Raw genomic sequence first — 133,702 nt, 5'->3', positions numbered from 1 at the left:
CCCTTCTCTCTCTTTCTGTCTTCCTCTTTCCTGTATCTCTCTTCACCTCTCTATTATAATAAACTCTCCACGTGGATGCAGCACCTGGATGTGAATAACTTTCCACGCACCGCTGCCCCTGCTGCATTTGCCCAGCAGGTTTTCCCTCAGGTGTGGGATACCATGGCCTGGCCTGCTGGGGGTTCCCCACTCCTGCAAATTCATAACAGTGGCAGCAGGCAAGCAGGCATGGAGCTGGAGCTGGGAGCTACATCTTGATCCACGGCAAGAGGCAGAGAGCTAACTAGGAATGGGCATGGGCATTTGAAACCTCCAAGTCCGCCCGCAGGGCCATAGCTCCTCAAACAAAACCACGCCTCCTAACCCTTCCCAAACAGTTCCTGTTGCAAGATATTTGATTACACGGGTGTAAAGATATGTCACTGTGATTGGTTTAATAAAGAGATGAGCCGGGCGGTGGTGGCACATGCCTTTAATCCCAGCACTCAGGAGGCAGAGGCAGGCGGATCTCTGTGAGTTCGAGGCCAACCTGGTCTCCAAAGCGAGTTCCAGGAAAGGTGCAAAGCTACACAAGAGAAACCCTGTCTTGAAAAACCAAAACCAAAACAAAAACAAAAACAAACAAAAAAAGAGATGAATGACCATTAATTAGGCAGGAAGAGGTTGGGTGGGACTTCTGGGGACAGAGTGCTCTGGAAGGAAAGGCAGAGTTGCTAGCCAGAGATGGAAGGAACAGGATGGGCAGAATGGAGATGAGGTAAGGATCACAAGGAAGGACGTAGATTAAGAAATATGGATTAAATCCCAGCACTCAGGAGGCAGAGCCAGGCCGATCTCTGTGAGTTCAAGGCCAGCCTGAGCTACCAAGTGAGTTCCAGGAAAGGTGCAAAGTTACACAGAGAAACCCTGTCTCCAAAAACAAAAACAAAAAACAAACAAACAGAAAGTATGGATTAAGTTATAAGAGCTAGTTAGAAACAAACCTAAGCCAAGGCTGAGCTCAAAATAATAGGTCTCTGTTTAATTTTTTGTGAACTGGCAGCCTTGGCAAGAAAGTTCGTCTACATGTTCCACTAACTGAGGACCACGCATTCAAATGTATGAGGCCATATGCAGGAAGTGGAATCATTGTAAAGCCTCTCATCTCTTTGGTGCTTTTGGTCATGTTTTTTAATCACGAGGATAGAAAAACAGACTAGAACACTGCACAGAGGACTAAGAAACTCAGTGACATTGTGTCTCTTCAATGTTCTGAAATAATTCATCCAAATAACCAGTTCCACACATCAGCAGAAGTGATCTTCAGTACCATGTACACGTGTGCCTGTGTGGCAGGTGGCCTCTGAGCTCTGTCTCCTGTATGATGCAGCTTCCTCACACCCTGCATGAACCATGGGACACTGCAGACCTGACAGCATGCGATGACTAAGGTTAGCTCATAAAAGGCACTGGTTTCTTCTACCTTGCCTTGTCTTGACTCCCTTGCTCGGGTGACAGCCATCTTCTGTCACACCATAGGTTTATTCAAACTGTCCACATGCCAAGGAAACCAGGCCTCCACAAACCTGCTCCCACCTGAATACTCCATCTTGGACTTTGAGGTGACTTCAGGCTCCTGAGGGACCCCAAGTTAGAAGCCACTCAAGGAAGCCACTCCCAAATTCATTTCTTGACTCAGAAACTGAGATAATAAGTCTTGATTGCTGTTTGAAGCCATTAAGCCAGGGAGTTGTTATATAACAAAAGAGATCCAGTTCTAACAGAGGGGAGGTGGGCAGGGCTGAGGTACTTTAATAGCCCAAGAAGGAAACAAAGTCTGTCCCTCCACTTTGAATCTGCACTCATCCATGGAACTTGTTTTGACTAGGGAGGGAATCATTATAAACAAACTACTAAAAAAGCACCTATGCCCAGCCTGGTGTGGTGGCATATCCCTGGAATACCCCAGGACTCAGAAGGTGGAGGTGAGAGGATCGAGTCGAAGAGGCTAGCCTGGGCTAATGAGACCCTTTCACTAAGCAAACAAAGCACACATACCAACTGAACAACACAACAGGCCAATGAGGCGGCTTATGAGGTAGGGGTGCTTGCTACCAAACATGATGCTTGAGTTAGTGGAAAGAGAGAACAGATTCCTGCAGGTTGTCTTCTACAATAGCACACACACACACACACACACACACACACACACACACACACACACACACGTTTCAAAGTGAAAAAATGTGCTTGTGTTGTGATACTGGGAATTTGGTGACTGTCATCTTGTATCTGAACTTAGGCACCTCTGTGGGTACCATGGCCCCAGTCATTCCAGATGACAGCCAGTGTGACTAGTCTGGAGAGGCAATCCCAGACTTTTATCACATGAGGAGGAAGACAATGAAAGAGTGACCCAGCCAAACACAAACTGGATGCCTGCTCAAAGCTACGATTTGGGGTGAGTTCATGCCCCCAGCTAATTGATTCAACACACTGACTTCTGTGACTCTGCCTCTCTCTCCTCCAGGGCGTTCTGGGAGGATGTGTCTCAGGATTGCTACGGGATGAGTTCCTAGCAGGGACCCTTCCTAACCTTGTCTGGACTTGGACAGCTTAGCTCACCTCTTTCAGCCTGTTTTTGTTATCTTCAAACTGGAGGTTACCTTACATTACAGCCTCTCTCCCTTAAAGTACAGCGGTGCTGGTCCAGTGGGAAAGCGTTTGCCCCACACAAGCAGGATCTGAGTTTGGATCCCAAACACCCATGTAAAAGCTGAGTGTCAGAGGCAAGTGTCTCCATGCTGGGAGAGGAGAGTCAGGAGGATTCTCCAGAGTCACTGGCCAGCCTGTCTATCTGAACCAGTGGGCTTCAAGTTCAATGAGAGACCCTGCCTTAAAAGAAAAAAGTGAGCGCTAGAGAGATGGCCCAGCTGTGACACCCTTTGCTGCTCTTCCAGAGGACCCAAGTTCGGTCCTCAGCACCCACACTAGGCAACTCACAACTACCTGTAACTCCAGCTGCAGGGGATCTGATGCCTTCTTCTGGCCTCTGCAGGCACCTGCACTGCTGTGTGCGTACACACACACACACACACACACACACACACACACACACACACACACACAGACACACACACACACACACACACACAAATTTTTAAAAATCTTTTAAAAATGTGGGGCATGATAGAGGCAGACACCTAAGGTCAACTTCTGTCCCCCACATTTGCACACATTGGTAAGTGCATCTGTGTACACACATATACAAATGTGCACACATATATACAAATACACACACAACTGCCCACAGAACAACTCCTGCATAATTTACTTAGGACAATGCCTGAGACTGTGTTGTAAAAGCAGGAATAATTGAGCATAATGGAACCTGCCCAGCTCACAAATAATTGGAGTAGTACACCAAAATATTTCTGAACAAATAGATATTTGGGGCCGCACTTGACCAACTTAGTTTGGGTACTCCTGAGCCAGCTGTGAAGGGAAAGGAATCTCCAGAAAATTCCATAACTTTCTGAGCACCCTCGGGTTTCCGCCTCCCTGGATGAGGGAGGGAGAAAGCGCTCTACTTTGAAGACAAAGTCGTTTTAGCTGGAAAGTGTGACTTTCAAGTCTTTTGATGTCAGTCCAGAATATGAAAGCCATTCCATGTGAACACTCAACTCAAAATGGAAACATAAAGGTCCTTGAAATACCATGAGGGAAGGCAACCTGATGACCAGGGGGTTAAGTCACTTGCCCTAGACCACATTTGTAGTAAGTGGTAGTGTTTAGGTTTGATGGTGGTTACTAATAATTGAACACTTAACCTGTGCCAGCCATTCATTGCACCGAGTGGTCTGCTCTGTTTTTGAGACAGGGTCTTTTATATCCCAGGATGGGTTGAATGTGAGATCCTCCAGCATCAGCCTCTCTGATGCTAGATTTCCATTGAGAACCACCACATGTGTGTGCTGAGTTCTTTTTTTGGGGGGGCGGGGCGGGGCGAGCATTTTAAGACAGAGTTTCTCTGTGTAGTCTTAGCTATTCTGGAACTCAATCTGTAGACCAGGCTGGCCTTGAACTCTGAGGTCTGTAAAGCGTTAATCTAATCTTTATCAATAAAAAATTGGGAGTCAAATATTGGGGTAAAAACCTGAAAGATCAGAGAAGCAGGAATCAGCTGCCAGGCACCTCCTACCTCTTCCATTTCTCTGTCCAAAAGTCAGCCCCACCTTACTACTTCCTGTCTCCTCTCAGTCTACAGTCCTCCAAACCTCTATGGTTAATTTAGGTCAGCTAGTGGTTAGCTCTGCCCTCTGACTCCAAGCAAGCTTTATTTGTCAGCACACAATCAAAATATCACACATTTTCCCCGTTTTGTCTAAACAAAAGTGAAGGTTTTAACTAACATAGAAAAACTATATACAATAAGTATAATAACTATATAAAAATATGTACAGGCAAGAATTACATCAACGATGTCCAGTCCATTTGCATTTGACAAATTCGGAGAAAATGTTCCATTATCTATCTTGGTGAGTCCAAAGTTTTGTACTTAATTCATTTTTTTATAAGATTTATTTATTATGTATACAGTGTTCTGTTTGCATGTATCCCTGCAGGCCAGAAGAGGGAGCCAGTTCTCATTACAGATGGTTGTGAGCCACCATATGGGTGCTGGGAATTGAACTCAGGACCTCTGGAAGAACAGCCAGTGATCTTAACCTCTGAGCCATCTCTCCAGCTCCCTTAATTCACTTTTTATTCTAACTTGCATTACCAACCCCAAACTATCTTTTTGTGTCTCTCAACCTTATACACTTTATACCTCTTTTTTTTTTTTTTAAATATTTATTTATTATGTATACAGTGTTCTGTCTGCATGTGTCCCTGCAGGCCAGAAGAGGGCACCAGATATCATTACAGATGGTTGTGATGTGGTTGCTGGGAATGAACTCAGGACCTTTGGAAGAACAGTCTGTGCTCTTAACCACTGAGCCATCTCTCCAGCCCCCACTTTATACCTCTTTTGTGAGTTTCTTTTCTGAATTTGGTAACAAGGAAAACTGTAACTATCTATTCTTCAACTCCATCAGAGACCTGAGAAGGATACAATATTACCTGAGTAAATAGGAAGTGTAGAGCAAACAACTTCAAAAACTAAGAAATGCCAGAAACAGCTGGCTGCCTGGACAGTCACCTAAGGTTCCTCTACAATGCTGGGGTATCCATCTTTGGCCTACAGGCCTAGAATATCTGACAGATTTGTCTGTGAAGCCAGAATTTTGAAGGACTATCCAAGGACTTTGCCTGTCTTGGCAAAGTTTAGCAGTCACTTCTTTTGTGTCCTGCTTGTCCAGTTTGGACAGCATTCTGTCAGCAGTTTAGGCAAGGGCAGTTTCTTGCTCAGTGGCTAACTTTTGCCACAAAGAAAGTGAACCCCATATGGAGGTTCTTCAGTGCCCATCGTATTTTCTAAAATAGATTGGTACTACCAGGAGCTGATGTGTCTCATTGTCAAAAAAAGCCCTTGTGTTCTTAAAACATCCTAAATACCATATTCTGTAGATCTCTAAAGTGTTTGAAGACCATCAGTCTATCTAAAATATATGTTTGAACTTGAAAACATACCTAACATGACTACATCTGAGGTCAACACATCTTTAAAATACACAGGCTGATCTAATTCAGCAGGTTTTTTTCTATTATCCAATGTCTCTCCACAGCTGTCATTCCTTTCTCATTAGCATTTAGAAAATTTAAAGTTAATAAAGCACTATGTAATCCATCTGTTATCCCTTTCTGTTTAATAAGCAAATCTTTTTCAAGAAGGATTAGATCTTTTTGTAATTGCTTGTTCTGTAGGATTGTGTGGTATGTAATATGCTTTATGTTGTAATATATAAAAACCTGTTTCATTTTTGCTTGTTCACCTGCATTCATTCGTCCAATGTCAGCCTTTGACACACCCTCTGCATACTCCAGAAGGCAAAGACCTTCTTTTCTAATTATCTCTAGAAAAAATCATTGTTTCTAGGAATGCCTTGACTACAATCCCTATTGCAATGACCTTGCTTGACAGTTTGTCTTTTCTTAAAACCTTTAGAGATTAATTCTCCTATTAAAGTTGCATCATAAGTATGAGATCCAATATCAGCCATATTTCTAATCCATTCATCTACTGATGACCATCTTGCCTTTAGAGGCCTGATCACCTTTTTGCATTCAGAATTAGCAGTTTCAAAAGCCAAAGATTCAATTAATATTTGTCTGACTTCTGGATCTGATGCTATTCTACTTATAGCTGGGGTCAATCTTTGCAAAAAATCAGTGAAGGCTTCTTCTGGGCTTTGTATAATTTTAGTAAATGACTCAGAACTCTTTTCTGTTTCTTTATCCATGTCCCAAGCATTCAAGGCTGCTAACTGACACAGCACCAAGGTGTGGCCATCAAATTCAAATTGCCTTTGCAGTTCAGCATACTGGCCTTCACCTAGTAATTGATCTTGGGAAATATTAATACCTCTAGTGCTGGGGAATATTATTTTAAGGTGTGTTACTTTTGTTTATGTTGCATTTGTTTGACTCTGTGAAGCTGTGTTACGTGCCTGTCTAAAACACCTGATGGTCTAATACAGAGCTGAACGGCCAATAGCAAGGCAGGAGAAAGGCTAGGTGGGGCTGGCAGGCAGAGGGAATATATAGGAGAAGAAAGAAATGGAGGAGGGAGAGAAAGGAAGTAGCCAGAGAAGGAGGAGGACTCCAGAGGCCATGGAGTAAGAGTAAGATTTACGGAAGTAAAGAACAGGAAAAGCCAAGAGGCAAAAGGTAGATGGGTTAATTAAAGTTAAGAAAAGCTGGCAGGAAACAAGCCAAGCTAAGGCCAGGCATTTAAAATTAAGTCTAAGCCTCCATGTGTGATTTATTTGGGAGCTGGGTGGTGGGCCCCCCAAAAGAGTTAAAATGAACAACACTCTAGCCCTATTTTGTTCTTCTATGGCCCTAGCTTCCTCTTTCCATCATATCTGCCATTGCAACTGAGGGCCAGCTTCCAATGTTACTGATGCCAAATCTTCCCAGTCTCAAGTGATAATTCTGTTCTGAGTTGCCCATAAGTTTAATATCTGCTTCACATAGGGCAAATGCACACCATACGAAACAACATCTTTCTTAAATCTTCTCAAATCTAATATTTCTATAGGATTACATTGAACTTCTCCATAAACTAAGGTTGGTTTTCTAACAACCTTGGGCTGTCCCTCTTCAATTTCATCATGTGGTGGCATAGTAGGTTCTTGTCTAAATTCCTCTGTCTGTGTCTGAGTATTTTTTATTATTTTCATTAGTAAGTCTTTGTAAAGCTTGTATCTTATCAGTCAAAATCTCATATTTGACAATGATATAAACCAACTTTTTAGGGATAAAACAAGAATTACCAAACCATGTCATTATGTAAATCACAGCTAAGTTAATTATCCCCTCATTTAATCATTCCAGTTTTAAACTATCCATCACGGTATCATACAGAGACCTAACTCCCTCCACTGTAATAGTGTTTCCCATTTTTAACGTGGGAAAAAAACTCCCCCTCCCTTTTTTTTTTTAAAGATTTATTTATTATGTATACAGTGTTCTGCCTACATGTAGGCTTGCAGGCCAGAAGAGGGCACCAGATCTCATTACAGATGGTTGTGAGCCAACATGTGGTTGCTGGGAATTGAACTCGGGACCTCTGGAAGAGCAGCCAGTGCTCTTAACCTCTGAGCCACCTCTCCAGCCCTGCTTTTTTTTTTTTTTTTTTTTTTTTTTTTTTTTTTTTTTTTAAAAAAAACTAATTCCTCCCCTTTAAGAATTCCCAGTTGTTTCATCAAATCTGCTGACGATGACAGTGAATCGTGAAGCTTGCAGAGCACACTTCAGACGGGGAAGTGTGCAGGCAGAGAACGCAGACAGTGCACAGCTTGGCTGAGAGCAGCTGCAGCTGCTCGTGTGTGTAGCTGTGAGCTGAGAGTGTGTGTGTCCATTGCAAGAACAGAAGCCTGAGTGGGCGTCGAGGCAGCTACCTAGTGTGGCAGCAGCCTGAGGAGGGGGTCCAGGGGGCCCACGGGGAGCGGGAGCCAGCTGTCTGAACAAACAAGCACAGGGATTGTGCATAAGAAGCACATGTGGCAGAAGCTGCCTGAAGGCAGAGCCAGCTGGTCATGGGCAGCTAAGTCGAGTGGCATTTGGAACCCAGGTGCCTCTGGAGTTTGGGTCCTGTGGAGTTTGGGTGGCAGCCAGATTGTTGTAGAGAGGCTGCAACAGGAAAGTCCCAGACTCACTCAGAGGGCTTGGAGAAAGAAAGGAAAAGCCAGCTGGCAGGGCAGGGAGGCGACTCCAGCAGGGGCAGCTAAGGCAGGTGCCTGTGGCATTACCACGGGCCAGTGGCTATCTCATGAATATGTGCCCCAAAAGTCAGACGCCAGATGAAGCTTTAATCTAATTAATTTTTATCAAGAAAAAAATGGGAGTCAAATATTGGGGTAAGAACCTGAAAGATCAGAGAATCAGGGAGCAACCACCAGTTGCCTCCTACCTCTTCCATTCCTCTGTCCAAAGGGGTCAAGATCTTCTCTGCCCCGCCTTCCTACTTCCTGTCTCCTCCAAATCTCCATGGTTAATGCAGGTCAGCTAGTGGCCAGCGCTGCCCTCTAACTCCAAGCAAGCTTTATTTGTCAGAACACAATAAAAAACATCCCCCGTTTGCCTGCCTCTGCCTCCTGAGTGAGTGCTGGAATAAAAGGCAGTGCATGTTGAGTTCTCGTGTTACATTCGTCCACCGACTAGTCACCGTGACTGCTAAACAGACACTAGCGTGCCCACAGAACGGATGAGGAGACAATCGCAGAATAGGGAACAGACGGCTTTTTCCTAGTGTCCCAACACCAGTGGCAGACCCAGCACTTGTATCCTAGCTCTGGTGGTGACTATAGCCTGCTGTCAAGAAAGTAGCTATGGGCTATGGAGATGACTCAGTGGCACAAGGTCCAGAGTTCAAATCCCCGGCAGTCACGGAAAAACTGAGCATGGTCCCAGGTATGCAGCAACCTTAGCTTTGGAGTGTGGAGTCCGGAAGTTCAGTGACCAGTTAGTCTAGTCTGCTAAATGGTGGACTTCGGGTTCAGCGACTCTGCATAAAAAAAAAAAAAAAAAAAAAGATGTGGCTGAGAGTGATAATCCCAACACTCAGGAGGCAGAGGCAGGTGGAGCTCTCTGGGTTTCAGGCCAGCCTGATCTACATAGTAAGCTCCAGGATAGCCAGAACTAGATAGAGAAAGAAAGAGAGAGAGGGAGGGAGGGAGGGAAAAAAGAAAAGGAGAGAAAAGAAAAGAAAATAAGAGAAGAGAAAAAAGAATCTAATACCAGACATGGTGATGCACGTAATCCCTGAATTTGAGACTTGGAGGCAGGAGGATCCAGAGGTGAAGGTCATCCTCAGCTATATTGATCATCTGAGGCCAGTCTGGGTTACATAAGAACCTATCTGTAAAAAATGGAAGGAAAAAGAGGAGAGAGAAGAGAGAGAAGGGGAAGAGGTGGGAGAAAGTAGGGGGTGGGTAGAGAGGGGTTGGGAGGGGAAGGGAGGGGAGAGGCAGGCTTGGCTGTCCTATGGGCCCCGCCGTATCCACCACTCCCGAGAAAGATAGCCGCTCGGGAAGAAAGCGCCCGCTTCGGTCCGGGAGAGGAGGATTCGCGTCCCTGCCACTGCGGTCCTCTCGGACGCCGCGGCGTCCCCAGCCCTTCAGGTCCCACGCCCGAAAGATCACGCTCATCCCCACGGCTGGCGTCCAGCTCGGCGGACGGGTCAATTGACGTCCCGGGTCAATCCCTCCAGGCCCCGCCCTCCGGCCTCAAGGCGCACGCGCCGCACAGGGGCGCCTTTTACGACGCTTGGCTCGCTGCGCTTGGCGGCGGGCGCTCCGGAGCGGAGCAGGCGCCGGTCGAGCGGCGGCTCCGGGGAGTCGCAGGCGGGCGGCGTCGCCATGTCGCACGGGCACAGCCACGGCGGGGGCGGCTGTCGCTGCGCCGCCGAACGCGAGGAGCCGCCCGAGCAGCGCGGCCTGGCCTACGGGCTGTACCTGCGCATCGACCTGGAGCGGCTGCAGTGCCTCAACGAGAGCCGCGAGGGCAGCGGCCGCGGCGTCTTCAAGCCCTGGGAGGAGCGGACCGACCGCTCCAAGGTGGGCTGCCCGGGCGGGCCCGGGGCCGCGGGGCCTCCGAGGGTAGACAGGCAGGGAAACTGAGGCCCAGAGGAGCAAGGTGGGCGTTTGGCCTCCATTCCAAGGCGGCGGGGGCTTGTCAGGAACGAGAGGATTGCTGCCTCTCTCCCTCTGACCATTGGTCCAAATGGCTGCCCGACGGCACCACCTGGCCGCGAGTTTCCAACCTAGAGCCCAGGCCCCTTGGAAAGCCATTTGAAGGCTCCCCAGAAGCACACACATAAGCACCGGTCTTTGAATTCGCAGCCCGGAAAACCCCCCATTAGAATCCCTCTAGTTCAGAGGGTCCGTGGTGATCAGACTGGCTGAGACTCATTATCCTCAAGCTATTAGGACCCTGGGGGGCGGGGTGGGGGTTCAGCTCTGTTTGCATCACATGCCCTTGGTAGAACAGGGAGGCAAGATGCCTGAAATTGCGGGCTCTCAGCAGGTATGTGTTGCTTTCTCCCCCCACCCCCAGTTTGTTGAAAGTGATGCGGATGAAGAGCTTCTGTTTAATATTCCGTAAGTATCTCCTTCGCACTTGCCTCAGGCGAAGTAGGCTGTACCCAGTTGTCTCTTCAGATGGCTTCATTCATTGGCTGTGCCAAGAGTGCACATCTGTTTCCAGAAATGGGAGAGATTGCTTTGGTGGGTTTGAGGGAGAAAGTTTCATAGCGTGTGTGTGTGTGTGTGTGTGTGTGTGTGTGTGTGTGTGTGTGTGTTGAATTAATAATGGAGAGACTGAGGTAAATTTCTTAGAGTTGTGGAATGACAGGACCTTTAAAATGACTCCAAGTGACAAGGGAGTAAATTGGGCTGAGAGAGGGAAGGGTCTGGGGGTCACACCGCTTCGTGGGGTTCCATCCCAGGTAGACAACCTTCTCGTTTGCATTCTGGCAGATTCACGGGCAATGTCAAGCTCAAAGGCATCATCATCATGGGAGAGGACGATGACTCACACCCCTCTGAGATGAGACTGTGAGTAGCAAGCCTGAGGCCCTCGTCAGACTCCCACCTGTCTCTTTCTGCTAACGTTTCATTCCAGGGGTAGGGAGATGGCTCAGGGGGTAAGAATGCTTGCTGCACAAGCATAGGGATCAGAACTGGGATCCCCAACACCCAGGTGAAAAGCTGGTGGGGGCACCGTCCTGTGGGGACTTGCAGGAGGTCAGCCTGGCTCCAAGTTCAAAGGGACCTGTCTCGAGGGAGCAGGTAAAGAATGATGGAGGAGGACACCTGATGTCTGCCTCTAGCCTCGATGTGCATATACCACACAGCTAGGTTGGTCAGGCTGGGTGTGACAGTGCCCACTTGTAATCCTAGCACTCAGGAAGCTGAGGCAGGAGGATTATTGTGAGTTCAGTGGATTGACCTCGTTCTCATTTACTTTGAAATGTATGTATTGCTTCCTGAATTGATTATGTATAGAAATAAGTTATTTAAGTAATATATACATGAATAAAAATAGAAGCTTTGCTTTATTTTTGAGACAAGGACTCATGTAGCCCAGGCTGGCCTTCAGCTTCATACCCCTACCTCCATTTTCCAAATTACAGGTATGTGCCACCATGCCCAGGTGACTTTATTGACTTTTGATCCAGGTTCTCAATGAGTAACCCTGGCTGGCCTGGAACTCACAGAGATCTGCCTTTCTCTGCCTTCTGAGTGCTGGGATTAAAGGCGTGTACCACCCTGCCCAACTGACTTTTTGTGTTTTGTGCCCCTGGGGCACAAACAGCCTCATCCCCAGCCTGGTGACTATCTTAGATTAAGCATCCTTAAGGCCAGCTGCTTATCTCTTTTCCAAGTGCTGACTGACACCATTCATTCAGACGGTGTAAAACAAATGCCAGTTGTTGATGACGTTGCAATTTCCTTAATGACCTGGCTGCAGGTTCCTGAATGTTCTTCATGGCTGCTCTTGTTGTTGCAAACAGTAACATCTTTCCACCATTGTGCTGACATGGGGTCACTCCACCCGCATCTGTGTGGCCTCATAGCCAAGTTCCATGTAGCTCTGGCAACACCAGATCTGTCGTTGGCACTACTGGTAGTCCTCCCTTCTGGAGAGTTTGGTTTTTTGGTGCTGCCCTCCTGAAAGAAGAGGAATGTGCTTTTTTGTTTGTTTGTTTGTTTTTTGTTTTTTGTTTTTGTTTTTTTTTTTGAGCTGAGGATCGAACCCAGGGCCTTGCGCTTGCTAGACAAGCGCTCTACCACTGAGCTAAATTCCCAACCCAAGGAATGTGCTCTGTGATGCTGTGGAAATGTTGAAAATTTTCAAGACAGGGCTAGGAGCATAGCTCGGTCACCTGCTTGCCTGCAGTCACGAGGACCTAGGTTGCATCTCTGGCACCGACATGGTCGAGTGTACTCATAATAATCCCTGGGGCTCATTGGCCAGCCAGCCTCACCTAATTGGTGAGCTTCTCGCCAATAAGAAACCCTGTCTCAAAATAGGTGGATGGCATTCCCGAGGATCACACCCAGGGTTGTCCTGTAACTACCACACAAACGTACAGACATAAATTCTCACACACACACACACACACACACACACACACACACACACACACACGCATTAAAAGGGTGGAGAGATGGCTTAGTGGTTAAGCATAGTGACTCCTTTTCCAGAGGACTCAGGTTCAATTCCCAGCACCCCCCTGGTGGGTCACAATCGTTTCTTAACTCCAGTTCCAGGGGATCTGACAACGTCTCTATCCTCTGAGGTACCAGATGCACAGATGAGGTACATAGACATACATGGAAGGACTCGGACATAAAATAATAAAAAGAAAAGGACCACAGAGAGATGGCTCAGTGGTTAAGAGAAGTTAATGTTCTTACAGAGGACCAGGATTTGATTCCCAGCACTCATGTCAGGTGGCTCACAGCTGCCTGTAACTCCAGTTTCAGGACTCCAACGCCCTCTTCTGGTGTCCTTGGTCACCTGTGTGTATGTGATAGATACACACAAACTCATACAGGCCCACACATATAAACACTAAATAAATCTTCCTCATGCTGGATTGCCTTGCCAGGCTAAATGCAGGGGAAGGTACTAGATATCCCTGCCCCTTTCTAAGCAAATTCGGAGGAGAGGTGAATTGAGGAGGGTGGGCAGAGGGGGTGTGCGGGGAGGGAGTAGGAGGAGAGGAGAGAGGGGAGGCTGTGGTAGGGCTGTAAAATAAGTTAATAATAAATAATAAATCTTTAGGAAAAAATTAAGCTAGGTATAGTATCTCATGCCTATAATCCTAGCACTTGGAAGGAAGATGGGATTGCTGAGAATGTGAGACCAATCGGAACGATATAGTGAGCTCCAGGCCGGTTTGGGCTACTGCATAACACCCCATTACAAGAAAACAACATTTTTAAAAGTTTTAAAATAAAATAATAAAACTTAATTTGGGGCTAAGGTTGTAGCTCAGTGGTAGAGGACAGAGCATGTGTGAGGTCCTATGTCCTGTCCCTGCACCCTTGGAGAGGACTAAAATTCCATTCCCAGTAACTACACTGGATGGCTCACAATCATCTGTAACTCCAGCTCCAAGGGATCAGACACCCTCTTCTGGCCGGCCTCCTTGGTGTGTGACATTCACTCACAGAAATACACACATTAATAAAAATATATCTAGGGCTGGAGAGATGGCTTAGTGGTTAAGAGCACTGGCTGCTCTTCCAGGGGTCCTGAGTTCAATTCCCAGCATCCACATGATTGCTTACAACTGCCTATAACTGCAGTCCCATGGGATCTGATGCCCTCTTCTGGTGTGCAGATGTAGATGCAGACAAAACACTCATATACATAAACAAATCTTTAAAAAAAAAAAAGTAAATCTTAACAGTGTATCTCTGGGGCTGGAGAGATGGCTCAGAGGTTAAGAGCACTGGCTGCTCTTCCAGCGGACCTGGGTTCAATTCCCAGTAACCACATGGTGGCTCACAACTATCTGTAATGAGATCTGGCGCTGCCTTGTGGCATGCAGGGATATATGCAGGCAGAACACTGTATACATAATAAATGAATAAATCTTTAAAAGAAAAGTGTATCTAGCTGGGTGGTGGTGGCCCATTCCTTTAATGCCAACACTCAGGAGGCAGAGCCAGGCAGATTTCTGAGTTCAAGACCAGCCTGGTTTACAGAGCAAGATCCAGGACAGGCACCCAAGCTACACAGAGAAACCCTGTCTCGAAAAACAAAAAAAAGTATATCTGTATGTGCTGAATCTTTTTTTTTTTTTTTTTTTTTTTTTTTTTTTTTTTTTTGTATTGTCATTTCTTTTATTCTGGGCAAACAAATTAAAACATCAAAAAGAAAAACAAATAATTAGTCAGCCATGGCTGTGGGCTCCTTTAATTTCAGTGTTCTCTAACTGGCCAATCTATGTGTTCAGAGCCAGAAGTTTCTGCATCGTGAGTTTCAAGCCTGTCACAAAATGAGACCCTGTCATGCTGAATCCTTTTAATGAAACCGGATGTTTGATCTGATACTTTGTCTGCTTTGGATACTTAGTTACTGGGAGGTTGACTGGTTTCAGTCAAGCTGGTGTTTCCATGTAGTTCTCTGGTTAACAGTGTGGTCTGTGGAGCAAAGTGAGTTCCTTGTCACACTGTATACTTGCTAACTGCTCCATGACTTCCCGACACTGTTCATCTTTGTGCTTTGGTTTATTTTATGTGTATGTGTGTTTGCCTGGGAGTATGTAAATATATATGTGCACCACATGTGTGCAGTCACCTGTAGAGGTCAGAAGAGTGTCCTGGATCTTCTGGAACTGTAGTTATAGGTGGTTGTGATCCACCATATGGGTGCTAGGAACCAAAACTGAGTGCTCTTAATCTCTCCAGCCCCATGGGTTTTTATTTATTTATTTTTCTGAGGCAAGGTCTTTCTACATAATCCAGGCTGGCCTGGAACTTATAGAGATCCCTCTGCCTCTTCTGCCTCCCGAGTGCTGGGGTTGAAAGTGGTGTGCCACCAAGCCTGGCAGTTTTTTGGAGGGAGGGGCATTTTGAGACAGGGTTTCTCTATGTAGCCCTGGCTGTCCTGGAACTTAGTCTGTAGACCAGACTGACCTCAAACTCACAAAGATCCACCTACCCCTGCCCCCTGAGTGCTGGATTAAAGGCGTATGCCATCTGACTTTTTTGTTTTGTTTTGTTTTGAGAGGAGACCTCACACAGTACAAGCTGGCCTCTAACTTAACTATGTAGCTGAGGCTGGCCTTAAACTCCTGGTCCTCCTGTTTCTGATTCCCAGGTGCTGGGATCACAGGTGTGTACCACCATGCCTGAGAAGCTTTTTCTTTTCTTTTTAAAGCCCCCCTCCCCCACAGTCGTCTTCTTCTGCAGCACAGACTGGTCTCAAGCTCATGGCAGTCTTCTTGTGTCAGCCCTTCACTTGCTGGCATTGGGTCACTGTGCCTGGTAATCTGTTGTTAACCATATTTGTGCTCCTGTGCTATAGGATACTAGAAGGTGTTCCTTCTACCTAGCTCATCCTGTACTAGTTAATCATTCTTCCTGTGTGCTCACACCCTTTTCCATACTCAAAGTCAACCTGTTTTGCTTCTAGGTATATGTGAGAGCAGGCAGCGTCTGTCTGTCTGTCTTTAGCTTATTTCACTTAACATAATATCCTTTAAGCTTGTCTACATTGCATCAAATGACAGAGACAGATTTTATTCTTTTTATAACTGAACAGCATCCTCTAGTGTGCTTACGTCACGTTTTCTCTGTTCATTCATGTGTTGATGGGACTGAGGTTGAGTCTGTGTCTTGGCCGTTGTGAATCGTGCCATAATAAGCAGCAGATGGCGGTAGGAGTGCACATGTCTCTCCCAGACTCACTTCCTTTCCTTTGGGCATTTGCTCAGTAAGGGAATTGTTAGATCATACGGTATTTCTAGTTCCTGTTTTGTTTTTCTTTTTTTTTAAAGAATTTTCCATCATCACACCCCTAATTTACATTCCTATATACAGTGTTTGTGTGTTTCCCTTTCTCTGCTTCCTCACCAGTATTCCCTTTTTTGTTGTTGTTTTTTTGAGACAGGGTTTCTCTGTGTAGATTTGGAGCCTGTCCTGGAACTCACTCTGTAGCCCAGGCTGGCCTCGAACTCAGAGATCTGCCTGCCTCTGCCTCCAGAGTGCTGGGATTAAAGGCGTGAGCCACCACTGCCTGGTTTCCTCACCGGTATTTCTTTCTTATCTTTTTGATAGTAGCCATTGTGACAGGGTAGAATGATAGCCCATGGTTTAGGTGTGCATTTCCTTGGTTAGTGACTCTGAATATCTTTTCATGTTCTTGTTGGATTCTTGAATATTTTCATTTTGGAGTTTTGAGACAGGGTCTTACTATATAACCCAGACTGACCTCAAACCTGGGCTCTTCCTGGCTCTGCCTCCCAAAAGCTGGGATTCCAAGCATGTGTCATCTCTGCTTGTGTGCCTTTGAGAAATGTCTTCTCACATCTTTCGTTCTTTATCCAGGTTGTCTGCTCTTCTGTGGCTGAGTTGAGCTCCATATGTATTTTGGACGTTACCCCTTTTGGAGTAGCTTGCACTACTTTCTGTCATTCTGTAGGTTGAAAGATGGATTTTTAACGACAGTGCTACGCTGCCTCATAATGCTGCTCGTGAATGCTCACTGTTATTATCCTGCTGTGGGTCATTCTTGGAAACACTTTGAAGCAAACACTTGCTTTCTTAAATGACACACATTCTGCTGCGGAGAAATTATAGCCCTTCCTTTGTGGGTGTGTTAGCAAAATACCTGGAGGAGCATTCGGCTGAGTGCTTCAGAATTTGTTTGGTGTTTTTGTTTTTAAATATCTTCTTTACTGGCAATTTTAACTTTCCAAAGCCTTTTATGAGTTTGTGGTCTTTGTGTACTCTTTTTGAAGTGGAAACCCCCCTGGTTGTATTTTAAGAAATATTACTGGGCATGGTGGCACAGACCTTTAATCTTAGCACTTGGAAGGCAGAGGCAGGTGGATCTCTGTGAGTTCAGGGCCAGCCTGGTCTACCTAGCAAGTTTTAGGACAGCCAGGGTTACATAATAGAGAGACCCTGTCTCAAAAAAGAAAGGAAGGAAGGAAGGAAGAAAAGAAATATAATATGATGGTGTTTGGGTGATTTTTAGACATGAAACCCGCTTGAGTGTTGGGCAACCTGATCTTATCTCTTAACTGTGTTTAATATTTCCGCTGAAGTATACATTTTCCCATCAGTAAGCTGTTTTAGTTCACATTGCAGCATGGGCTGAATGTGCTGAATTGACTCTTTTCCCTGCAGTCCCTGCGTGTGACCCAGCTCAGCGTTCTCTACATTGCTTCCTGGGATCTCAGATCACTTGAAGATGCCACTGGATTGGACTGTGGTTCCTAGCTCTTGACTTGCTTTTTCTTTTTCTTTTTCTCTCTCTTTCTTTCTTTTTATTTTTGTTTCTGTTTTTCGAAACAGGGTTTCTCTGTGTAGCTTTGCGCCTCTCCTTGAACTCACTCTGTAGCCCAGGCTGGCCTCGAATTCACAGAGATTCGCCTGCCTCTGCCTCCCAAGTGCTGGGATTAAAGGCGTGCGCCACCACTGCCCGGCTTGACTTGCTTTTTCATTCTTCTCTCTCCCTCTGTTTCTTCTTCTTTCTTTCTTTCAAGGTGGGGTCTTGCTGTTTGCCTACAGTGGCCCCAATGAGCTCTGCTCAGCAGTCCTCTTGCTCTGTTTCCCTGGTAACCAGGGCTGCAGGCCTACACTGCCCCTTCCAGCTTCGTCGTTGGCCTAGATGTTTATATGTTAATGCCAGTAAAATACCATTTTGATCTTAACTTTGGATCTCCTTTTGATGGAACTGGGGCTAGTTGAGCAGTCAGTAGGGAGTTATAAAACACTGAAAAATTTAATAATGCATATTCCTTGACTTTTCTTCCCTTTTTTTCCCTCTCAGGTACAAGAACATCCCACAGATGTCCTTTGATGATACAGAAAGGGAACCTGATCAGATCTTCAGTCTGAACCGAGATGTTACGGGAGAATTAGAGTATGCTACAAAGTAAGCACGGGACCTGTCCTCTACTCTGTGTCTTTTCTTCCTTTCATTTTGGAGAAGGGTCTTGATATACAGCCCAGGCCGGCCTTGAACTCAGTCCTCCTGTGTATCTGTCTCCTCATAGAACATACTCACTTGCCCTGGCCTGTGCCATGGCTTCTCTTCGCTTGCAGTGAGAAGTCAGCCTGTGAGCTTGCCTCTTTGTTTTGGCCAGTATCCTGCTCTCTGAGCATTGGAATCAAGTTACAGCAGCAGAGGAAGCTTGATCCTTGGCATAGCCAACTTTTGGCAGAAATCAGTGCACATCACAGACGTGTTAACTTGGAAGCTTTGGGCAGTCCTGGCTGAGCAGCTAGTATGGTGTAGCCTAGAGTTTGCAGAATTCCTCTGCAAAGTGGGTTTATGGCAGACTTGGTTACCTGTGTCCACCTGGTCTCTTCTTTAGTGTTCTCTTTCTCCTAAGGGGGAAGTTGACATGATAGACATGGGTTAGAACCCTGCTTGGTCACATGCCATTCCTGTTTCTTTCTTTTTTTTTTTTTTTTGGTTTTTCGAGACAGGGTTTCTCTGTGTAGCTTTGCGCCTTTCCTGAAACTCACTTGGTAGTCCAGGCTGGCCTCGAACTCACAGAGATCCACCTGGCTCTGCCTCCCAAGTGCTGGGATTAAAGGCATTGCGCCACCACCGGCGCCATTCCTGTTTCTTGAAGTTAGGGCCATTGTATATATATTCCTTCCTTCTTGCCATATATTCCTGGCTGGGCTGGAATTAACGTGCAGACCAGACTGACCTTAAACTTGTGGTAATCCTCCTGCCTCTGCCTTCCGGGTATAGTGATGACATATGCCACTCTGTCAGTTGTGGTGTTCATTTTTCTGTCCTTCCTGCCTTAGACGAGGCCTGGCAGATGCTTAGTAAGTGTTCACTGCATGAATTGTGCTCCAAAGGACACAGGGGAAGGACCAGGTGTCCTCTGGTGTCTGCTGCAAGTTGGGGCCGAACTGTTGTCCTCCATGGTAAACTGTGTCTTCTCTCCCTCTTCCTTTCTGTCCTCTAGAATTTCCCGGTTCTCAAATGTCTATCATCTCTCTATTCATATTTCAAAAAACTTTGGAGCAGATACCACGAAGATCTTCTATATTGGCCTGAGAGGAGAGTGGACTGAGGTAAGAGAGATTGATCAGTGTGTGTCCGCACCCCGTGGGGCAGGAGCTCCAGGGAGAGAGCAAGGGAGGTGTTGGTTGCTCCGTCTGTTTATAATTTTCCTTTCTTTTTTGTTTGCTTTGTTTTGAGACAGGCTCTCAACATACAGTCCTAGCTGGCCTAGAACTCATTCTGTAGACCAGGCTTGCCTGGGTCTCACAGAGGTCCACCTGCATCTGCCTCCTGAGTGCCTGGCTTCATAATTTTTCTTGATTTCATCATAATAATGTTTTTCATTGGATAGACTCTTTTTTTTTTTTTTTTTTTTTTTTTTTGGTTTTTCGAGACAGGGTTTCTCTGTGTAGCTTTGCGCCTTTCCTGGAACTCGCTTTGGAGACCAGGCTGGCCTCGAACTCACAGAGATCCGCCTGCCTCTGCCTCCCGAGTGCTGGGATTAAAGGCGTGCGCCACCACCGCCCGGCTTGGATAGACTCTTAAGTTTTTTGTTTTTCTAATTCATGTATTTAATTTTCTGTATGTATTTATGGGTATATGGGTATAGGTATATGTGTGCCTCAGTATGTGTAGCTCACAGGACAACTTGTGGGAGTCATTTCTCTCCTTCCACCATATTGGTTTCAAGTGTAGAACTCGGGTCATCAGGCTTGGGCGAAGGCATCCTTACCTGCTGAGCTGCCTTGCTGGCCCTGCTATAGGTGATATTAAGGGAATGGAAATGATATCATTCCTATCAGTTCAGTTTTGAAGTTTTAGTTTTCATGAGTGTTTTGATAGAGGGTGTGGGTGCGTCTCAGTGACAGCTTGCTTAGCCCGTGGGAGGCCATGGGTTCCACCCCATCTCCCATTCTTGACAATCTCTTATTCTGGGCACCGGAGATCAGGTAAGTTCCTGTTCTCACCTGGATTTGCTTGGCTGCTGAGAATCCTTAGTAGTGGATAGTGGTCTTTTCCGGCTTCTCAAGATTAAAGTGCTGGCAGAGGGGAGCTTCCTAGAGCACACAAGGCAGGCAGCCTGACCGAGGACTGCTGCACTGTACGCGCTCCGGGAAAGGAGGGTTCCCTAGTGGCCACTGAGCTCACCTCTCTCTTTGCTTGTAGCTTCGCCGGCATGAGGTGACCATCTGCAATTACGAAGCATCAGCTAACCCGGCAGACCACCGAGTCCATCAGGTCACCCCACAGACACACTTCATTTCTTAAGGGCCGGCCCAGGCTCCCTCGGATGCACTGTGGGTGAAGATTGCGACCACCTGCTGGGAAGGACTGAGGAGGCACCAGCAAGAGTTGCCTGCTGCAGCCTCGGCCAGGCTCTGTCTTGGGCTTTGCTGCCGGAACCTGGCCTGTGGAAACCGCCTCTTCACCAGGAGCGGTGTGGGTGCCAAGGGACAGACGTCCCCTAAATCTGCAGAAAACAGGCTTAGGCTGGGTGGCATCTGGCAGCCATGGATAACGTTTGCTTTTCAGACAGTGTGGCCATGGGATCCCAAGTGTCTTGTTGCTTGTGGCAGGTTTTTTGTGTGTGATTTGTCCTTTTTAAAAAAGGAAGCTTCCTCGGCTGCAGGAATCCTTCTGAAACCTGAGTTTTGTGTTTGTGTTAGCCATCAGGAAGATCTCCAGCTAGAAACACACGCCCCTGCTTGCTCCTCCTCCCTGTCATTGCTCAGCATTTGTGTCAGAGTGCCCAGCTGGTGTTACGTATCACGCACAAGTGTCCCATGATGGTGGCCGGAAGGGAAGGAGTCTCCTGGTGAATGACTGCTTTCGGGAGGTCTCTTCTCACTGTCTAGCCAGGCGGGTGAGAGAGCATGAGGTCATTTCTCTGGGTGACCTGGTTGGGGTAAGGCTGAGACTAGAGACTACCCTGGGGACCTCCTTGGTGTTTACTTGCTTCTAACTTGTGTTGTAAACTAAGTGCTCAAATCTGGAGACCCTGGTTCTTCTGTTCATGGCTTTATTCACTGTGACTCATGAGCTTCCTAATAAATCCTTGCCAGACTTTTGTCTTTTCTTCTGTGCTCTCGGTACTGTGAAACTTACTAGCAGGCAAAACACCCATGCACATGAAATAATATTAAACATACGTGGATTCTGGAGGCGTCGGACAACGTGAGGACAAGGTTAGTGAGAACAATTGCTTCACAGTGAACAGAGGTAGCAGCACCTGGTGAGAATCCTAGTGTCAGAAAGCACTGAGACCCTGTTTTCTCATTAAGTAGGAAGAGTTGGTGAGGGAAGGCGTGCTGAATCTGGTCCTGGAGGATTCCAGGATGGCCCATCCTAGTCAAGGAGGATGTGCAGTTCTTTCTGAAAAAAAGGTCTGCCACTCAGCCTTGTTGGGAATCCAAGTTCTGAACTAAACTGGAGTGCAAACAGTTCTCTCAGTGCATGAAGGCTATCTACTCAGCCACAGCTTGCTTTGTGTGAGCCATTCTGAAGGTGTGCAGAAAGGCTAGTGGGTAGGGGTGTAGTTCAGCAGTGGATACTTGCTAGCTAGCATGTGCAGGGCCCTGGGTTTGGTTCCTAGCACGAAGATAAAATTATGGCTATTTAAAAATTTTGGCCGGGCGGCGGTGGTGGCACATGCCTTTAATCCCAGCACTTGGGAGGCAGAGGCAGGCGGATCTCTGTGAGTTCCAGGCCAGCCTGGACTACCAAGTGAGTCCCAGGAAAGGTGCAAAGCTACACAGAGAAACCCTGTCTCGAAAAACCAAAAATAAAAATAAAAAATAAAAAAAAATAAAAAATAAAAATTTTGGATTAAGGGGAAATGTAAAGTTAAAAACCTCAAAACAGGGCCATGCAGATGGCTCAGTGGGTCCAAGTGTTTGCTGGTCAAGTCTGACAACCTTAGTTGGGATCCCCAGAACCCAACTGAGAAGCCAGAGGCTGTGGCTCATGTCTGTAATCCCAGTGAGATGGGCAGAATCGGGAGATTCCCCAGGAAGTGCTCAGGCCAGCTTGACTGGAGTAGACAGTACAGCAGCAAAACAGACTGCCTAAAAAATGAGGCTGGCTGGGCATGATGGTCCCTCCCAGTCCTTGGGAAGCAGAGGTAGGCACATCTCGGTGAGTTTAAGGCCGGTCTGGTTTACAGAGCAAGTTCTGAGAACCAATGGCTGAACATGTTCTCCGATGTGAACAAAGTAAGTATACACGTCATACAAAACACCCAACACCTCTAAACACTAGCCCATTTGTTCCACTAATATGTGCTCATGTGTAGCTCCTGAAACTGGACTTGTAGGTTTGAAGCATCACTTGCCAAAGTGCCCACATGGTGAGTCTACCGGACCTGCATTTCATCCATAAACCAAGCCTGCAGGATTCTGCAGTCGGGGGCTGGCTTATTGTATTATTTTCTTCTCCTTAGGGTTTCTCTGTGTAATAGCTCTAGCTGTCCTGGAACTCTCTCTGTAGACCAGGCTGGCCTTGCCTCCTGAGTGCTGGGATTACAGGTGTGTCACCACCCCCTGGCTGTTTTCTACTCTTTTCCCCTTTCTTTTGTGACAGCCACCTCCAGGTCTTTGGCTTGCTGTGGTCCCTTGATCCTAGTATTCCAAGCGCCATCTCCATGACCTGTGTTGCCTTAAATACAAGAACAAGCTGCTGCTTGGCCTGGAGGGGAAGTGCTTTGTTGAGGTTCCAAGCTTGTATTGATTTGGGTTCACAGAAAAAAATTAGTGTAGGTTAAACCAGGAGAAAGAGTCCTCAGTTGCTCAGGGACCCCTGTGACTCATTTCCTGTTTGCAGATCCCTACTGGTTCTCTCTCGGATTCAATCCTTGTTCAGCTTGTCTCTCAGCCTGGACTCCAAGCCCAATTTCCACTTCACCTGTGTGACTCAGTGGTGATCAGATGAAACCCTTTTGTTCTCAGCTCGCAGCTGGTGGCATTTTGTGCAACCTTCAAGGCATCACTCGACAAGGAGAGTGTCAAGCCGACACTGCCAGTGCTGTTGAGTGTCCTGATACAGCCTGCATCCTTTCCCAGGGTCCTTCAAGTGATTAAGGCTTCACACTGTGATTTTACAGTGTTCAAAGCGAGTTTACATGGCCTCATTGGAGCTTAACAGCAAAGTTATGAAATAGCAGGTGGTTATTATCATTTTATAGCCGAGAAAGCCGGTCAGGAAAGGCAGATTACAGTGTAATCTTGAGGTTGCTATTTATTTACTTCCTTTCTCCGAGCCTTAGTTTCTTCGTCTGTAAAGATAAGCGTTGGAGTACTGTGATCTCAGGTCTTTTCCGGTCAGGGTGAATGACTGCTTCCATGACCCTGTGACACTGAAATAGGGCTTGGAAACCAATATGGAGGATGAGCAAGAAGAGAGATGAACAAGAAGACAGATCTAAAGTGCACGAGGTGTGTAGTTTTGTGAAGCATTCACAAGTTTTGTGAAGGAAGCCGGTCTCTGAGATGTTAAAGTGTTCCACTACAGTAACCATTTTACTATACATGTATACAATACTGTGCGCTGGAGACATAGGCAGTCAAATGTATCTTAATAAAACCAAACAGTGGTTAATACCCAAGACGACACCTGGAAGTGTGCCCTGCCCTATGGGGATGGGAAGTGGCATGCCTCTCCTCCAGGACGAAGGTCGGCTAGAAGGGCTTGGCTGGCAGGCATCTGGAAATCTCATGTCATGTCCAGACGCTGCAGGTGACAGCGTCGCATCACAGGGAGTGGTCCCACTGTGGGCAACATGGCAGCTTCTAGCCGGGGAACCCGGACCCGCTTCCGGGTTCCGTACTGCTGGCCAGGCTACTTCCGGCAGCGCGATGGCTGGGTTCCCGGGACTCGAACGGAAGTTCCGGCGGGGGCGGCCGAGGGGGAAGAGTGTGTGTCTGTGCAGGAGAAAGGGGAGAATCGCCCGACCGGTCTCGGAAGCCCCTGGGAGTGAGGTACCCAGCCAGGCATGCGGAGAGGCTGCGAGGGTCCCGGGGCGGCGGCGGGGAGCGGCCGGAGGGCGCTGTCCAGTCCTGGGACGGCGGGGCCAGGGGCTGCGCGCGTGGCGGGAGAGCGGCTGCGCGCCGGGGAGTGGGAGACCCCATTGTGGGGCGGAGGCTCCCCCGGGTCAGTGCCCCTTTGTGGACGGGTGCGAACTCAGGGGCAGGGCAGCAAATGCCACTGTAGGGATGTGATGACCCTGGGTTCAAGTTCCCAGTGTGGAGAATGGGAGACACCAGGTCATCCTTTGGAGAGTGGGAGCCGGGTGGAGGTAGGAGTCCCCGGAGCCGAGGGAGGAAGGGGATCCTAGCTTAGAGCGGCAGGTGCATTCCCTGGGGGAAGAGGAACCTCAGGGTCAGCGGTGTGGAAAGATGCTGTGTGATCTTCCTACCTTGTGGAGAGGCTGGGGTCAGAGCTGGGAGGTGGGAGCCTGCAGGAGGGCGGGGCGCCCTTTAGAAGACACTTCAGAGGCAGGTAGCGGAAGCTTCCGGAGTTTGGAGGATGCTAAGGATGGGAGGGGCCAGGCAGCCTGATATTCTTTTGTGTTGGGAGTCCCAACACCTGTTCATTTGGAGACCCATTTGGACTCAGTGGCAGCAGCAACAGCAGGTAGCCCCGGGGAGGTGGGAAGGCTTGGAGCACCAGTTTGTGGTGGGAGATGTCAGAAGGGAGTGGTTAGGCTCTCATGGGACATGGGGGGCTTCCAGAGGCCCTAGGAATTTTTTACTGAGCCAGAAACTGCTGTGAAGACTGGATAGGGGCTGGAGGGGAAGAGAGGGGAAGAGAGAGGAAAGATAGGAGGTGGGTAGGACTGAAAGTCTGTTTCCTTGGCATTTTCTCTCCTTCATCTCCCTAGGGCCAGGACCCAGGGAAGAGGGGCTCCAGGGTTCCAGGAAAGAGACACCCGGGGCCCTGGGAGGATATAGTTAACACTCGGGTGCTTATGGGGGAAGGCTGCAGGAAACACCCTGCCTTTCCTTGTCCCCCATTTTCAACCCCCGTGCCAGCCCATCTGTACCACGCTTAGGCTCTGGGGTTGCGTCAGAACCAGGGATGTGAGTTCTAGACCATGAGGATGGCTGCCTCTGCTTCTCAACGTTGGGATGGGACCAACTTTCTTTTTTGGTTTTTCATGACAACGTATCTCTGTGTAGCCCTGGCTGTCCTGGAGCTCACTCTGTAGACCAGGCTGACCTCGAACTCAGAGATCCGCCTGCCTCTGCCTCTTGAGTGCTGGGATTAAAGGCGTGTGCTACCACCTCCTGGCAAGGGCCACCTCTCCATCCCTCTGCCCCAGACTTCTCTTTGCCCGTGTTTTCTCTCAGCTCAGAATCAACCCCTGGTGATATGTAGAGCTGATGGCCTGGATGGGCTTCTTAAGCTAGAAGGTTTCTCTGGCCCGGCTTTGCTCTTGACCTCCCGCCTCCCCTTGCACAGGCCCAGCCTGCAGGAAGCCCTGCAGTGTATGTGTGGTAACACCATGTCTGTGCCCCTGCTCACCGACGCTGCCACCGTGTCTGGAGCTGAGCGGGAAACGGCTGCGGTAAGGACCCCTGGGCCAGCCTTGTGGGTGGTGACTGGATGTTGGCAGTGTGGGAAACATGGAGGTGGCAGGATGAGGAGGGACTAGCCTGAAGCTAGGAGGGGGTTAATAATCTGTTGGCTCCCACCTTGGCTCCCCCAGGCCCTAGCCCTGGGGCGAGCTGGAGTTGGAAGATCTAAAGGGGTCCTTCCCATCCCGTTTTTGCCTTTTTCCCAGGTTATATTTTTACATGGACTTGGAGACACAGGGTGAGTGAGCTGAGGGTGAGGTGCTCCTCCATCAGGCGGGGTGGGGGGCCATTGTCCCTCTCAATCCTCCCCATACCGGTGCCTCTTCTTCCCTCCCACAGGCACAGCTGGGCTGACGCCCTCTCCACCATCCGGCTTCCTCATGTCAAGTACATCTGTCCCCATGCGTGAGTGTCACCCAGCTAGAGAGGGGCTGGCGGGGGTCCTCTAGGCCTAGGCCTAGGCCTGCTCTTTTCATCAGCTGCCTCCTGGGGCTTGGGCTTAAAGCAGTCAGGCCTTGTCCAGTCTTATCTCTCTAGGGCCCTAGGAATGGGCTCCGGTTCCTGCCTTCACCCCCCAAGGCTTCCTAGACCCAAGACCTCCTAAAAAGAGCCTTCCCCAAGTACTCACCCTCTGAGCTGGACCCCATCACCGGCTGTTAGTCTCTGCTTCTCCATCCTCACCGCTGATGCCCCAACCCCAGCCTCCAGCCCCACGTGGCAGGTTGCCTGGCAACACTTGAAACACAGGCCCTGCCTGCTGGGAGGGGCCCCCAAGGGCAGTTCTGCCCATTCCCAGGCTCTCTACTGACGCTTTATCCCTCCTGAGACCTGGCCACCCCTCCACAGGCCCAGGATCCCTGTGACGCTCAACATGAAGATGGTGATGCCTTCCTGGTGAGTTTGGGGGCAGGAAAGAGATGGGACCTGAGGGAGCTACAGGGGCTGGCCAGGTCTTCCCAAAACTGCTGCCTCTGCCTGCCCAGGTTTGACCTGATGGGGCTGAGTCCAGATGCCCCAGAGGACGAAGTTGGCATCAAGAAGGCGGCAGAGAACAGTAAGCCCCCAGCCGCTCCCTCCCCACCCCACCCCCCTTCCCAAAGCACTGGGCAGGGCCCGCTTGCTCCCTTCAGGCCTCCAGCAGTTTCCTCCACCCAGTCCTACCCTTCCCCCACCCCCAGTCAAGGCTTTGATTGAACATGAGATGAAGAACGGGATCCCTGCCAATCGAATCGTCCTGGGTGGCTTTTCGCAGGTGAGGAGGACGTGCGGGGGAGGGGCTGGGTGTCGGAGCTGTTCCCTCCTGACCTTCCTTCCTTCCCCTCTCCCCAGGGCGGGGCCCTGTCCCTCTACACAGCTCTGACCTGCCCCCACCCTCTGGCTGGCATCGTGGCGTTGAGCTGTTGGCTGCCTCTGCATCGGAACTTCCCCCAGGTGAGTCTCCCTGGAAGCCCCCCCTCTCCTGAGGGGCCCTGGGGCTTGGGCACCGTGCTGCCCGTGGCACTGGTCTCGCCTTGGAAATTCTCTCTGGCCCACAGGCAGCCAATGGCAGTGCCAAGGACCTGGCCATCCTTCAGTGCCATGGGGAGCTGGACCCCATGGTACCCGTTCGGTTTGGGGCCCTGACAGCTGAGAAGCTCCGGTCTGTTGTCACACCCGCCAGGGTCCAGTTCAAGACCTACCCTGGGGTCATGCACAGCTCCTGCCCTCAGGTTAGTGGGGACGGCCGGCCCCTGTGCTCTCCCTCCTCCCTCCAGCGAGGAAGCTCACAGTCCTCCTTATCCCAGGAAATGGCAGCTGTAAAGGAATTCCTGGAGAAGCTTCTGCCTCCGGTCTAACTAGTTGCTGGCTCCCATCGCGGTCCCCCAGCTCACGAGGGACCCCGCAAACAATCACCGCACCATCTTGGATCTGAGCCGGTCGAATCCCTGTCCCTTCTCTTCCCACCCTGTCCTCCTCCCACTGGCCTCTGGGGCAGGTGGCTGAGGCTGGCCAGGCCGTCCTGCTGGCCTCGGCCATCTGGAAATCAGCAGCAGGGGTGGGCTGCTTTCTTACCCACTTCCCCAGAGGCGGGCCCCAGCAGCAGTATTGGAGGGGCTGTAGGCAGTGGGAGAAAGGGGCCCAGCTGCTGACCCACTCACTCAGGACCTCACTCACTAGCCCCGCTTTGGGCCCCCTCCTGCGACCTCAGGGTTTGGCCCGTGGGGCCCTCATGGGCCCCCACCCCAACGATTCTGCCCGGATAATCGCGTCTCTCCTGCCTCACTGCAGCTGCTTCTGTCACGAATGTGTCCATGGCCCGGGGCCCTTGCTACTGTGGGCTGCCTGCTCCTGGGCAGGCAAGCCAGTGAGGAGGTAGAGTCCCTCAGGGCCTCCCCTCAGCCCCGCCACCAGGGGGGCTGGGCCCTGCCTCCCCATGGCCCTTCCCTGCAGGCCTGGAGCCTGCAGGGCTGGATTGAGGTTCAAGGGCCCCCTGTCCCCTGCCGTCTCACCCTCACTATGTCCCCACTCTAGGGCAGGGAGGTGTGGGGGAGGGGCTGTGTCTTGTCTTCTGTCTCCATGTGGTTTTGGGTGTTTTTCTTGTTTTGTCCTGGATTCCGATAAAATTAAAGAGATTGCTTCCTCAACTCTCAGGCCTGCCTGATGTAGTGCCGAGTGGCCATCTGTGAGATTGCCCCAGGATAAGAAAACGTTTTTATTTTAAATACTTTGGAAAGCTCAATCACAGCAGTGTAAGTTAGTGCCTGGGGGAGGCTATGGTCCCAGACCCCATGGCCCTCACAGGCTCTAGGGGTCCCATGAGCTCCTGGACCCTGGGGGAGATAGGCTGGGAAGACCCCGGCTTCTTCCTGGTTAGTGGAGCCAGACAGAGGTCTCCCGCCTGGAGGGCTGAACAGGCAGCTGGCATTTGAGGTAGGGTGGCCCCAGCTTGGCCCCAGAGCATGAGGGTACAGGGTCCCGTGGAGGCTGGAAAGCAGGCAGCTGTTCCTCTTCCTTTCCTGGTCCATGGTAAGGAGGTCCTCAGGCCTGTGCCCCAAAGCCTGAAGGGTTCTGCTTCTGCCAGCGCCATAGATCTTCACCTGTGCAGACATGGGCGGTCAGAGCTTGCCCGAGGACAGCCCACAGGGGAGTTCCCCCTTATGGCCAGCTCCTCACTCCTCCAGACACTCACACATCCTGTCCAGCCCCAAGGCTGCTGTCCAGCCCAGCTCCTCATGGGCCAGGCTGGGGTTGGCGTAACAGGCCGCCACGTCCCCTTCCCGCCGCGCCACCACCTTGTAGGGGATCTGTAAGGGAGACAGTGGGTACCGGCTGAACAGGCCCGGGCCTTAGGAACCGCAAGCAAGGGCCGTGTCCCAGGCACTGAAGTTCCAGGTGGCTGGAGAAGGGAACCCTGGGCTGCCTACTGCATGGCGGGCCTACCTTCTTCCCTGAAGCCTTCTCCATGGCTTGGACCATCTGCAGGACGGAGTAGCCTGTCCCTGTGCCCAGGTTGTAGGTCTGCCCGGGAGAACAGGGGATGTTGAAAGGGATGGCTTATCCACCCCCCATGACACATTTGCCCCAGATTCCAACCCTTTCCCTCCCTGGCTTCCTACCCGGCAACCACACTGCTCCTTCAGCTTCTTCAAGGCTGCTATGTGGCCCTTGGCCAGATCCACCACGTGAATGTAGTCCCTTACCCCTGTGGAGGAAGTGGTTAGATGGGCAGCTGGTCCCCCTCAGACCCCCTCCTTCCTCTGATCTTAGGCTCACCTGTCCCGTCCTCCGTAGCATAGTCATCACCGAAGACATTCAGGGCCTCTCGTCGTCCAATTGCCACCTAGGGCAGAGGTCAGGTCAGCTTCCTCAAGAGCCCGGTACCAGTGGCACTCCAGGCACCCAGGATTACCCCCTACCTGGGAGACATAGGGCATGAGGTTGTTGGGGATGCCCTGGGGATCCTCGCCAATGCGGCCGGAGGCATGGGCGCCCGTGGGGTTGAAGTACCGAAGCAGCACTGCATTCCAGGCCTGTGTGGTGCGGGTCAGACAATGGGCCCGGGGCGCAGGCCGCCGCCGCCGGGAGTCCCAACTCAGCCCACAGCCGTCTACCTCGCCCATGTCCGCTCTGAGTCCTCTATGAATGAGCGAGGGATGGCCCTTGCGTGCCGTTTGCTGTGCCCTTAAGCAGGATATTGCCACTTGTGAGCAGCCTCTGTCTCCTTGTGCTAAGAGTGCCCAGGGTCCCAATCCTGGGCTCAAAGTGGATGGGGTGAAAGCTGGGGCAAGAGGTCCTCACCGTGTCCGCCCGGCACAGGTCCCGGATCATCTCCTCGATGAAGAACTTGGACTTTCCATAGGGGTTGGTACAGCCCCCAGTGGGGTGGGCCTCGTCCAGAGGCAGGTACTGGGGGTTCCCGTACACGGTGGCCGAGCTGCTGAATACCAGATTCTTCACCCCGTGGGCCCTCATGATCTGGCCGTGGAGGGGAGGGTCAGTGCCCCGTACCTCACGAATTAGTCCCACTTGTTACTCCACCCTAGGAGGGCGGGCCTGAGGCGATGGGCAGGATCAGTTACAGAGAGGGAAACAGGCTGGGAGGTAAAGAGAGGCATGTGTCCGAGATAATACAGCTTGGGCCGTGTCTGGTTCTCCCACACGGGCCCATACTGTGGCTGGCCTGCCAGAGCGCCTGGGGCCCAGCTGGGGTCTGTGTCCTGTTCCTCTTACCTCCAAGAGCTGGATGGTCCCTGTTAGGTTAACTCTGTAATAATCCAGAGGCTTCTGCACTGACTCGCCCACAGCCTTCAGCCCAGCAAAGTGGATGACAGCCTTAAAGCTGTGCTACATGGGCAAAGCACAGGTCAGAGGAGGCTCTGCGGCCTCAGAACTTGGCTCCTCCTACCTGCCAAGCAGCACCCACCTTCTTTGTTTGTTTTGAGACAGGGTCCCTCTATGTAGCCCTGGCTACCCCGGAACTTGTGATGTAGACCACACTGGCCCAAAACTCACAAATGATCCGCCTGCCTTTGCCTCCCAAGTACTGGGTTTAAAGGCGTGTGCCACCACATCCAGCTGGCACCCACCTTCTTAAAGAGTTGCTGCAGGGCTGCCTGGTCCAAGATGTCCATCTCCTCAAACTCCACAGAGCGGCCAGTCAGTTCCTGGACCCGCCGCAGGCTCTCGGGCATGGAGTCCCCTCCTGGTGGGGAATGTAGGGGCAGACTATCAGCATTAGAAGATGGAGTCGTAAATAAAACCCCTCCAGAAACCACTCACTGCTTCCCATCCAGCTCGCTCACCACGAATGGCATTATGGAAGTTGTCGATGACCACGGGGCAGTAGCCAGCCTCCAGCAGCTCCAGTACCGTGTGGCTGCCGATGTAGCCAGCCCCGCCTGTGACCAGCACCTTCTCTGCCATGGTGCCTGGTTAGAGGACACAGGGTTTCAGAGGTGGCTGAAGGTGTCTGCTCGGGGCCTCCCTCAGGGATGCTGGTCCCTTAACCTCATCTCGGAGGCTGCAGTTGTGGGCCCTAGTTTAAGGAGGGGATCCAGGGTCAGCCCTGGGTCTGACTGGATACCTAGCACTTTCTGGCTATAGGGGCGGAAGCGTCCCTACCCTCTGTAGGCCATAGCGTCCATCTCCATGACTAATTACTGTACACATACATGTATTAGGAGGGCCCAATGAGGCGATTTAAAGGCCTGCCGCCTGTATATGGAAGAGTCAGGCACACCATATTTTCTACTGATATAGAGGTGGGAAGATGGGATTTTTGAGAACCCAACCTTCCTGCCTCCTTGTCTGGAGAATAGGCAGTCCTGGCAGAAGAGAACACCACTTCAAGATTGGGATGCTAGAATTAGAAAAGGGGGTTTGTCTCTACAAACTCAGGCCTTCTCCCAGGAGCGAAAGGTTCCTGGGTTTGGTGACTAATGTCTAGTTCTCTAACAACCCTCCCCCTGGAAGGTCAATTGGGAGGAAGCAGAAAAGACAGTAAATGACTTCAAGGGTGGGGTCCTGAGCCAGGGAGGCTGAGCCTGGCTCCAAGGCTGCAGCACCAGCTGCCCAGGAGTGGATAGGGCTTCTCCACCCTGGGGCAGCCAATAGCTCAGTTTTGGCACAGCTGGGTCACTCCTGGCTTGAGGCAACAGATCCCGCCCAACTTCGGGCAGCAGGGAGTGGGCCGGTGTCGACGTGGATTTGGCTCGCACTCCAGTGCCAGGTGTGCATCCCCGCCCTGAGCAAACTACTGGGCGGCCAGGAAGGAAATCCACACAGTGAGGCCTTTCATTCTCTAGATCTGGCCTGTTGCCGTCTTTCTCCGGGCTGCCTCAAGCCGCGGCTGGGGTTACTCTGCTGCAACTCACAGGACCGGGCACCCACTGCACACCGGACTCTACTCCGTCCGCACTTGTGCGTCCCCTCCCCGCGAGTTTTCCCCACATCTGGAGGAGGCAGGTTGTTTCCACCAGCCCTTGATGCTGGGGTCAGCCCAGAGTCAGTCTGCCTGAGGTCACACAGCACCGAGAACTGAGCTGGGTGGGATCCCCTAGCCTGCTCCCCGCTACTCCCCGCTGCTCCCGCACTGCGTGCAGATGCAGTGAAGCGGTCACCGCGGGGCCCTGGAGGCAGAAAGGCTGCCCTGAGGCCGCTCTGCTCCAGACCTGGGCGGGTGACCTTGTCAGTTGTCCCCTCCTCAGTTTTCCCAGGCTGTACAATGGAGGGGCGAGGACGGGCGCTGGGCACCAAGAGCCCAGGCGCGGCCCAGCTTAGCGCTGGACTTTGGTCCTGGGCTGGCAGCGCGAGCGGGGAGCCAGGCCTGGAATGAATGGGCTCGGGTGGCCCCCGCCCCCGCCGCGGGAAACGCGAGCAGAGTGGGGGAGGACCCGGCCCTGCCTCGAGCACGGACAGACCCTCTTGGAACTCCCTCGCTCCCCGCCAACCACAGGCCCCTCCGAGCCCACGGAGCCCTTCATTCCGCTACCCAAACCTGCTGAGGATCCCGCGCTGGCTCCAGGTGCCGCCTCCCGCGACCAGCGCGGCGGCCCCTTTAAGAGCTGACAGCCCAGCCTGGCCACACCCCCTTCACGCCCTCCAGGAAACGTGTCTACCGGGTTACCTGCTCTACGGCGGCTCTGGAAGGACAAATGGCCTGCTCAGGCTTTAGGCGACTGCGCAGTGCGTTTCCATCGAGGGCGGAAATGAGGGGCGCGGCGCGGACGCCATCCGGTGAGTCGCGGGCTGTCCGGGAGAAACAGTGGCAGGACGGTGGCCGCTGGCTTCCGAGTTTCCCCGCATATGTCCAGCTGCGAGCTGGATCCAAGTCCACTTGGGGAAAAAACCCTGGAGCGAGAAGGAACCTTTAAATTCTTAGTAGCAATTGCTATGCCCATCACTGAGCCACTGCCTCCCTCCCTCCCTCCCCTGAAAGTGTGTCTGCACCTGCCCACCCTACAGCAATTCAAGACTCAGTTTTGCCTCTGGAAGATGGCTCAGAGCACTTGTTGCTCCTGCAGAGGATCTGAGTCCTTTTCCCAGCACCCACATACTCCCTATCATTCCAAGGGATCCCATGTCCGCTTCTGGCCGCCATGGCTTCCTGCACGTACCTGACATTCTCTTACATAAACATAAATAAAAAAAAAATCTTTCCTGGCGGCACAGGCCTTCAATCCCAGCACTTAGGAGGCAGAGACAGGCGGATTTCTGTGAGTTTGAGGGCAGCGTGATCTACCTAGTGGTTTCCAGGCCAGCCATGGATGAAGAGTGAGAACCTGTCTCAAAAGAACCCAAAAACTTTGAAAAAAAAAAAAAAGTTACTTGTTACTCTTCACAATCATCTGCAAAAAGTGCAGCTCCTGGGAATCTACAGCCACTCTGTCTTGGGGCTCCTGAGTCACCCATTCACCCACACAGACACAATTTTTTTAAAAAAGATTATTTATTTATTATGTATACAATGTTATGCCTGCAGGTCAGAAGAGGGCACCAGATCTCATTATAGATGGTTGGAAGCCACCATGTGGTTGCTGGGAATTGAACTCATGACCTCTGGAAGAGCAGCCAGCGCTCTTAACCTCTGAGCCACCTCTCCAGCCCCAGACACAATTTTTTTTAAAGTGGGGAGGAAAAGTTTCAAGAATGTTCGGCAGTTAGGAGCTGGTGCGGGTGCTACTTTTGCTGAGGACAGAAGTTCTGTTCTTAGCCTGCATGGCTCACAATGTCTGTACACAGCTCCAGGTGATCCCCAACATCTTCGGGACTCTTCAGCCCTTGTACTTTCACATGCACATACCCATACACACATGTGTGTATATTTGCATGCGTGTGTGTGTGTGTGTGTGTGTGTGTGTGTGTGTGTGTATACATAAAAATAAATCCTAGGGGCTGGAGAGATGACTCAGTGGTTAAAAGCTCTGGCTGCTCTTCCAGAGAACCATATTTCAATTTCCAGCAGCTACATGGCAGTTCACAACTGTAACTCCAGTTCCAGGGCAGCCAACACACAGACATACATGCAAGCAACATAACAATGCATACAATGCATATAAAATTAAAAATAAATAAAATTTATTAAAAAAAAAAAAAGCCTGGTGGTGGTGTCAGTACTTACCTTTAATCCCAGCATTCAAGAGGCAGGGGTAGATGGATCTCTGGGAGCTCAAGGTCAGCCTGGTCTACAGAGTGAGTTCTAGGACAGCCAGTACATAGAGAGACCCTGTCTCAAGTAACAACAACAATAACAAAACCCTAAAAATAATTTTTAAAAAGTAAGAGGCAAGAAGCCAGGCATGTTGGCTCCTATTGCAATCCCAGAACTTTGGAGGCAGAGGCAGAATTGCTGAGTTCAAGGGCAGCTTAGACTACTTATCAAAATCAATTTGGGCTTATGAAGTCTGCAAGTCTATGAGGATTTGAGTTGAGTACCCAGAACTCATATGAAAAAAGTGGTTTTTTGGTGGGTGGGTGGGATGTTCAAGATAGGGTTTCTCTTGTCAGTTTTGGTGCCTGTCCAGGATCTCGCTCTGTAGACCAGGATGGCCTCGAACTCAGAGAGATCTGACTGGCTCTGCCTACCAAGTGCTGGGATCAAAGGCATGTGTCGTCCCTCCCCCCACAGCTTGTTTTTGTTTTTTAAGTCAAGCTGGGGCTGGAGAGATGGCTCAGAGGTTAAAAGCATTGGCTGCTCTTCCAGAGGTCCTGAGTTCAATTCCTAGCAACCACATGATGGTTCACAACCATCTACAATGGGATCTGGTGTCCTCTTCTGGCATGCAGGCAGAACACTATACAAATTATTAAATCTTTTTTTGTTGTTGTTTTTTGTTTTGAGACAGGGTTTCTCTGTGTAGTTTTGGTGCCTGTCCTGGATCTTGCTCTTTAGACCAGGCTGGTCTCGAACTCACAGAGATCCGCCTGGCTCTGCCCAAATTATTAAATCTTTAAAAAATAAATAATAAAAAGTCAAGCTGGACATTGTCATTCTAGGGAAGCAGGGACAGGTGGATTCCTAGGGGCTCACTGGCCAGTTAGCCAGCCTACCTGGCTAATACCAGGCCAATAAGAGACCTGTCTCACTGCTCTGGGAACACAGCCTCAGAAGCAACTCCTTGGGTGTCCTGGCCAGCCACCATGCTGGTCTCAGGAATTAACTCACAGCCATGATTTCCAATCACTGGTCTCGGGGCTCAGTGTGGTATTGTATGATATTGTGTGTTCTGACAAAGCTTGCCTGGGGATCAGAGGACAGAGCTAGCCACTAGTTAACCATAGTGCCCAGGCAATAGTGGCCCATACCTTTAATCCCAGCACTTGGAGGAAGCAGGAAGTTCAGGAGTTCAAGGCCACCCTGGGCTACATGAGATTGGCTCACACCTTTAATCTCAGCATCGGGATGTTGAGACAGGAATATAAGGCAGGTAGAGACAGGAGAGTCCATTCAGTCTGAGGATTTCAGAGATTTCGTAGACGTAAGAAGTTTCTGGCGGCTGCTGCTCTGCTTCTCTGATCTTTCAGCTTCCACCCTCGATATCTGACTCCAGGTTTTTATTTATTAAGACTAATTAGGATCTCCCTTCAGTGTGGAGATGGAAGAAATCCAGAGATGAACTAGTCAAAGTCTTCCCTCAGAATGATTTTATTCCCCTACTTATAAACACACATTTGCGTGATTGGCTATTAGAAAATTAAATCTTTAATTACATAAGCTGTTTTCAAAAATCATGTACAGAGTGATTTCCCAGAGATGCTGGGGTTGGCAGATGGCCACCACAGATCAATCCCCACCAAATGCAAGGCTGGCTTGGGGGGAAACTGCTCTCTGTTCTCTGTAGGAGAGCACAGGACCCACAGTCACGGCAGTTAGCCAGCAGATCCGCCCAGGAGACCCAGGGCCATCCCAAGCAAATGCTCAGGTACTCAGCTCTGGGGCGCTGGTCCACAGTGAAGGGAGACTTCCGGACCCCAAGGCCACTCAGTCACCCCTAGGCCTGGCAGCTCCCCGCCCTTTCTGTCTAGAAGGACCTTGGTTATACCTGCTCATTTGTTCTCATCCATTTCCCCCATCAAGGAATCATTTGTGCGTGCCCACCCCCCACAGTCCCAGGTCTCGGGTGAACAAGAGCTCAGAGTCTGCAGGTGGCCTGTGCCACTTTGGAGCTGGTTTTTCTGTTCAGGGCTTGACAGATGAAGTCTCCAGCTTCGAGGAGCTTCTGGAGTTCCACGCCCTTGAAGAAATAAGTTAGAGGATGAAGAAAATCAGGGCATGCCCTCAACACCTAGGGAAAGAGACTAGACAGCTGTGGCGTGGAAAAAGGGAAAGTGGCAGCCCACAGACCCCTCTCAACCACTGTGGAGGTCATGTCCAGCTGGCGCCAGGGTTCATTCTGAGAGTGGCTTGTGTGATCACCACTTTATTAGTTTTGTCCCATCTCCATGTTCAGGGTCTAGCACAGAGCCTGGCCCATGAGAAATGTAATGTTCATTTATTTGTCTTTGTCTTTTGTTTCTGTGCCAGGAATGGCACCCACCCCATTGCTCATGCTAGTCAAGGGTTCTACTCCCGAACCGCTTCTTTACCCCTACGCAAGTGTCTGTGAGAGAACTCTATCTGCTGCTGAGTACTGAGTGCTAAGTACTCTACACGGTTTCTTCTGGTGCTGGAGACTGAACCCAGGGCCTCACCACTGACCTATACTTTTGGCCATACATTTACTGTATCCTGTAACAACCAATGAGTACTACTTTTACCGCTATTACTCAAGTTTAGAGAAATGAAATAATTTGAGGTTGCATGGCCTGTGAGGACAGATCTGGGTTTTAAACCATCAGATCTCAAAGCAGAGACTGGGTGACTTCTATGCCACCACTGAGGTCCCTACAGAGTCTGGTGGAGCCCCGTGCAGCTAATTTCACTGTCCTCATTTCCCAGAGAAAACAGGCTCAGGGTAAGTTCTCACTGCAGGCCACAGAGCTGGCCCCTCTGAAGGCTCCTTCCACATCCGCTTTCTGGAGGGCCTCCTAGAACTAACTGTGGACATCACTCTGAGATCTTGGTCTCCTGTACTCATGGTGAACCAGACCAAAGTCCCTTCTGCCAATGCTGGGTGCCACCTCTGCCTCTCTCCTCACCCCGTTCGGCTGGCTCCTTCTCATCCTTGGAGTCTTCGTCTACTCTTTCTAGATGACCAACCAAGCCTCTCCGACTGCTGAGACACTCGTCTACTGGTTATTCATATACACACACTCCAGGCTGCTCTGCCGGGGCCTCAAACCCCACAAGGACTCGTTCCCCATATCAGCCACTCTCCACTCTCCCAGATGATTGTTCACTCTCACCTCTGCTCTCAGAAATAGAAAGCTCCCACAATCCTTGCCCCCCTTCTCCTAAATGCCACCAACGCTAAGCATGCCCATCACACCTAGTTCAGGGAAGTCACGGCCAGGGGGTAGGCGGGCTTACCGTGTGAATCCCTAAGCCAGTCAGCATGTAGACCAGGTCCTCGGTAGCCAGGTTCCCTGAGGCACCTTGTGCATAGGGACAGCCTCCAAGGCCCGCCACAGAGGAGTCCACAACGCTCACTCCCATCTGGAAACATAAGGATGGAGAAATGTGGTTGCTGCCGAGCCTGGAGGCCATGGAGCCGCCCCTCACAAACCTGCCCTGGCATTAGGAATTCTGCCAGAGCCATTCTCCTGCCTGGGATCTTGTCAGGGAATCCATTAAGAGACAGAGCTTCCCTCCCCGGCTCAGCGAGTCTCCTCTGCTGGAGGACCTTCCCCAGCACTTCACGGTTGGCTCCCGGCTCCATTTCCCCCTTTGGGGCTCTCCTTACAGAGGCCCCTCTGGGCACCTCGGTCCAGTGAGAATGGCAGAGATGGTAGACTCAGTTCTTTGGAGGTGTTTTGTTTTGAATAGAGCCAGAGAAATGGGAGCTTGGAGGGTCCCAAAGGGATTTACAATGGGCCGGTGACACAGCTCAGAGGGTAAAGGTGCTTGCCAGCAAATCTGACAGCCTGAATTTGATCCTCTGGCAGAAGGAAAGAACCAGCTCTGACCCCCACAGGTCCACGCCCATCCAGTCAGGTCTTCAGGGTAACACCAGCTACGGCCCTGATGCCAGCATGGAAGCCAACACCAGAGGGCGCCATTGCCCAGGTTCCACCTGCTTGCTCTCTTGGTCACACTGCTGCCGCCAAAGCCTTCTCCGGTTCCCTCAACATGGCCAGCAGCCCCCCAGGCCTCTGCACAGCATCCTCTCTTGTCCCTCAGGATTCAGTCACCTTCTGTGGGAAGCCATCCCTTACCTATGGGTCACCATCTCTGGCCTCGTACACATTTGCTTCAGTACTTTTGTCAAGACCTTTTTTTTTTTTTTAATATAGCCCTGGCTGTCCTGGAACTCACTCTGTAGCCCAGGCTGGCCTCGAACTTACAGAGATCTGCCTGCCTCTGCCTCCCAAGTGCTAGGATTAAAGGCGTGCACCACCACCACCACCACCACCTGACACCTCAATACTTTTATTAATAAATATAATTAATAAATAATAAATTAATAAATGAAACTGGGCTGCCCCGCCCCATGCCCTCTTGGAGAATGGGCACAAGGCTTTCATTTACCTGCAGGGCTACCAGGGTGTTGGCCAGGGCTTGACCATAGGTATCATGGCAGTGGACAGCCAGCGCGGCCACAGGCACCTCACGCATGACGGCCGTCAGCATGTCCTTCATGAGTCCCGGGGTGCCTACACCAATGGTGTCCCCAAGGGAGATCTCATAGCAGCCCATCGAGTACAACTTCTTGGCAACCTGGAAAAGCGAACAGATACGTAGAGGACCCCCGAGGCACCAGCATGTGACACTGGGGCTCAGAAGCAGGGACTCTGCCCAGGCAGGTCCCCCTCCCTGAGGTGCTGTGTTCCTATTGGGTCCTAGAGCCTGACAGCTCCAATGGAGGTGATGGGCATCACCCAGGGTAGACTGAGACCAGAACGGGGGCAGCCGCTGCCTCAGCAGCAGCAGCCACAGCCCGTGACTCCCTCTTCCTCCACTGTGCTGACTGGGGTCGGGAGAAGCCCTTCTTCCTTTGGCAGTAGGGAGTGTGGACTGTGGGTCTAAGACACTAGCTGTGTACTTGAAGGAGCCACAGGGAACTCCGGCACTTTCCAGCAGCTCATTTGCAGCTGGGGAGTCACTGTGAAGCATCAGCAGCCAAAGCCGCCCCTGAGGGAGGCTGCCCACGCCTGCCTCTGAGCAGAGTGAAGCTGTGGCAGGACACAGATGTGAAGATCGTCCTGATAAACGACACAGTGACATCTGACCCTCCACCCCTGTCTATGTGCCTATCAGGTGACAGTAGTGGCAGGTCTCTGGGGGTCATGTGATGCTGAGTTCGAGTCCCCACTCTGGGGGTGTGTACCTGCTTTGGGGGTGTAACTTCTCTGAGCTTCAGTTTCTGCTTCTGGGACATGGTGATAGGGTACAGTGAGGGCAGGTGACATCAGGGGTGGGGTGCACAGACCAGGGAACAGCAGTCACTGCGTCCACAGCAGCCTTGGGGCCATTTCTCTAACAAAGCCACAAGGTACTGGGGAGGACAGCACAATGGGAGAGACCCCTCTGCCATCTGCACCCTACGTGGCAGATGACTTGCTCCCTCACCTGTTCACGGGAGAACAGCATCAAATCGGCAGTGAGGATTTCTGGATGAAAAGCCTGAAGTTCCTGGGTGACTCACACCCCGATCCTATGCTGGGTCCTCCTCTGTGTAGCCCTGGTTACTAGTCAAGAGGATGTGTGTGGTCTCTCACCTACTACAAGGAATCTGGGGACTCTTGGGGATGCCACACTGGCGATCATGCCTCAGTTGATGAGATGGGAAGCTGAACGCAGGGCTTTCGGGAGGGGTAGAGACCTGGCAAGGCGGTGGCCTGAGGGGCAGGTGTGGACTGTGCTCAGTATGAGTGTGTGAGGGCGGGGAAGGGAGGTGAGGGCACCTGTGCACGCAGGCTGGCAAGGCAGCCGACCCTCACAAGACCTTGCCCACTGCACACACCTCAGCTACTTTAGCCGGGGAGATCTTCCCCTCATAGGGGCATCCGAGGGCACACGAGACATACCTGTGGAAGAACCGAGAGGAACGGCGTCAGTGCCCCAGCTTGCTGGCCAGCAAGAGTGACTGGTGACCATCTGACACACATCCCTGGTGAGCCCACGGTAAACAGGGACTGGGCAGGAGGCCCAGGACTGGGTGAAAGGTTAACTCGGAGTGGGAGAAAGGCTCTTGGGCCTAGTTCCTGGGCGGGAGCACCAGAAAACCCTGCAGAAGGCGGGGCTAAGAGGCCACCCTTCCAGAAGCAGGGTTGCAGGTGTCCGAGAAGTCACAATAGGTACAAGGAAATAGAGTGCTCCTGAGCCGTCTGGAGGGGCAACCCCGTGTGCTGGGGAAGATGGGCCAGCGTTTGTTCAGGTCACCAATGCCAGGATGAACATACAGGTTAGTTAAGGATGGCAGGAATGGACGTGAGTCAGCGCCAAGGCTCGAGGGCCTGATGGCTCATCTACTTATTTATTCAGCTGAGGTTTACTGAGATGAAGATCACGTGCCAGGCACTGGGCAGAGCAGTGAGAGGATCCACGGATGAGCCCTAGCCTCCAGGAGCTTGTTCAAGTCAGGGAGATGGCAAATAAAACCATAGTCACATTGCGAGAGGGAGATAACTCCAGAAGGAGATAAGCCGTGAAGGAAGCGGCAACATGAAGAGGCATGGGCAGTCAGTGTAGTAAGGGCTGCCTAGGCAGACCTCCCTGAGGCCATGGCGCCGGAGTTAGAGACGGGAGGGTCTTCAGGGAGCATGCCCAGGACAGAGCACCTAACCCACGGGGGTGTCAGGGGCCAAGAACGATGACGCGAGACAGGAGGGGAGCCCAGGCCTGGCCCGTGACAGTCTTGTGGGCTGTGCTGAGGACTCGGGGTGTTAGAAGCAGAGTCTGCTCTCACCACCCTGCTGGCATTGGGGCATCTTTAGAGAGCTGGGCTGAGGGGGGTGGTTCAAGCCTATAATCCTAGCACCGGGAAGGCTGAGGCAGTAGGATTGCCAGCTTTGGTGACATAATGAGTTCTAGGCCAATATCAACTAAAGAGTGAGATGTTGTCAGAAAAAAAGCAAACCAAAAAACCCAAACCCCTCATGCTCAAGAAAATATTCTCTATATTAAGAGACAGAGCCAGGAGTGGTGGCGCACACCTTTAATCCCAGCACTCAGGAGGCAGAGGTAGGCGGATCTCTGTGAGTTCAAGGCCAGCCAGGGTTACATAAAAAGACCCTGTCTCAATAAATAATTAAGTAAATAAATAAAATATATGAATCAAAATAAAAAGAGATGGAGTAATGTTTGCTGGACCAGCGTTCCAAAAATATTGGTGAGCTGAGCTTTCCATCCTAATTTCTCATTTACTCTCCAAACACTGCTAAACAAAAAAAAGCGGTGTGGTGGCACAGGCAGCTGGCCTCGGCACTCGGGAGGCAGAGGCAGGCAGAACTCTGGGAGTTTGAGGCCAGCCTGGTCTACAGAGTGAGTTCCAGGACAGCCAGGGCTACATAGTAAGATTATGCCTCAAACAAACAAACAAAACCAAAACCAAAAACAGGGAAAGAAAAGTTAAACGATTTACCAGGACAGAGCACAGGAGGGCTTATGACTGGAGACTCAGCTTCCCTGCCTCCCACCTGCTTATCGGGTCTAAAGCCCCTTCTTTCTGTGTGTAGGGCCCTGATGGGAAAGCAGCGCACCCTGGGACTGTGGGAAGTGGCCTGCCCCGAGAGAGAGCACAGCCCGTGTGGTGAGGGCAGCTGAGGAGCTAGACAGCTAAGTGCCATCTTTTGGGATCTCTGAAGACTTTGGAACCCCAAAGGAAGGGCGCTGTCTCCTGCTGAGGGGCAAAGAAAACCAAGAGGAGCCGACATCCACAGAGGACCCTGCAGGAGCCGAGAAGCAGAGTGGAGGAGGAGGCAGCCTTCCTCCCACGGAGGGTGAGGGCGCAGGCCTCGAGGCAGGAGGCAGAGGGCATGTGGGAATGGTTGGAAGCTCCACAGGGCTGGAAGAGTGTGCAGAACCTCAGGCCAGGAGAGAGCCAGGAACTGCTGCGCACACTGCAGAGTGGCAGGATGCACACAGCCCGAGAGCCACAGTAAAGGCCTCCACTCCATGTGCCCACAGCTAGTGGGAGAGCACCTTCCTAGCAAGCTATACGGCTTCATCCGTGCTGGGTTTCATCCCCAACACTGTATTTTTTATTTTATTTTATTTTATTTTATTTTTGAGACAGGGTTTCTCTGTGTAGCCCTGGCTATCATAGAACTTGATCTGTAGCCCAGGCTGGCCTCGAACTCACAGAGATCCGCCTGCCTCTGCCTCCTGAGTGCTGGGATTAAAGGCGTGCGCCACCTCTGCCCGTCCCCAGCAGTGGATTTTGTTCTTGCTGTTTGTTTTTTGATTTCTGAGACATTTAAAAGGATACACTACCAGGTCCCAAGCCACCAGGCCTGGCTTCCCAGCACTGTAAGAATCAAATCCTGGGGCTGGCCATGGTGGCATGTGCCATCTCAGCACTTGAGGCAGAGACAGGGGGATGTCTGTGAGTTCCAGGCTGACACTTGGTTAGTCACCATATTTAGGTCTGAGAGAAACCCCAGCTAATCTTCTGACTCCAGTCACTCAGAGAGGCTCAGGTATGGAGCTTGGGTTGTTCCTACCCAGCAGGAGCCTGAGGTGGAGAGACTGGCTGGTGGGAGATTCTGACTCCATTCCACGAGGACATTGAGGAAAGAGCCCCTCAAGGCCTGACTCACCCTCTCACAGGGATGCTGGCGGCCTGTGCGGCCTGCATGACTCCATCAAATCGCTGGAAACTCTCGTCTATGGAGCAGTTCACATTCTTCCGGGTGAAGAGCTCAGAGGCCGCCCCAAAGATGCAGACTTCCTTGGCACCTGCAGCTACCTGCCAATATCCAGGTGAACATGGTTAGCACTTTGCTCCGGAAGAACTGGTCCAGTGGTAAAATCTTTCTTGGGCAAGTTTTACGGCACGTAATTGTTACAGGTTAAACAGTCATATAAATATCCTTTAGGAAATACGCTGGGCCAGGCGAGACGGCTCAGTAGGCAAAAAGCATGTGCTGTCAATCCTGACCACCTGAGTTCAATTCCCCAGGACCCACTTGGCAGAAGCAGAGAATCCAGTCACTCAAGTTGGCCCCTGCACAAGTGTGTGTATGTGCACACACAAAGTAAATAAACAAATTTAATAACAATAAACAAATATGTGGACATGCCAATCCCTACTTCCCCGGAATACCACCTTACTTGGAAATAGAGTCATCGCAATGTAATTGGATAAAATGAGGCCACAATGGAGCAGGCTGGGCCCCCGGTCCAGAATGACTGGTGTCCTTAAAAGACGGCTGTGTGGAGACACTGACATGTGGGAGGTGACCTGAGGGTGGAGGCAGGCACGGGAGCAAGGCACGTACAAATCGAGCAATACCAAGGCTAACCGGTCGTCCCAGTCACTAGACGATGCATGGGACAGGCTCCCGTGAGGCCCCACGAGTAGCCAACACCTCTGGCCTCCAGAATGTGAGACAGTAAAGCGATTTCTGTTACAGTCTGCAATATTTTCTCACAGCAGCCCTAGGAAACTTACATTTCAATTAGAAAAAAACAAAACAAGGCTGGAGATGTAGTTTAGGGCTAGAACTTTCTCCTAGTAAGTGTGAGGCTTTTGATCTGAACCCTAGCACCTGGAGATCCCAAAAAACTCATCAAGGCCGGGCGGTGGTGGTGCACGCCTTTAGTCCCAGCACTCGGGAGGCAGAGGCAGGCGGATCTCTGCGAGTTCGAGGCCAGCCTCCGCTACAGAGTGAGTTCTAGGACAGCCAGGGCTACACAGAGAAACCCTGTCTTGAAAAACCAAAAACCAAAACAAAAAAAAATCTCATCAAGTCTGACATCCTCCAAGGAAATCAACACTGCCACTGTCAATCTGGGGGGTCACTCTTGAAATAAGTTCGTGACAATCACACAATCAGCATGTCTAGACACTGTTTCAGAAATTACAAGTGGCGGATGTTTATCGACCACTGCAAAAGCATCCATGCAGAGAGGGCATTGTTACTTTTCCCTAAAGAAGTGAGTGATGAGCGCTGCAGAGATAGCGCAGCACTTAAGAGCGCTTTGCTCTTGCATAGGACCTAGGTTTCATTCCCAGCATCCACAGGACCATTAACAGCTGTCTGTAATTCCAGTTCCAAAGCATCTTATGCACTCTTCTGGTCTCTGCAGGTACTGCATGCACATGGTGCACAAACACTCAGGCAAAACACCAGAACATACAAAATAAAAAAAATTTAAAAAGTGGATGATCTCAGGACATAATGGTTTTAGCAAGTGTGTGTCTCTCAGGCTCTTACTAAGCTCTGACTGATGGAAGGAAGCATCTCTGTGCATTCTACCTCCCAAATCAGCTTAGCTATAAAGTACCACTATCAGTCCTAGTTCACGGGCAGAACTGACGCTCAGAGGTTGAGCAATCTGTCAAGACAACAGAGCAGTGAGTGACAGGGCTGGACGATTTCCCCCCAGTACCCAGTCTGATGCCGCTCATTGTCACTGGAGATATGCTGCTCAGAGGGACATCCCAGGACAGGACCATTAGACAAGGCAGGGACCGATACTGTTAATCACCTCTTACCGCTTCCTCGAAGCCTTTCATATTTGGAGTCAGGACTGGATAGTTGATGCCAGGAAACTTCTGAATGCCCTTCAAGACTTCAGAGTGGTCAGCCATCTGGGAGTCAAAGAAGCCAAGAGCTCAGTGGCAGAGAAAACCACCTCACCACTCCATCTTTTGTCTCCAATACCTTCCATATCTGTCTGACCAGTGAGGGGTCAGGGGACACCCTGGGCAGTATGACCTTGGTAGTTCCCACGGCTAGTACTGCCAGCTCTTGGGTACCTACAGTCACAACCAGCAGCAACCACTTCCCACGACCTTCTCTGGTGGGCCCTGGGCATCACTCCCTCTGCATTGCCTGGCACTCACTGTCATGGGATGGTTTGCCCACCCCTGAGAGGCAGCAGTCCTTGCTTTTTTTCCCTCACAGCTGCTGCAGATGTGCATGGGGATCCTATACTCCTAGAGTTAGCAGAGACCTCAGAGGCCGCCTCTAACCCGAGAGGGCAAAGGCCTCACTTAGCAAAGGCTCCAATAAACTAGGGTGCAGCCCAGACTGAATCGGAGCCCTGGCTCCCAGGCCATGCCCTTCCTGTGCTACACAGTGCTGAGACTCACCTGAGAAGCCCTCAAGCCAGTGACTGGAAGCCGGGCGGTGGTGGCGCACGCCTTTAATCCCAGCACTCGGGAGGCAGAGCCAGGCGGATCTCTGTGAGTTCGAGGCCAGCCTGGGCTACCAAGTGAGTTCCAGGAAAGGCGCAAAGCTACACAGAGAAACCCTGTCTCGAAAAACCAAAAAAAAAAAAAAAAAAAAAAAAAAAAGCCAGTGACTGGAAACTTACGCTTCCGACATACAGTGGCTCCAAGAGCACAAAGGGGCTTCCCACCCTCCCCTCAGGACAGGCTGCTTCTCCTGGAGGCTGGGCTCACCTGGGGAACCCACTTTGGAGAGACAAAGCTGGTGGCCTCGATAACGGGGAGCCCTGCTTCGGAGAGCATGTCTACCAGCTTGATTTTCACGGCGGTCGGTACAATGTTCTGTAACAGACGGAAACCCAGAAAGGGCAAGTCAGCGACGCTGCTACCAGAAATGGGCCTTAGCTGGCGGTCAGAACCTCAGCCTTAAGCTTGCACTGTGCTAGCTCCTCACTGGGGTGACCTCAGACACTCACGGGGACTCACATGTGGTCTCAAGTTCTACCAACTGTGTCCCCTGGCAACAGATGGCTGCTTGCCTGAGGTGTTCATATGTGCGTAGAAACACCGTTTTCCTCCAATGTCCGCTTCCTTAACTCATTGTGTTTGTTTATGACCCCATCATAAACGAGAGCAATGTGCCTTGGCCAGAGTGACCCCCAAACATCATACCCTCCCCTCTTCTCTCTCATAGCTTCTTTTTCTTCCTTCCCCACATCGAGTCCCTCACCAGAGCCTACGAATTCCTTTCTAGTCTACCCTCAAGATCCCAGGTGTATTACCGCTTGGTCTCCCCTGTCAACTCATCCTTTACTGGAAACTTCCTGAATTGCAGTCTCTATTGCCAAAAGCTGTCCACAAGGGGCTGGAGAGATGGCTCAGCAGTAAAGGACCCAGAGGACCCATGCTCAGTTTCCAGTATTCATGCTAAGATACTCACAAATGCCAATTAAGTTCAACTCCAGGGGATCTGATGCCCCCTTTAGGCCTCTGTGGGCACTGCATGCATGTTGCAGGTATACATACACAAAAATAAAAATAAACCTTAAACTGGGTGGTGGTGGTGGTAGTGCACGCCTTTAATCCCAGCACTCAGGAGGCAGAGGCAGGTGGATCTCTGAGTTTGAGGCTAGCCTGGTCTACAGAGCAAGTTTCAGGACAGCCAGGGCTACACAGAGAAACAGAGTCTCAAAAAACTAACACAAACAAACAAGTATTAAAAAAAAAAAAGCCTTCCACGGTTCCTTGGTGCCAGCCAGTAGGATTATGTTACAAGTCCTAATTCCAGGCCTGCCCATCCATTGTCTTCCCTGGGTTGCAAGCCACCATGTGCGTACTGGGAACCGAACTCTAGTCCTCTGAGCAGGAAGTACTCTTAACTACTGAGTCACGTCTCCAGCCACTCACAAGTCACATTTCAAGAGCTCAAAAGCCACATATGTTGTTACCACGAATGGTAAATGAGCCACATTCAAAGTTACCCTTGGCCACATGAGTCCTGTGCTCACAGGCTGGACAGGTGTGGCTGCATACTCAGGTGCAGAACACTTCCTCTTTAAAGGAAGGTTTATGTTCCTTTCTAAGTAAGTACTTCCACATATACCTAGGCTTCTTCTAGTTCTTCCGCATAAGAGTCAAGTTGAATATATATTCTGTTTTGCAGTCTGGAGTCACGTAATATACCTGTATTAATAGCTGCCCAATATTCCAGTTTATCAAAAGTCCATAATGGACCTGACCCAACCTCCCTGGAATGCTCAAAACCCATGTGTGAATCATCTTTTCTGAGGCAGCCTCCATCTTTACCTTTTCATTCTGCAGACCATCTCGGGGACCGACTTCCACGATCTTCACCTGCTTCGGGAAAGCGCCCATGGATGAGGTGCTAATCTTCGGTTTACAAGAGGAAACACACGTGTCAGGACTTAGCAGAGGACCACACAGAAAACCAGGCGCTGCCTTCGAGCCCCATCTGCATACTTCTCATTCAGAACCCCAAACCCCACACTGTACAAATGCCCACTGGACCCCACCCTGTCTATTTCTGCAGACGGTATCGCATGCAGCCTGCTGCCCAGCTGGCACCTGACTCACCCCTTCCTCTAGACATGCTGCCTTAGAGGCTCTGCAGAGTTTGGCTGGCCGACCTCATTACTCACCCCTACTGCTCCATCCCTCCTGCCCTCTGCCTAACAAGTTGCTATGCTGCAGTCCAGCAGGGCTGCCCTCTGCCTGGAGCGCTCAACTATTCTGACACCCAGCAATCAGTCAGTCAGTCAGAAAGCCTTCCTTTGCGCAGCCTTTGAAGAGCTACCATCCCATCACCTTTGGCACCCTGTATTTCACAAGACTACCACGACTCCCTTCCATCTAAGCTGGGAGACCTGGCCTCTCTCCGCCCCTGTCTCATCCTGACTGGCACTGTCCTGCCAAGGTACTCAATAACATTACAGGAATAACAAATACCGCACAAAGGGTCAGCTGTCGGGGGAGGGCAATCACTCGGCACCTGGAGAGGCTGGTCTCCGATCCCACAGTGGTGAGGATGTGAAGAATGGCTTGGCTATGTTATAAAGCTTGTTTAAAGCCTAATTCTGGGCTGATGGGTAACATGAGGGGCGGTGAGTCTGAAGGGATGCTATCCTCAGCAGCTGAAGAAAATATTTTTCCCCAAATTTTAAAGCCTCAAGTTTACCGTATATCAACTCTGCCTCAAATCTTCCCCCACCCACCTGAAGATTGTTTAGTTGATTATTTGTTTATTTTATGTGTTTGGGTATTCTGTCTGTACACCACACGGGTGCAGTACCCTCATAAGCCAGAAAAAGGCATCAGATCCCCTAAGACTGGAGTTACAAATGGCGGTGAGCCACCGGGCGGGTTCCAGAAATCAAGACCCGGTCCTCTAGAAGAGCAGCAACCACTCAGTCGCTGAGTAAACACCTCTCCTGTCCTTCCCCACCCCAAAAAAAACACTGCACAATATCCCGAGGACTCCAAACTCATGAAACCCTTAGGGAAGGACATATCCCCGGCCACCAATCAGCTGGAACATGTCAACGCACCTGAAGTGGCTTTGGTTTTAGCCAGCAAAGGTTTCTGATGGACCAAGGGGGTAAGGCCCTGGATTACAGGAAGTCGGAGGGCTGATTGAAGGTCCCTGCTCCTGGAGTCTCCCTCCAACAGACTGTGAGCCTCTGCTGGTGCATTACCCTAAAATGACCCCAGTGGAGCTGAAGAGTCATGGGCCAGGAACTTGGTTCTACTCACGGCTCTTCCCAAGGCCCTGGGACATAACGGGCTCAGGAAGTACGTGCTGAAGCAAACCCTGCCTCCAACTTTTTTTTTTTTCTTGAACAAGTTGAACTTAGTTCTACTTCTTTCCCTACAACAGCCCTTCATATAACAACGCAGGCCAGGTGTGGTGGCTCACACCCCTTGGGAGGTGGACGCGGGAGGATCAGAAAAGCTCAAGGTATCTTCAGCTACAGAGCAAATTTGAGGCAAGCCTGAGATAGAAAAGACCTTATATTTAAAATATCCCCCGGGGCTGAAGAGACGGCTCAGCCATTAAGAGTGCATACTGCTCTTAGAGAAGATCCGAGCTGGGTCCCCAAACACATGTCAGAGAGCCCACAACTGCCTGTAAGGCTAGCTCCAAGGAACCAGATGCTCTCTTCTGGCATCCACGGGCACCTGCACTCACACAGGCAGGCACCCATGCATTTATATAACTCAAATACACATAAGTGGGGCTGGAGAGATGGCGCAGCGGTTAAGAGCATTGGCTGCTCTTCCAGAGGACCTGGGTTCCATTCCCAGCATCCACAAGGCAGCTCACAACTGCCTGTAACTACAGTTCCAGGGTATCCAACACCCTCACACCGACAAAACATCAATGCACATGAACTCATATACAAACAAATGAATAAATGTAATTAAAAACCAAATTAAAAAGTAAAAAGTCACAGCTTGGACATTAGCCATAAACTTAACATGAGGGATCATTTTATTACACCAGTGTAAAACACATCTCTAAACGGTCTTATTAAATAAAAAAAAAACTCGGGAAGCCAGGTATTGGGGTGAATTCTGAAAGGTCAGAGAAGTAGAATAAGCCACAGCTAACCTCACCTCACCAACTTCTCAGCCGATCCTGTTTCCTCTAACTGGAAGCCTCTGAGTCCTTATCCGAATGGATCTCAGCTGAACTGCTGCTAAAAGCCTCAAAGCTTAAAAGCCTAAAGCCTCTAGTTCCTGGTCCTCACACCTTACATACCTTTCTGCTTCCTGCCATCGCTTCCTGGGATTAAAGTCGTGTGTCTTTCCCAAGCAAGACATGAGATCTCAAGTGCTGGGATTAAAGGTATGTTTCCAGTGTGGCCTTGAACTCACAGAAATGGATAGATCTCTGCCCCTGGAATGCTAGAATTAAAGGTGTGTGCTACCACTGCCTAACCTCTACGTTTAATATAGTGGCTGTTCTGTTCTCTGACCCCCAGATAAGTTTATTGGGGTGCATAATATATCAACCACACACCAGGTTCTTAAAAATGATTATTATCTAATCCTACAGGCAGAGGCAGGCTGGTCTCTGTGAGTTCCAAACAGCCTGGTCTACAATAATGAGTTCCAGCACAGCCAGGGTTACACAGAAAGACTATATCTCAAATAAATAAAACACTATTATCCACCATCTCATTTAACTTTCTTAACTTCTGGAGTTGGAGTTGGTATTTTCACTTAATCCCTGAGCAATCTCGGTGGAGATGGGCAGACTAACGATACAGAAGTGGTTTTCTGAGAGAGACCAAGAGATGCAAAGAAAGCGTGGTTTTCCCAAGTACTGATATAAAGCCTAAACCTCCAACACATAATCATAATAACCCCATCACTGAGCTGAGATGTAGCTCCGTGGTAGAGAGTGAAGCGGGGAGCTGATCCCCACAAAGTCCAACTCCACCAAACCACTACCGACGACTAATCACTCACCAAATCACCCCGAGTCAAGGCGATTTTATGTACAAGCAAGCTGAGTAAGTATCTCTGTCACTCAGCCTTGAACGTGGCAAGGCTCATCCAGACACCAGTCTGCGGTTTAACCAGCACAGCTCTTTGGCCCCTTCCCTCCCCTCACTACGCGTGGGAGAGGACAAAACACCAGGATCGAACAGGCCCAAAGTACAGTTCCGAGGGAATCCCTGCCCGGCCCACGCGATCCACGTTCTCGCCAGGCGTCCAGAAAAGCAACAAGACCCGGGGAAGGCGGCGAGTTTTGGCTTTTTTCACGTGGGACGTGTTTTCCACTAACGAAGGGCTGGAGAGATCCGAAGCTCAATTAGGGAAAGGAGCCAGGGCCACCGTGTGGGAGTTAGGACACCCAGAATGATGTCCCAGGTCTCCACGGTGACAGTGGGTTGTTTCACGTCCCCCACCCCCACCCACGCTCCCCGCCTCAGTTTCCCCGTTTCCTGCAAAGGGATCTGAGCCAGATGGACTGGGTCCCGAACTCTCAAACCCTCCCGGCTCCGGCCCCTGGAGCTGCCCCGCTTTGTCCGTCACAGCAGCCGACGAGGCCCACCCGCCCCCGACTGTCACCCGCCGGGGGCACTTACAGCCCGGAGGGACGCCAAGCCCAGCAGCCTCCGCGGGAAAGCCTGCCTCACTGTAGCCATCTTAGCCCAGTCTCCGTGGCCACACCCGCCGGGCTCCACGTGACCGCCGATCGCTCTGTGGGCGTGACCCAGGCGTGGGGCGGGGCCTGGTACTTGACTTGTGGCTCCCAGAGTTGGCTCCACCCCCAGCCCGCCTCTGTTTTCCTTCCCGACTGGTTGGTCTCCACTTAACAGGATTGTTTTTCGGCTTTGTTGTGATTTTGGCTTTCTGATATGATGTAGCCCAAGTTAGCCAGGAACTTACATATCACCCAGCTTGTCCTGGAACTCATGGCAATCCTCCAGCTTCAGCCTCCCAGATGTTGACTGGAGTGAGCCACCACCCCTTGACCATTCATTAGTTTTCCAGGCTTCTGTTGTAAAGATACATAGTAAGGAGCAAGGAACATGGAGATGGATAAAACTTCAGCCGGGTATGGTGACACATGCCTGCCGTCTCCGCTCTCCAGAGACAGAGGCAAGACTGCCTCAAGTTTGAGACCAGCCTGGTCTCAAACAAGATCCAGGCCAGTCAAGGCTTCTTAGAGAGGTCCTGTTTCAAAAAACCAAATCCAACCAAAGAGGGGGAAAAGATAGAGAAAATCTTTCTTCCTGGCTTTAGAGTCTGAGAGGTATGGAGAGAAATGTAGATGTTTAATGTCTAACTTTCAAGATAAGCCACAGTACACCTATTTTCTATGGTGTTCTGAGTTTTCTGCATGTATTAAGTATCTGCCACCATCTTCAGACGGCATCACCTTCGGAGAGAAAACATCCTTTGATGGATGCTTGAAGGAGTAAGAGGTATCCAAGTGAAGAGTTTACCAAGTAGAAGACAGTAGAAGACTGAAAGTCTTCCCCTGCTCAGGATTTAGCAGAACTCTGGGCTGGGGAGAAGACTCCGTGGGGAAAACCATTGCTGCACAGCAGAAGGTCCTGAGCTGAGATTCCCTGGTGCCCGCCGGGTACCCGCCACCATCGGGCGTAGGGGTGCACGGCTTTAATCCTAGCACTTGGGAGTCAGAGGCAGGAGGTCTGCCTGGTCTACTCAGTGAGTTCCAGGACAGCCAGGACTATAGAGTGAGATGCTGTCTCAAAGAAACAAAAAAAATTTTAAAGTTAATCAAAAAGGTTTCCAGACAAATCGAATGCAAATGCTGTGTCCCTGAGGTAGGGAGACTGCCTGGTGCGAGTTCTCCAGTCTGCCTGCTGCACCCCATTAACTGGTGCAGTAGCCACTTGGGGGGTATCAGAGAACATTATAGTAGAATAGTAAAACGGGCTGGAGAGATGGCCCAGCAGTTAAGAACACTTGTACCTGCAGAGGTCCTGAGTTCAGTTCCCAGCACCCACACAGTAGCTCACAACCATTGGAAACTCCAGTTCCAGAGCATCTGATGCCTTCTTCTGGCCCCTCAAGCACGCATATATGTGATGCACAGGCATGCAGGCAAAACACTCATATACATAAATCAATTAATCACTTAAACTTTTGTGTCTACAACACATGTCCAACAGGTTGCAAAATAAAATTAAATTTTTAAAACTTTAAAATTTTGGTGCAAAGCTACACAGAGAAACCCTGTCTTGAAAAACCAAAAAAAAAAAAAATTTAAAATTTTAGCCCAGTGGTGATGATGATGATGATGATGATGGTACATGCCTTTAATCCCAGCACTCGGGAGGCAGAGCCAGGTGAATCTCTGTGAGTTTGAGGCCAGCCTGGTCTACAGAGTGAGATCCAGGACAGGCACCAAAACTACACAGAGAAATCCTGTCTCAAAAAACCAAAAAAAAAAAAAAACAAATTAAAATTTTACAAAATTATTTTTTTAATTACATATAGGTGTGTGTGCCTGCATATGGGAATGTGCATGTGAGCGCTGTTGGATCCTCTGGAGCTGTAGGTACAGATGGTTGTGAGTTACAGATGGGGGTTGAGAACTGAACATGGGTCCACTGGGTTGGCTCTCCAGCCAAGGAAAATAAACTTACTGGGTGTTGTGTTCATTCCTGCAGTCTGAGAGACTCATAGGCTGGCTGGAGAGGTGGCTCGGTTGGTAGTGCCTGACTAGAATGCAGAAGCACGCACTGGAGTGCGGGCACACAGACCTCTAACCCCAGCGTTCCTCTAGAGGAGCCGGGGGTCATCTTCAAGGTCATCTTCAGCCCCAGACAGTTCCTGGCCAACCAGGATGAGCTGCACCTGTCCCACAACAGAGTTAGATCTTGGAGGGTGAGGAGATGGCCTGAGGGTGGAGCGTTTGCACTCAAGCATGAAGTTGGGTTGGACCCCAGCACCCACAAAAGATCAGGGCATGGCAGCACATACCTAACCCCAGTGCTGGGGACTGGGGATCCCTAGAGCTTGCTGGCCAGTCAATCTAGTTAGAAGGATGAACTCCGGGTTCAGTGGGAGACTTTCTCCAAAAGTAAGGTGAGAACAACGAGACAGACACCTGATATTGGGGCCGGAGAGATGGCTTAGAGGTTAAGAGCACTGGCTGTTCTCCCAGAGGTCCTGAGCTCAGTTCCCTGATTGGTGGCTCACAACCATCTATAGTGAGATGAAAGTGTACATGTATACATAATAAGTAAATCTTAAAAAAAAGACACTGGATATTGACCTCTGGCTTCCATATGTGCACACATGGGCAAGAACACCCAGGCACACATATGTGAACACATACATTTTTAATTTTTCTATAGATTTATTTATTATGCATACAATGTTCTGCCTGCATGTATGCCTGCAGGCTAGGAGAGAGTACCAGCTCTCATAGATGGTTATGAGCCACCATGTGGTTGCTGGGAATTGAACTTGGGTCCTCTGGAAGAGCAGACAGTGCTCGTAACCTCTGAGCCATCTCTCTAGCCCCAACACATTAAAAAAAAAATAAAAATCTTGCAAAGAGTTCGATCGGTAGCTGGAGCGGAGAGCAGATCCCAGAGAGCACTGCGAGCCCCACTACTGCCATCAGCCTAGTCACCATCACACCCGAGGAGGAGTTGCAGCCATCATCACCGGCCCCAGTCGCCAAAACCATGAGTGTTGTACCCATTTCGAGAGACCCCCAGAATGTTGGAGCCTGCCAACAGTCAGCTGGGTAGCTGGATAGAGGCATGCGGACTGTAGAGACAATAAAAGAGACAGAACAGAGTCGAGAGGATTGCCAGTCAATGCTGGACAGCCCCAAGTTTATTTCATAGTCACCTTATACAGTTTTGAAGGACAGAGGTAGAACAGTGCACAGCACAGGCATTCAATCACTATCTATCCTGCCTTGTGTCAAGGAGCAGGAAGTTCCATATTCTTTTCTTCTTCTTCTTTTTTTTTTTTTTTTTTTTTGGTTTTTCGAGACAGGGTTTCTCTGTGTAGCTTTGTGCCTTTCCTGGAACTCTTTGTAGACCAGGCTAGCCTCAAACTCATAGAGATCGAGTGCTGGGATTAAAGGCATGCGCCACCACCGCCCGGCTTCCATTTTCTATCTTGATGTACTTCCGGCTGGCATCAGCAGCCTGCATCTAGCTAGATAGTATGTTCCTTCCCATGGACTAATCAGGACTTTCTCACAGCCTGGAGCAAGCAAGCTTGAACTTTATTGACTCAGAATAGACTTCAGATTCAAACTGGGAAACTGAGTCAGTTGTGGGTTCCCACACCAGAGACCACCAAGAAGCCGGCTTCTGATATAAGCACATAAGGGTCCTTTTATTGTCAGGTTCGAACCTGGGCCACCAGAGGGCAGATGGAGGGAATTGTGGCAGTGGTGGCAGGCCCAGGGCTAGAGAGTTTTTATAGGGAAAAACCGCAAGCTATACATGCTTTGGCAACTTGGGATTGGGTAGAAGGGATATGCGGCAAGGTGATTTTTTTGAAACTATTGGTCTAGACTTTTGGCGGGAAACCACATTTGAAAACTATTGGGTTGGACTTTCAGCAGGGAAATCACAACCTGCTGAGCAGGATTATCTGGACTGCTCAGCAGGATTATCTGGATATCTTCAAGGGCCATAAACCACAGATAGCCTGTCTACAGGAGCATATTGCCCTGTAGCTGTTCAAGTTGTCATGGCACATTCCTGAGGTCCTTCCTGGAACTGAGTACAGCAGGTGGTCTAAGATGGTGGCCCTTCCATAAGATGGAATTTGTATTGCCTTCATATGAGCGTTGAGGCCGAGACCCAGCAGTCACCCGCTGCACCCACAGCTGCCCTCAGCAAGCCCGGCTCCACAGGCAGCAGCCTGGGGAGTGGTGGCCCTGGGGCCTCACATTGGCGGCTGCCGCCAGCCAGCAGGGACAAGAAGGTCATCATAAGGAAGGTTCTGGGAACAGTAAAATGGTTCGATATGAGGAACGGATACAGTTTCATCAACAGGAATGACACCAAGGAAGTATTTGAATACCAGACTATCATGAAAAAGAACAACCTGAGGAGCTACCTTTGCAGTGTAGGAGATGGAGAGACTGAGGGGTTTGGAGTTGTTGAAGGAGAAAAGGATGCGGAGGCAGCAAATGTTACAGGCCCTGGTGTAGTTCCAGTTCAAGGCAGTAAATGCGCAGCAGACCGTGACCATTATTTATAGATGCTATCCACGCCGTAGGGGTCCTCCGCACAATTACCAACAAAATTACCGGAATAGGGAGAGTGGGGAAAGGAAGGAGGGATCGGAAAGCGCTCCTGAAGGCAGGCGAAGGGTCCCACCTTACCACTCCTGGAGACCCTATGGGCGTGGACCACAGTATTCCAACCCTCCTGGGCAAGGAGAAGTGATGGAGGACGCTGGCAACCCGCGTGGGGGAGAGCATGGCAGACAGTGAGGCAGACTATGGATCGGGGTTACGGACCACGATTCCGCAGGGGCCCCCCTCGCCAAAGACAGCCTAGAGAGGATGGCAGGGAAGAAGACAAGGAAAATCAAGGAGACAAGACCCAAGGTCAGCAGCCACCTCAACATCGGTGTCGCCACAACTTCAGTCACCGATGCAGACACCCAGAGAACCCGAAACCACAAGATGGCAGCGACAAAAGCAGCCAATCCACAGCTGAGAATTTGTCCAGCTCCTGGGGCTGAGCAGGGCGGGGCTGAGTAAATGCCGGCTTACCATCTCTACCGTCATCCGGTTTAGTCATCCAACAAGAAGAAATGATATGAAATTCCAGCAACAAGAAAAGAACAGCCAGGCGGTGGTGGTGCATACCTTTAATCCCAGCACTCGGGAGGCAGAGGCAGGTGGATCTCTGTGAGTTCCAGGCCAGCCTAGGCTACAGAGTAAGTTCCAGGAAAGGCACAAAGCTACACAGAGAAACCCTGTCTCGAACCTTCCCCGCCCCCCCCCCCAAAAAAAAGCATTGTCTTATTCTGAGGGCTGGAGAGATGGCTCAGAGGTCAAGAGCACTGGCTGTTCTTTCAGAGGTCCTGAGTTCAATTCCCAGCACCCACATGATGGCTCACAACCATCTATAATGAGATCTGGTGCCCTCTTCTGGCATACAGGCATACATGCAGACAGAACACTGTATATGTAATAAATAAATAAATCTTAAAAGAAAGAAAGGAAGGAAGGAAGGAAGGAAGAAAAGGAAGGAAGGAAGAAAAGGAAGGAAGGAAGGAAGGAAGGAAGGAAGGAAGGAAGGAAGAAAAGGAAGGAAGGAAGGAAGAAAGAAAGAAGGAAGGAAGGAAAGAGAGAAAGAAAGAAAGAAAGAAAGAAAGAAAGAAGGAAGGAAGGAAGGAAAGAGAGAAAGAAAGAAAGAAAGAAAGAAAGAAAGAAAGAAAGAAAGAAAGAAAGAAAGAAAGAAAGAAAGAAAGAAAGAAAGAAAGAAATGAACAAAGATTGGAGCCAAAGACCTTAAGGGCATGGGGTTTTTACTATTTTTATCTAAAGATGTCTCTTCTTGGTAATGACAAATGTGGGTTTTTTTTTTTTTTTTTTGAAAAAAAAAAAAGGTCTGTTTTTTCTCAATACACCTTTAGTGGTTTTTAAATTGTTTCATATCTGGTCAAGTTGAGATTTTTAAGAACTTCATTTTTAATTTGTAATAAAAAGTTTACAACTTGATTTAAAAAAAGTCAACAAACTGCAAGCACTGTTAATAAAGGTCTTAATTGAAAAAAATTTTTTTGCAAAAAGAAGACTGAATTGGGATGACAAGCCTTCCAGTTCCAGAACAGCTTGGATAATGTAAGACTCCACTGCGGAAATTAGCCATGGTTGCGCATGTAACCTGGGCTACATAAGACCTCATCTTTAAAAAAAAAAAAAAAAAAAAGCTGGATTAAACTGAATTCTTCCTAGGGGCTGTATTAGTTGAAAAGAAGCCTGGACTAACTCAATCTCTCTGGAAGCTGAAGTGTGGGGGGGGGGAATGAGAGTTCTCAGGTGGTCTGGGCTACCTAGAGAGACTCTGTCAAAAAAAAAAAAAAAGGAAGGAGGGAGGGAGGGAGGGAGGAAGAGAGCAGGAATGTAGCTGAGCCATAACTTGCTAGTGTCTCACTGGCTTTGCTGTAGATGATGCAGCTGGTGTGGGGGTCATGGAGACGATGGTCACCTGAAGTGTTTAGTGAGCTGCCTTTGGTGTGCAGGGCTGGAGGCTCGACCCTCAGATCATGCCCACACCAGGATTCTCTGAGCGTGTGTCCCATGAAGAGCCGCCATGTTGGACAGCTCCTGTGTGGATCCCAATCACTTCATCTCCACTGCCTCCCCACGTCTTAGATCGCACAGGGTTCCCAACCCAAGTCCATTTACCTGCCTTCTGAGAGGCTCAGTGGTTCCAGGCCGAGTTGCTAGGGACGAAGATAACAGGGAAACGTGTGGCAGGCTCTTGCCAACAAAGGCCTCTCAGCTCAGCCATTTTCCAGCTCCTTTAATCCTGAAGCAACAGGGAAGGCCAGAAGGGCTAGGTTAGGAAAGGACTGATAACCCTGGGGGATGCTCCTGGTGTTCTGGAATGAACCTTGAAGCCTTGCAGCTGGTCACTAGTGAGTCATGATGTCCCCATGCAGGCACTACCTCACCCTCTTCTTATCTTGCTGTCCTCAAATGGCTAGCACAGCTACATGCAGAACGGGGTTGAATGTGTCCCAAAGGTTAAGGTCATGAAGTAGACTGTAAAGGGACAATGTGAAAGCAGAGGGGCCTTTTGTTTTTCTGAGACGGGTCTCACTATGTAGTCCTGCCTGGCCTGGAACTCTGTAGAGACCAGGCTGGCCTCAAATTCACAGAGCTCTGGCTGCCTCCGCCTCTGCCTCCGAAGTGCTGAGGTTAAAGGTATGGCAGCATGTCCAGCAGATTTTTAAGTTATTACCAATGTATTTCTGTGTATGGTTGCTTTGCCTGTATGTATGTCTAAGTACTACATGTGTATGCCTAGAGACAACCGTAAGAGAGAAGAGAGAAAAAAAATATTGCCAAATCCTGGCCTGACCTTGGGCTAAAACTGAAGTCAGCCTGACCACCAGGCATATATGGCTCTTACAGTCAGTGCTCTCAACCACTGAACCATCTCTCCAGCCCTCATGCTATGTCTTACTATGTGTCTGACTGGCTGGCAGCTGCCTGGCTGCTGGCCCTGGGCCTCTCTCCTCTCTCTCTCTCTCTCTCTCTCTCTCTCTCTCTCTCTCTCTCTCTCTCTCTCTTTCTCCCTTGTTCTCCCCTCTTCTTTCATTCTCTCTTGAGCCTAGATTCCTATTTATTCTCTCTGCCCACCAGCCTTGCCTATCCCTCCCCTTCCTAGCTATTGGCCATTCAGCTTTTTATTAGACCAATCAGGTGCCTTAGGTAGGCAAGGTGAAACAGCAACACCTCTTTACATAGTTAAACAAATGCAGCACACTGTTACATAGTTACAGTAATATTCCTGGACACTCTGCTACCTAGTGAGGTTGAGGATAGCCTGAGCTACATGAGACCTTGCTTCGTTTTGTGTTTTAATTAGAGCTGGCACATATGTAGTGGCATGTGGTGATGTTTTATTTGTGCTTTAATAAATAAGTTTGCCTGGAGATGAGAGGAAATAACAAGCCATTATAAGTAAACAAAGAAGTCAGGCAGCAGGAACACATGCCCTTAATCCTATCACTTAGCAGGCAGGACTTCTGTGTGTTCAAGGCCACACTGGAAACAGAGCCAGGTGTGATGACACATGCCTTTAATCCCAGTACCAACCAGAGAGGTCTGAAGGTCTGTACAGACAGACAGAAAGTGACAGAGCTGTGTAGGAAGAGGAAGTGATGTAGCTGGGCTAAGAGAGCCAATGAGAGTTCTGGGAATTGAACCCAGGTCCTCTGGAAGAGAACAGAACAGAAAAGGCATATAAACGTGAGTATGCAGGAAGAAGCTCTCTTTGGAAGCTGCAGAGTTGGTGAGATAAGGTTGGCTCGTGGTTTGTCCTGTTCCTCTGATCTTTCTCTCAGGCTTTCACCCCTATATTTGGCTTTATTTATTTATTTATTTATTTATTATTTATTTATTTATTTATTTTTGGTTTTTCGAGACAGGGTTTCTCTGTGTAGCTTTGGAGCCTGTCCTGGAACTCACTCTGTAGCCCAGGGTGGCCTCGATAAAGGCATGTGCCACCACTGCCTGGCTCTTCACGTTTTTATTTATTAAGACCGTTTAGAAATTCGTCTACAGCGGCACATAACTTTAACACCTTTAATCTTTAATCCCAGTACTCTGGAGGCAGAAGTAGAAGGATCTCTGTGAGTTTCAGGCCAGCCTGGGCTACAGAAAGACCTTCCCAAAAATAGAGGAATGAGGCCAGTGAGGTCGTAAAAGCACACTTGAGTGCAGGGCTGAGGACCAGACCTTGCACCTAAGTCCGGTCCTTGGACTGCCACAGGATCCCCAGCATGCCCAGGCAAGCACACATGTGCCCACACTGTAATATAATTAGGATGGAATGATAAGGAAAGGTACCATAACCAAACATTATAGCTACATTGGAAAGGAAGCCAAGGCCTGGGGTGGTGGCCTGTACCTGCAACTCTTCCATAAAGAAAACACGCACTTCTGGGTGGAGACGGGCCCTTGTCTCCCCCCCCCTTCAAGTAACATTTATTGTAGAATATTTATAATCTAAAGATAAGCAAAAGAAACAATACCATGTTAAGAACTCCACCCCTAGATTAAAAAAAAAAAAAGAAAGAAATCCTTGTCTCCTCTCCTGTAAGGGTTTAGCCAGTGGGGCAGGCCAAGGACCTGGCTAGGGGACACTCCTAGGAAGAAGGCAAGTTCACCTAAGAAGATGAAGTTTTCCTTCTCAGAGTCCCCGCCCCCTAATGAAGTCCCTACTGGCTGAACCACCTTTCCACTGGGTCTAGTCTGAGGCCTGACTGGGGAGGTGTAACCCCCTTCCTCCCTTCTCCCTCTTCTGGCATAATCATTCTCTCTCTTCTTTCTCTCGGATGCTGGTCCAGAGGCTGAGCTACCATGAAGTTCCCTAAGGAGCTTCGGGCTTCTTCGTCCCCCCATCCGCGGCTCCCTCCAGGCAGCTGACCTTGCCACACCTCCAGCAGGGTGGTATTTGTTCCTTCTCTTCTCCATCCTGCTCCTCCCTTCCAGGCAGCTGTGAGGTTGACAGCTCACCCACCCTGGGCTTCTCCTTCCAAACTCTAATACATTGTCCCAAGCTTTGGTTTGAGTCAGGTCTTTGTCCTTGTGTGCTCATTCTTAAATTCTGTTATTAGAGAAACTGAGACCCCAAGAAAGGATCCTGATTTCTCCAGTATCGTATGAGGATCTACTGGGACTCCCCAAGATGCCCAGAAACCTTTCTCGCTCCCTTTTAATTCTCTAATTAGCAGAGAAAATGAACCTATTCTCACCCCTCTAAACAACATCACCACCACTTGAAAAGCTGAGGCAGGAGGATCCAAGAGTTTGAGGCCAGCCTGGGCAACACATCTGAGTCCCATGAAGACCTAAGTTATAGAGTGGGATCCTGTCTCAAAAAGGCAACTAAAAACTAGTCATTTTTTTCTCTTCCCTCCCTCCTTTCTTAGGTCTAAAAATAAATAAATAACCAACCTAACAACAACAAAGAAACAAAATGAAAAAATAAAACATCTTGACCAAGGCAACCCAGGGAAGACAGTGTTAATTCCGCTTTCAGTTGTAAGTTAGTCTGTCATGAAAGGAAGTCGGGGCAGGAACTCAAGTCAGAGGCCATGGAGAGGTGCTGCTTACTGGCTTGCTCCTCATGGGTTGCTCTGCTTGCTTTCCTATACACCCCAGGACCACCTGCCCAGGGGTGACATCACCCTCAATGGGCTGGACCCCTCCCACATCCATCACTACTTAAAAGAAAATGCTCCACAGGATTGCCCACAGGTCACCTGGTAGGGGCATTTTCTCAGTTGAAGTTCCTTCTTTCCAAACGACTGTATCTTGTGTGGAGTTGACACAGAACTAGCCAGCACACTGGGCATGCCCCGACATACTCTCGTCTATCACCCTAACCTTTTAAACAGGTGCGCTGTGACTTTAGCTACCGATGTCCCCAAACAGGACAACCATCTTTTCCTTTGGACAACGACCTCATCCTGTATGTTTCTCCTTCAAGTTGCCTTTGTCAGGGTATTTCATCCCAGCAACAAGAAACTAAGATAATGTTTTTAAGTAAATTTATGATTTGTGTTGGAGCACCTTCATAGATACCCCAGGGCATATGTGGCCCTCCAACCGTGGATTGGACACACCTGAAAGCAATTCAAATGTCCGTCAAATGATGAATAAATAATGTGTTATGCTGGGCAGTGGTGGCACATGCCTTTAATCCCAGCACTTGGGAGGCATAGGCAGGTAGATTTCTGAGTTCGAGGCCAGCCTAGTCTACAGATCGAGTTCCAGGACAGCCAGGGCTATTACACAGAGAAACCCTGTCTCAGAAACCAAGTAATAATGTTATGTCCATAAACATTATTCAGCCATAAGGAGAATGAAGGTATTGGGATGTGTCACAATGTGAATGAATGTAAACAAAGCCTGCCGAGTATTAGAAGATGAACACAGGACGCTCATGCTGCCGGATTACAGTGACATTAGACCCTGAACACAAGACTTCATACACAAAGGTGACAGTGAGTCTTGAGGCAGGATGCTGGAGAGATGACTCCTAACAGCCATTGCTTTCTATGGGGATAATGAGATTGTTCTAACTACTGCAGTGGCGTTTGGACAACCTGTGAATACACTAAAAACCACTCAACTGTAAGTGGTTGTTTGATTTTTTTTTTTTTTTGAGGCAGGGTCTCTCTGTGTCTCCCTGGCTCCCCTCAAACTCACTCTGTAGACCAGGTTGGACTCAAACTCAGAGATCCATCTGCCTCTGCCTCCTGAGTGCTGGTATTAAAGGCGTGTGCCACCATAACTGGCCCAACTGTACGTTTTTAGTGGGGTGAGTCATACAGTGTGAATTATATGTCAATAAAATAGATTTTATTTATTATTATTATTATTTTTGTTTTTTGAGACAGGGTTTCTCTGTGTAGTTTTGGTGCCTGTCCTGGATCTTGCTCTGTACACCAGGCTGGCCTCGAACTCACAGAGATCCATCTGGTTCTGCCTCCCAAGTGCTGGGATTAAAGACGTGCACCACCACTGCCTGGCCAGATTTGAATTTCTTGTGTGCCTTTGTATGGGTATGGGAAGTGAGACAGTAACCTCGGAGGGCAGAAGAGAACACTGGATCCCTTAGAGCTGGAGTTCCAGGTGGTTGTCGAGCTATCTGTGGGTTCTGGGAGCCAAACTCTGTCCTCTGCAATAGCAGTAGGAACGCTAACTGCTGAGCCATCTCTCCAGCTCCATTGGTTTTGAGACAGAGTTTCATGTAGTTCAGACTGGCCTCAAACTTGGTCTACACCAGAGCCTGGTTTTGAATTCTTTATCCCCCTGCTTCTGAGTGCTAGACTTATAATAGATACCAACACCCGGCCATGTTTAAAATCTTGATATAAAGATATTCACACTATATGGGGCTGGAGAGATGGCTCAGAGGTTAAGGGCACTGGCTGTTCTTCCAGAGGTCCTGAGTTCAATTCCCAGCAACCACATGGTGGCTCACAACCATCTAGAATGAGATCTGGTGCCCTCTTCTGGTCTATAGTCATATGTGCAGGCAGAATACTGTATACATAATAAATAAATAAATCTTAAAAAAAAAAAGAATATATTTAAAAAAGATATTCACACTATTGTTCTTAATGATTAATTTCTGTTTATGGGGGTTTTGCCTGTGTGTGTGTGTGTGTGTGTGTGTGTGTGTGTGTATACACCACGTGTGCAGTGCCCACAGAAGCCAGCAGAGGGCAACAGGCCCTCTGTCTGGAACTGGAGATGCACAGTTGTGAACTGTCAGGAGTGTTAGGAACCGAGTTCTGATTCTCTGCTGAGCCGTCTCTCCAGCCTTCTTGCTATTATATTGTTTAAAAATCTGGGTGGAGGGTGGGCAGTGGTGGAGCACATCTTTAATCCCAGCACTTGGGAGGCAGGGGCAGGTGGATCTCTGAGTTTGAGGCCAGCCTGGTCTACAGAGTGAGTTCCAGCACAGTCAGGACTACACAGAGAAAGCCTGTCTCGAAACACCAAAAAAAAAAAAAAAAAAAAAAAAAAAACAGCCAGTAAATGAATAAAAGGCTGCAAACAGCCCAAACGGAATCTAGGGAAAGAAAACTATGACATGCTTTTGGTAGACATAATCTGACACACAAATTTACTTCCATCTTTTTTAAAGGGCAAGGCAGAATCACACTCCTTCATCAGTATCTCTGAAGACATGCTCAGTGCCAGAGCTTTGGCTTGCTTTGCAAACTTCCAAAGAGGTGGCCTTGGCAGCCTGGCAAACGCTTCGGGACCGGTGTAATGCCCTCGGGATTAGTGACAACCAATATAAGGCACAGGGGCTTGGGTCTGCCAGACCTCTTTGACCCGCTCCCACAGGCATCAGGTGACTTGGCTCGTCATCAGAAAGGGAGATTTCACTCTAGTGATGGAGCAGGTGAGCTCAGCTGAGCTGTCCAGGCCTTTCTGCTCACCAGAGAGACGCCAGCAATGGATCTCCCGTCTTCAATCGAGTCATTCGGCGACTCAGTGTACTAGGTTCCCATAGATTAAAATAGGCTGGGAAAGCCGTCACTGGGTGGGGAAGGGAAGCTACTTTATTGCACTGACGGTCCTGTAAGAGAAAGGCAAAGCCGCGCACAGGGCCATCTGCTCTCCAACAATAATCACTTCACTTTGGTCAGCTTTAGCGTCCAGGCATACTGCACCGAAAGAGCGCTGGGTGGCAACGAGGGCAGAGAGATGAGGACCCCCTCCTGAGGATCCTGGGTCCAGGTCAGATCTCCTTCCAGTCCTAGCATCGTTATCTGCGGAAAGCAAGGGGATGGAAAGACCCCGTTATTCACGGGTGTGCTGGACCATAGCAGCGAGGACACTCTAGTGGACCATACACAAGAAAGGAAGCCTGCCTTAGTTCTTTGCTTTTTCATAAAAGTTACATCTGTCCAGGCATGGTGACACAAGCCCGGAGTCTTAGCACCCGGAAGGTGGAGACAGGAGGACCACAGGCTGAGGCTAGCCTGAGCTTCTTCATAAAGAACCTGGATCGCCTTTGATCCCAGCACTCAGGAGGCAGAGGCAGTTGGATCTCTGTGAGTTCAAGGCCAGCCTGGTCTACAAAATGAGTTCCAGGACAGACAGAGCCATAGTTCCAGGACAGATAGAGAAACCCTGTCTTGAAGAGAAAGAGAGCGAGAGAGTGAGAGAGCGAGAGAGCGAGAGAGCGAGAGCGAGAGAGAGAGAGAGAGAGAGAGAGAGAGAGAGAGAGAGAGAGAGAAAGAGAGAGAGAGAGAGAGAGGAACCTGGCTCAAAAAACAAACAAACAAAAATAGCTGTATCAGTACAGTAGTGGAGTGTATGCCTAAGCACACAAAGACAAGTTATAGGTCCACGAGCCTCCTTACCTTTGTGGTCGAGGTCGTTTGGGGGGATTTAAGGTTTATGATTCCATTTTCTGGCCAGTACAGAAAAGTAGCATAAACTGCTGCGTCTTTAGCAGTGTACCTGGGAACAAGAAACACGGATGTTCATGGGGCCACAGAACGCTGAGTGGTGTTCCCTGACAGACCCTCAATCCCCTTCACATAACTCACCCATTAAAGACCGTGTGTTCGTCAAGAGTACTAGGAAGTGAGAGGAAGGGAGGGGGGAGGAAGCGGTCCAGAAAACTCTTTGAAATCCTCTGTTATCCTCTTCACCTGATTAAGGTTTCTTTAAAAATTAAAATTAACCCTTGGCGGCACGTTTTCCAGACCTTCCCCTGCTGATAACCTTTGTTGCCGGGCAGCAATGGCGCACGCCCTTAATCCCAGCGCTCGGGAGGCAGAGCCAGGCGGATCTCTGTGAGTTCAAGGCCAGCCTGGTCTACAGAGAAGAGTTCCAGGACAGCTAGGACTGTTACAGTCGAAAGAAGAAGAAGAGGAAGAAGAAGAAGAAGAGGAGGAGGAGGAGGAGGAGGAGGAGGAGGAGGAGGAAGAGGAGGAGGAAGAGGAGGAAGAAGAAGAGGAGGAGGAAGAGGAAGAGGAAGAGGAGGAAGAAGAAAAGGAGGAAAAGCAGCAGCTGCTTGGGAAAGCGGGGTGCCCCGGCCACATTTCACATCTAAGCATGTTGGTCTCAAAGTGTCCTAAGGCCCCTTTTGTCAGGGTTTGGGCTGGCCCCTAACCCTCTGCCAGGGAGGGAAACCTTCGAGCCTCTGAGAACAGCTAGGTCAGCCATCTCCAACAGGGTCCCATTATTCATCCCGATATAAAAGTGTCTGCAGGGGCAACGGGAAGCCGGAGGTTCAGCCATGGGCAGTTTAGTCCATGGAGAGAAAGTGCATTTGGAACTCCAGCTGACTGCCTCAACTTCCCCAGTCCACTTCTGCTGGGTGTTTGTGGGCCTCAGAGTCAGATGATGTCAGTTTGTTGCTGTTACTTGCTGAGTTAGAAGCCCCACTCGGCTCTGCCTAGGACCCACCCTCTCACAGGAGCTCCAGCCATAAATCGGTTTCCCCAATCGATCTATTTCTGTTGGGCATTACCCAGATTGATAATTTGCCACCCCCCATATATCCATCCACCATCCATCCATTATCATCTCTTGCTATTTATTCTTTCACTTTGGCTGTTCTCTCACGCAGAACTGAAAACACAGCTATCATCAATCCTCCTCCTGACGTACAAGAAGACGAGGCTCACCACACAATTGTCACGTTCTTTTCCGACTGCACTCTCCAGGGTTTGGAGGCATAGATGGCCTCCCCATTGATCTGCAGCCACTTGCCCACAGCAAGAAGTCTTTCTTGGAAGATGGGAACGATCAGTCCATCCTTAGTTGGTCCAATGTTGAGAAGATAGTTGCCTCCCAGACTTACTGTCTGAACCAATTCCTAAAGAGAGCAGAGTCAAGGAAAGCTGAGGCCTGACTACCAAGCCTGGCACGGTGTCTGGAATATGCAGACAGGAAGGGACATCAAGAGAAGAAAAGCCCTGGGTTCGATCCTTAGCACTGCAAGGGGAAAAAGGGAAGGCGAGTCACACTTTAGAGCCGAGCATAATGGCACATGTCTCCCTAAGCTGCGGCTGTACGTGGCACTCCATCCCGCCACCCCAGCCCCGCCAGCCGAGCACTCTTCTGTTCCATAGTGAGTCCTCCTGCCTACGGAATTACCGACTATAGTTCCAAGAAACGGAAACCACTCATGTGCTAACTGAAAACACTCCTGGGAAAGGGCTTGGACGATGATGGCCCAGAGGGTGAGTGCTTGCCTTATAAGCAAGAAGACGCCAGGTGGCGGTGGCGCACGCCTTTAATCCCAGCACTCGGGAGGCAGAGCCAGGTGGATCTCTGTGAGTTCCAGGCCAGCCTGGGCTACAGAGTGAGTTCCAGGAAAGGCGCAAAGCTACACAGAGAAACCCTGTCTTGAAAAACCTTAAAAAAAAAAAAAAAAAAAAAAAAAAAAGCAAGAAGACCTGGGTTCATCCTCAGAATTCACGTTCAAACAAAACACACCCAAATCAACAAGCACCAAAAAATCTGGAGGTTGTAGTGTAATGTGTGCTTGTAATCTTCGTCCTGGGGAGCAGAAACAAAGGCTTGCTGCTGTGGCTTCCTGGCCAGAGTGCCAGCTGAATGGCCAGTTCCAGGCTAGTAAGAGATTGTGCCCCTCCCTCATAGGTGGAACCTGAGGACGCACACCTCCGGTTGTGCCCGTCACAAACACACGTGCACAAACATACATACATATGCACATACACCCTGGCAACAAAGAAGAAAAAGGAAGGAAAGTTCTGGAAAGAACACCTCTGTAGATAAAGCTTTCCCTGATGCTGAGAAGATGGCCAAGGCCACCAAGATGAATGACCTACGTTTGATCCCCGGGACTCACAGGATGGAAGGAGAGAAGTGACCGTCAGGCTGTCTGCTGACCTCTCCATGTGCACTGTGGTACACACTTGCCCCCACCCCAAAACAAATAAAGAGATGTAATTAAAAAAAGGTTTCAGCCACATATGGCGGTGCACGCCTTTAATCACAACACTTGGGAGGCAGAGGCAGGCAGATCTCTGTGAGTTCGAGGCCAGCCTGGTCTACAAAGCGAATTCCAGGACAGCCAGGGCTATGCAGAGAAAACTGTCTCAAAAAGCCAAAAAAGAAAAAAAGGGAGAAAAAAAAAAAAGGTTTTCATGGCCCCAACCCGCTTCTCTGTAACAGCGATGATGACAAAGTGCTTAGGAGAGGTTAGCATGTTCTAACAACCCTGCTCAGTCAGAGGGCTGCTGTGAGGTAAGCAGTTAAAACATCCCCGGTGGAGTGCTCTTACCTCAATGATTTCATTTTCGCTGGCAATGGTAGACAAGGTCATGTCACGCCGATAGCCCCAGGACGACCTGTCCACGCTGGTGCACATCTCCCACTTGTGGCTGGGCAAGCTGTGTGGTGTGTATTTATCTTGACAGTTGTAGTACCCTCCGTGATGACAGGAGCAGTTCTGACCCCACCGGTCATTCACTACCACCTGATCCTAAGCGGAAGGAGAACGGGGTCACTGGAGCAGCACCTCCTGCTCCTTTATGCGATGCAGATGCATCTGGTGACAGGAAGAACAGCAGGACTACATTAGTGGTTTCCCCTGGGGCGACTGCTCTAAAGGGCACACAGGGAAACCTGACGGTTTTGTGGTCCTCATGTGGGCGGTGCTGATACCCAGCAGGAGAAGCCAGAGTTGCTGACTACCGTTCTACAGTGTGGAAGACAGTGTTTAGACAAAGAAGCATCCAGCCTCTAATGTCTGCCATGCTTAAGCCCAGGAAGTCAGCTGAGAGAGGCACAGAGGGAGTGTGCCTGCAGGGGGCGGTTTTAGAGATTGTCTGGGGGGGCTCAGGGGATGATTGACGGCTCAGTGGATGAAGGGCTTGCTGTAAAAGCATGGGAACTCTGCAGCACTCCTGGGACTGGAGAGACGGCCCCAGTTACGAGTGTTTGATGCTCTTACAAAGGATGTGAGCTCAGTTCCCAGCACCTACATGGTGACTCACAACCTCCTGTAACTCCAGTCCCAGGGGATCCAACACCCTCTCCTGGCCTCCACTGGCTCCTGCACACACATAAATCATGCAGGCAAAACACCTATTCACATAAATAACATCATCTTTTAAAAACTGTTTGGGGGTCTGGTGAGATGGCTCCGTGGTTAAGAGCAGTTACTGCTCTCGAAGTGGACCTGGGTTTGTTTCCCAGCTCACATGGTGACCATAACCACCTGTAACTCTAGTAACAGGAGATCTGGTGCCCTCTTCTGGCCTCTATGGGCTTTTGCATGCACACAGAACACATAAACGCACACAGATATACATACATACATACATACATACATACATACATACATACATACACACATATAGTAAATAAATAAATCACAAAGTGTGTATGAGTCTTTTGCTTGCTAAGTCTGCGCACCTGTGCAGTACCCAGGAAGGCCAGAAGAGGGTGCCAGCTGCTTTTACTGGAGTTCCAGGCGGTTGTGATCCACAGTGTGTGTGCTGGGAAAGGAACTTGAAGCAGTGCTTGCTCTAACCACTGAGCCCTCGCCCTCGCCCTTGCTGTGGGTTTTGTTGTTTTGTTTTTTGAGACAGGGTTTCTCTGTGTAGCCCTGGCTGTCCTAGAACTCACTCTGTAGATCAGGCTGGCCTGGAATTCACAGAGATCTCCCTGCCCAAGTGCTGGGATTAAAGGTGTGCGCCATAAAACCATTGCCCGACTTTGCTGTGGTTTTTAAATACTTGTGGTGGACATTTGCTGGCTTCACCAATGCTGCATCTTTGTTTATCTTTTTTCCCTTACTGTGACTCTCCTTACTCAGGCACGTGTGGCTGTCATCATGCAGCAGATGACCTGGCTCCATGGAGGCACAGACCAGAGGAGGCAGGGACAAGGCCCCTCAGACCTTCTTTCTTTGTTTCTCAGACAGTCTCACTATGTAGCCCTGGGTGGCCTGGGAGCTCACTGTGTAGACCAGGCTGGCCTTCAACTCACAGAGATCCTCCTGTCTCCTGAATGCTAGGATTAAAGGCATGCACTACCATACCTGGCCCATCTCAAGTCTTGATGGGCAGTCAACTGCTCACTCATAATTATTTCTGTGGCAGAGACAGGGGTGCCACGGTGAATAACACAGTGTTTGCCCTTTAAACTTTAAGCAGAGACTTGTAGAGGAGACAGATGTGGACAATTTAGACCCTGGCATTCTGTCAGCGTTAACTACCTAGGGATGAAATGCATATCTGGGAGTCCTGAGACTTGGCAAGGCCCTGAACACAAGCCTTGCATACGTTAACATGCTCTCCCAGCGAAGTATACTCCAGTCCATGAGGACTACCCTCAATCAGCATCCTTCACTCAAGGAAGGGTGTCTCTCTTCTCTCTCCCCTTCTTCCCATATCCTGAGTTTAGTAATAACTACCCAATAAGACCTACACAGATAGGGACCCACCAGGGCATCTTCATCCAAGCTTAGTTTTGGTGTTTGAGTTAAATCCAGGGCCCCCTGCATGCTAAGCAAGTGCTCTACCACTGAGCTAGACCTCCAACTACCAAACTGCTTCATACTTAGCTTTTTCTTTAAAACTTACAAATCTAGAGCATGTAAAATCTTTGACATCCCCCGCGCCCCCCCCCCCCCCCCCCCGTTTCCCACAGGGTTTTTCTGTGTAGTTTTGGTGCTTGTCCTGGATCTGGCTCTATAGACCAGGCTGGCCTTGAACTCAGAGATCCGCCTGGCTCTGCCTCCAGTGCTGGGATTCAAGTGTGAGCCGGTACCACCTGGCAGGCAGACATTTTCTATCACAAAGATGAAGTCCCATAGCACAAGATGCAAATATACTAGCTATCTGTACTGACGGTGGGGAGGGTTTAGCTAGCTAGCTAAGTACTGTAAGTATGTCCTTATTACGATGGCGTCCCAGCCTAAAAAGTGGGCGTGCCCTTCCACTGTATTTCCCTGTATTCCCCTGTGTGTCTCTCTCTCTTTCTCTCTCCTAATAAAGCTCTAAAAGGTAACCATGGCTCATGATTCTTCCACCCCCGGCAGCATCCAGCACTCTCTACCATCCACATGGCTGCTGTGGGCGGCGGCCAACAAGTACCCTTTAAATTTTGGATATAGAGCTAGGAGTGATGCCATCCACCCATAATCCCAGCTCTTGGGAAGCTGAGGCAGGAGGATTGCTGTGAATTCCCCCTGCCATGGCCTACAGGCTGAGATGACTGCCAAGTACCACGCCCCCCATCATGCTCTTTTATCAGAACCACTGATGAGTAAGTTAGATAACCACCTACCTTGACAGGGCTATCATTATAGAGCCAGGCGAGGAAAGCTGTGGAGTTCCAGTAAGTGTCAGGACACTCCCACTCCCCATCAGACCAGATCAGGTCGGGTTTGTAGCTGGAAGACACGTGATCAGAACGGTTTGCTATCTGCATCTATATCTAGTCAGTCTTACGGTCAGAGTTTGCAACAAATATTCAAAAATTAGAGACGGGAGAATGGCTCTGTGGTCGGGCACTTGCCTACCACACGTGAGGCCGTGGGTTCCACTCCTAGCCCATCAAGAAGAAAAGTCTCTTGACTGGAGAGTACCATAAAAATTACACCGCAGAAACTAAAGAGGTAAGAATCTAAAAGAGCCTCAGGGAGGGCGTGTGGAGAGCTGGCCGAGTAGGTAAAAGCACTGGCTGCTCTTCCAGAGGACTCAGGTTTGATTCCTGCACCCACACAGAGGCTCACAATCACCCGTCACTCCAGTGCCCCAGGACCTGATGCCCTCTTCTGGCCTCTGTGGGCACCAGGCACGCACAGAGTGCATAGACACACATGCAGGCAACACAGCCATACACATAAAATAAAAACTTTAATTAAGAAAAGAACTGCAGGGGTTGGTGAGGGGCTCCATATGTAAAGGCGCCTACTTGCCAAGTCTGACGACCCAAGTTCAATCCCTGGGTCCTTCTCCTGCAAGTGGTCCTCTGACCTCTACATGCACAGCATGGCTCATGCATGCACACACACCCTAAATATATTAAAATGCAATAGCAATAATAATAACAACAACAATAACAAAGAACACATTTCTTCCGTACACTTCCCCCAATCTCCCTGTTCCCCCTTTTAGAAAGGTAATCAGTATCTACAGTTTGCTTCCCTTCAAGCAACTAACTCCACTTAGGGGTGGCGCTCACAGGGCTGGAGAGACTGCGCGGGGTGAGGGTGCTTACTGCTTGCGGAGAACCTGGGCGTGGTCCCCAGCACCCACCTGGCGCTCACAACCACCTGTAACTCTCATCCCAGGGAATCGATGCCCTCTGGCCTCCTCGGCCATATAGACTACACATAAATAATAAGTAGGTTCTGGAAAAGAGGCTGGTGCTTGGGCAGGCCAGATGGCCTCTCAAGTCTGATGACCTGAGTTTGATCCCCCGAATGCACAAGGAAGGAGAACTGACTTCCACAGTTGTTCTCCGACTTCCATGTGTGCGCTGTGGCACATATGTGCCCATATAATACACACTCACGGACACGAAATAATAAAATGTGATTAAAAAAACAATAAAAGCCGGGCAGTGGTGGTGCATACCTTTAATCCCAGTACTCGGGAGGCAGAGGCAGGCGGATCTCTGTGAGTTCGAGGCCAGCCTGGGCTGCAGAGTGAGTTCCAGGACAGGCTCCAAAGCTACACTGAGAAACCCTGTCTCGAAAAACAAAACAAAACAAACAAACAAAAAAATCAAAACCAACCAAACAAACAAAAAAAAAAACAAAAACTATAACAGTGATCATGGCCTGGGGTATATAGTTCAGCGGCAGAGCACTGCCCAGAATGTTCTAAGACCTGGGTCCTGTCCTCAGGACCAAAAATAAAAACAAAAAATAAAAAATAAAAAAAGACAGGTGTGGTGGCTCATGCCTGTAATCATAGCACTTGGGAACCTGCGTCAGGAGATTACAAATTAGAGGCTAGCCTGGGCTACCCAGTGAGCCCCTGGTATTCCAGAAGCACCAAATGAAGATGTCTGTCTGCTTTTGGGGTGTTGTAAACATCTGAACCATGACACTGATCTGTCACTGAGCTGTCTTAGCAGCTACCTAGTTGGGCTGGAAAGGCCTTTCGGAGTCTAGTGCACCTTTACATTCTTTTTTTTTTTTTTTTTTTAATTTTTCGAGACAGGGTTTCTCTGTGTAGCTTTGCACCTTTCCTGGAACTCACTCTGTAGCCCAGGCTGGCCTCGAAGCACCTTTACATTCTTACTGTTGTGAGCCTACAGTGTGTGTAGTGTGAAGGTCGAAGGTAAGCATTATTATGCACGTTTTGGGACCATGGATTTGAAGGCGCTGGAGCACAAATGTGAACCTGCTCGATGACAGACCTTCACTGCCCTTCACAGTGAGGCCAGTCTCAAGAAAGAAAGCCTTCTCTAAGGCTAGAAGCTGACTGAGACAGTGGTCTCTTCACTGTGTGCAGTCAAATACGCTAGGCAGCTTACCTCGGCAACTCCCATGATTACTAACCCCGGGTCCAGGGGTAAAGAAGAGAGCCAGAGCCCGGTGGTGGTGGCGCACACCTTTAATTCCAGCACTCGGGAGGCAGAGGCAGGCCCATCTCATTTCTGTGAGTTCAAGGCCAGCCTAGTCTATAGAGAGAATTTTAGGACAGCTGTGGCTACACAGAAAAACCCTGTCTCAAACAAACAAACAAATAAACAAACACCCCCCCCCAAAAAAAAAAAAAAGAGATTGAGGGAGACTAAGCAATTTTTTTTCCAAGCCACAAAGCTTTAAAAGAAAAAAACTGGGCTGGAGAAATGTCTCAGAGGTTAAGAGCACTGGCTGTTCTTCCAGAGGGCCTGAGTTCAATTCCCAGCAACCATAGGTGGCTCACAACCATCTGTAATGAGATCTGGTGCCCTTTTCTGGCCTGCAGACATACAAGCAGGCAGAACACTGTATACATAGTAAATAAATAAATAAAACCTAAAAAAAAAAAGCCATTGGGTGGTGGTAGTGCACACGCCTTTAATCCCAGCACTAGGGAGGCAGAGGCAGGAGGATCTCTGAAGTTCGAGGCCAGAATGGTCTACAGAGTGAGATCCAGGACAGCCAGGGCTACACAGAGAAAGACCAAAAAGAAGAAAGCAAAGAAACCAGACATAACAAAAACAAATCATATAAAACGAAAGTGGGGCAAAGAAGCCGCCCCTTCGGCTACTAGGGTCCCTCATCCAGGGGAGGCTCCTGGATGTCACAAGGGAAAAGCTTATGAACGGGCTGGGGGGGGGGGGGGCGGTCAGTGTGTGGAAGTGCTTGCCATCAAGCCTGATGACCGACTCTGATCCTTGGGGTCCACAAGGTAAAATGAGAAAACTAACTTCCCCGTACACATGTGTTGTGACATCGTCCCCACTAAATAACGAAAGTGAAAGAAAACATGGGACACATTAGCAACAAATTCCAATTTGGGAATGGGGACCCTAGTTTCAACAGTGGCTCTCCTTCCTGTTCCCAGCACTGTGACAGTGAGAGAGATCTGAGCCCCAGACCAGACACGACAGTTCTCACTGAGCATCAGGATCTGTGCTCAGGATGCTGTTTACAGCTTGTGATCACAAAGGTGCCAGTGCCCCTCTCCAAGGTCCTGACTAGGGACAATGGCAAGGGAGGAGGGCACTTTGACTCACTGCCCCCTGGGTTCCCTGTGACTGCAGCAGCCTAGTAAGTGACCACAGTCCAGAAGTTCTGAGAGGTGGGAGGGGAAACGTGCTTTGCATTAATACAAACGCCATTTTTATTACTTTGATGCCTTATACAGCAGCCTCCGGCCGGAGCCCTTAACGGCATCCTGGAGGCCTCTGACTTCAAATACAAGCTGCCAGGCCCCGGCCCCTTCAGTCTCTGTCTCACCTGTTAACAAGGTCATACAGCTCTGGCATCGTTTTTCACACTGACAAAATGTCTCACCTGTTAACAAGGTCATACAGCTCTGGCATTGTTTTCGCACTGACAAAATGCTGAGTTTTGAAGCCATTCTTCTTATCAAGCAGGTAGAGTGGATGGAACCATTCCAAGAGTGAGTGGTAGAGGCCATAGCGTAAGTTCCTTAAACAGAAAAATACAACAGCAGCTGGCATTAGGCAGAGAAAAAAACAAGGCTAGGTGTGGTGTCAGCACTCAGGAGGGCGGGAGTTAGGAAGATCAGGAGTTCAAGGTCATTCTTGGCTACCAAGTGGGTTTAATGTCAGCCTAAGCTATTTGAGATCCTTTATTTATTTAATAGACTTTTTTTTTTGGAGACAGGGTCTCACTATGTAGCCCTAGCTGGCCTAGAACTGGATATGTAGACCAGGCTAGCCCCAAACTCCCAGAGATCCACCTGCCTTTGCCTACCTAGTGCTGGGATTAAAGGCACATGCCACCACACTTGCTATATATTTCATTTTTTAAAATCTTACTTAATTTTTTTTATGGTGCTGAGAATCAAAGCCAGGGCCTCAGCTAAGCTAGGTAAGCATTCTATCATAAGCTATATCTCTACTCCTAGTAAATGTTTTTTAAAGAACTAGAAGAAAGGAGTTTGAAGGTTCCTAACACAAACAAAGGACAAATGATTAAGGAGCTAGAAATGCTAATTACCCCGATTAGTTCATTACACACTTCGAGCATGTCACACTGTGCCTCATAAAAAGGTACAATTACTGCAGTTCATTAAGATATGGGTCTACGCAGACACTATAATGCAAGTAATGAAGAAAATAACATAGCATAGACAAGAAAGAACTGGAGAGGAGGATTTCAGCATGTGACTCGGGGTTAACCACTTACAAAGACGCTACCAATCCAGCCTACCGAGGCTGGGCATGTTGCCACAGGCCTGGACCCCAGTACCGGGAAGGCAGAGGCAAGAGAATTGCTTCAAGTTAGAAAGCAGCCTCGTCTGCAGAGCAAGGTCCAAGCTCTCCAGGGATACAGAATAAGGTCCCGACTTGTAAAACCAAACCAAACCAGAAGAAAACCGCTACTTCCAAAGTCCCTATCTTATCCCCGTCTAAGATCAGACGGACGTTTCCTGCAGGACTTTTGGGCAAGTGCTTCATGGGGCACAGAACACCGAGCCGGTCACGAGAGTCAGCAAATGCATTCTTAAAGGTGCAGGAAGTCCACTGGACTTGGTAAGCTGTGGCCTCCGTCTCAGCTCTCAACGTGTTCTATGAGACAGTGCCTGGCAGTGTGTGACACAAGGCGTGACTGGGTTCCAATCACACTTGATGATTTTCACGAGCAGGCAGTCAGCCTGTCCCTCATACAGGAAGCCACACTTACCAAGTCACAGTTGAAAGTCATTTTCTTTCTTAGTGGCAAAGCACAGCCGGCCAGCAGGGTTCCAAACCTGAATCCCTGAGTCCAAGTTCCATCCCACGGCCAGTGGCTGGGGATGCGTCTGGCTCTGTGTTACGGTTTGTGTCTGCAATGTCTCCCCCAGGCTCACGTTTTGAAGTCTTGTTCCCTGGCTGATGGTGTTGTTTTGGGAATCTGCCGAACCTTTACAAGGTGGGACATGCTGGCAGAAGTGAGCGGTCACGAGGGCTCTGAAGGACAAACTGCCTGTCATTCCTGTCTGCTCCCTCGTCATGTTAGGTAAATAAATAACCTCTACCACAGTGTGTGGCTGTCATGAATGCAGGTACCCCACCATGGTGGACCGAAACCCTCTAAAAATCAACTTTCCTTTCCTGAAGTTGTTTCTAACAGGTGTGGCGGTCACCGACACAGAAGTAACTAATACATTCAGTGAAAGAGCAACCGCTTAATATTCATGAGGTCTTGTGTTTGTCAACTCCAAAACCCAAAACCATCCTATCTCTGCCACATCCTACTGTTTCTATATTGAGAAATTAATTCCTACTGTTATTTTTATTTAGCCCTCTGAGATACAATCTTCTGTAGTCCAGGCTAGCCTCAAACTCAGTCTATATCTAAGGCCAGCCCTGAACTCCTGACCCTCCTGCCTTTGCCTCCCAAGTGCTAGAATCACCAAATGGGATCTGCCATTATCAGAGCTTGCCCTCAGGCCTGAACAGCTCTGTGCTGGGTGGGTGCTGGTGGCTACTGAGGAGAAAGGTGAGACCCAGTCCCTGGCCCGTCACATACTGGAAAAGGCTCTAAGCTGGGAAGTGGTGGCGCATGCCTTTAATCCCAGCACTCAGGGGTGGAGGCAGGTGGATCTCTGTGAGTTTGAGGTTAGCCTGGTCTACAGAGCGAGTTCCAGGATAGCCAAGGCTACACAAAAAAACTGTCTTGAAAAAAAAAACAAAAAACCAAAAAAAAAAAAAAAAAAAGAAGAAAGGAAGAAAAGGCTCTGTATTGCAAGTTTCCATGGGAATCTTCAGCAGGCTGCAAATGGACCATCATAGTCTACTCTGAGTGTCCTACACCCCACTGTGAACTTTTTCCACTGTTATCACCTTTGGACTTGTGAAAACTGCCAAATCTCAAACCCCAAGTCTGGGAGCCCACCTTCTCACTGGCTAAATATGCCCCCAGCAGACAAACAAGACGAGACCTGGAGGGATGGATGGTTAAGACCGTAGGAAGGCTAGCTGTCTACAGACACGCACCTCTTCCGAACAGCAGCTCCCAACTCACCAACCAAATCACGATGGGGCCCCACGTCCTTTGAGTTCCAGTTCCAAGACACAGAACTTGGCCAGTTTGTGAAGCCTTCATGATGCTTTGTGGTCAGGACCACATACCTGTAGACATGAAAACCAAATAAAAACAAAGGAAGTGGGCAGTGACCACAACCATGACCTTGCCCAGTATGGCGGAAAGATCTCGATGACAGGAGATGTACTGGGATGAGTCATTGCAACAGCTAAGATGTTTTCACAGTGACAATATTCCCTTGTAGGTATGACTCAATAATGGAAGGAGGCCCTGGATCCCCAGAGGGGAGGGAAGGGAGGCAAGACAAAATTGTGCACCTTGGCTCACAGACTCAACCCTTCTGGGCGTAAGTAATGAACTTTCTTCAACCCTCTGCCCTGCTCTGTTGGCAAGAGCAGATGACAGATGGAAGCTGCTTGTTTTACCAACTAGTCCTTCTGGGTATGGCTTGCAGCCCCTGGGTGCAGTGGTCAAGAGCCTTATCTCCAGGTCACAAGATCTGCAGTCTAGAACAACAGGCTCCTTCCTCTCTGAGCTAGTGACCTCATTCACGAAACAGGGAGTCTGGAAAGAGGCTGGAGTTCACCCTTTTTATTTGTTAATTATGGACCTCAGAGATGCTCGCTAAAAGATAGACTCCTGTTTCCTCAGGCCTTGTATTCCTGTAATGGCATGTAATGGCAAATACTTTTTTGTTTGTTTGTTTTGTTTTTGTTTTTCGAGACAGGGTTTCTCGGTGTAACAGTCCTGGCTATCCTGGAACTTGCTTTGTAGACCAGGCTGGCCTCAAAATTCACAGAGATCCGCCCACCTCTGCCTCCCGAGTGCTGGGATCCAAGGCGTGCGCCACCATACTTATTTATAATGCTCTCAAAACATACTTCCTCTGGAAGGCTCTGCCCAAACAACCCCATCCCTCCTTAGAGTTCGACCACAAGGAAGTCAGAAGGTGAGGGAGAACCCAAAACTCCCATCCTTCCTTCTCCATTTAAAGACACACAGGGCTACAAGGAACTCAGGCGGCTTCCTTTTATAACCTTCCACGGACGCCGCAGGGAGCCTAAGGTGACGACTGGTCCAGGTCTACAACTGACAGGAATCCAGGCTGTGTGCCAGCCCTTTTAGAAGAGACACCGGGTGTGTGGTCTGGCTCTGGTCTCTCTCCATACTGTTAGAGTACCCAGTGCTTTCCCGCCTTCATTTTTAAAACTAATCCCCAGCAGGGCTCTCTTCTTTAGCATTAATGCTCCATCCTCCAGGATGCAGAACGCAGGGTGCGGGGCCTTCGGCGGTCAGGCAGCGCCGGCCGTGGTCTTGCCCCGTCCCGCCGCGCGCCCCGCCCGCACTCACTTGGCCCCGGCAGCCTGGAAGAGTTCGGCCCACTGGTCCGGGTGGAAGAAGCGCGCCGTGAACTGCGGCCCGAAGTCGGCGTAGCTGAAGCCGGGCGGGTAGTTTTTTCTCATGAAGCGCTCATAGGCTGGATTCCGTTCGCCCTTCCAGTGCCACCAGAACCACTCGCTGCCCCAGGCGGGCACCGAGAACACCCCCCAGTGCACAAACACCCCGAACTTGGCCTCGTCAAACCATCTCGGCAGTGGCCGCGAGTCCAGGCTCTGCCAGTCCGCGGTGTAGCGGCGCTGGGCCACTGCCTGGGCCGCAGGAACCAGCAGCAGCAGCTGCAGCAGCGCGGTACCCACCGCCCACCCTTCACTTTTCAGCTCCCGCATCCCTGCTTCCGTGCCCGCACCGTCCCTCTTAACGCGCAGGCGCCGTCCAGTAGCTCCGCCTCTCTGAGTGGCGATTGGCTCGGAAGGGGAAAGGGGCGGGGTCAATCTTGTGGTCCCGTGTGCCGTCCGAGGCGCCATCTCTGGAGCGCCCTCTGGCGTTGATTGAGAGAAGGACGCAAACAGGCGTTGACGGCTCTGATCTATTGAATTTAAACCCCACAGTCTCTGCTAGGGACTTGATTGCCGGCTTCCCGTAAAGCGGGAAAGACTCAGGGAGTGCGGAGAAAAGGGAGTAGCCCATGTTATTGCCCTAATCCTCAGGAGAAGGCCGAAACCGGATTGTTTTATTTATTTAATGGCTAATTAGGAGCCATGGTTTCTTTGCCTGCAGGTGGCGCTTAGCCGATTGCCGAGCTGCATAAGATATAGAAATAATGAGGTAGAAACTTTATGAAGACAGAGAAATGGCTGCTGAAAGAGGAAGGGCAGACTAGTTATTTTGGCCTGTCTCGTTTATTGAACTTACTTTGAGAACTCTGAGTCATTTAAACATTTTAATTTAATTTTAAATTGTAACTGAAATTTATTTTGACATTGGGGGGGGGGGTTCTTATGCAGCTCAGGCTGGCCTCGAATTCACAGCTAGGATGACCTTGAATTCCTGATCCTCCTGCTTCTATCTCTGAGTGCTGGTCGGAGTGGCACCACCACGCCTGGTTTTATGCAGTACTGGCCTTTGAACCCCAGGGATTTGACCATGCAAAGGAAGCACTCTAGCACTGAGCTGCACCCTAAAACCCCTGAGGGCCTCTCAGAGAGCTTAGCTTCTACACCCAGGAGCTGGGTGTAGTTCAGGAGTAGAGCACTTACTTAGCATGTTGGAAGGCCTGGAGTTCAATCCAGCGCCACCCAACAAGCCCACAGAGGGCCACTGGGACACGATTTTTAGAATAGCAGGAGCAGAAACTTGAGAGCCAAGAGACCCCCCTTGCCCCAGGAACCTCTGCAAAACTTGTTTGACAAGTCACCTGGTTCCTCTACTGTCAGCACACACCCAATGGTGTGTGTGTGTGTGTGTGTGTGTGTGTGTGTGTGTGTGTGTGTGTGTGTGTGTTCATAGCTGCAGGAAGTATGCAAGCCAGAAGTCACATGGTCCATGTGGCACAACCGGCTGGCTCCATGGTTGCTGAGGCAACCACTGCATGCTAGAGCAATAAGAGGTTTACGGCTCCTCTTCCCTACCTTTCCCAACTGACCGAGGAGGAAATCAAGACAAGGAGAAGGGCAGGGGGGTGCCCAAGATCATGAAAGTGTAGGCCAAAGGTGGTACCAGAATTCACAGCGGCGGAAGCCATCTCTCCACCCACTCGTCTGGCACCTTGGAGAAAATCAGGGCTTATGTTGACAGACCAAGGGCTTCCTCCTTTAGGGAGTAATGAGGAAACGTGGGGTATTTTCTGTTAATGTTGAAATATGCTCTAAAACACTAAGCACGGAGGACTTTAAAGAAACAATCAACTTCTCCCCCTTCATCCTTCCAAACAGCGATTAGAATTTGCAATGACTTTTGATGCACGGAACTTGTCTTGGGGGGAATAAAATGGGGTACTCTGTCCTTCATTTGACCCCACAGAGAAACCAAAATGTCGTCTTGCAGAGGCCTGTGGGAGGGTCTGTAGCAGAGTGGACTGACCTGTGCTATCAGGGAGGCTGAGGTTTTTGCACTGGACCTCATTGGTTTCTCTGGGCCATTGGCAGGTCTCCTCGCTGGCTGGCTCATCATCTAAACAACAAGGCTATTTCCCATCTCTACCCAGGGCCCTTGCCTTCCTCTTCCCCTTCATAAACTCTGCCTCTCTACTTAAAGCAAAAGTAGAAAGTGTTTAAGAGCTGGATTCAGGGCTGGAGAGATGGTTAGAGGTTAAAAGCACTGGCTGTTCTTCCAGAGGACCCAGGTTTGATTCCCAGCACCCACTTACCACTGTCTGGTAACACCAGTTCTAAGGGATCTGATGCCCTCTTCTGGTCTCTGGGAGCACCAGACATACATGTGGTACACAGACATACATGCAGCAAAACACCCCTACACATTTAAAAAAAAAAAAAAAAAAGACAGTTTTTCATCTATGTGAGGCTGACTTTAAACTTTCAGCAGTTCTACCTGGACACCGGGGTTGTATTTGTGCACCACTGTGCCCAGCTCCAGCCCTTTATTTTTTTCATTTTGATACTGGATCCCACCAACTTGCCTAAACTGAACTTGAACTCCATGTACAGCTCAGGCAGGTTTTGAACTTAGGAACTTCCTGTCTCAACCTCTTAAGGAGCTGGAATTGACAGTCCTTTGCCTCCAGGCTCAGCATCCCTAACCCACTTCTTATCAGAATGTAGACTGTAAGCCCCAGATGGGGTCTGTCTCCTTCAGGGCGGGATATCCAGGACTGGCCCGAAGCCCACACACACATATTTATGACACACATATTATGAAGGAGCAAATGGGCAGGGAACACATGGCTCTGTAAGTGTTCAATGACATTTAATGGAGAGCTTTCCCTTCATGGTGCTGTGGTCCCCAGGCTACCCCTCCTGCCTCCAGCAGTGTCTTGAACCTCCCTCTGTTGGGGATGCCCCTTGGTGAAGGTAAAATTCAGGTACCTGGGGACACAGCATGGAGCTGCGGATAGAGGATGTCAGCCTGTGCCTGGACCACTGCAGGAAGTCTCCCCCCCTCCCCAGCTCCCTCTACCTGCAGGACCAGAGTGTGGCAGAGGCAAGGAGGCTAAGTTGAGCATCACTGGGAGCAATCCAGGACCCAGAGAATCTTTGTGAATATCTTGCATTTTACTGGAGCTAGGCTAGCCTGGGATACTGCTACACTACACACAGCAGAATGTCACAAGGTCAATGCAGTTCTCTGAAGATTCTGTACCTCCAGTGAACCCAGCCTCCTCTGGGTCCCCAAGGACCTAAAGTTGAAATGACTTCAAGGCTTATCAGGGTATCAGGAGGGCCCTTGCCCAACAAGACACCCTGAGCTGACAGCCTGTGATTGTCTGAGTCAACATCCTTGATCCTCAGCACACCGTATTTCTTGATCTTCAAGAGGCAAGGGTGACCTGAAGGCGGACCCTCACAGAGCTTTACAGAGTCCCAAACAATGAAGCAGGAACCAGAACTCGCTGCTCTCACTGCCAGTCTCCAGCAGGACAGCCTGGAATCCACCCCATAGAAGACGTGGACACTGATGGATTTGTGGGCAGTGACCACAATGGCCAGGGTACTCTGTGATCCCAGGAGAACAGGTCCTTCATCTTCTCAGATAGCCTCTGAATCCTTTATTACGGTTCCTGGAGGCCCCTCTGACTTCTTGGTCCCTCCTGACTTGATGTGAAGAGAGCCTGCCATGGTCTGTGCAGGTAGACATGACCTCCAGCCATGAAGTCAAGCAAAGGGGTCTGTGTCCAGTCCCCTAGAGCTGATTCCAGAAAGATTCAGGATCTGGGATGCCCCTCTCCTTGAGGGAGTGAGCTGATTTCTCACTCAGGCTGTTTCCAATAGAAAAAATGGTGCCGTCAGCAATTGGAGCAGCCCGGACTTCTGGAACCAGGCACCGCGGTGGTTTTCACATCAGCCTCTGTCTCTGTAACTGAGGACTTTGGCACTTCTTCTTTTCCCTCAGTCCCGAGGCCCGGTAGATACTTCTTCCAGCCTACCAGGCAGTGCTGGGCAGCAGAGCGGATCTCTCCACTTCGCAGGGCATAAATGATAGGGTTGACCATAGAGTTAACCAGGCACAGCATGGAACAGAAGGCAAAGGCCTCCTTGACCTGGTCACTCAGCGTGGTGACCAGGCTATGGCCCATGAGAGCCAATGCAGGGAACCAGCATAGGAGCAGAACAGCCAGTACCAGCCCCAGGGTCTTGGCCAACCTCACATCTAGCCGCATCCGAGCTATCCCAGGCACCTGCCTGTCCTGATGCTCGGCCAAGCTGGCTACATGCTGGTGGGCTTTCCAGAGAACATAGCCATAGGTGTAGATGATGCCGACGAAGAGGATGGTAATAAACAGGAGCCAGCCCAGGAGATAGTCATTGGGGATGAGAGGGAAGAGCTCAGAGCAAGGACTAGGGCAACAGGTCCATCCCATGAGTGGCAGGTAGGAGATCAACGCCGAGAGGACCCACATGACACAAAGGGCCACCAGTGCCCTCCCACGGGTGACCAGAGCTTTGTACGCGGGTGGGTAGCACAGACATAGATATCTATCCACAGCAGTCAGCAGCAGGCTGCCCACAGAGGCTGTGAAGGTCACGGTCACGCTGCCAATCTTCAACAGGAAGACGGCCTTGGAGTCAACGCCGTGGAAGACGTGGAAAATGACGAAGTTGCAGGCAAAGATCACACTGGCCAGGAAGTCGGCTGCAGCCAAGCTGCTGATGAACAGGTACGAGGGCTTCCTGCGGAGCCGCTGGGAGGCCAGGATAAGATACAGCACTGCCACGTTCTCCAGGGCACTTAGCAGGCCCAGCAGGGTACACAGCACCGCCACAGCGATCTTCTGGGCATCGCTCAGGATCATGTAGTCCTTCATCGGGTTGAACTCCAAGCCGCTCTTTGAGCCATTGGTCACCTCCAGTCCCCAGCATCCCTCCATGGACAGGCTTTGGCTTCTACGGAGTCTGGCGCAGAAGCCTTGGCTGTAGACAGGGAGAAAAGAGTCTTTGGATGTTAACAGTGATGACCTCGCCTGAGGGCTGACACTAATCAAGCATTTGCCCACGTGCTGAAAGCATCCATTTATATTTTGTAGGCAAGCATTTAGCCTTTTCTCCAAGCCAAGTCTTCCAGTTTCCAATTAGTAGAAGTGACCTGCAAGATTTTTGGTGTCTTGTTTTCTAAAGTGACAAATCCTAAAATTTCCTTTTTCAGCCAAGGGGAATCCCCAGGGACCAACAGCCAAGACAACAAAACCAATAAGAAATGGAAGTGAGGGGCTAGAGAGATGGTTCAGTGGTTAAGAGCACTGGCTGCTCTTCTAGAGGACCTGGTTCAATTCCCAGCGCCCACATGGTGGCTCACAACCATCTGTAATAGGATCTGATACACTCTTCTGGTATGCATGCATACATGCAGAGCACTCATACATAAAATATGAATAAATAAAAATTTTAAAAAAGAAATGGAAGTGAAGATTTAGGGATACTATTTTTATTTCATCATTATTTATTACCATTATTTATTATTATTGGGGTGTGTGTGCACGTGCACATGTGCACAAGTACATGTACACGTATGCACTCACATGTGATAATGTATGTGCCACAAAGTGCGTGTGGAGGTCAGGAGTCAGTTCTCTCCTTCTACTGTGAGTTCTGGAAATTGAACTCAGGGCACCAGGCTTGCATACCAAGCATTTTACTCACTAAGACATCTTGCTGGTCAGTTTTTTTTTTATTCATTTCTGAGACATGGTCCTACAGGTAGCCTTGAAGTCAAGATCCTCCTATTTCAGGTTCCAAAGCAGCTGGGATTACAGACAGGAGTGCACCACCAAACCTGCTTTATGTTTTGTGGGGCGTGATGGTGCATGCTTTTAATCCCAGCACTTGGGAGGCCGAGGTAGGCAGATCTCTGTGAATTGGAGGCCACTTTGGGCTACATAGTAAAACTCTGTCTCAAAATCAAAATTTTTTATACTCATGTAAGGAATGCAGCTTGCCTAGCGTGCACAAAGCCCTGGGTTCAGTCCCCAGCGCTGCATAAACTGGGTGTGGGGCACACACCTGTAGTCCCAGCACTTGGGGGTGACAGCAAGAAGGTCAGTTCAAAGTCATCTGTGGCTATGCGAAGCCATCTTAACAATTGTACTCTAGATATAAGGTAGAGAAGTCCTGTTAATTTGAATATCAGAGAATGAATCATTTTTTTTAATATAAGTATGTCCTGAATATTGGAGAAAAAACTTAGGACAAATAAACATTGTGCAAGGCATTATTAAAATTCATAAGAAAGCAAACAAATACTCCTCTAGAAAGACAAATTTCCTAAACAGATAATGTGGGATTGTTCCATCTAGGGGCCGTGGAATTTGAACTCATTTGATGAGTAGCAAGAGTACCGTGATATTTGCAAGAGTTTTATTCAAGTCTTGGAGATACTTTATAAAGAATTAAAAGAAGGGCAGGGTGGAGGTGGCGGCATATGCCTTTAGTCCCAGCACTTGGGAGGCAGAGGCAGGTATGAGTTCGAGGCTAGCCTGGTCTACAGAGCGAGTTCCAGGACAGCCAGTGCTACACAGAGAAACCCTGTCTCAAAAAACCAACAATGAAAGAAACATAAAAGCACAAATAAGTAAAAATAAAAATAAGCCGGGTGGTGGTGGTGCATGCCTTTAATCCCAGCACTCGGGAGGCAGAGGCAGGTGGATCTCTGTGAGTTCGAGGCTAGCCTGGACTACCAAGTGAGTTCCAGGAAAGACACAAAGTTACACAGAGAAACGCTGTCTCGAAAAACCAAAATAAATAAATAAATAAAGTAAAATAAAATAAAATAAAATAAAAATAAAAATAAAAGGAGGGTTGGAGAGATGGCTCAGAGGCTAAGAGCCTCCAGAGGACCTGTGGGTATATAGAGGCTGATAACTACATGTAACCCTCCAGTTCTAGGGGATCCAATACCCTCTTCTGGTCTCCACAGTGCACTTATATGCATGCAGGCAATATACTTATACACATAAAATAAAATGAATGAACCTTTAGCTGGGCATGGTAGTGCATGCCTTTAGCCCAGCACTCTTAAGGCAGAGGCAGGTCTGTGAGTTCAAAGCCCACTGATCTACATAGCATGCATGCTCCAGGACAGTTACAAAGTAAGACCTTGTCTCATAAAAACCAAACAAACAAACAAACAAAAACTCAAACTAACTTTAAATAAAAAATAAAATGAAAAGGAGACCATAGGTGGATGAAACGCCTCAGCAGGTAGAGAATAGCACTGGAGGCACAGCCCCACACTGAGTTCAGTCCCTGGGCCTCATGTGGTGGAATGAACATCGTCCTTTTGCTTCATATGTCCATACACCATGGCATCTCCCCCAGCCCTGCCACAGACACACACAGACACACACACACACACACACACACACACACACACACACGCACGCACGCACGCACGCACGCACGCACGCATGCACACGCATGGATGCACTCACAGGAATGAATGAATGAATGAATGAATGAATGAATGAATGAATGAACAGATAAATAAATACAATTTTTTTTTGTTTGTTTGTTTGTTTTTTTTTCAAGACAGGGTTTCTCTGTGTAGCTTTGTGCCTTTCCTGGATCTCACTCTGTAGACCAGGCTGGCCTCGAACTCACAAAGATCCGCCTACCTCTGCCTCCTGAATGCTGGGATTAAAGGCGTGTGCCACCACTGCCTGGCATTGTTTTTGTTTTTTTTGAGACAGGTTTCTCTGTGTAGCCTTGGCTGTCCTGAAACTTGCTCTGTACACAGGCTGTCCTCGAATGCATGCCTCTGCCTCCCCAGTGCTGGGATTAATAAAGATAACAAATATGATTTCAAAGTTAAGCAACAAAGGAATTGGACACCTGGTGAGTAGGTGTGTGAATTTAGCAACTCAGGAGGCCTGTCTGGATGACAGGTTGAGCTCAGGCCCAGCCCTGAGGCCTAGGGAAACCTTGTCTCAAAAATAAACAAATAAATAAATGACTTGCAGTACATATGGAGTTCGAGGCCAGCCAGGGCTAACTATATCTGTACCCAACAAACCAACCAAATGACCTCCAAAATAAACTGTCCACTAAGAGACCTTTACTGACAAAACATTACTTATCTTTTTAGCAGGAGGAAATTCAGCCTCGGAAGAATCAGAGGAAGTCAGCCTCTGTGAGCTGATAAGGAATACATTTCATTTTTCATTTCTTTGAGACAGGATTTCTCTACCTAGACCAGGCTGGCTTTGAACTCACAGGGATCTGCCTGCCTCTGCCTCTCAAGTGCTGGGATGAAGAGCCTGAACCACCAAGCCCGGCCTCTGTTCCTTTTTATTTTTCTCTCCTGTGCTGGATGAGTTTTTATGTGTATGAATGTGCTATGCTTGTGTGTGTGGAGGCGAGGAGTCAGTATCCAATGCTTTCCTCAATCAATTTCCACCCTAATTTTTTGAGACAGTGTTTCTCTCCCAGAGCTCACCAATTCAGCTAAACTGGCTGGTCACCAAGTCCCAGGGATCCTTCTGTCTCTGGCTCCAAAGTGGTATAATGGCAGGTATACACCATATCTAGTTATTTTATTTATTTTTCTCTTTTTTACTGTGGATGCCCGGGGATCAGAACTCAAGTCAAAAACAGCAAACACTTGACCGCCTGAGCCATCTCACCAGCCCCTTCACCTGTTCCTTTTTCTTTCCTTCTTTCTTATTTTTTTAGTTTTTTGAGACAAGGTTTCTCTGTGTAGCCCTTGGTTGTCCTGGAACTCGCTCTGTAGACCAGGCTGGTCTCGAACTCAGAGATCCACCCACCTCTGCCTCCCAAGTGCTGGGATTAAAGGAGTGCGCCACTACACTTGCTCTGTTTTTCTACTTATTTATTTTTATGGTCCCAGGGAATCAAATATGGGGCCTTGAACATTCACAATCACCCTACCACTGTCATACATATATATATCTTTCAGCAAAGTGTATAATTCTCTGCCTCCCCCTTTTTTTTTTCTGTGTGGCTACAGGAAAAATTCCAGCGGCATACAGGACTCCTGCTGTGTGTTTATGAGGCAGTTTAACCTCCTGCCCACTGCAGTGAACAAGGCTGCCTGAACACACAAGGCCCGAAGCTGGGTCTTCAGTACCCAAGGCTACCCTAGCCCCCACAACCCACACCTAGCTGCCTTTGGGGGAGAAACTTTGCTTCTGACCTCCAGGCCTGGCCTCAGGTTCTTCTGCCTCATATCCTCCCGGATTTCCCTTTAGTTCATCTGCACAGTGGAGCCCTCCCAAGCCTGCAGCCATGCACCAGCCCCCCAGGATGTTCTGCACGTATGGGCCAGCTTTACATGCTGCGTTCCCTTCAACTGCACCAATCACCAAGGATATGGAATTTAATTTCTATAGAACATTGTTCTTGGCGATGGAGAGACAGGTTAGCTGGGAAAGGTGCCTGCCAGAAAGTCAGACAACCTGAGCTGGATCCCTGGGACCCACATAAAGATAGAAGGACAGAGGCAACCCCCACAGGTTGTTTTGACCTCCAGAAGCAGGCTACGGCACACTCACACCCACATATGTACATATTCATATGCACACAAAACAAATAAATAAAAATGTAATAAAAATTTAAAAATATCATTTCCAGTCAAAAAGTGGTTTCATCTACACAACACTCTAAAACTTCAGGTTGCAGGAGCTGGCTGGAGAGATGGCTCAGTGGACAAGACACCTTGAGGACCTGAGTTCAGCTCCTAGGACTCTCATCAAAAGCGGAGAGTGGCCAAACACACACGTCACCTGTAACTTCAGTGTTGGGTGAGGCTGACAGAAGGGTCCCAGAGTTTGCTGACCACCAGCTCTGGGCTCAGCCAGAGACCTTGTTACAAAGGAATAAGTTAGATGTCAATAAAGCAGGACACACGACATCCAGGACGTGCACCCTCACACGTGTGTGCAGATACGCCACCCACATATACATCACGCACACAAACCCATACACATATAAACAAATTAATAATAAGGAAATAAAAAATAAAATAAAAGTACTGGTTGGGATTGCAAGGCATGGAAGCACATACCTGTAATCCCAGCACCCAAGAGGCTGAGGCTAGGACACAGTGAGTTCTAAGGCTGGAAGACTGCTCTAAGTTTGATGTTGGGTAACATAAAGAGTCCAAGGCCAGCTTAGGCAACATAGCAGAACCCTGTCTCCCAAAAATAAATAAATAAAAACCAACAAATAAAAACCTTTAGGGAGTGCCTTACCCCACTCAGAGTGAGCACAGACGATGGTTGCTGGGATGGCTGCGGCTGGTGTCTGTGCCTCACTCTGGCACAGTGTGGTCGCAGACCACTGTTACTATTCAGAGCAAGGGCAGGAAATGCATGCATTTGATGGACATCCTAACAAGACAACAACAGGAAGCACAGAGCAACGGGAAACCCAGCTCCGGTCCACACGCAGATAGAAATGCCCTCTGGAGGCCACATGGTGGTCTTCCAGAAGGCCTGTTTCCAGGGCAAGGATGTGTTGAATGCACAGAGAGACTCAGGGTTTGCTACACAGGCTGCTGGTCTGAGTCCATCTCTGTCACTCTCATCCTGTGACTTTGGGCAAGTCCCTCTTCTCATCTGTAAAGTGACAATAACATTACCCACCCATTCTTAGGGAGGCCAGGTGGACCAAGGATCTCCATTGCAGTAATTGAACTTGAGAACAGGCAAGTTCTATTTGATCCCTTCAGAATGTGCACAAGCTGGTCCAGCTTGATATGGTGGCGCACGCCTTTAATCCGAGCACTTGGGAGGCAGAGGCAGGGGGATTTCCATGAGTGTGAAGACAGCCTGGTCCACGTGGCAAGTTCCTAGCCAGCTACATAGAATGATGTGGTCTCAAAAACAATTAATAGTACACACACACAAACACACACACACACACACACACACACACACACACAGAGGCAAGCACATGATCTAGTACTTGGGGCTGGAAGAGATGCCTCAGAGGTTAATAGCACTTGCTGCAGAGAACCAGTTTGGTTCCTAGCATCCACATGGCAGCTCACAACTGTCCATAACTCCAGCTCTAGGGTATCCAATGTCTTCTTCTGACCTCATAAACCATAAACCATAAACCAGGCACATACGTGGTACGTGGTACATAGACATACATGAAAGCAAAACACTCAGACACATAAAAATAAATGTTGATATTTTTCAAATTTTATTTAATTTTATTTTATGTGCATTGGTGTGAGGGTGTCAGGTCCCCTGGAACAGGAGTTACAGACAGGTGTGAACTGCCATGTGAGTGTTGGGAATTGAACCCAGGTCCTCTGGAAGAGCAGCCAGTGCTCTTAACTGCTTGAACCATCTCTCCAGCCCATCTTTTTTTTTTTTTTTTTGAGACAGAGACAGGGTTTCTCTGTGTAGTCCTGGTTGTCCTGGAACTCACTCTGTAGACCAGGCTGGCCTCAAACTCACAGAGATCTGCCTTCCTCTGTTTCCTGAGTGCTGGAACTAAAGGCATATCCCACTACCACTGGGTGATTCATCTGTCTTATCAACATGTCATTATCATTCCAAACCTTCAGAGCCACAGGTAAGTACAAGAACTGAGGTAGAACATGCTGTAAGCTGATGCTGGACAGATGTCAGGACTAAAGAGAACCAACCAGCCTGGCTGCTTCCACACCTCCTGGAAGATCCTAGCTCAGAACCCGTGGTTCCTGACAGCGTGTCCCTGCTGGGCTGGTGTCGGGCTGTAGCTGGAACCCTGACGCCATCTGACTTTCTGGGAAGAAACCTGAGGGCCGGGAAACTCTCAGGAAAAGGTGTGGTGGGGTTTTGTTTTCACCTGAAGTGAAAGTATGAAGTGAAACAGTCACAGAGGAGCTGGCCCCTGCTTCGCTACGGTGGAGGGGACCGGAAGCCCATGACTGCAGCGCCCACGGTGAGAGGCTGAGATTTGATGCCCCCAAACTCCGAGTTTTTCTGGTGTTGGGGATGGAACTCAGAGTATTCTGATATGGAGGATATGCTCTTCCCTGTGTCACACCCCAGCAGTCTTGTGGCTTTTGTCTGGGACTGGGAGTGAGGGGGTCTGTATTCTATCTAGTTCCTGTCCTGTTTCCGAGTCTTTGGACTGGCCCTCTGGGCTTTTCTTTTCTTAACTTTGAAGAAGGTAGGTTGATGGTGGCAATTCCTAAGGTCTCTGGACCCTAATATACTGAGTGTGAGTGTGTGTGTGTGTGTGTGTGTGTGTGTGTGTGTGTGTGTGTGTGTGCTCTATACATTAGAACCAGGGCCTCACAACGTGTTAGATAAGCGCTCTACCACTGAGCTACAATCTGGGCCCTCACTCTGCTAATAGTTAATGTAGCTCTCTCATCTATAATAGGGAGGAGTTTGTAATGTATGGAAACACATGTGTAGTCTCTGCTGTGACACTGTGACTCCTTTCTCCTCTCTCTCTCTCTCTCTCTCTCTCTCTCTCTCTCTCTCTCTCTCTTTCTTTCTCTCTCTCTCTCTCTCTTGAGACAGGGTCCTAAACTCACTCTGTAGACCAGGCTGGCCTTGAATTTACAGAAATCCACCTGCCTCTGCCTCCCAAGTACATTAAAGGCATGCACCACCAGAGTAGAAAATTACTAACAGGGTGGTGGTGGCTCATGCCTTTAATCCCAGCACTTGGGAGGCAGAGGCAGGCAGATCTCAGCAGAGGCAGGCAGATCTCTGTGAGTTCAAGCCCAGCCTGATCTACAAAGTGAGTTCCAGGACAGGGTCCAAAGCTACACAAAGAAACCCTGTCTCAAAAAAAAAAAAAAATTACTAACAGCCAAGCTTGCCTACAGCAAGGTCATGTGTCTGATAAGCTCTGATATAAACAGGATGGGGACTGGAGACAAGGCTCAGCAGTTAAGTGCACTGCTCTTTCGGAGAATGGAGTTTGGTTCCTAGTACCCACACCTCCCTGTCACTCTATCTAGCTTCAGGGGGATCCAAAATCCCTAACCCCTTTGGATACCTCACTTGATGCATAGACACATACACATTATTAAGAGATTAAAAAACAAAACAAGGAGCCAGAGAGATGGCTCAGAGGTTAAGAACAATGATTGCTCTTCCAGAGGTCCAAGTTTGATTCCTTGTGAGCACCCACATGGCTCACAGCTATCCACAACTCCAGTTCCAGGGAATCAGACTCCTTCTTCTGACTTTTGCAGGCACATGGCACACACATGGTACACACACATACACACAGACGAAACACTCGTACACAGAAAACAAAGAAATCTATTTTTAATGAAAGAAACCAGAGGATTATAGATATAGCAGAGGGGATAATAAGACCTAGACGGTACCTTTCTCATCACTGAGAACAAAACAGGACTGGGAGGGAGGAGCTTGCACCAAGGCCGAGAGCCTGTTCTTTATATTCAGTTGGTATGCTCCTGTTTTAAGCTGATGTCTGGCTTTGCAAGGTCTTACAAGTTGATAAAACAAACTGCCCCAATTTCACTGGTCTGAATCTCCAGTGTCATTATTATGAAGTGAGGATCCATGTTTCTCACAATTTGGGGCTTAAAAGTCAATATATAACCAGATATTGTGGTGTATGCCTGAAATCCCAGCACTCAGGAGGCTGAGGCAGAAAGGCCCTGAATTTAGGGCTAGCCTGGGTTATACAGTGTGTTCAAGGCCAGGCTAGACCTCATAGGGAGACCTTATCTCCCCAAATAATCCCGCTCCCCAAATAAGCCCCCCCAAGTGAATTTACACCTCCATTTTATTTGCCCTCTGTGTGTGTTGTGTGTGCACGTATGTATACATGTGTGTAGGCCCGAGGTTGTGTTGTGTATGCACATATGTCTACATGTGTGTAGGACCGAGGCTGACATCAGTGTCTTTCTCATGGGCCATCTTGTGTTCTGAGTCAGGGTCTTTCGTTGAACTTGGAGCTTGAAGTTTCAGATGGACTGGCTGGCATGTGAGCTACCTGTCTCTGAAGCCTAACCTTGGGGCTACAGGGGTGAGCCACCACATTTGACATTTCTGTGAGTGCTGGGAAGCCAACTCACGCCTCATCTCACAGCAGGCTCTTTACTCACTGAGCCATCCCGAAGCTCCGAATTTATACCTTTTTAAAAAACCTGAGGGCTGGAGAGACGGCTCATCTGTCAAGAGTGCTTGCTCTTGCAGAGGACCCCATTCCCATGTTGGGTGACTCACAACTTCCTGTAACCCTAGCTCCAGGGGATCTGTCTGAAGTCTCTGTCCTCTGGGGGCACCTGCACCCCTGTGCACATATCCTGACTTTATTAATCAGAAAATAGTGATTAATTAAAAAGAAAATAGTAATTAAAAATATTTTGTTTTTATTTACATTTTATTTATTTTATATGTATGGGTGTTTTGCCTGCATGCATGTCTGTGCATCATGTTCATGCCTGGTGCACACAGAAGCCAGAGGGTATCAGATCCCCTAGGACTGGAGATACAGACTGTTTGAAATGCCATGTGGGTGAGGTGCTGGGAATTGAACTCATGTCCTCTGGAAGACCACCTATTGCTCTTAACCACTAAGCCATCACTCCAGCCCTCATAATGAATCTTAAAAAAAAGAAATGTTTGCCAAAGTTAAGAGTCGTGGCACACACCTGTATTCCCAGCGCTTGGAAGACGGAGGTGAGAGGATCTTGAACTCTAGGTTGGCCTGGGCTGTCCACTATGTCAAAAACCCGAACAGCCAAGCACTTGCTCCGACGCTCCGGTCACTGATACCCAGACTGTCCCTTAGCTGACTTTGCCATGGTCTTAGTGTTTGCGAAGGGCCAGATATGTGCTGGCTGCTGTTCCCCACCTTTGTCTGGCTTAGTCTATGAACCCCTTCTTCTTGCTTTTGGGGTGTGGGATGCTCCTGACTAGCTTCTGTCCAAACCACGCCTCTGTCATAAGCCCCTAAAATTGCAATCCTTTTTTTTTTTTTTTTTTTTTTGGTTTTTCGAGACAGGGTTTCTCTGTGTAGCTTTGCGCCTTTCCTGGAACTCACTTGGTAGCCCAGGCTGGCCTCGAACTCACAAAGATCCGCCTGCCTCTGCCTCCCGAGTGCTGGGATTAAAGGCGTGCGCCACCACCGCCCGGCTAAAATTGCAATCCTACATCTCTGAGCACCTTCTAGATCTGTTGACCTGTTTTCCAGAAACATGTATTGTCCTCCATGGGTCCCCAAGCCCCTGTCTGCGGTGCCCTTGGACCACCCAGTACCCAAACACATCCACCGGGGAGACACACAGGAAGGACTCAATGAACTCGGGCAGAAGCACCACCGTGAACGCACCTGTGGTTCTCAAAGAGGAACTGAAGTGGGCACAACCCCTAGGGAGCCGTGGGAATCACCGCGGCAGGGCAGCCGTGGTTTGAGCGGGAGCCTCTGGGTGCCACAGATTCAAGGGCGCCCCGCTGGGCAGTGGGAGAAAGTTGTGGGGAAGGAGAGGAGAGGAGAAGTCACAAAACTTAGAGGACACCCAGCCTATGAAGTCACTTTTGAGTGAGGTCCCACCAACACCCTCTCCTCTTGGGACCCCAGCAGCTCCCGCCCTGCCCTCCTCCCCCTGTAGCGCCGACCTAGTTTGTCTGTCCTCTTTAGCATTTGGGGTCTTCGCCACTTGAGGGGAGCATCATTTCTGGGCCTTTCCTCTCCCTAGGAGATGGAAGGAAGGACAATTTCTTTCTCTTCTGGGCTGTGCTGGGAGAAGGGCCTTCCAGATGCAGAAGCCATGGCCAAGCGCCCTGACTCTGCTGGGTTCCCGCTTTGGCCTTGGACCCCAGCTTTCTCATTTCTATCTTGGAACAGGACAAAAATGCCCTTACGGGATCAGGGTGTGATGGCCTAAGACAAGGCCAGTGACAGCCACAAGCACGGGGAGGGAAGTTCTGGGGAGAACGAGGAATCCCCTGGGTTTGTGGTTGGAACCTCAGGGCCCAACACACAATCTGCTCCTCTCTCTTGTGTCAGGCTCGCAGGCTGCACACACTGTGGCGTCTGAAACCTGCTCTGCAAGTGACAGTTCTGTGACAATGGTGACTGGAACTGCACCTTCACACCCATGAGGGATTCTCTACCCTGCCTCCCTGTTTACAGAGTAGGACTTGGCTAAGGCTGGCCTGGTTGTTTTCATGGAGACAGTCTCTTTCACACGTAGCCTTGACTGCCCTTGAGTTCTCTATGCAAGTCAGGATGATCTTTTTTTTTTTTTAATTTATTTAATTTTATTTTATGTGCATTGGTGTGAAGATGTCAGATCTGGAACTGGAGTTACAGACAGTTGTGAGCTGCCATATGGGCGCTGGGAATTGAACCTGGGTCCTCTGGGATAGCAGCCAGTGCTCTTAACCACTGAGCCATCTCTCCAGCCCCAGGATGATCTTGAACGTCTGGTCTTCCTGCCTCCCCCTCCTGAGTGCTGGGATCACACAGGCCTGAGACACTATTCCTGCTCCGGGTGTCTCTGTGGCTAGAACCTAAGAGGTCTTGGTTTGAGCAATAGCTTCGCCCACCACCTTGGATGGTTTTTAAATCTGGTGGGCTTCAGTTTTGCACCTTACAAGTTTGAATGACCAAGAGCCACTGTCAAGACCACACAAGGGGAAGTCACAGAATGGCGCCTTTTGGCGTAAGTATCACGGATGGATTTAAGGCCCAAACAGGCATGGGTGTGAGGCAGGCTGGAAACCCAGGGGCTGCATTGGTGGAGTTGAACACACAGAGATTCAGGAAATGATGCTAATCACTCAGTGTCACCTAGCTAGTTAGGGAGGGTGGCTTGGGTCTGTCACAAGATCCAGCGCCTTTCATTCCCACCAGCTGCCTATTGCCTTGACCACGTGACATTGCGCAAGTCTGTACTTCTGCTGAGCTTTGCTCTCCTTATCTATAAGATACGGCGGTCCATCTCTCTGCAGACAGCCTTCTGTGTCTCCTGCCTGTGTTTCAGTTCTTTGGGGCAGAAGCAGAACTACCTGGAAGATACCCCTTCTAGTCCTTCATGAGAAGCATGCTCAGGATGGGGAGCCAGTGCCCAGGTGGGCACGATCAAAGAGCTTCTACTAGCTGAAGCCACACAGAGAGGCTGCTTAGCTCTTGGATTAGAAAAGGATCACAGGCTCTGGGCCCCTCAAGTGTCTGGGAGCTGGGCTCTGGTCCCTGGAAAGTTAGGGGGAAGTGGGTTTCATTGGGTGGTTCACCCTGAAGGTCAAACATTAAGGACAGCGTTTTCAGTCTTAACAAAGAAACTGGGACTCCAGCTCTTCCAGGGACATGGTAAGGCTGGACCTAGCAAGGAATTGTGGACATTAGGGCAACAGGCATCTTTGGTTGGAGCCAGAGTATCAGTGAGGCTCTGTATGTGACCCGCCAGCCAATCCCCATTGGCTTAGCAGGACTGCACGTAATTCCATCAGAATAAATACAAGGTTTCGGCACCCTGAGAACATGCAGTAAGAGGAATGGGAGCGGAAGGCTGAGGACACAGCTCAGTCTTTCAAAGGTTGGCGGTGCAAGCATGGGGCCCTTCCTTGGAGTCCTCAGAGCCCACACGAAAAACCTGGCACAGTGGCGTGTGCCTGTAATCCCAGCACGGTAAGGGGGAGACAGGAGGATCCCCGGGACTCACGGGCCAGCCAGACTAGCTGAATCAGTGAGCTCCAGATTCAGTGAGAAACTGTCTCAAAAAAAATAATGTGGAGATCACCACATTATAATCACATAAATCATGAGAAAGACGCTCGACATTAAGCCCCCTCGCTTCCACAAGCATGCCCACACAGGTGCAGGCACACACAAAGGAAACAGAGGCAGTTTTGCCAGTTTCACCGAGGAAAGGGGAAGGATGACCTCCCTGGTGGAGAGCCACATGGGGCCCACGCAGGTTCGGGAGTAAGCAAGCTCCCTTGAGGCACAGCAGTTGCAGAACTGGGGCATCCTCAGACTTCCTGAATCGTTCACAGCCCTTCTGCACAGTCCTGGCTTTCACGACCACGACACATCCCCCTTGAGGCAAATCCTTCTCTAGGGAAGGAGCCAGTGGCCTCCTGTCCTCATTTCCAACCCACAGCATGGGCAGAGTGGGCAAGGTCCAGATCCCATTCGCTGAGCCCCCTGCAGTGGTCCCATCCCCAGGCAATGTCTCCTGTCTGAGCCCTTACCACAAGCCTGAGGGCGACACTCCTGGAACTGCCCTGTCCAGAAGAAAAAGCTGAGGGGCAGAGCAGTGGAGTTATATACAGTGCTGAATTAGAGTTCAGCAGGAGTCTCCACCTCGGGGTCCCCACTCAGCATCTCTTTCCCCCAGTGAGTGTGACCTCATGGAAACAGAGCCCTGGGCTCCCGGGTCCAGTGCCTTTCACTGTATCTGACAGTCAATCACCTCACTGCACCTCATTTTTTCTCTTCCTACTATAAAGCAAGGTTCCGGATTGCCCAGGTGAGCCCTAAGACCTTTGTCTTCTGGGGCCCTTTTCAAATGCCTGATCCACTGTGGTAGTTAAAGAGTAGGCTAGGAAGGTCTGCCCTCAAGCCAGTGTTCTCAAGCGATGCCCCAGGGACTTTGAGGGAGTAGCACATTGTCTCCCTCTGCCAAACAGGCGACATGGTAGCATAATTTGCTACAGACGTTGAATATTTGAGTTGTGAGCGTCTAATAAAGGAAACCTTGGAAAGCCCTGAGAGCAGAGTCCAGCCCACAGAGAAGATGTGGAGTTCTGTATGTGCTGTGGAGTTCTCATCTCCGGGCACGTGTGGCCCTTTTTCTACAGCTGGGATTGTCTACCAAAGGCCTTCAAAAGGTCGGGCCTGCTACAGATCCCCTTGTGCAGCAGTCTGGAGGGCCTCACCTGACATTCCAGCCCCTCCCTTGCCCCTGCCCCAACCCAGGGACATCCTGTCTAGCTGCTTATAGTCTTGGGAGGTACCAGAGGTGGGAGTAAACTAGAGATAGGGACACCAATGATGTCATTAGCTTTGGGCACCTGTCACCATGCCGGGGTGGGCTTTTTGAGGACACAGTTGCCCCAGACACCCATGTTCCCGCAGACAACCCCACTGAACTCATCAGTTCACTAAGCTGGACTGGGAGGACAATTTCTTTGGTCTAGTGTGGTTTTCTGTTTCTGGGTGAGTAGAAATATACTCCCCAAGAAAAGTCACCTAAGTTTTGGGGTTTTATTACTGTGGTGAATGGCAAGGACGATCCTGTCTCAGGAGGACCAGCCTTGAGCATCGCTGTGACCCATGTTCCTGGTCTGGCATCCATCCCCATGCCTCAGACAGCCCTCCCTCTAACTCCAGAGAGAGGAGTTAAGGTTAGAACACAGGCTTTCTGGAAATGAGGGGTCTGAAGTAAAAAGGCAACGCAAGCTACTCACCTTCTGTGGTCAGCCTCTGGGGCCCAGGAGCTTGGAGAGCCTTCCCGGCAATTTTGTGTTCAGATCCACAGGCTCAGCTTGGGTTCCCCAGTAGGTCCCGGGAGCCACAGCTACAGCTGGTGTCTCTTGGTTTTACCCTTTCGTAAATGAGTGTGAGGAGGTCTGGTCTTCCGTCCCCGTTACCACTTCCCTTCTGGGTCCCCGGTGCCACAATGTTCATGCCCTGCCGTTGAGTTTTCTCTTGCTAGGAACTCTGATCAGGATAGGGTGTAGACCTGGGCCCTAAATTCCAGAGACTTGAGTTCTAATCCAGCCTGGGTGTATGATGTCCAGCAATTCACTTGACCTCTATAAACTTTAGTTTCTTTGTCTGGTGACCATGTGCCAGGCTACACGTGTGCCTCCCCCACACTAGCCCAGAGCTTTGAAATGCAAATACCAACAGGTGGTGGCAGATTACATGAATGAATGATGGCTGCTTGTTCTGGTTTCATTCTGTGGCTGGGACAAATACCAAGATCAAATGCAAGTTAAGAAGCCGGGCGGCGGTGGTGGTGCATGCCTTTAACCCTAGCACTCAGGAAGCAGAGGCAGGCGGATCTCTGTGAGTTCGAGGCCAGCCTGGTCTACAAAGCAAGTTCCAGGAAAAGCGCAAATCTACACAGAGAAACCCTGTCTCGAAAAACCAAAAAAAAAAAAAAAAAAAAAAAAAGAAGAAGCTGGGCATGGTGGCAACACACCCTTAGTCCCAGCATTCAGGAGACAGAGGCAGGGGGATCTCTGAGTTTGAGGCCAGCCTGGTGTACATGGTTCCAGGACAGTCAGGGCTACAAATAGAGACCCTGTCTCAAAAAACAAAATACAGAACAATAACCAAAGCAAGTTAGGGAAAGAAAGGGCTTATTTCAGCTTACAGTTCATCACCGGGAGACATCAAGGCAGGAACTCAAGCAGGTTCCTGCTAAGACTGCTTGCCATTCCACACAGTATGACCTCTGACCAAGGAACTTACCAAGGAGGTAGAGCAAGAACCATGGAGGGTGCTGGTTGCTGGCATGATGGCAGGCCAGCTTGCTTATACCCTGCTAGCTCCACCTTGGCCTTTGCCTCTTCCTGGGACCTGAGATTCAGCAGCTAGGCTAGGCAGGCTGTCTCCACCTACCCAGTGCTGGGATTATAGATATTCAACACCATGCCTGGCTTTATTTTATTTATTTTTAATGTGTATGTGTGTTTTGCCTGCATGTATGTATGTGTACCACATGTGTGCTTGGTGCACTTGAAGGTCAGAAGAGGACTTCGGATCTCCCAGGACTGGAGTTACAGCCAATTGCAAGCAGCCATGTGGGTGCTGGAATTGAACCTGAGTCCCCTGGAACAGTAGCCATTGCTCTGAACCCCTGAGTCAACTTTCCATCACCCTTCCTTCCCCCTTTTAAATGTGACTTCCAGGGATCGACCTCAGGTCCTCAGCCTTGCAAAGTAAGCACTCCACCCAGCCCCAAGAAGTGTTTCTAATGTCTAGTTCTGGAAGACACTCAGGTACTGTACCTGATTCAATTTTACAGCCGTTATCAGATAAAATGCTTAACTACAATCTTCTTTGCCCTACAGGCACAGAATTGAGTGCGATAAGATTCTCATTCTGGTTTATGATCACCACACGAGGTCTTCTCAATAGGAGGGATGGTCTGGGCCAGGACTTCTTCAGGAGGAAGATTTTTGTGCTGTAGATAAAGTCCAGAGTAGGAGAACACAGCAGAAGTGTTTGAGATATGCATGTACTAACAATTACCTACGCCAGGGGTGTAGTTCATGTACTTGCCCAGCAGGCAAGAGGCCCTTGGTTCCATCTCCAGACCTGGGACAAACTGTTTTTATTTAAAATGGATAGTTAATGGGTGTTAATTAGGTGATTTGTATGACAGTCCTATGGGGACAGGCCTTTTTTGTTGGTGTACCTGGCAGGGGGATTCTACTGACATCTAGTGGTAGAGGCCGGGAATGCAGGAGACAGAGGACACAGCTCTTGTCCTGGATCTGACTGTGTAGGGAGGGGCTGAGATGATGAGACCCTTTGGGAGAGGGTACAGGGGTGGGAACAAGGAATTGACAGTGAGGAATGGGGAGAGAGTTCAGGTCCCCCAAAATGAGAGAAGCAGAGTCATGTTCCTCTTGCAGCCTGTGCTTGACCTCCGTAGAATCACAGAAGCAACTGGAGACACCAGGCGTGAACTGGGTAAGCTCTGACTAATGCTTCTGGAGCTCTGACTCCTAGACAGCTGGCCTTGAGGACACCCCGTGGTAAAGAAGGACCTGTCCCCCAACACCTTGCTTGTCTGCTGCAGCTCAGGGTGTGTGATGGTTGCCAAATGGATGCACAAGTGAGTGAAGGAAGAAATGGAAAAATCAAGGAAGCATTGTTAGGACTAGGGGGGAGGCATACCCAGAACTGAGTTCTCTTCTTTTTAAAAAGGGTTTATCTTATTATTGATACCTGTGTGTGTGTGTGTGTGTGTGTGTGTGTGTGTGTGTGTGTGTGTATGCAGTTCTTGAGGAGGCCAGAAGAAGGCATTGAATTCCCTGGAATTTGAATTACAGGTAGTTGTGAGCTGCCATGTGAGTGTTGGGAACCGAACTCAGGTCCTCTGGAAGAGCAGCAAGCTCTCCTAACTGCTGAGTCATCTCCCCAGCTCCCCCTCGCCTCCACCTCCTCCACCCCTGAGTTCTGTGTGACACGCTACTTCCTTCATCTGGTCTATATTTCCCCATTCCCGGAATGAGGAAGTCGGAGAGAAAAGGTATCTCTAAAATTTCCACACACATCTGAGTAACCCCGGGAGCTGTCAGACAGACTGTCCACAGACCCCGAATCAGTCTTCCGGCTGGGGTAGCGGAATTGGGGCAAGAATCTAGGTACCTAGCCAGCTCCTAAGTGAGGTGTGCCCGCTGGCCTTGAGGCCACTTCAGGCCCACATGGTCAATCAGGGCGTTCCAGGATCTCCCCTTTGTACCCTGTCCAGGCTGACCGGGTCCACTCTCCTTGCTATCAGCTACAGGTTAGGGAGTCCCAGTCTTGCCAGCCCTCATACTTCGAGATGCTGCCACCTACTGGCTGTGTCTGAGCTGTGTTGGGCCCCAAGTGGTGTGGAAGGAGAGAACTGACTGGATTAAGTTGTTCTCCATCTCTACAAATAACACTCACACAACAACAATACATTTTTTAATGCAAAGACCAAGAAAGACAGCAGAAACAGCAGAGAGAGGTGTACCTGCAAGCTGAAGACAGACAGATGGCTCACGAGTAGTCTCTCTTTGGCCAAACTTTAGGTTCCTTGTCTTCTCAGCTAAGCCTTGTCCAGTGTCGCCAAAGAATCCTACAGGAGCTGGGCAGTGGTGGCGCACGCTTTTGATCCCAGCACTTGGGAGGCGGAGGCAGGTGGATCTCTGTGAGTTTGAAGCCAGCCAGGTCTGCAGAGTCAGTTCCAGGACAGCCTGGGCAACACAGAGATACCCTGTCTCGAGAACCAACCAACCAAGCAACCAACCAAATGAAAGAATCCTACAGGAAGACACAGTGGTGCACACTTGTAATTCCAGTTCTGTGGTAGCTGAGGCTGGAGGATAGCCTTGAGTCTGAAGTCATCCAAGGCTACAGAGTGAGACCCTGTCTCAAACAAAGAGGAAACCCTGGCTGTTCCTCCCATGGAGTTTTCTCCCACTCTCAGGAATTCTTTCTCACTTTTCCTTAATAAATTTAGATTAACGCTGCTAAAAACAATTCTAAGTCATGGTCCCCCGAATACTTGGTCAGAACCCCTTAACTTTCATCTCCACGATGTGAAAACTCTTGCTCTGCCGTTACACAAGTCTTCTGGCCTTGGATGTCCTCTCTGAGTAGTTCTGCATCTACAGACCCTAACTGCGCTTCTCGGCTTCAGTCTCTGTTGGTCCACACTGTACCTGGGGTTGAGTCCATTTCTCCTCTCTTGTAATAGCATTCAAGGAAGTCACCACAGCCTGGTACAGTGGCGCATGCCTATACTCCTAGCTCTCTGGAGGCTGAGGTAGAGGATTCAGGGGTCAAGGCCAGGGCCCGAGAGAGATAGTTCACTGAGAAAGACCTTGAGTTCCATCCCTAGAAACACCTTCACAGAGTTGTCCTCTGGCCTTCATCCATGTGTAATGTGGCATGTGTGCCCCCTCCCCCTATACAAGTAATAAATTAATAAGTTCAAGGCCAAGGCCAACCTGGGCCTTTTCCAATGAGAGAGACATAGAGACAGAATCAGAGACACAGAGAAAACCATCCTGAGGACTGGACCTGGTGGGCACACCTTTAATCCCAGCACTCAGGAGGCAGAGGCAGGCAGATCTTTGTGAGTTCAAGGTCAGCCTGGTCTACAGAGCAAGATCCAGGTCAAAAGAAGAGGAGGAAGAGGAGGCAGGGAAGAAACCACCCTGAACAAAGTGAAGGCAGAACCCTGGTCCTGTGCAACTGTTACGGGAACTGGGTCAGGGGGAGGTGGTTCCCGCTACCAGACTTGCTGGCGCAGAGGTAACCAAGCAACCTCAGGGCCAGTGGCTGAACGTTTACTCTGGGCAGATGTCAGACTGTCTAAGATGCAGTCCAGACCCAAAGCTGGCTGGAGATGCCCTGGAGAATCTTATCTTGGACGTCCTGAAAGATGGACAGAACCATCGCATAGTTTCTACTGTAGGCTTCAGAGGCATGCTTTGTCTTCAGCTGTACTCTGCTCACACCGACCGTGGTGAACCTTTCAAGCAGGCCTCAGCCTTGGACTTTGCTGCTCACGTCTGCACTGGTCGATGGTAGCTGAGAATCCTGGGCAGGCTCTTCATCCTCCATCCCCTCAGCTGATCTCTGCTGGCCTGTCCCCTGTCACGTCCGTCCAGCCAGAGTCTGCTTCGCCCTGTTTCTTTAGTAGTTCTCCACCTACTGCTCCTCAACTGTAAGCTCCATCTTGAGGATGCTGTTGGCTCTTCATGAAGATGCCATACGTTTTTGGCCGCCCCTCCCCCACTCCCCTTGGAGCTAGCGTTCCTCCTGTGCAGACCCTGCACTCTCGTCTCTGGCCTCCCTTGAATAGTCGTCTGGCCAACTTTACAACTTTACAAATTATGTGTCACGCTGAGCAGTGGTGGTGGCGGCGGCGGCGGCGGCGGCGGCGGCGGCGGCGGCGGCGGCGGCGCACGCCTTTAATCCCAGCACTCGGGAGGCAGAGGCAGGCGGATCTCTGTGAGTTTGAGGCCAGCCTGGGCTACAGAGTGAGTTCCAAGACAGCTAGGACTGCACAGAGAAACCCTGTCTCGAAGAACCAAACCAAACCAAAAGAAATAATGTCACAAATAATTTTATCTTTTGACTTTTTTTTCAGTTTTCAGATTTTATTTTCACTATTATTGTTTTATTATTACTAGTTATGGGAGGCTTCATGTGCATGCCATATAAGGAGTATGGAGAACAGAGGACAACTTTGTAGATTCTGGGGATTGAGCTCAGAGGCAAGCACTTTTATTCATTCAGCCGTCTTGCTGGCTCAGATGTTTTTATTTTAAAGACAGGGTCTTACACAGCAACCCAGGTTGGTCTGTACTCCCATCAATCCTCCTGTCTCAGAAGTCTCAAGTGCTAGGATTAATAGGTGTGTATCATGCGCTTCTAGTCAGGGTCTCAGGAAGTTGCCTAGCCTGGCCTTGAACTCAGTTTATAGCCCAGCCTAAGTTTGGAACTTGGAATCCTTCGACCTCAGCCTTCTAACTAGCTGCAGTGACAGACAGGCCCCCAGCACCGGGCACAGCTAAGGTGACAGCAGCTGTAAGGACAGATTTCAGAACCCACGGCAAGACAAGTGAGAGGCTGGGGAGCAGATGGGTGGCAAGAGCATTTCGAACTGGATTCTGGCACACAGCTGGGCATGGCCAAGTGCATGCCCACAACCCCAGCACTGACTGGGGTGGGAGCAGACAGGAAGATGAACAGGGCTTGTTAGTCAGCCAGCTTGGGTATGTGGGGGTGGGGTGGGAATAGGTGTGTGTGGGGGGACCCATAGCTAGTTCCACGTTCAGGGACAGTTCTGTCTCAAGGGAACTAAATAGGAAGTGATAGAGCAGGATGCCTGATGTCCTTTTCTGTCACACTCGAAGACACATGTGCACACACACACACATACACGGGGCGGGGGGGAGGAGGGGGGGGGAGGAAGACGGATGGACAGGACGGGACGACAATCAGTAATGGACTGGGCATGGTAGTACACACCTTGAATCTCTGAGTGCAAGGCAGCCCGATCTACTCAGTGAATTCTGGGCCAGCTGGGACTGTGCAGTGAGACCCTGAATGGATGAGAAGGCAGTGGTGGAGGAAAGTCTGGGTCAGAGACAAGGTTCTGGGTTGGTCCCGGCTTTGTTTTGACTGTGGGATCTTAAATGAGTCTGGGTCTTAGGTTCCTCTCCAGAAGGTCAGCACTCTTTCTGTGAGAGTGTAGGGAAAAGGGGCCAGCCAAAGAAACCCACCCTGGCCCTGAAACCCAGAGCCAGCCAAAGAAATCCACCCTGGCCCTGGAAACCAGAGCCAGTGAAAGAAACACTTTAGCCCTGAACCCAGAACCTAAGAAACACACCCTGACTCTGAAACCAAAGAAACACTTTGTCTCTAGAATCAGAGCCAGTGAAAGAAAAATGCCCTGGCCTTAGAATTCGAGCCAAAAAGCTGAGGTGGGGCGTGGGGGTGGGGACGACGAGTGAAAGAAACACAGTTTGGCCCTGAAATCAGGGCCATCTCTGCCCCTGACCAACGAAACTAACCAATCCCTGAGCAGGAAAAACTAACCAATCCCTGAGCAGAACATCTTCTCCCTGGAGAAGCTCCGCCCCTAAGAAGCCCTCTATGAGCCCCGCCCCCCCGTTCAGGTGTTGGCCCCTCTGCCCGATCAGGTGTTGGCTGTGCTTTCCTTTCCCACCCTGGCAGAGGCAGCCACTCTCCTGGACTCCTCGTCCCAAATAAATCTCTTTCTTAAAAGAGTCTTGGGTGAAGATCTTCATTTACCAGTGCAGAACAGAAGAACCCTGCCGAGACATCCCTTGGGGTACTGAGCAAGGTGGAGCAGAAAAAGGAACAACTTTTCCCTGGAGTCGGAGGAAATGGCTGCATTTCTGCAGAGGCTTCCCCTTTAGCAGAATGATTCTTTTCTTTTCCTTCTTTCCTTCTTCCTTCCTTCCTTCCTTCCTTCCTTCCTTCCTTCCTTCCTTCCTTCCTTCCTTCCTTCTTTCTCTCTTTCCTTCTTTCCTTCCTTCCTTCTTTCTTTCTTTCTTTTAATTTTTTTTTTTTTTTTCAGAGCTGAGGACCAAACCCAGGGCCTTGCACTTGCTAGGCAAGTGCTCTACCACTGAGCTAAATCCCCACCCCTGATGTTTTTCAATACAGCGTTTCTCTGTGTAGCCCTGGCTGCTCTGGAACTCACTCTGTAGAACAGGCTGGTCTTGAACTCGCAGAGATCCACCTTCCTCTGCCTTCTGCGTGCTGGGATTAAAAGTGTGCCCCATCACCGCCCATGCCATGGCACTCTTGTGGGAGTCAAAGAAGAACTTGAAAGTCAGTGCTCTCCGTCCACCACGTGGGGCCCAGGGACTGAACATCAATCAGGCTCGCTGGCAGCACTAATCTGCTGAGCCACCTCGCAGGTCCAGGCCCACGGCTTGGTTCTCCTCGGTTACCTGTGCAACATCTAATTCAATGTCAAGGACTGAAATGGGACTCAGGAAAAACATTTAGATGGCCTGGACACCTCCCTACTCAGGCTGACACATGGAGCCAGTTATGCGCACTCACTAATGAAAACAGGATAAAAACAGAACATCCCTAAAAACACATTTAAAATTTCCCTGCATTCCAGAGCGTGTCTAATGCAAGCGCCCTAATTTTGGACTTTAAACCTAACCCCCTATTTTCTTTCCAGAGAGTTTGCCAGGGTGGTCCCAAAGGAGGGAGAAGACTCTGGAGGCCACGCCCAGTCTCTTTCTTCAGGGTCACAGTCTGCAGGGGAGGACAGGGAGGTGGGGCCACTTGAAAGCTGAACTCTCTCAGGACAAGAGACTCTGTAGAAACTTAGAAACTTGTCTTTTGTGTGTGACCTGACCCAGAAACTCTGGGGGAGTTTGAGCAAGATCGTCATGTTCTCCGAGGCAGCTGCTTATGAGAGAGTCCATCGGGAAAATGTCCACAAGCCTGGGAACCTAAGGAAGGGGATTATTGGCTGTGCTCTTTCTCATTAGTACACCTGATCTTCCTTTTCAACACTGGGGAGCAAATTCTAGAACCCAAGCCAGGCGGTGGTGGCGCACGCCTTCAATCCCAGCACTGGGGAGGCAGAGGTAGGCAGATCTCTGTGAGTTCGAGGCCAGCCTGGACTACAGAGCGAGTTCCAGGAAAGGCACAAAGCTACACAGAGAAACCCTGTCTCGTAAAACCAAAAAAAAAAAAAAAAAAATCTAGAACCCAGATAGCGTTTCTCAACTTTATTTGGCCTAGTGCTAATGGCAGGAGAGAGAAAGAGAGAGAGAGAGAGAGAGAGAGAGAGAGAGAGAGAGAGAGAGAGAGAGCTGAGTCCTAAATAAGAGCAGGGAACATTTCCTGCTCTCCAGATGCTGAGGCAGCCATCCCTGCACATTTCTTGTTTTGCTTTTGTGTTTTTGAATTGATGCTGTTGTGTTGTTGATTTATTCTATTTTATTTTATTTTTCCTGTGTTGAGTCAGGATCTCATGTCACCCAGACTGGTCTTACTCACTGTATGGTCAAGGATAAACCTGCATGTGAGTGTGTGCACCCCAAAGCAGTCACATGGAAGTCACGGGACAACTTAAGAGAGCTGGTTTTCTCTTTCTACCATGTGGGTTCTCAGGGTCAAATTCAAGCTGTGAAGCTTGGCAGCAATAACCCTTACCACTGAACCATCTTTTCTGGTCATGATCTTGAACCCAAATGGGATTAAAGGCGTGTGCCACCAACAGGTGCAGAGGATGGAACCCAGGCTTTGTGTGGGCCAGCAAGCACACTTCCGACTCCTCAGTCCTTTTCCTTCCTTCCATTTTTTGAGATAGGGTGTCAAATATCCTAGGCTGGTCTCAAAGCTGATATGTAGCTGAGTGTTTTTTTTTTTTTTTAAACTCTTTGGGGGCCCACCACCCAGCTTCCAAATAAATACACTGAGATTTATTCCTACTTATGAATGTCCAGCCTTACCTTGGCTTGTTTCTAGCCAGCTTTTCTTCCTTTTTTTGTGCAATTAAAATGTTTGCTTTTGGGTGGTGTTGGGTTTGAACCTAGAGCCTTGTGCATGTTAGGCCAGCAATACACCACTGAGATGTATGTCCCCAGCTTAGAAGAGTACATTTGGAGTATGCAATAGATGATGCTCATGAATGTTATGTGACATCTCCAACAAAACAAAGACAACAAAGCAGGCAAAGGCAAAGAGGTGATTGGACAGTCCAAGCACGAGACACTGGAATCCACAGACCACAGCTGGACCCTGAAGCAGGAGAGTCGTGAGTTCCAGGGCAGCCTGCACCACATGGGAGACCCGCCTCAAGGAGAGGAGAGGGTCAGCTGGTCCTGGCAAGTCAGTTCACTTCCTCGGACTTGGGGAGCCGTGGACCCCCTCGTTGCCTGCCGTTCCCAAGAGTGGAAACTGCACTGTCAACTAGGCTAAGCTGGCTTAATCATCTATTAAAACAATGGAAATTTGTTTAATTTTTTTTTAATGAAGCAAAATATGGGCTGTGTCCAAAGGATCTTGACTTTCGAAGGCTCTTCCTGAACCAAAGCCATAAGCCAGCCGACAAACACTGGCCTGCTTTAGTCCATGGAAAATTCCAGATGTTTGTAGCTTTTCAACTGACAAGTTGACAGCCAGGGGAGATGCTGATTTCAGTGAATCAGGAGACCTTATTAGCTCCTTATTCTGTGGAACAAAGAGCAGTCCCATGGGGCATATTGTATAAGAAGCCATATATAGTATGTGACCTTAAAAACACCATTAAAAACTATTTTGATTGTTTCATTAGCTTTTCTTACAGATCCAAAGTCAGAGGAGCAGCCATTACTAACAACAGTGCTTCCAGAGCTGAGACTTAACCTGTACCCTGATGGTGGGGACTTAAATAGACACATAATTAATTAATTAAATTAATTAATTTTCTCCCCCAGACAAGGTTTCTCTGAGTAGCCCTGGATATCCTGGATCTCACTCTGTAGACCATGTTGGCCTCGAACTCACTGAGATCTGCCTGTGATCCCTCTACCTCCAGAGTGCTGGGATTAAAGGCAGGCATCACCACAGCCTAGCAACACAGTTTCTCTCTCTTTTTTTCTGTGGGCATGCGTGTACATTGTTCATGTGGGTGCACAAGCATGTGTGAATAGGTGCTTTCAGCAGCTAGAAGTAAATAGTGAGTATCTTCTTCAGTCCTTCTCCACATTATTATTATTTATTGAGACAGGGTTGCTTATGGAACCCAGAGCTTACTGATTGGCTAGGCTGACTGGCCAATGAGCTCCAGGAATCAGCCTGTCTCTGCTCTCCTCAATTCTAGCCCTGGGATTACATACATGCACCTCAGAGCCCCTAGCTTTCTCTCTCTTTCTTTTTTTTTTCTTTTTCTTTTCCTTTCTTTCTTTCTTTTTGTTTTTTTTTTTGTTTGTTTGTTTTTGTTTTTTTTTTTTTTTTTGGCTTTTCAAGACAGGGTTTTTCTGTAGCTTTGGAGCCTGTCCTGGAACTCACTCTGTAGACCAGGCTGGCCTCGCTTCCTTTTCTTTCTTTCTCTCTTTCTTTCTTTCTTTTTTTTTTTTTTTTTGGTTTTTCGAGACAGAGTTTCTCTGTGTAGCTTTGCGCCTTTCCTAGGACTCACCTGGTAGCCCAGGCTGGCCTCGAACTCACAGAGATCCGCCTGCCTCTGCCTCCCGGCTCTCACTTTCTTATGTCAGTTCTAGGGAGCTGAATTTAGATCTTCGTGCTATGTGTAAAGCATTTAACAGTCCTTCTTCCTGGCCTCTGGATACATAGTTTCTAGGAGGTCTTTGGTAACATGTATCAAAAGCCTTACTGCTTTCTTTCTTTTTTTAAAGATTTATTTATTATGTACAGTGTCTTGTCTGCATGCCAGAAGAGGGCACCAGATCTCATTACAGATGGTTGTGAGCCACCATGTGGGTGCTGGGAACTGAACTCAGGACCTCTGGAAAAGAGAGCAGTCAGTGCTCTAACCGCTGAGCCATCTCTCCAGCCCCCCTTACTGCTTTCTTGACTCTTCTGTGGCTGGAATAGACGGTAGTGCACTCAAGGCAGGAACCTGGAGGCAGGAACCGAAGCAGAGCCGGTAGAGGAACGCTGCCTACTGGCCTGCTCCTCACGGCTTGCTCAGCTTGTTGTTTTTCTATGCAATCCAGGACCACCTGCTCAGGAGTGGCACTACCCGCAGTGGGATGGGCCTTCCCCTTCAATCATTAATCAAGAAAATGCCCAGCCGGATGGTGGTGCCACATGCCTTTGATCTCTGTGAGTTCGAGGCCAGCCTGGTCTGCAGAGCGAGGTCCAGGACAGGCACCAAAACTACACAGAGCTACGAGAGGTTTCTGTCTCGAAAAACAAAACAAAAACAAAAAAAAAAAAAAAAAAAAGAAAGAAAGAAAAAAGAAAAGAAAAGAAAATGCCCAACAGACTTGCTTCCAGACCCACCGGACGGAGGCATTTTCTTGGCTGTAGTCTCCTCTTCCCAGATGACCCTAGCTTGCATCGAGTTGACAAAAAAAAAAAAAAAAAAAAGCCAGTACTTAACCTATATATTTACCTCATGACCTAATACCTTTACAGCTGGGAACTTACTGGAAATTATATTAGGAAGTAAAGATTTATAAGAAAATCCAGGTCAACATATAATAGCAGAAAACTGTAAACAGTGACTAACTGTAAAATTAGTGACATGTGGTCATAGCATAAAATTCTACTAATAATCACGTACGTATGCTTGCACATATGCGGAAACACGTTCACGATACAGTGATGTTTTCAAAAGCATAAATTAACGAGGCCAGGCATGGTGGTGTACACCTGTAATCCCAGTCCTTGGGAAGCACAAGCAGCAAGTTCATTCAAGGTCATTCTTAGCTGCAAAGCAAGCTTGAGGCCAGCCTGAGGTCCATGAGTTCCTGTTTGAAGACCCCCCCTTCCACAACAAACCTAAGCTAAACAGCCCTGGATGTTTAGGAAATGCTTTCTCCTGTGTTGTTGAGAGCCACACAGGGAGCAGGGACTCCATACACACAGCTTCATGACGAGGGACTGCCAGAGAATCACTCCGAACAGTGACTGAACTAGAGAGACACTGGACTCAGTGTCTGTACTGGAACACTTATGGACCCACCCCCCAACCCCTGAATGTGGATGGCATTCTGTATCTCATGCTGCAGAGCTCTTTAAGGTCTTGAAGGCTGGATCCCTCCCTGAGCATCGTGAAGCCGTGGGAGTTTCCCACAGACTTCCTGTGCTCCGTTTGGTAATTAGTCAGATGACTGGCCTGGCTGACAATAGACAAGTTCTCTGGAATGTGTGACCCTATACAACCAGCCCCAGATGCTTCCCCAGGAAACAAATGCACGGTGTGCAGACTCGGGTGTGGTTTTCATACCAGTTTGGCAACAACACAAGAGCCCGGCATCTCCTAGACCCGCAGGCCTGGTGCTCCCCTTTACCGTTTTGGCAGGTATGAATTTTCTGATAAACTGAAGCAAGTCATCAGCTGGCAGGCCTGCAGACATTCAAGCCGACCCCGAATTATAAACAAGCTTAAAGAAGAAAGAACAAGCCTTAAGTGACCAGTCTACAAGCCAAATAGTAGACTACAGAACTTGCACTGACTGCTCTTCCAGAGTTCCTGAGTTCAATTCCCAACAACCATGTAGTGGTTCACAACCATCCGTAATGAGATCTGGTGCCCTCTTCCGGTGTGCAGACAGAACACTGTATACATAATAAATAAATATATTTAAAAGAAAAAAAAAACATGTTCTTTTCATTCTACTTCCATTTAGATAGGTAGGGAATATTTACAAAACTTGTGTGCAAGCCTGTGTGTGGTGTCTGTGAGGGCACGTGTGCCTGTTAAGGTCAGATGTTGACATTCCTCGATGGCTTATTACATTATTTGCTTACACCATTTATTTCGTTTTTCGCTTGTGCATGCATATGCCATGGTCCAATGTGGATGTCAGAGGACACCCTGTGGGAGTCTGTTCTCTCCTTCCACCATAATGGGTCCCAGAACTCAGGTCATCAGGCTTGGCAGTAAGGACCTTTACCTGCTGAGCCACCTCACCAGACCCACTTTTTTTTTTTTCAAATTGACACAGGCTCTCCTTAAGCTAGCTACGGGAACTCAGGATTCACCTGCCTCTGCTTCCCAAGTGCTGGAGTTACAGGTGTCGCCACCATGTCAGAATCCTCCACTTCAGTTTTTGAGAGTTCTCTAACTGAATTTGGGGTTCACAGGCTTGACTGCAGTCATGTGAGTTCCCAGAAGCGTCCTTTCTTTTCCTCCCACAGCAGTTACAAACTTCTGTGAGCCTGGAGGTTCTGAACTCAGGTCCTCACACGTCACAGCCAAGTCTACCACCAAGTCCTGCACACACACACACACAGACACACACACAGACACACACACACAGACACACACACACACAGACACACACACAGACACACACACACACACACAGACACACAGACACACACAGACACAGACACACACACTGATTTATAATGAAAAGATTCTGCTGTGGACACACCTTCAGGCTGACCCTCTAACAGTGGCAGGCTACCGTCCAACTCCCTAGCAATGAGCAGGCTGTTTAATGTCTGCAGTTGGCATTGCCTGTTTCTTGACACTGGAGAAAAATAGGACAAATGTCCCCAAAGCTCAGCCCCTCTGTCTGATAAATAGGAAAGTTTTTTTGGCCTCCTTTTGGATAGATATGGCTTCATTCATTTTATAACCCTAGGGTGTGGCAGAGGGCCCAGCTAGCTAAATTTTTTTAAAAAAGATTTATTTATTTGTTATGTATACAGCATGTTTGCCTGCTTGCCAGAAGAGGGCACCAGATCTCATTACAGATGGTTGTGAGCCTCCATGTGGTTGCTGGGAATTGAACTCAGGACCTCTGGAAGAGCAGTCAGTGCTCTTAACCTCTGAGCCCCCAGCTAGCTAAATTAATGTTTTAAATCAAACACCCAGTCTTCAGTCCCAGCCCTAGGGGAGAACAAGCCAGCAGATCTCAAGATCAGCCAAGGCTACATAGTAAGACCCTGTCTCAAAAACAGAAACACTGTTGCCTTTGTTAGCTATTTGCCTCAATGTATTGAGATCTGCATCCACAGAGAGGTTTGCATCAGTATTTTCTTTTCTTTTACAACCCCCCAACCCCCCCCCCCAATAGTCCTGGCTGTCCTGGAACTCACTCTGTAGACCAGGCTGGGCTTGAACTCAGAGATCCTCCTGGGATCAAAGGCATTTGCCACTAGGCTCGGCTAACATTTTTCTACTTCACCTGAGAATTGTGTTTAGAGTGTGACTGGATTTTGTTTGTGGAACTGATTTTTTTTTTTAATTAAGAAAAATTTAAATTCATTTTACATACCAACCACAGATCCCCCTCTTCTACCCACCACCACCACCACCACACACACACATGGAACTGACTTTTTTTGGTTTCTCTGTGTAGCTCTGTGCCTTTCCTGGATGTTGCTCTGTAGACCAGGCTGACCTCGAACTCACAAAGATCCACCTGGCTCCCGAGTGCTGGGATTAAAGGCATGCACCACTGCCGCCCGGCAGAACTGATTTTTAGATGTTGGTATGGAGACTGAAGAGAGAGTTCAGTGGTTAAGAGCACTTGTGACTTTTGCAATGGACCAGCACCCACATGGCAGATCATGATCATCTCTAATATCTTACCGAGGATTGGCCGCCCTCTTCTGGCACCCCAGGGCTCTACAAGCATACAATACACAGACAAAACACCCTTAAGCACAAATAAATAAATAGGAATCAGATAGGCAAGAATGGTGATCAGGTGTCCTGAAGAGGCATTATTTATTTATCACATATGTTCCCCAGTTCAGAGCTCTCATGGCTGTTGGTGGGTATTAATGACTGAGCTAGAGATGATGAAAGGTAGAACCATGCTCCCCCAAGGGCAGTCCGACTCTGACCTTGTGGAGAGAGTGGGTTTTGCCAGATGGCAACACACCGGCTTCATGTTACCCAACCTCCTGGCAATGTCAGCAACAAAATCTGTGTGCCCTCTAGGTCAAACACCTTTCAGGCACAGGGAGGACACAAACACTCTAAGGGCACACGAGTCCAGGCTCTGGAATCTTGCTGCAGCATCAGGCTTGGAAGTGTAGTACCACTGAGATTTTTCTGAATCTGTTACTTCCCCGGTACAACAGGGATCAAAATTGTCTTTAAAATTGCTGTAAGGGTGAAATGAAATAAGCAAAAATCTAGCATAAGGTAGGCTGCAGAGTAAGCACACATGATGTGCATGTACAGGTTCGCAAAATTCTGAGGGGCAACTGTATTATAATTTGAGACAGGGTTCTGCTATATAGTCCATGCAGGAATGAGCCAAGACACCAGGCACAAACCGATAGATTTTGGATTATTTACCCCCAGAATTACTTATATAACTTAGTGTTCACCTTTAAAACCCCTGATTTTGGATACATGCTATTTTTCTTGTTAAAAACAAAACAAACCGGGCGGTGGTGGCACAGGCCTTTAATCCCAGCACTTGGGAGGCAGAGGCAGGTGGATCTCTGTGAGTTCGAAGCCAGCCTGGGCTACAGAGTGAGTTCCAGGAAAGACACAAAGCTACAGAGAGAAACCCTGTCTCGAAACAGACAAAACAAAAACCAAAAGATGTCCCTCTTTCTTGCCTGAACCTTGCTGTCATCCTTGAGTGCTATCTTTTCTCTCTCATTTTTCGCACTATTAAACAAGGCCAAAAAATGTAGTAAGGGACCAGCCAGCGCTGTTTAGTAAAAGCAGGCCCTGATGGTGGCGACTGTCTCAGGTCCAGAGACAACGCGAAGTTAGATCAGAGGGGCACTCGGAAGTGGAGATGGTCCTGTGCAGAAGGGCTGCCGGGCTCTGGGTGGCGAGTGCGACCCAAGCAGCCTCGGGGGCCGCCGAGTGACTGCAGGGCAGCTGGGCAGGGGCCCGGTCACCGAAGCAACTGAGTATTTTCTGCCCATAAAAACTGCCTACGCCACCAGCCACCCAACTGGAGAACAGCCGCCCCAGCCGCCGCGGGAGAGCCGCGGCGCAGCTCCCGAGCCTGGGCAGTTACTCCCGACATGCTCCTCCCGCAGATTTCAAACCACCACAACAGCCTCCCCGCACTCGCTCCGGCCTGCCCCAGCAACAGGCGGTGGCCGGCGTCTCATTGGCCGCGGCACGCGCTGCTGCGTCCTGATTGGCTGCGGAGTCGCCGGCCCTCTTCCGCGCTCGCAGCGGCCTCCATTTTGTCGGTAAAGGCAGGAGAAGGTTGGTCGAAGACGGAACTGTGGTGTGACTCGCTCGTGGACAGTGTTTGATCGTGCATCGTTTCTCCCTGGGAAGGGAGGGAGGTTTGGGGATCGAGAGGGAGTCGTCGCGCCACCGCCGCCCGAACTCGAAGTCGGTGAGTGGCGGGGACGGCCATGTTGGCCGCCGCGGAGCCCATTGTTGGGCCGGGCTGAGGAGGAAGCGGGGCTGGGCAGCGTGTCTTCCTGGGAGCTGAGCCCGCGGGCAGGGGCGACCAGCCCGTAGGCTCGCATTTCGGGTGGCCGAGTACGGACCTTGTGACAAAGAAAATCGGAGGCTTTCTCAGCCTTGTGAGGGTGTTTGCTAGTTTCGCAGTGAGAAACCTCGATGACCGTTCTTTCGAGGCGTGCACATCTTAAAATGCTAGGGTTACGGGACCGGGAGTGTGGACGCATCCCAACGCACCACGTACGTTTTGTGAACAGTGCCTTGGTGTGGAAGTGTTGGAAGCAGAAAATCCGGGTGGAACTCATGGTCCCTAGTTTCTTGGTGTGGTCCCGGAAGCAAAGGCTTCCTCAGTAGGCGGGTAGGACTTAGGAGACATCAAGGAGTTGTAAGTTGACATTTATGAGGTCAAAGAAACTCATGGTCTCATACATCTACCTTACTTTGAGGAAGTAGCAACAACCATTTACTTCTGTAGAAAGTTTAAGCGATCACTTTGAGTTATTTTCAAGTAATTCTATTTCCTTTTCTAGCTAGGACTTCTCTCACACTTGTGTGCTGAGGAGACTCGATGTTGGCCTCAGCGCCTAGGCTGAAATCAGCAGATTGGCTCATGAAAACTTATGTATTGAGACAAAGGAAAGGATCTAGCCGAAAGCAACATCTCTTATCCTGGGCTTGGCAGCAAGGAAGAGGACAAGGAGTGAAGATCCTGCAATCTGAACAGCAGACTGAAAGGTATAGTCACATCATAATGAGGCTAATCTTTTATGATAGAAATAAAACTAAGGACTATAGCCATGGTAGATCCCCGTAATCGTAGCACTCAAGGTTGGGGCAAAACTGCTTAAAGTTGGAGACCAGTCTGGTATGGGAAGACACTGCCCCAAGGGCGGTGGTGAAGTCAAGTGTTTCTTAGGCTATACACAGAATGAATCCATAGCCTTCACAAACAACTGGTATTTGTCTAAGGACTTGCTTTTTCATATTTTTGATAAATGGTCTGGTGGGGCAAGCCTGTCTAATGACATTTCTAGAACTGCAGCTTTGGAAACTTCAAAAAAGACATGGGCAATTTTACTTGTTTACATTTCTTTCCTTACAGGTGACAAAGAAGCTCAAGATGGGAGGTGGAGAGAGGTATAACATTCCAGCCCCTCAATCTAGAAATGTTAGTAAGAACCAACAACAGCACAACAGACAGAAGACCAAGGATCAGAATTCCCAGATGAAGATCGTTCATAAGAAAAAAGAAAGAGGACATGGGTATGCTCCATCGGCAGCTGCGTGGCAGGCCATGCAGAATGGGGGAAAGAACAAGAGCCTTTCTAACAACCCAAACTGGAATGCTAGCTTATCAAGTCCGAGCTTGCTTTTTAAGTCTCAAGTTAACCAGAACTATGCCGGAGCTAAATTTAGCGAACCGCCATCACCAAGTGTTCTCCCCAAGCCACCAAGCCACTGGGTTCCTGTTTCATTGAACCCTTCAGATAAGGAAATTATGACATTTCAACTTAAAACCCTACTTAAAGTACAGGTTTAAAATCCTAAGTACTAATTTTAAATTCTGTGATGTTCATACGTAGCCATAAGTTGATTTGACTTTAGGGAATTTTTATAAAAGTGCTAGTTTACAAGTATAAGCAGACATTTGATTTATGTCCTGTGTGCACTATATTGTAATAGTGTAGGGATAGTTTAATAATACTTGGTAGTTTTGCTAACTAAATTCAAGCTTAGATTTCGGGAACAGTAATCAGCTTTATTGTCTAGCAGGAAAACAGGAAAGAAAGAAAATCAGATAATAAGCATTTAGCTAAGATATACAAAGACTCCAAACAAGGTGCACAGTTCAGTTATGTGTTCTAGGGACCCAAACTGTAAGATCATGGGCATCTTATAAAAGTTGTACAGTGGTAAATGTGTAAAGGGCAATTGGAGCTTACTAGAATGAAGCCAAGTAGATAGCCCAAAATTTCTTAAATACAGTGGATTGGCATTTATACACCAAATCTTTTCCAAAAACAAATACTGAATAGCTCTCAAGTAACATTTTTATTTGCTAGCATCTTCCATAGCTACTGAGGTGATCTGGCCTCATGTCTACAAAGCTTGCTTGAAGCAGGGAGTTAGTTGTGCATGTGAAAATTAAATACGGAAGAAAAGAGCCATGTAAATACATGTAATGAGCTTGTAACATATGTAAAGTTTTTCTGGCCTTTATTCTACAAAAAGAGCCTATTTTTAGTGTGAATTTGCTGAATATAAGACCATGAACTGTTTTTTATACTATGGCCTAATTTTAAAGGTCTCCAGTTTTTAAAGACTGCCCTTGTGCTTAAGTGCCAGTGCATCGATGTAATTGATGTGATTGTGACCCATACAAAGTCAATTTATTGTATTAAGTTTTAATATTGAAAGGCTTTAAGCTGCAATTGCGTTTCCTGTTTTAAAAAAGAAATGTAAGATGCAGCATAAGATTCTCTCCCTGACCTTTTTAAACCCAAAGACTCATTTTGGCTTTATCAAATTCTGCAAGTAACTGATTAAGTGTGACCCAGGATTATTTATGCAAAGTAATCTTTAGCACGTTTAACCCCAAGAGCAAGTTACTTTTCAGTGCTTATAAGCAAAGTAGCCAATTTGTATTTCCTCAATTAAGTTCAGACCAGATACCTCCCAAATCAAATATTGAGTATCCTAAAGGACAAGTTCATAAAATTATGATCTGATTTTGAAGCATGAAATTCAGAAATAAAACTTTTCCCTCCCAGTAGGTCGTTTTCATTTAAATGATTTGTGGCTGCCTAATCTTGGATATGACTGTTAACCTGTGAGGCTACTGCTTTGCTTACTGTTTGTAAATCGAGCCTTACTTCTGAAGACAGGGTCTCTGAACTATGAGATTAAAGGTGTGCACCCAGCTTAGACTCAACTTCCTGTCCTACAGTGCTAACAGCAAAAAAACAAAAACAAAAACAAAAAAAAAAAAAAACGAACAACTTGTGTGACCTTACAAATGTTAAGTTTAAAGACAGTTTAATAAAAATTTCCCCCATTTCACGATTTACAGAAAATTAACAGGATTCAAGCTAGCAAAAATCCTTAAGAGTGTGTAGGCAGAGGCAGCTGGATTAGAGTTTGAGGCTCTAGGACAGCAAGGGTTACATTGAGACCTTGTCTCAAACAAACAGCAATAGCCTATTTGTTTTCTGGCGGATGGATTTCCTAAGCCAGAGTGCTTTAAACTAGTTAGCAATCCCACAAGAAGGCCATACTTTCTCATGCAAACTTCAGAAAGTATATGGAGGGAAGTTTGGATTAACATTTGATGTCCTAGTGTAACCTGTGAACAAAGCTAATGTCAAAATCTTTTTTGAACCTCTGCCTATACATTTGTTTTTGATGTATGTTAGAATGCAGCAATATAACTAGATTTCTAGTTTGGGATTGAAATGCTTAAGCCATTTTATAAACTGATTCAATAAACACTTCATTTCTTAGAAAGATTACTAATAAAGTATATCCATAAACCCATCACTAAGGAGGCAGAAACACCAACAAATAAAAAAAGTGCTCATGAAGTCTGATAGCCACACTCGGTATAAGCTTTCTTGTATTTTGGTGGCAGAGTATCTTATGGTCTCCATGACAACAACCTTACTTTAAATCTATTAAGTACAAAATTATGTTTTTCAAATGGTTCTAAATTTGACAGCTTCACACCCCCCCTTTGTTTCTGGTTGTGTGTGTGTATCTTTGTGCGTTTCCTGGAACTTGCTCTGTAGCCCAGGCTGGCCTGGAACTCAGAAATCCACCTGGCTCTGTCTCAGGAGTGCTGGGATTAAAGGCCTACACCACTTTTTTCACATTTTCATGGGCAATGACTAAAAGTATATACCTTTAAACCTCAGAAACAAAACTGTCTACTGGGGTAGTCATACCTGCAAGGTACAACAAAGTCTACAGAAAAACCAAGATTTTAGAGCACCTAGACCAGTTTATTTTACTCTCCAGCATTCAAAGAAATGTGATCTGAAAAAAAAACCTGGATTACAAAGGCCTTTCTTTTACTTCTTTACAAACTACTATTACTAATGAAAGTTTACATGCCTCAACTTTTTTATCCCCCCCACCCCCACTTCACAAAAAAACCCTCCACTTTTAACACAGGGTGATTGGTGGACCAGCTTTACAAATATACAAACATTAATAATCAACACTGTTGGAGGAAGAGACAGAGGAAAACATCTAAGAGAAAAGAGTCATTGAAGACCAAGTTGTTTAATTCACCTATCAGGCCATCACTGAAAATTGAGAACATTTCTTTTCTGGGACACCTAAAGGCTTTGATGATCCTGATTCCTGGCTATTGCTCAAGTAACAGTTTTTAATCCCAGTCTTTTATAAAAAGGAACATGGCTTTAAAAAAAAAAAAAAAAAAAAGCACAACACAGACTCAAACTGAAGTTTGGAAAAAGCCAGCTTGGAACACCCAAGCTCCAAACAGCCTATAAATCTTGGAATACACTTAATCCACTTTTTATCTAGTAAAGTTAGAAGGTAGTAAGAAATGAATGTATGTATGCAAAAGTTCCTGTCCACATGGTGGGCATCCCACAGAAAACAAGTGATTTAAGGTTAAGCAGGAATATCTGGAAAACATACAACTTGGCACAGCAAGTGCTTAGTAATATTGACAGCCTTTAATATACATGGAAACCACAGTAGACAGACTAAAACAATTCACAGCTACCCAAACCACAGGGGCCTTTTCTATTTTACCACACTTAAAACTTAAGAGCTGTCAAGTATTGTTACTGTACTTATAAATGAACAAGGTTATATTCCCGCAAATGAAACTCCTAAAACTCAAATAGTACAATTAACAAACAAAACAAAATCCTCACGAGAACACACAATTTCTCTCTTCCCTTAAGCTCAATCTGAAAGGAAATGTAGAGGGGGAGTAGAGAACAAAACACCCATGAACTGCACAGATAACTGTTAAATACACAGAACCTCTATCTTTAAAACCAATCCAATGCTAATGATTTCGTAATGGTATAAAACACATTTAGTCATTTGTAATCTTGAAATAAATGCTAAATTCAGTTTTTATCAGTTTTTATTGTGTCCTTGAAAATAAAACTATAAAAGCATTTCCAACTTGATTCAAAATAAAAACAGCAACAAAAATGAAGCCAAAATTTAAAATTCTCACCTGGTACCTGCTGCCTTTTTAAGTTTGGGCAGGCTGAAAAAAGTCTGTTTTTAACACAGATAAAATAACCTTCATTTTTACCTCCCTTCATTTATGTGTAATCCTACTACATTTTATAAATTGTTATAAAGGCTTTACACTGTTTCCAGATTTCAAATTTTGACATTGTTTTAAATATGTGGCAAAAATACAACAAAAATTCAAATGTGATGGAATCAATGTTATGATAAACAAGTTAATATCCTAACAAGGAACCAAGGAATCTAAAACATTTTGCGACACTATAAAGTTATTAACTATACACAGAATATGTCCCCTATAAAATGTACAAGTAGATCACTAAAAAGTCTAACCTGGTAAACATTTTTTTTTTTTTCCAATACAGAATATACTAAGTCCATTTGTGGTAACAGCTGTCTGCCTCAAAATAATCTAATTATAGCACCCAGGGTCTGTTTTAATGCAAAGTTAAATGTTTGTTATTTTTGGGATTATCTATTTGTTTGTCTGAGCCAGAAGTTAACAATTTAGTAATTAGTCTAGTATATTAATCACTGCACAATAAATCTGCTTATCATAGGTTTTCTTCATTATTTGTAGTCATGGGATATAAATACTAGATAATTTTAAATGGCAGACAACCATAAAATTACTTATCTTTGATAGTGTATTGTTTTGTAATTATATTAGTATATGAATGGTATGAAATATCACAATACACCTCAAAATGTGGCCATACTGTAATGATTCACTAGATTGTGCTCAGTAGGTACTTACTAAGTAACTATTTTCCAATTATCCAGTATGTTTTGCCCACAGTAAGGTTTCATTCAATAAATGTCTGTTGAACATACTGTCTAGGCAAGAGGTGAGAAAGAGATGGGCCCTCATGGTTGGATGTCAAGTATAAGTGGAATTAACCTGGGAAGGAGTGGTTAGATGTAAACTGCACATGGTATACAAGTAAATAAATTCAGATGCCAACAAAACAAACAGTTAAGCAGAAAATACTGGCACTGGAATAAACAAAGGCAAGACCTGCCAACACTGGCGAAAGTGGAACTGACTTTTAAGAGATAATCAAGAAAAACTTTATATTGGACCATACCTTTACCATCCAATTTAGTTTGAGACAGACCAAGAGAGGCACTGTTAGAGACTATGGCTGTCTTCCTTGATATTCAGACATCCTAGTTTCCAATAACTTATCATGGATCTGCCACCCATGAGTCAATATACCTGTTCATATTTAGGGATTAGTTTCCACAAGTACAAAGTTGAATTTCCTTTTATTTGTCCTAAAATGCTTACTTTCAAACTTGAAGGGACTTCAATTATTCCATGTAGTTTTCGATAATTCTTTTATCTTTTCAGACCAGAGTCAAAATATTCGTACAGTATTCATACTGCAGCACCTTCCACCCACCCTTTGGTCGCTTGAACTGCCCTTCTTTGGTTCTTTTTTCCGCTTTCAGATCTTTCTTGAAGTGTAGTAAGCAGAACTGTACTGGGTATTCCAGCTGCAGTTTGGTCTTAAATAAAAGAAGGATGTTTGTCAGTTTGGTTTTCTCTTTATTCTTCTCTGTGGTATACAGGATTTGTTAGTTGAACTGGATGTAGCAGCTTACTGGGCCAAATTTTCAAGAGTATAGTACAGTAGTTCCCAGGTCTTTTCCCTAGGTTGTAACTTAATATCTCAAACTCTATGTAGCACCTGTCCTTTCTCACTGAAGCATTCATTATCTCACTTTTCTTCTTGCTTACTAGGTTTAAAAAATTAAAAAATCAGAGATCTTAAGTAAAAAGAAAGGCTAAGTGCTAGCCTTCACTTGAGTCTTGACACAACCATCCTATTCAATAGAGCCCAGTGCTAGACACACAGGAGGTTCTCATCAACTGTGAAAGTTAACAACAGGATTCATATTTAGCTCAAAACGGAAAATCCTCACCAGGTCTCAACAGGATCCTACTGTGAGTGCAACTGTACAGAGTCCCTGTGAAGCTGTTGGGTACACCATTTCATAAACAATGTGTAAGCTTCTCAAGTTAAACAGTCTGAGTGCAAAAATAAATTAACAAAAACAAACCAACATCAGGCCTTCTTGTTCTATAGAGACTGAGCACAATTTTATTGCTGTACCTCTTCATCTACTGTTTTTTAAAAAATTTAAGGACCAAATCTGGGCTCAAATCTTGGCTCTGCTATTTACAGCTTTTAATTTGTGCCTTCGTTTCCTGAGATGGGGGAAATATCTTCCTTAAAGGGTTTTGTGAAGAGTGAACAAATCAATCAAGTTTCTTAAATGTCTGGCACAACATAAATAATAAATCACCAGCTGTAATTGTTACTGCAAAATAGGTAGAATTCAATCCACAAAAATACCCAAAACCACCTCCCCAAAGTGGTCATCATTTAAATCCTCACTAACATTCAATGAAAAAGAATTTAAAATCATGTCATAAACATAAAACCCAACATGTCTTGTTTAGTAGGAAGGGGAAAGAGCAGAACTGATACTTTGTAATAATGAAAGTATAAATTTATAGTTAGCTTGTTCAAATTTTCATTTTAATGTCTATCAACACTACTAAATAACCTCTCATATTATTTAACCCAAGAGGCTTAATGAACAATCATGAAATGACTTTGACATAAGGAATTCTTAAATACTATGTAAAAGATGTAGATTTCTGACAAAGTTCTATCATCCCCAGAGCAGGTTAGTTGTGCCTAATGTCAACACTGATTAAAATATTCCTAAATCTACAAAGGATTATTTCCATTATTTTAGACTCATTCAGTACTATAATAATTCCAGTTAATCATTATTTCCTTCATTTTGTTTTTATTATAGCATGTTTGCTTAATTTACAGCAAGCAGAAAATAAGCTGGGTCTCGTTTTGATCCAAACATTGATGTTTTAAAGGTTGTACACAATATTTGTTAAAAAGAACATATAAAAATACCTTTTTAGAAGCTTCTATAAGAAAGAAAATACAAAGTTTAACCCCACAACTTTCCTCTGTGCTAGAACTGCAAACTACTGCTACAGTTTTAAATAGACTTTTTGTTGTTTAAACTATACATCCAGGAAAATCTAAAAAAATTAAAGAAACGTGCATATAAATGATTGCATAGCAGAACAAGAACATTAACTGCAAACAGTAAAGAAACAAAAGTTAGAAATACTATTAAATATACAAAGATTCTAGAATTAATCCTCCAAACACAGTCCACAAACAGTTCTTAAAAACCATCTTTTGTTCTCTACAAGCAAGGCCTATATTTCTAAAATCAAAATTGAAAGGAAAAAGAAGGTAATCCTCTAAAAGGATCGTTCCCCCCACAATATCTCCACTCACTTCTGTAAGCAAGCAGTTTGAGATTTTTAAAGATGCTTGCTTTTTATTCTGAAATGACACTGGACATTTCAAGTCACTTTATTGCCTCCTAAAGATCTTGAAGAGAAATATTAGAAATTATAAATATTTAAGGGTATCACCTCCTTACTTTAGTCATGTCCTACATGACTCAAAAACTAAGTGATGTGGCTTTTACTTGAAACTCAACTATTTCCAAAAATTCACGGCACCACAGAAATCACCTGGGAGTGTCACCTTTTCAACTTGCCTACATTAATAAACTGAGGTGTAAAGAGCACCCTCCCTCATGAAGAGGGCAGGCAGACTCGGATACAAACGCACAGACCAAGTGCTGTAAGCATCAAAATTCACTGTTTTATATTATGCTCATAAACAAACAAAATGTACTTTCAAACAGTTTACTCGCTCCTAACAGAAAAAAACAAAACAAAACAAAACAAAAAACCCAAAATAACAATGATCAACAATAGTTAAATTTTAGAGAACTATGCTAGGAACAGTCTTTTCCCCTGAAAATGATTTCCACCATCATTGACATACTCAAAACTTAAGGAGGATTTTTTTTTTTTTAAGTTTTTGTTTCAAATTTCAGAAACCAGCGGGGGGATAGGGGGAAAGCAGTGAAGGCTCCATGTTTCAGTGAAAAGTTCAATCTCCCTGAAAATACTATTTAACCTAGTTGGCATCATTCCCAAGACAGTGGAGTTAACAAAAAACAAAACCAAAAAACAAACAAACAAAAAACCCCTATTCCACATTGCATCATAAATAATCACCATGGGCTTAGACATTGTGACAAGACATAAAGGTCCACCCTGAACCTAAATGTGTCTGAGCAGTCAGTGTTGTAATGTGGCTACAACTTCACTCTTGTATCATTCTATCTTAATTAGCAAGCTACATTTCTAGGTTAACAGTTCTACCAAATATGGATATGAAAATTTATTTTTAATAAGACAATGTTGCAAATTATGGCCAACCAACATCTTTTCACCAAATACTTCAAGCATAAAAAATGAGAATCTTTACAAAAATATACAGAGACACCACAAATTGGTAGCTGCCCATAACATTAAACAAACTGGACTCTTAAGAGTGGCTTCTCAACAGCATATCATTTTAATTATAACCATTGCCCGGTACAGGGAAAACTAACAAGTGTTTTTTATTTTATTTTTTTTAAAACGCATCATTGCAACATTGTATTCCTGATAATTTAAGTATACCAAACTATGAGTAAATGAATGATACATGCCTAGAAAGTATCATGATTTATACTATCAGTGGCCACTGGACTTGGGACTAGTCCAAGACCTTGATCTAGATTTTGACCTAGACCTAGACTGTGATCTTGACTGAGATTTGGATCTAGGTGGTTCTTTTTTCCTTGATTCCTTTTCATATCTTGAGCCAGACTTATAATGTGTTTTGGAATCTGTTTTAGAGGTGCCTCTAGTTTTGGTGTGAGATGCAGACCTAGAACGTGATTTAGCCTTCATTTCTTTCTTGGGCTGGGACTTGGACCGTGATCTTGAATTGGATTTAGATCTTGAAAAAGATCGATTTCGGTGTTTGAATCTTTCAAAACAGAGGAGAGATACAATTAGAGTAAAAATTAGATTCTATATTAATCAAATTTGTTACTTTTAGAGCAAAAGTTCACTCTGAAATTGAAAAACACAAGTCTTTTTCAAAGCAAAATTATTTACCTATCATTGTCGGAATGGCTTCGGCTACGCCGTGGTCTTCCAGTCGGTCTACTGCTAAAAAGCATATCAGAAAAAGCAAAGTGACAAATGTCTATTTATAGTCTTAATTCTTAAATAAAGCACCAAAAACACCTTTAGACTTAATGAAGCATTCAACACACACAAATAAAAAGGAAAAACAATGTTTTTTTTTTTTTTACATGTTAACAAATCTCTTTACTTTTAAGACAGGTCCTTACAATATTTTATTAAGTGAGCCCAGAACTCCTGGGCTTGTGTGGTACTCCCATCTCAGTCTTCTGAGAAGCTGGGATTAAAGGTAAACGTCATTGTAGTTGGCTACAAACATTAAAACAACAGCAGATGATTGTTGTGTCCCACACTTACTTTCTAGGACTGTAAGATCTCCTATAGTTGTAATCAAAAGAGCGACTCCTTGATCTCCTCCTTTCATAACTTCGGCTTCGAGAACGTCTATATCGATCATAATCATCATATCGTGAAGAGCTGTATACATTCCTCCCTTCCTTGGCTTTCATTTGATTTGGTGCTAGGGGAACAGAATAGAAACACTTAGAAACATTAAAATCATAGCATCTAAACCCTCATACTGTAGGATAACACTCCTGAATTACTGTTTTCCCTTAAAGGTTTTAATTTTATGTGTAGGGGTGATGTGCCTGAATGTATGTCTTTGCCCAGAGTCCAGAAGAGGGTCTGGCACGATTCCTCTGGAACTGGAGTTATAGAGGGGTTGCTAGCAGCACTATGTGGATCCTAGAAGTCAAACCCGGATCCTCTGAAAGAACAGTCAGTGTTCTTAACAGAACCATCTCTCTAGCCCTGTTTTTGAGACAAAAATCTTATTATATAGGCCTGGCTGGCCTGGAACTCACTCTGAAGACAGGGTGGTCCCAGACTGGAGATATGTCTGTCCTTGCCCCCGAGTGCTGCAATTAAAGGTGTATGTCACTATACCCGGCTCATTCTTTCTCCTACACTAAGGAAGTAAATAATGTATTTCATAATTCAAGATATGCCTCTGTTTTGGTATGAGAGGCATAACTAGAACTTGAACATTAACCTTTGTTTACCTTTAAAATGTTTATCAAGATTGCTCAATGTTTAAAAAACCAGCACTAATGAATCATTGGCTTGCAAATATGATGTTCATTAAAAAAAAAAGGTGAAATGTAATCACCATACGTTATATATATGTATGTATGTATGAAATTGAAGACAGCGATGTTCTAAAATAGAAAGTGGTGATGGTGTCATGGGCCTATGAGGATGCTGGACTAAAATCTATCAAATCGTGCAAACAGGCAAATTGTGTACTATGTGAATTATTTGTTAAAGAATTTTATAAAATGTAAAAAAAAAAAAAAAACCAAACCAAAAAAATCATAGGCTTTTCTCAATGTCTTCTCACAATTAGTTTGCTAACATGTTAATTACTTCTGACTAGAGGAACTGATACCACAAGAGTATCTGAAATTCAAGATTTGCCCTATAAAGAACATGTAGCACTAAAATGCAGCAGTATATACTCATGCAGTTGAGAGTCAACACACAGAAAAGCCGAAAGGAGCAAACACTTATTTAATGTAGATAGCCTTCCCAAGTTTAATCCTATGAATTCATTTCCAGTGATGCACCCACACAACTACCCAATTAATTTTAAGTTAAGAGAGACGACTTGAGGAAAAAAACTTAAGTCTAAAAAGCAACATACTGTACATGTACAAGGGTACTTACTCTTGCGATCCCCTTGTGCGAACTGTATTTCAATTTGACGCCCACAAATCCATTTTCTGTCCAAATTATGTAAAGCATCTTCAGCATCACGAACATCCTCAAATGTGCTAAATGTTAAGGGGCTTGAGAAGTTTTGTAAACTTTGATAATGAGGGGTTTGCAAAGTCTGAAACAACTCACAATCGCCCAATATTGTTCATCCAGACCCTACTTAACTATTTGGTTGACTCAGCCATTAATACTACAGCATAAAAGCAGTTGCAATTATACCTTATGTTGTAAAAAGTATACACTTTAAAAAAAAACACATGTAAATACATGTTGTAATACAAACTGCTATACCTGAACTACCAAGGTACACTATAAAAAAAAGTCCCCATGTTCTAAGAATTAACTTTGTAAGACAAAATATAAAAAGAAGCCAGTCAATTCAGTTGGATACCGAAATTTTTTTATAAAAAAAAAATCCAAAATACTGTTTTCATATTTATGTCAAATAAAAAAGATGTCAGTTCTCAGGCAAGCAAGCAAGCAAGCAAGCAGAGCATGCTTTTACAAGAGATGAAAGAATTTTTTTCAGATACAGGCAATACTATTTATTATTTCATGTAGTTGTGTTCCCTGCACTGCACAGAGACAGGCATACTAGTCATTGTCAAACAATACACTCAATCACTATGCCAAATGCATATTCCATCCATGCAGACTGTAAAAGCACACTGTTAAGTGGCACAAGGACTCCTGGACTGAAAAAGCCTAACTATGACACTAAATCCACAGCTTCCTGCAGAAAGCATTTCAGACTGGTTCCCACTTAAGAATCATGGCAGTATTATCAGCACTAAGTAGAAAAGCTGTTGGCATCCAATTTTCAAACGAGCTGCCTCTCTGTCAGCAATAGTACTCTGAGAACCTTTAGGTTGAGTTATTTTGTCCAAACATCTTTTTAAAAAAGCACCATTCTAATGGGAGCTAAGTACACAAAAGACCCTACCAGAGAAAAAGGGGTGACTTTTGGAATAGATTTTCACTATATCCTAAAAATTGCATTCTAAGCACATCCAGTGCTATTTCTTGAAACATCCTAAGTGCAGGTTTGGAGCACCAATTAAGAAAATACCCACAAGTGACACATTCATTTCAAGACTTATGTATTTACTCCACAGGTAAAATACAGTCTACTTCAGCCCATCACTAGATTTCCACTTTTTGTTACGAAAGTAACTAAGGGCCATAGGCCTCAAGTTCTCTTCCTGAGCCCATTATGAGTAGGAGAAACAGGAGTGGTTTTCCAAAGTCTCAAATAATCGTGTTTTCAACTTTTATCAAAAGGCTGATAGTTTAGAACCCTGAATGCTGTAAATAAGCATTCCTCAAGGTTAACTGCACTTAGGTGCTAAACTAACAGGAATTAGTTCACTTAATAGGTATATTACTTTGTTATCAAGAGACAGAGTATAGTTTTAAATTATTTACATCAAGAGCTACAAAGATTATGAATACGGCAAAGCATTCTTGGGTGCTAGCCTTAAAAACAGAATCTTAGCCTAGAGGGCAAGGTTCTTTAATTTACCTATCTCTTAAATGAAGGGTAAGAGAAGACTAACTGAGAAGAGGCACACGAAAGATACAGCAGCAGTAGAGATAGCCAGGTATCGCTATATTGCCCATCAACAAATATTTATGTTCCCAAAATGAAACTAACTCATCACCCTACTCCGGATTCCCTGAATAACTACCCATTACTATCAATCAAGAACATACTCGAGGTAAACCAGTGCTGAGATATTGTCCCCAGGCTACCTCAAACCACATAAACCCCCATCAACATTATAAACCAGATTGGATCAATGTATTTAATGAAGCCAGACACAGGCATTATCCTTTAAGTTTAATAACTACCCACAAGGTTCTCCTGACCACTGGCTCCACATGAGCAGCTTTTGGCTTTTCCCTCTGAGTTTCACTAGAAATTTACAAGGTCAGAGTTTCAAAAAACTGAATTTAAGCAACAAGAAAGTTTCCTGGCTTTGAATTCACAGCCTCACCCTCCATCCCTGCCCCCCTCTATTTTAGGCAGGGAAATGACCTTACAGAAGGTCAGAAATAAGATCACCTGAAACTTTAAGACAAGGATCATTTGCCATATATCCTGATTAGGACCCATACCATTAAGAAGGCCCTTTGCAATCCATTCAGGGCTAACTGATCTACTGCATATGCTAAGCTATGCAGGGCCAGCAGGATTCTAAGAACCAGAAGCTACTTAAAAAACAAAAACAAAAACAAACCAAAAGGAAACTATCTCTACATATTTGTAGTGGCTATAGCCTAGAACATTCCAGCTCATTTCTAAGTAGTCCCCAGTGCATGCACCTGTCTCTCCCCTTCATGTAGGGCTCTGTGGCTGGGTTTAAGTACCCCATGCTATTCCAAAGAGCCTCTGACGACCTGTCTAAAACCCAATTATGCTGAATTTAATCATAACAATGTTGTATTTTGTTGTACTTTAACTTGGTAAGGTAGGAGAAAATACACTCATACAAGACCACAATCACAATATCAAAGGCCCACACAAATTCAAGTTACAGGTTTTGTCACTAGACCAAACCAGCATAATTATGAAAATTAACTGCTTGCAAAACATAAAAAAAAAAAAAAAAAAAAAGGAAAGTAGTAATTCTGTAGGATACATCAGGTATGACTCCTTTAATCTTGGCCATCATTCAACTTCATCTTGACCTTTAACTCTTTTAGTGCTTGTCAGAAGGACTTGTCATGAGATGCTTGGTCAAATATGACAGATGGCTTTATCTTTAACTTTGAAAAACAACCTTTTCCCCCTTTGTGGATAAAGCGAGGCTTTGTCTCCCATTAGGCTTGTCCTTCTTCCAGCTTTTCTTTATTTTTTCTTTTCCCAAACTCTCCCTTCTCTTCAAGCCTGATCCTTAAGAGGTCTTTGGCTTGTCTACTTGCCTTAAGTGTTGAACTCTACTCTAAAGTTCTTTCATGCTTTCTCTTTGGGGTCGCCATAACTGTACAGCTTTACATTCTGAGGTAACAACAGAGGACAGCAAATTAGGGGACAATATTAAAGAAGTTTACCTCATTGTTATACAATTTGTTTTTGATCAAGTGATTCAAAATAACAAACAAGATTACTAAACTTTAATTGCTAAGCACAAGAACACATTAACTTTTAATTTGACTTATATCAAAGGTGGTAGCAACCAAAGTATTCAAATTTAAATCACATATTATAATCACTGATTTGAGTTTCAGCAGCATGGATGGGAATTTAAATGTTTATTTTTGGATTAACTTTAATAGAGCAATGAATCAGAATTTTAAAAGATTTGAAGACATAAGACATTAGAGAACAAAAACAGACTATTTTTTAGATGTTACCACTTACATAAAAACTTGAATTTCAAACTTCAACACCCCTCACTAATCATCCATCTGAAGAAAGGATATTGAACATATGCAAATCCTCTTGGCCGTCGAGTGTAGAAGTCAAGTGGAACATAAACATCTACTATTGGACCATAACGACCAAATTCCCGACGTAAATCTTCCGACCTAAAACATCATGAAAAAACTCAAACTTTTTATGTCCATGTTCTTGCAATTACATTTCAATATTATCTTAAGGAGTGTAAGGATTGTGGTTGATATTAGTATAGCCCATGGATCCTATATCCCTGTCTTGTCTTGGCCAACCTAAAACAAACAAGCCTCCTGAATTTCAAAGGTGGCCCAGGCTAATCTCAGGAATTGGGGGCAGAGGCAGGTGGATCTGAATTGAGGGCCTCAATTTACAGAAGAAACTGTCTCGAAAAATTCAAAGACAAACAAGCCCTCCCCTACACCATACAATAGGTAGCCCACCTTTCTATTTTAACTCCAGCACTGTGAAGGAAGAGGCAGGGGGAATCTGTGAGTTCCAGGTAAACGAGGGCTACATAGTGAGATCCTGTCACATAAACAAACCAAACAATCGACAAAAAACCCAAGTGTGGCAGCTCACCTGTAACCCAAGAACTGGAAAAGCTGAGGTAGGAAGACTGTTACGAGATCAGGGGCAGCCTGGGCTACAGTCTGAGCTGAAAAAGGGGATGTGGAGAGAAAGCACTCTGTGGTTCTGGGCATGGTATCTTTTGTCAGTACCCAAGGATGGAGATGGATAAGGCAGGATAAAAAGTTCAAAGACAAATCATAGCCCGTCTCTGAAACCCTGTCTCCAGGAAGAGAATGGGGAGTGGTGGTGCTTATAAGCCTATTACTATTTTACATGTCAGTAAATAATTACAATTCTAAAAGTCCAGTCTTCACAGTTCATAAAAGGCATGTCTTCTGTTTTTAAAAACAATCACCAAGGTGGGGCGGTGGTGCACGCCTTTAAATCCCAGCGCTCGGGAGGTAGAGGCAGGCGGATCTCTGAAATTCTAGACCAGCCTGGTCTATAAAAGATACCCTGTCCTGAAAAATACTTTCCTCTTTTAAGGAAGGGCCTCCTTCTAGACCAAGTTGACTTTGAACTCAAGGCAATCGTAACGCTGCCTCTCAAGTAAGTGCTGGAATTACAGGCTTGGGCCATCATACCCATTTTACCCTACAATTGTTCAACAGGTCGGCCAACAAAAACGTGACATAATAAAACCACAGTATCCAAACCCTTAAGTGCTAAAATGACAAACGGGAGATTTTTATGGCCGTTAATAAACCACTCTTGTTTTATGCGTAATGACAAGAGGAAATAAAACCCCACCAACACTAACAAAAAACTCAAGTTTTTCTTTGGAGATTATTTACAAACACGAAGCATGAGAAACATCATGTGATAAACATTTCTCCCAAAAAAAATTCCAAGGGCAATTCAAAGCAAGGGAATAGCTGAAAACAAAGCCTTTACCAGGCTGGCCTCGAACTCCTAGTCTTCGGAGTGCTGGGACTACGCCCGACGACAGGGTCTACTTAATTAAGTACCGCCTCAGTGCATCTAAGTCAACTATGAAGGTCCTAACGGGAGAGATTTCTTCAACACTCCGTTTTCCAAGCGATTTCCGCGACACAGGAGGGAATACTCCATTTAGCCGGAAAACTGCAATTTCTCAAATCTCAACAATTCCCCCTCTCCCCGATTATCTCTGACCCATCAACCAACACCCGTACAGCTGGGGGAAAGAGCCACAACCCCCCTCCCCCTCCCCGTTATTCCACTAGCATCTTTTCTGTTTCCTGACTTGGGAGACAGGGGCTCACTTCGTAGCCCGAGCTGACCTCGAACTGGCGCCAATCCTCCCGCCTCGGCCGCCCCGAGTGATGGGATCACAGGCCGGGGCCGCCCCGCCTGGCCACCTTTTCTCTTCCAACAACAAAAATCCCTTTCAAGGCGAGGGGGCGTGCACCCCATGGAACGTGGACGCGGGATCGACGAGGCACAGAGACGTCCGGCCCGCCAGCCTGGGTGAGCCCGGAGCACGCGGGGACGGAGGGGCCCGAGTGCCCGGCCCACATGCCCGGCGGCGATCTGGCCCGGCCCGGCCCGGGGCCCCGCCCTCGCTCCCGCAGGCCGGCGGAGGCCGGCGGCGAGGCCTAGTCCCCGCGCGGGCCCCGCCATCTTCGCCCCGCCCCTCCCCCGCGCCGCCGCTCGCCGCTCGCCCGCCGTGCGCCCGCGGCCTCCCCCGCGCAGTGGCTGCTCCGGTGCTCTCACCTGGTGTCGTCGGCCACGTTCCTGACGAACAGAGACGTGTTGGGGGGGCGCAGGTAGCGGGACATGACGGCGGCGGGGAGTCTGGGCCGGCGGCACTAACGGGCTCGGCAAACCGTCCGCGGCTCCGGCGGCGGCTCACAGCCACTCACACGCTCTCCCAGAGCCAGAGGGCTCCGCTACGGCAACGGCCTCTTCTCGCGAGACTTCGCTCCCGCCTCCACTCTCCTCCCCGCCCCTCCCACCCGCCTCCCCGCAGCCGCACCGGCACGGACAACGGCTCTCTCCCGCGAGATCTCGGGGGCGCGCGCCTGCGCACGCGGCGGCCCGGCGCACGCGCCGCAGCCTCGGCCCTGTTCATTGGCTCCAGGCGCGGGTTCCGCCCCTCCCCTCCGGCCCGTTCTTTCTTTCTTTAGCGCTTCATTTTCCCGCCCTTTTCTGCCTTGCGGCTC

General features: G+C 48.1%; 8 protein-coding genes and 1 pseudogene across 21 annotated transcripts; 4 read left to right on the top strand and 5 right to left on the bottom strand.

The window, feature by feature from the left end:
* Positions 1–9,910: 9,910 nt before the first annotated feature.
* On the top strand, positions 9,911–21,424 carry Pithd1 (PITH domain containing 1). The gene is made up of 6 exons (XM_042272096.2): positions 9,911–10,202; positions 10,702–10,745; positions 11,124–11,201; positions 18,163–18,267; positions 19,322–19,430; positions 20,527–21,424. Exons 1-6 carry the CDS (start codon positions 10,005–10,007, stop codon positions 20,626–20,628), a joined length of 636 nt encoding a protein of 211 aa, XP_042128030.1. The 5' UTR covers positions 9,911–10,004; the 3' UTR covers positions 20,629–21,424.
* Positions 21,425–24,186: 2,762 nt separating this feature from the next.
* Positions 24,187–28,555, top strand: Lypla2 (lysophospholipase 2). The gene is made up of 10 exons (XM_006980827.4): positions 24,187–24,332; positions 25,816–25,921; positions 26,138–26,169; positions 26,271–26,336; positions 26,778–26,825; positions 26,915–26,985; positions 27,110–27,183; positions 27,261–27,362; positions 27,467–27,640; positions 27,716–28,555. Exons 2-10 carry the CDS (start codon positions 25,844–25,846, stop codon positions 27,764–27,766), a joined length of 696 nt encoding a protein of 231 aa, XP_006980889.1. The 5' UTR covers positions 24,187–24,332; positions 25,816–25,843; the 3' UTR covers positions 27,767–28,555.
* Positions 28,556–28,603: 48 nt separating this feature from the next.
* Gale (UDP-galactose-4-epimerase) lies at positions 28,604–33,005 on the bottom strand. 5 transcript variants are annotated; one of them, XM_015999247.3, is made up of 11 exons: positions 32,908–33,005; positions 31,214–31,339; positions 30,998–31,113; positions 30,642–30,755; positions 30,210–30,386; positions 29,828–29,941; positions 29,685–29,751; positions 29,528–29,613; positions 29,352–29,429; positions 29,101–29,215; positions 28,604–29,008 (listed from the first exon to the last, which is right to left on the bottom strand). In XM_015999247.3, exons 2-11 carry the CDS (start codon positions 31,332–31,334, stop codon positions 28,950–28,952), a joined length of 1,047 nt encoding a protein of 348 aa, XP_015854733.2. In that variant the 5' UTR covers positions 31,335–31,339; positions 32,908–33,005; the 3' UTR covers positions 28,604–28,949. The 5 variants fall into 5 exon arrangements, with proteins under 5 accessions (XP_015854733.2, XP_006980888.2, XP_042128028.2 ...); XM_006980826.4 differs by lacking the exon at positions 32,908–33,005 and adding an exon at positions 32,582–32,880; XM_042272094.2 differs by lacking the exon at positions 32,908–33,005 and adding an exon at positions 31,703–31,808.
* A 3,083-nt stretch (positions 33,006–36,088) lies between these two features.
* Positions 36,089–51,584, bottom strand: Hmgcl (3-hydroxy-3-methylglutaryl-CoA lyase). The gene is made up of 9 exons (XM_006980825.4): positions 51,463–51,584; positions 47,654–47,737; positions 46,082–46,189; positions 45,170–45,265; positions 43,269–43,417; positions 40,472–40,535; positions 39,037–39,225; positions 37,879–38,004; positions 36,089–36,643 (listed from the first exon to the last, which is right to left on the bottom strand). The coding sequence occupies exons 1-9, from the start codon at positions 51,520–51,522 to the stop codon at positions 36,542–36,544; spliced, it is 978 nt and encodes a 325-aa protein (XP_006980887.1). The 5' UTR covers positions 51,523–51,584; the 3' UTR covers positions 36,089–36,541.
* Positions 51,585–55,628: 4,044 nt separating this feature from the next.
* On the top strand, positions 55,629–56,671 carry LOC102916206 (Y-box-binding protein 1 pseudogene; annotated as a pseudogene).
* A 7,518-nt stretch (positions 56,672–64,189) lies between these two features.
* On the bottom strand, positions 64,190–81,571 carry Fuca1 (alpha-L-fucosidase 1). The gene is made up of 8 exons (XM_006975683.4): positions 79,111–81,571; positions 77,712–77,846; positions 75,058–75,195; positions 71,385–71,490; positions 68,371–68,571; positions 66,746–66,936; positions 65,471–65,570; positions 64,190–64,873 (listed from the first exon to the last, which is right to left on the bottom strand). Exons 1-8 carry the CDS (start codon positions 79,623–79,625, stop codon positions 64,733–64,735), a joined length of 1,527 nt encoding a protein of 508 aa, XP_006975745.3. The 5' UTR covers positions 79,626–81,571; the 3' UTR covers positions 64,190–64,732.
* Positions 81,572–82,004: 433 nt separating this feature from the next.
* Cnr2 (cannabinoid receptor 2) lies at positions 82,005–98,999 on the bottom strand. Of its 4 annotated transcripts, none has more exons than XM_076565401.1 (2): positions 98,636–98,999; positions 82,005–84,185 (listed from the first exon to the last, which is right to left on the bottom strand). In XM_076565401.1, exon 2 carries the CDS (start codon positions 84,140–84,142, stop codon positions 83,060–83,062), a length of 1,083 nt encoding a protein of 360 aa, XP_076421516.1. In that variant the 5' UTR covers positions 84,143–84,185; positions 98,636–98,999; the 3' UTR covers positions 82,005–83,059. The 4 variants fall into 4 exon arrangements, with proteins under 4 accessions (XP_076421516.1, XP_076421517.1, XP_006975744.3 ...); XM_076565402.1 differs by lacking the exon at positions 98,636–98,999 and adding an exon at positions 89,290–89,647; XM_006975682.4 differs by lacking the exon at positions 98,636–98,999 and adding an exon at positions 89,477–89,645.
* Positions 99,000–115,252: 16,253 nt separating this feature from the next.
* Positions 115,253–118,463, top strand: Pnrc2 (proline rich nuclear receptor coactivator 2). 2 transcript variants are annotated; one of them, XR_013049396.1, is made up of 3 exons: positions 115,253–115,393; positions 115,995–116,199; positions 116,567–118,463. XR_013049396.1 is itself a non-coding variant. In XM_076565400.1 (2 exons), exon 2 carries the CDS (start codon positions 116,585–116,587, stop codon positions 117,002–117,004), a length of 420 nt encoding a protein of 139 aa, XP_076421515.1. In that variant the 5' UTR covers positions 116,061–116,199; positions 116,567–116,584; the 3' UTR covers positions 117,005–118,237. The 2 variants fall into 2 exon arrangements, 1 of the variants encoding a protein (XP_076421515.1); XM_076565400.1 differs by lacking the exon at positions 115,253–115,393 and having other exon boundaries at positions 116,061–116,199; positions 116,567–118,237.
* A 1,682-nt stretch (positions 118,464–120,145) lies between these two features.
* Positions 120,146–133,450, bottom strand: Srsf10 (serine and arginine rich splicing factor 10). Of its 6 annotated transcripts, XM_015994565.3 has the most exons (7): positions 133,254–133,447; positions 131,015–131,119; positions 127,538–127,641; positions 126,167–126,329; positions 125,780–125,833; positions 125,547–125,648; positions 121,958–122,217 (listed from the first exon to the last, which is right to left on the bottom strand). In XM_015994565.3, the coding sequence occupies exons 1-7, from the start codon at positions 133,316–133,318 to the stop codon at positions 122,157–122,159; spliced, it is 654 nt and encodes a 217-aa protein (XP_015850051.1). In that variant the 5' UTR covers positions 133,319–133,447; the 3' UTR covers positions 121,958–122,156. The 6 variants fall into 6 exon arrangements, with proteins under 6 accessions (XP_006975742.1, XP_006975741.1, XP_042128026.1 ...); XM_006975680.4 differs by lacking the exon at positions 125,547–125,648 and having other exon boundaries at positions 120,146–122,217; positions 125,780–125,830; positions 133,254–133,449; XM_006975679.4 differs by lacking the exon at positions 125,547–125,648 and having other exon boundaries at positions 120,146–122,217; positions 133,254–133,445.
* Positions 133,451–133,702: the final 252 nt, after the last annotated feature.

This window comes from Peromyscus maniculatus, chromosome 2, assembly GCF_049852395.1.
Source record: "Peromyscus maniculatus bairdii isolate BWxNUB_F1_BW_parent chromosome 2, HU_Pman_BW_mat_3.1, whole genome shotgun sequence".
NCBI classification, from domain to species: domain Eukaryota; kingdom Metazoa; phylum Chordata; class Mammalia; order Rodentia; family Cricetidae; genus Peromyscus; species Peromyscus maniculatus.
This window is presented reverse-complemented; position numbering and strand designations above follow the sequence as displayed.

Coding starts and splice junctions, on each gene's coding strand:
- Pithd1 (XM_042272096.2), top strand. CDS start 10,005: ATGTCGCACGGGCACAGCCACGGCGGGGGCGGCTGTCGCTGCGCCGCC. Junction 10,746..11,123: donor GAGCTTCTGTTTAATATTCC/GTAAGTATCTCC, acceptor GCATTCTGGCAG/ATTCACGGGCAATGTCAAGC. Junction 11,202..18,162: donor CACCCCTCTGAGATGAGACT/GTGAGTAGCAAG, acceptor TTTCCCTCTCAG/GTACAAGAACATCCCACAGA.
- Lypla2 (XM_006980827.4), top strand. CDS start 25,844: ATGTGTGGTAACACCATGTCTGTGCCCCTGCTCACCGACGCTGCCACC. Junction 26,337..26,777: donor AAGTACATCTGTCCCCATGC/GTGAGTGTCACC, acceptor ACCCCTCCACAG/GCCCAGGATCCCTGTGACGC. Junction 27,184..27,260: donor TCCTGGGTGGCTTTTCGCAG/GTGAGGAGGACG, acceptor CCCTCTCCCCAG/GGCGGGGCCCTGTCCCTCTA.
- Gale (XM_015999247.3), bottom strand. CDS start 31,334: ATGGCAGAGAAGGTGCTGGTCACAGGCGGGGCTGGCTACATCGGCAGC. Junction 31,114..31,213: donor CTTCCATAATGCCATTCGTG/GTGAGCGAGCTG, acceptor ATTCCCCACCAG/GAGGGGACTCCATGCCCGAG. Junction 30,387..30,641: donor GGACCATCCAGCTCTTGGAG/GTAAGAGGAACA, acceptor CTCCACGGCCAG/ATCATGAGGGCCCACGGGGT.
- Hmgcl (XM_006980825.4), bottom strand. CDS start 51,522: ATGGCTACAGTGAGGCAGGCTTTCCCGCGGAGGCTGCTGGGCTTGGCG. Junction 39,226..40,471: donor CCCCGGCTAAAGTAGCTGAG/GTGTGTGCAGTG, acceptor TCGCTTTTCCAG/GTTGCCAAGAAGTTGTACTC. Junction 38,005..39,036: donor ACACCCTGGTAGCCCTGCAG/GTAAATGAAAGC, acceptor TTATGTTTCCAG/ATGGGAGTGAGCGTTGTGGA.
- Fuca1 (XM_006975683.4), bottom strand. CDS start 79,625: ATGGCGCCTCGGACGGCACACGGGACCACAAGATTGACCCCGCCCCTT. Junction 75,196..77,711: donor GGAGCTGCTGTTCGGAAGAG/GTGCGTGTCTGT, acceptor TTTCTGTTTAAG/GAACTTACGCTATGGCCTCT. Junction 68,572..71,384: donor ATAATGATAGCCCTGTCAAG/GTAGGTGGTTAT, acceptor CCTTCCGCTTAG/GATCAGGTGGTAGTGAATGA.
- Cnr2 (XM_076565401.1), bottom strand. CDS start 84,142: ATGGAGGGATGCTGGGGACTGGAGGTGACCAATGGCTCAAAGAGCGGC.
- Pnrc2 (XM_076565400.1), top strand. CDS start 116,585: ATGGGAGGTGGAGAGAGGTATAACATTCCAGCCCCTCAATCTAGAAAT.
- Srsf10 (XM_006975677.4), bottom strand. CDS start 133,318: ATGTCCCGCTACCTGCGCCCCCCCAACACGTCTCTGTTCGTCAGGAAC. Junction 126,330..127,537: donor CGCACAAGGGGATCGCAAGA/GTAAGTACCCTT, acceptor CTGTTCCCCTAG/CACCAAATCAAATGAAAGCC. Junction 125,649..125,779: donor AGCCATTCCGACAATGATAG/GTAAATAATTTT, acceptor CTGTTTTGAAAG/ATTCAAACACCGAAATCGAT.